This window comes from Cavia porcellus, unplaced genomic scaffold, assembly GCF_034190915.1.
Source record: "Cavia porcellus strain 051 isolate PalLab524CR breed Dunkin Hartley unplaced genomic scaffold, mCavPor4.1 scaffold_4, whole genome shotgun sequence".
In the NCBI taxonomy this organism is placed as follows: domain Eukaryota; kingdom Metazoa; phylum Chordata; class Mammalia; order Rodentia; family Caviidae; genus Cavia; species Cavia porcellus.
This window is the reverse complement of record NW_026947487.1, coordinates 40,382,031-40,516,181: the sequence shown is the minus strand read 5'-3', so window position 1 is coordinate 40,516,181 and position 134,151 is coordinate 40,382,031. Positions and strand designations below refer to the sequence as shown.

The following is a 134,151-nucleotide window of genomic DNA, read 5'->3' as shown; positions in this document are numbered from 1 at the left end:
GGTAGAATAGGAATGCCTGTTCTCAGTGAGCCCCTCACCCTCTGGAATCCATACTGTGAGCTGGCTTTGTTTTGCAGAAGTCTTGAGGAAGTGGCTGGCCACCCTTTGTGACACTAACAGCAGACAAATTAACAACATTCTTGAGCTAATGAATTTCTTCCTGGGCTAGAGAAGTTATGAGAACTGGTTGTGATTATTTACTTCACTTAGATAGCTTTAGAATAAACATTGTAGTCTGTCACGTTGTAGCTTGCCACAAAGAATGCCTTTTCACTACTTAATTATCTGGGCTCTGTGAATTGATCGGGTTTACTATATATGAATCCTAAAATAAAGATTGTGTGTGCAGTGCAGTGTAACGCGGTGCAGACAGCAAAGGTGTCTCTCCTGTCTTTCTTTTCCAAGCGCTGTACCCCCCGTGTCCCGACAAGGCGTGCATGTGTGTTTACCTTGCCCGGAGTTCAGAGTGCCCTAGACACTCACGACAAGTGGCGCCCGAATTCAGGGACTCCGAAGGTCGCTTAGGAAGGTAAGTATAATTTTATTACGGGGAAATGGGACAATCTGCTTCCTCTCCTTTCTTAAAAATTCTTAAACATTTATTATCTATATATGGCATATCGCTCAGGTCAGCTGACTTGGATATGTGTATTGATACAATTAAAGAATATAATCCTTGGTTTCCAGATGAAGGAACTTTGGATGTAGAAGTATGGAGGAAGGCAAGGGTTAGTATAGAAAGGGCTATGCAACAGGAGGAGAAGATTCCTTTACGTTTTTGGGCTATTTGGTCGGTTGTGTACTCTTTATTAAAAGCTATGGAAGATGAACATATTGTAGAAAATCTTCAACTAGAAATTAAGCCAGTTATTCAGGAATTGCCCCTCACAGAGGAGGAGCAGAATGTAGTTCAAAATGACGCTATCGCTTTAAGTAGTGAAAAGGCGTCCAAACTAAAAGTAAAATCCACTACAGCCGACTCAGCTTTAGCTGCCGCAGCAATATCAAATTATGACAATCGCCCAATTTTACAGGCTATACAGCATTTAACACAAGAGGTGAAACAACTCTCCGTTAAGCAGAACCCGCCTGTAGTTCCCTCTGCACCTCCTCCATCTAACCCTAATTGGAGTAAAGCCAAGCTAGCTTTGGCTGATTTACCAAAATTAGGGGATTCTGATGAGGAAAAGCCTGCCTTTGCTTTCCCTGTAATCAGGCCTCAGCCAATAGATGGAGAGGCAGTTCCCCCTAGATGGGAAGCATTTAATATGGATGATCTAGCAAAATTAAAAAAGGCTGTAACCCTTTATGGCCCTCAGGCTCATTACACTAGAGAATTAATAACATCGGTAGCAGATCACTATGGTAATCTTGCTCCTTATGATTGGAAAGCCTTGGCCAAAATTCTTTTAAAGGAGCCAGAATATTTACAGTGGCACATGTGGTTTATGGAAGGTTGTGCGGAAAAGGCAAGACAAAATGCTGACGATCGAGATCCGAATATTAGACTCCTTTCTTATCCCATGCTCTCTGGTACAGGTTTCTTTGATACTGTTGAGCATCAGGCAGGAGCTCCAAGAGAGATTCATGCTCAATTAAAAGATATTGCTTTAAAAGCTTGGGATAAAATACGGCCTAAAGGATCAGAATATGGATCTTGGGCTAAAGTTCTGCAAGGAGCCAATGAACCGTATGTTGAGTTCGTTGCAAGACTTCAAAATGTTATAGAAAAAACAGTAGTGGGACAAGACTTACAAGAGCATCTCTTAAAAATGTTAGCTTTTGAAAATGCTAATGATGAATGCAAAAGGGCTTTAATTCCAATAAAAGATACTGGAACGATTGACAATTTTATAAAACAATGTAAAGATTTAAATTCAGAATCTAGGAAAATACAACTGTTTGCTGAGACCATGGCAACCACGTGGACTAATTGGCAATCTAAAAAGGAACAGTCTTTAAAATGTTTTAATTGTGGTCAGATAGGACATGTAAAGAGGGCCTGTCCAAAACTTGTAGGCAATGATCAAAAAAAGAGATCTAGAGCTCCTGGCTTATGTCCAAAATGCAAGAAGGGAAATCATTGGGCTCGTGAATGCAGGAGTAAACAAGTTAATTCAGCTGAACAAAAGGGAAACGGGAGAACGGGCCCTACCCCGGGCCCCGGACAAATCAATGGGGTAAATCTACCGTATTCTCCCTACAGCCAGCCACCCAACACAGTGCCGCAGTGGACATACCAGCCTTAAAAGATGTAGAATTAAGAGGAGGACAATCTCCCGTGAGAATTCCTACAGGAATTTTTGGTCCTCTGCCTGCGGGAACTTTTGGCTTGCTCACGGGTAGATCTAGTTTAAATCAAAAGGGCATTACTGTTCACTTAAGAATTATAGATGCAGATTATACTGGAGAAATTCAGATTCTGATGTCCTCACTTACAGATTATAAATTATTAAAGGGAGAACGTATAGCTCAACTCATTTTACTGCCTTATATCCCAATAGGATCCTCTGTTGTTCAGCGAACAGGAGGGTTCGGCAGCACTAACCCTATTAATGTAATGTGGACAGCTAAATTATCTCAACAACAACCTCTTATTAATATTTTTATTGAGCATAAGAAAATTCAGGCTCTTATAGATACAGGCTCGGATATTACTATTGTTAAACCTACTGATTGGCCTTCTCATATTACTTATACTATTATTCCATGTAATATAAAAGGAGTAAGTAAAACTCCAGTAAATACAATTGGACAAGCCACAATGCATATACATATAAAAAATGAAGAGGGTCAAGTTGCTGTTATTAAACCTTATATCTTAGAGGTACCAGTTTCTATTTTAGGAAGAGATGTATTAGAACAATGGGGAGCTTATATACATTTTTAATATTTTACATGTTTCTACAGCCTAGGGAAATGAATCCTTTAAAGCTTAATTGGAAAAATGATGACCCAATTTGGATAGATCAGTGGCCTTTGACTACTCAAAAGTTACAGGCAGCGCAGGAATTGATTGATCAACAGCTTTTTCTACATCACATAGAACCATCCACATCTCCTTGGAATTCTCCAATATTTGTGATAAAAAAGAAATCAGGCAAGTGGAGACTTTTAACGGATTTACGTGCTGTAAATTCATCCTTAATTCAAATGGGAGCCCTTCAGCCCGGCATTCCTTTACCCTCAGCGCTCCCTGCTGGTTGGTTTGTATATGTTATAGATTTGCAAGATTGTTTTTTTAACATCCCATTACATCCAGAAGATAGAAAACGGTTTGCTTTTTCAATTCCTCAAACAAATTATCAAAGACCTTATCAAAGATATCAATGGAGGACTTTACCCCAAGGAATGAAAAATTCCCCAACTATATGTCAAATTTATGTTGATGCAGCATTAAAACCAGTGCGTGCACGATGGCCTCAGGTTTATACGGCTCATTTCATGGATGATATTTTATTCTCATATAGTGATAGAAATGTTTTAGAAGATATTTTAAAAACTTTACCTCAATATTTTTCTCCGTTTGGACTTGTAATAGCACAGGATAAAATTCAAAAGGAAGAAGTTAGTCATTATTTGGGATATATTCTTACTAGACAAAAGGTGATTCCACAAAAAATGTCTATTAGGAGAGATAAATTATCCACTTTAAATGATTTTCAAAAATTATTAGGGGATATTAATTGGCTTCGTCCCACACTAGGTATTCCTACCCATGCATTACAGCATTTGTTTGCTACTCTACAGGGCTCTTCAGATCCATCCAGCCCTCGTTCTTTAACAGCAAAAGCCGAACAAGAATTACAGTTTGTAGAACAACGAATTAAGGATGCATTTTTAATTAGGATTGATCCTAAATTGCCTCTAACTTTATATATTATTAATACTTTTCAATATCCCTCTGCAGTTTTAGGTCAAAATGCTATGCCAGTAGAATGGGTATTCACTAAAACTAAGCAATCTAAAAATGTTATGCCTTATATTGACATGGTTGCAGCTTTAATTATGAATGGTAGAGCTCGTTCTATAACTTTGATAGGAGAAGATATAAACAATATAGTTATCCCTTTAACTAAGGAACAATGGGAATATTTGTTGTCAATTACTGAAACCTTACAAATTGCTTTAGCAGATTTCATGGGAACTTTTTCATATCATTTTCCTAAAAGTAAATTATGGGATTTTTTTAGATGTCAGCAATTTGTGGTTAATACCTTATTAGCTGTACAGCTAATTCCACAAGCTTTGACTATATTTACAGATGGATCTAAAAATAAAGCTGCATATTGGACTCAAAAATCTTACTGGGTACGTCAGACAAATTTTAACTCTGTACAACAAAATGAACTTTTTGCTATATTACAAGTGTTTTTAGATTTTCATAACCAACCTATTAATATTATAGCCGATTCGGCCTATTCTGTTGGAGTAGTGACAAATATCTATTCAGCTGTGTTATATTCTAATAAGCCTGCTTTATTGTCTTTATTTCAAAATTTACAAATACATGTTCAAAAAAAAAATCATTCTTATTTTATTACTCATTTACGTTCTCATTCTCAGTTACCTGGACCATTAGTATCAGGTAACAATGCAGTGGATTCCTTAGTTATGTTCACCACACCCGTTGAAGAACATCAATTTAATCATGCAAATGCAGGACATTTGCATCTTAAATATAAGATACCTTTTACAAAAGCTAAACAGATTGTAAAAGCCTGCCCTATTTGTAGACCATTACATTTAAGAATTATTCCCACAGGTGTCAACCCTCGAGGAATTCAACCTAATGAATTATGGCAAATGGATATTACACATGTACCTTCTTTTGGTCGGCTTTCTTATGTACATGTAGTTATTGATACCTATTCTTCATTTCTATGGGCTACTGCTCAACAGGGAGAATCCACTAAAAATGTTATTGTACATTTATTGGAGACTTTTGCAGTTATGGGAATTCCTTCTAAAATCAAAACAGATAATGGACCTGCTTATACTAGCAAAACATTTAAACAATTTTGCGATCTCCATAATATTATTCATATTACAGGGATTGAATATAACCCCCAGGGTCAAGCTATTGTTGAAAGAGCACATGGCACTCTTAAGTTACAAATTAAAAAATTAAAAAGGAGGAGTCAGGAGGATATTCAGATACCAATACTGTTTAAATTGCAAAACAGTCCAAAAACATTACTGCATCAAGCATTGTTTATTTTAAATTTTCTCAATTTACCACAAGGTGAAATATTAACTAGAGCTGAAAAACATTTTGAACAGCAACAACAGCCCTTTGTGATTAATGAACCTATTTGGACTAAAACAGCTCCAGAGGCTGAATGGGAGAGGGGCACATTGCTCTATAAGGGGAAAGGTTTTGGTTATATCTCCACAGAAAATGGAATTCAGCAGTGGGTCCCTGGACGATGGATCAGGATCCGCGCCTCCAGACCCTGTTCGCCAGCCCCGGAGACAACTCCCCAAGGAACCGGAACCGTGCCTTCAGAAGCGAGCGCGAAACCAGCTAGAGGCTGAGGATGCTGAGCTTGTTCCTATCGCAGCCATGGCCAGATTACAGCTAAGAAAATCCCGCCGCTCACAGCGACCAAATTTAAATCCCCTCCCTACATGGGGACAATTAAAGAAATTGACCATAGAAGGGCAACGGCTTGTCCTTCAAGCAGGAAAGCCTTTAAACCCTGAAAACTTGTTTTTAGCTTTATGTGCCTTGCTCACCGTTGCATCGGGGACTGAGGTACCTCCGCATTCGTACTGGGCATATATTCCAAACCCCCCTTTATTAGAACCTGTAAAATGGGGAACTAGTGATATTTTACTTTATACCACACCTAGAGAAATTTTGTCAGCACCGTGGGCTGATTTAACCCCCCACAATCAAGATGATGGGACATTATTCAATTTCACTTATTATGGTAATCAAAGGCCTATTTGCATTGGGGAACCGCCTTGCATCCCTCTGGGATGGCAGTATTGGATTCAACATGGAATAAAAGCAGGCAACAAAAGAACAAGGCTTCAAGCCTTGGCTGCTCAAACCTTTAATGTTACCTGGAGAAATTTAACAGCACCTGATACAAATACATTTCCTGTATGCCCTGAATTCACTTATAAAAATATTTCTTATAATCCCATAATTTGGCAACTATGTATGGGAAAATTTGCTAAAAATATTGATGGGTATATTATTTGGGGACCATTTGGAAAATTCGTTAATGGATGTGCTGAATGGAATGAGACAAGATGTAATCTCTCTGTTGTGTATAGTCTTCCAGATCCAAAGAAAATAACTGACGGAGCTCCTATATTTCATCAAAAGACGGCTCTCTTGTGGTGGGGAGATGGTGGAATCGCTAACCCTGCTGTTGCAGCCGAAGAATACCCTCATCACCTTCAAAATCATATTTGGAAGATCCCAGCCGCTATGCAACCTGTAACCTTGTACAATGTTTCATATTCAGGGACTAGTCGATCTGTATCTACTAATTATAATTTTACTAGGTTTAAAATGTATAATATTACTGTTTGTGCACCTCTGCCTTATGTCTTTTTAGTGGGAACTTTTAATTTTACACATTTTTCTTGTACTTGTTTAAATTGTCAATTGTTTACATGCTTAAATAGCACACTAAATTTCACTAAGCCTTATACAGTTATGCTGTTACAACAAAAAACTCATATTTGGTTGCCTGTAAATTTAACTCGACCTTGGTCTCAAGACCCGGTAATTTCTGTTACTACTGAATTTTTTAAACATCTGTTAAAACGTACAAAAAGATTTATTGGAATAGTGGTTGCTGTACTGTTAAGTTTGATAACTGTAGCCTCCCTAGCGGCAGTCTCAGGAATAGCTTTACAAACCTCTTTGCAAGAAAAACATGTTGTAGAATTATGGCATGAAAATTCTCATGAACTTTGGTTAACTCAGTGGCAAATAAACGCCAGACTACAACAACAAATAGACCTCCTTAAACAAACAGTTGAATGGATGGGTAGAAAAATATTGGCTCTTCAGCATCAAGTGTTTTTAAAATGTGATTGGAATTCAACTACTTTCTGTATAACCCAACGACCTTATAATCAAACAGAACATGAATGGGAAGTGATTAGAATGTATCTAAATGGAAACACCTCTGCCCAGGAGGAAATAGAATCTTTGCATAATCAAATTGACAAGGATTTTGCAAAGCAAAATGATGATGAATCCCTAGCACAATTCGCGCAATTGCTTGCTCAATCTTTGAAAGGATTAGATTCCAAAGGAATCTGGCAGAGCATTACCCACACTTTTAGTGGCATGGGACTTAGTTTAATTATAGTTCTCATTGCCATAGTTCTTGTGTATTTTTACTGCATAAGACGAAATGCTATTAATAACCTGATCTTATGGAAATTGTTGTTAAAAAATAAAAAGAAAGGAAGTGTGGGGGATGAGGTGTCACTTTGTAGGCCCAACCCCCTCTAACCTGCAATTTACAATAGCCGCCCTGGTATGCGAGAAGGAGGTAGAATAGGAATGCCTGTTCTCAGTGAGCCCCTCACCCTCTGGAATCCATACTGTGAGCTGGCTTTGTTTTGCAGAAGTCTTGAGGAAGTGGCTGGCCACCCTTTGTGACACTAACAGCAGACAAATTAACAACATTCTTGAGCTAATGAATTTCTTCCTGGGCTAGAGAAGTTATGAGAACTGGTTGTGATTATTTACTTCACTTAGATAGCTTTAGAATAAACATTGTAGTCTGTCACGTTGTAGCTTGCCACAAAGAATGCCTTTTCACTACTTAATTATCTGGGCTCTGTGAATTGATCGGGTTTACTATATATGAATCCTAAAATAAAGATTGTGTGTGCAGTGCAGTGTAACGCGGTGCAGACAGCAAAGGTGTCTCTCCTGTCTTTCTTTTCCAAGCGCTGTACCCCCCGTGTCCCGACAAGGCGTGCGTGTGTGTTTACCTTGCCCGGAGTTCAGAGTGCCCTAGACACTCACGACAACAAAGTAAAGACTATGAGTTGTGGCAGGTGTCACCAACCCCTGAGCCACAGGCCAGTATTACTGCCTGTTAAGAGCCCCTGGACGAGAGCATAGGAAACCAGCAAGGCTTCCTCTGTATTCACCCCCACTCCCCATACCTCAGATTACTGTCTGAGCTCTGCCTTGTGCTAGATCAGCAGTGGCATTAGATTCTCACCGGAGCTCAAACCTTGTCGTGAACTGTGTATGTGAGGGATTTCGGTTACTCTGCTCCTTTGAGCCATCTCCTCCACCTGTAGTCTGCAGAAAAATGTCTTCCATGAAATTGGTCTCTGGTGCCAGAAAGTTTGAGGACTGCTGCTTCATAGGTCAGTGGTCAGCTCTCTACCAAACTGTGTAATTATTAGGGCCTGAATTGCGTCCGTCTGCCTCAATTTGTATGTTGAAGTCTTAATTCTCAATGTGATTATTTTTGGAGATAGGACTTTTAGGAGGTGAGTAAGGTTACAAAGGTCACATGATAGCCATCAGCCGGGGATGGATGGCCTGGAAGAAGAGGTAGCCCTCTTTGTATGTGCACGTGCATACCTAAAGAGAAGGCAGGAAGGTTGCCATCCAAAATTGGCAACCAGCAGCCTCCTCGTTCTGAAACTTCTCAGCCTCCAAGCCATAAGCTGTATGCTACCCAGTCTGTGATGTTTTGAAATGGCAAATGGCTCAGTCAGACTAATGGTTAAGTAACCTTAACCAAGTTACAGTACTTAGATCATATTCTTGGCCTCAGTTTCCTGATATGTAAGATTTAGAACCAGCTTAAAGAAAACCTGAGTTTTCTTTTGTCTTTAGCATTGTTAGGATTCTAACTGAAATGGCCTTATCTCTAGAAAACAGCCAAAAACTCTGCAGTTTTGCTTTTAAAGGCTGAGTTTCAGGTTGTCAGAAAAAAGTTACAAAATGATATAGAGACATTCCATATGTCTTTACTCTGATTTCCCAACTTTGGATATTTTCCCATTTATTTTTGCATATTCTCTGTGCATATGTATACACATAGTATAATACATACACCATTTATTTATTTTTCATTCATTTATTTGTATTTCCTAAAAACAAAGACATTTCCTTGCCTAACCATGGTTGTCAACTTCAGGAAGCTTAACAGCGATACACGTACCAAATCTATAGCTTCTATTGCAATTTCATCAGTTGCCGGAGTAACATCTCTCTTCAGAGTAAGCACTGGTCCACGACGACAAACTGCCCTGGGTTGTCAAGTTTCTTGGGTCTCTCAAAGAAAGAAAAAAAGTCCTCAGCTTTTTGTTTTTAGGATTCTAACAGTTTTGCAGAGTATGGGCCAGTTATCTTCTAGAATAACCTTCTTTAAGGGTATGTCTGATGATTCTTTTTGGTTAAATTTGGGTGGTGCATGGCTGGCTGGATACTATGTCAGTGTGCTGGGTCCTCTTCAGGTGTCAGGAGCACATGGAGTTGGAATGTTCTTCATGGGTCATGATCTAAGGCATTGTTTAGCTCAAGGCATTGTTCAGTTCCTTCACAGTCTATAGCTGTTCTTTAGCAGCTCTTTAGCAAACTATAGTGAAACACTTTGAAGCCCTGTACTGATGACCTCATGACTAGTGCAATATTTACTATGATGCTTGGAAAAGGATGATTTCCAGGGGCATCCCTGCCTCCACATTTATCACCCAGTGGACTTCTTTCATCTCTCTCTGCTCCACCACCACGTCCAATTATTGTACTCATGGATTTTTATTTTATTCACTCCATTAGTCTCTTCATTTATTGTAATTCTCAGGTTGTCTCAGTTTGGTTTGATTAGGAGAACTTTCAGATTGTTTCCCCTGTCTTTTTCGCATACCCCATCATCTTTTTAACGCTTTTGATAAATACAGATTAAGATACAAACAAAAAATGAGTGCTTTTAGTTTTTTTGTGGCATTCCAGAGCAAAGTTAAGGACAGATTATCAATTTATAGCAGTTCAAAAATTTACAAGTATACATGCCTGTAATCCTAGCACTCTGGGAAGCTGAGGCAGGATGATGGAAAGTTCAAGTCCAGCTTGGGGGAAGAAAGAGAAAGAGCGGAAGGGAGGAAGGAGGAGGACACAGACAGAGAGACAGAGAGAGACAGAGACCTGAGGACGTAGCTCACTGTGAAGCCCTAGGCTCAACCTGGTACAAAGAAAATACCAGATGTAATACCTATATATGACATATTTCTTTAATGTTATTATTCTTAGATCTGCTAGTTAGTTCTCATAATTAGTTTTGCAGCTATAATCAGACTGAAGTTGGCCAAAATCCTTGGGTTGATTAGAAAGATTTGTTTTCAACCCAGAGTTGTCTCCAGTCTCCCACTCCATATTTTGAACTGACTTCTCCATCTTCTGATCCTTCTTGCTCATATGTGTGTGCATAGGTTTTTGCATCTCTGTAGCCCACTACACCGGGTCTCCCTCATGCTCTGAGGGCTTTTCTTGCCTCTGTAATCTTGCTGATGATAGCAGTTTTCTCCCAAACTCAGCCACAATTTCCATTCACAGGCTTTCTTTGCTCATAACACTTGTAATGTCTCTGTAATTTTTTTCCAGTGCCCCCAGGCCAAAAGAAATACCCAACAGCTCCTTTTATTAGATACTCAGGCCTACAACATAATAAGTATTTATGTCCAACATCTTTGTAGCCCCTTGGAAAAAAGTATACCCATAAATTGAAAGAAAGTTATATTGTCATTTTACTCTCGAACAGCCACAATTATTCATCCATGGGAATGTGTGTACCTTGGGCAGTAGATATTCTCTTAAGTCAATTTCACAATTTCTTAAGAATATTGTAACCTCAACTTGAATTTTCCTATTCCTCATTGATTTTCACAGAAACTTGCTAACAACTATCCAAAACCTAACTTTGCAAAGAGATGAACTTGTTAAAACAAAGGTACAGTGATCTACTGCTGACACTGTGGACTATCTGGGAGTTTGAACTGTGTCCTAGTGATGTTGAGGACACTTTCCTTGCTAAAATGTAAAATATTCCAGTGCAACCCCGTGAATTCACTGCAGCAACCCAGGGCACTTGGCTTTGCAGTTTAGAAACTGCTGTGGGGAGGTTGTATCTGAAATGTCCCCCAGAGGACCTTGTGTTTGTAACAGGTTGCTCTCCAGAGGGGACCTATCAGAGCATGGAGAACTTTAAAATGGGGGCTTAAAGGAGGTCCTCTGTCACTATCCTCAATAATAGACTCTCCCCAACACACACACCCTTCCTCTTTCTTTTTCTACTTGTTCACTGGATAACAGATGCCCTCCAGCACAGGCCTCTGCCATGCTGTGCTACCACAGGCCCAAAGCAACGAGGCCAACCAACCATGGTCTGAAACATCCAGAACTGTGAGCTGAGATAACCTTTTTCTCTTTTTAAGTTGACATATGTATTTCTGACAGTAATGGAAAGCTAACACAGGAACCACAGCACTAAGTCCCAGAAACTTGCAGTTTCCTTTGTAAAGTAGCTACAGCAAATATTTGGTTGATGTTAAAATATTTTCATCAATGGGGAATCCTGTATGATTTCTTCTGTAGAACAAAGCTGGGGCTCTCCTATTATTTTCCAGGCATTCCAGGACACTTCAAACTTTGAAGAGTGAAAGGTGTATTATCTTGATGGGATTCTGGGGCAACAATGTAATAGGAATTGTCCTGGGCAAACCAGGATGTGTGAGTACCACTATCTTAGGTTCTCAAGGCAACCTCTATCTACTCAACACGCGATCCCACTTATAATGTCAAATCTGTTAAGTCAGAATTTGCCATGGGGCTTTACCACATTAAAGTGTGAAACATGATGTTTACTGTTTGTGCTTTTCTTTCTCATGTCTCTCTTATCCCTGTCTCCAAATATTCTCAGCCCCTGCACCTTTTCTTCTCCCTGTTCCCACCTCAAATCCCATAAAAAATTACTGCTGCTATCTTAGTGACCCAGGCTTTGGTTTTCCAGGTGACATCACATGAAGCCACTGGTTTGATGGTACACTCACAGACTAAGAAAGGCAGACACTAACCCTGAGTCCTGGATCCCACCTGCTTATGTGTTACCACTGGCTTACAGCTTATATGTTTTGAGGGAGGTTTCCTAGATTAGATTTTAACCTACAGACATACTTTTTGTAAAATTTAAGCTGATTTATAGCATGATTCCATCCAAGCTGGGAGTTATAGTAAAGAACAGCCCATGGATAACCCAAAGAATCACTGAAAATAATTCAAGTCTTGCCTGCAGTGTTTGTCGAGCATGGGAAAGTGAGGCACATTCAGAACACACAAGAAAACCTGTAGATATGTTTCCTTTTTTTTCGACTTCCTTTTTCAATGTGTGACTCTCACAAAGAGTTGTCCCGAACTTTTCCCACTCTAGCTCTCCAGACTTTTCTAGCTGCAAGTAGGTCTTTGGTTTTTTTTTTTTTTTTTTTTTTTTTTTTCTGTTTTGTCATTGACCTCTTTTAAACCAAGATCCTTCAGTTATTTGGGTTTGGTACAACCCAGGAACGCTGAGACTCTTAGAAGGGAGAGCCTTGGTGGTGACAACAGAGATTGCAGCCACCTCTGATTTTCTTTTTTCCTTTCTCTTTCACATTTCAGTCCATCCACTTGAACTGTGTGCAAAGCTACTACTTAATGCAAAGCTCTAATGAGCAGACTACAAGGTCGCTAAGAGAAAAAACCTTATCTTGAAATAAGCACAATTTAATAGGAGAGGAAAATAATGAAAAACAAGATATTGGGAGACGCAGGATGTCTGCGCTCGCACGTAGCGCGAGACTGGTGTAGGAAATAGAACTGACACCGAATAATCGTGCTTCCTGAGCTGCCAGAGTTTTTGCCAGGGAGACTCCAGGCAAAGGTCTGGTAATTAAAGTGGGCATTTCCAGGTCTCAGGTGACCGGGGAAGCGGCGGATCCCCGGCCAGCCGTATAGTTCTCGCCTCTGAGGTCCAATCCACTCCTCATGCAGTGCTTTGGCCAACTCTAGTCGCACGCAGGGCGCGGGGACTCGGGGGTGGGGGAAGCGGATCCGTGGACCCAGCCCGGGGCAGAAACCGCGTCCCGAGAGCCCGCCTGGGCCGGGCGGCTGCGGGCGCCTGATCTGTTCCGGAAAGCAAGGGAGGCGCGGGGCGCACCTGGCGGCGGCGGCGGGATCGCGGCTTTCAGTGGGGCAAAGGGTTGTACCGGAAAGCCGTGGGACGATTGGACGTAAGACGTTCACTAATAGCTTAGTCAAAAGGCACCAAGAGCACAGCCGAAATAGCTCAGTTGGGAGAGCGTTAGACTGAAGATCTAAAGGTCCCTGGTTCGATCCCGGGTTTCGGCAGTTAGTTTTTAAATTTTAACTTAAAGGAACTAAAATTTCCTATAAACCTTTCCGTCCACTACACTGTATGCTGACATACTCATTCAGCTCTCAAGAAACCACCGGCATTTGGAGGGTGGGTAAGAAGGACACACAGCCCTTCCCAGACGTCCGTAGCACTAGGGTCTCTGGACAGGCCACTTCCGGGAATGGGTGCCCCTGCAGGGGGCGTCCCGACGCTGGGTCGCTGCCGCGCGTGCGCATTCTAGGACCAGGCGCGTAGCAGCCCGCTGCACTGGAGCCTGGGAGAGACCCCAAGGGCTGGGTCTGGGTCTGAGCCGCTGCTCGGCCCCGCCCCTCCCCAGACCCCGCCCACGGCCACAGGCCCCTCCCACAACCCCGGCTCACAGGAGCCCACTCTACGGCCCTCGGTCCCGCCCACAGCGCTCTGCCCTGGCCCGGCTCAGGGTCAGGCGTGCTGTAGGCCGGGCGGGCGAGTCCGGGGCAGTTAGCTCTGGGCTGCGGAAGTTTTCACCAGCCAGACGGTTTGCACCAAGAACCACTGCTGCCTCCCAAATGCTGTCCCTTTTCCCGTAAGCATTCACATGTGAAGCAAATTCGGTCCGCCATCCGCAACCCAGGCTGGCACTGCCCCCGAAGGTACAGCAGCCGCCGGTGACCCGCGAGGCGCAGCCGGGCTGTTTGCCAGCAGTAGGGGCTAGGGAGCTGCACAGTCCAGGCCCAATAGTGTATTAATTTTATTACATAATGATTGCATTCATCGTAGGGTATTTGTACTGTAGCTTAAATAACTACAGTTATAGACAACTTTCTTAAGAGTTTACATTGTGCTGGTTCTGTCTCGAGCTGGTTAGAAACGTGGGTTTCGGTCCCCTCCCCAGCAGGGGGCCGCGCACTAGGTGTTGCCAACCCTCTCAGTGGTTCTAGTGCCCTTCGAAGTGAACCCATCCGGGTTTTCCAGTTCCAAAGCAATCCTTTTTTTTTTTTTTTTTTTCTATGCCTTTTTCCCTAAATTAGCTTTTTAACTTCTCTCAGTGCAGGCACTTGATGCTATATTGTATGCTTCCTAGCAATTGAATCGACCAAGGGGCAGAAGTTGCAGGGATGTCAATTTGAATTAAAAGCAGAAAAAATTTCAATCTATTGGAATCACTAGAAAATGGAATGGTTTAGGGAGGTGCTGAGTTGCTGGTCAGCAGATGAAAGTCTCTTGTGGGATCTGTGCATTAGGACTTGATTATTTTCTGTTTTGCAGTTTTGAGAACAAAAGGGTGCTCTCCTGGAGCATGAGTTCTTGATTATTCATTCCTTCGCTGATTATCACTGACCTCGGAATAGGTGCAGGCATTATTTGCTCTTCATTAGGAACCTCTGTGGACCAGCAACCCCTGTTTACACAGAACAGCCTTCTAGGATTGCTAGGATTCAACATAATGCAGTCAGCAACCCCTGGAGCTGTGAGAGAGAACTAGAGCCTTTGATTCATCAGCAAGGGGCATGAGTCTTGCTTGGGAGCCTCACCTAGAGGAAGATTTCTTAGATGTTGAAAAACTTCACTGAAAAGCAAGTGGTTGCCAGGTGTCTAGTGACAGGGGTGCTGGAGATGACAGTGGCTGCTTCCACAACCAGAAGCGTGAACACCCTGACTGGGAAACTACACAAGACTAGGAATGAGCTAATGGTGTGATGGAGAAAGGCTGGAGGCAAACATCTGGTTAGTGTCAAGGATAAACAAAGCCAGACACTGGTGATAGGGACAGACTCTAATCAGTATTATCATATAAAGAAATAAAAATTTCAATAAGGAAGAGGATTCAGTATGAACTGGCCTCAAGTTTGATTTGTACATGACATGGTCAAAGGCTACTCTAAGACAAACTCCTGTATCCTTAACATGTACAAAAGTTGGCAAACAAGGTTAGTTCTAAATTTACCTAGTGCATCTCACTATCCTTCAAGACTAGGACACCAGGATAAGAGATTTATAGGGGGTGTTCAGCTATACCCAGAACCTCCATTGCTGTAAACCTGTGGTCACTTTGGATTCCAGCGGAGCCTTACATGACTGAATTGCACTCAAGTCATGAGGGTCCATCTTATTGGAACCAAATTGCCTCTCAAGTCCTGAAGATTCCTCTGGAGCTATAAAAGTAGGGCTCAGATAATGATTGGCTGCACTCTAGGCTACAGGCCACCCACTGTCTCTGGTATCTTTGTCCACTAATAGGCCAGTCTGATTCGTTTTGTCAGACCTGTGCCCCATTAGTTTCTCAAACCTAAGACTTTTTTCTATCTTTACTTTCTGTTATGGCTGATCCATTGTGTCAATTTGAGAAGTTTATAAATGCAATTAAGAGACTCAGCAGAGAGCCAGGATCCTTACTTTGTAAATATCTTCCTCCTGTGCAAGAGGAGGGCACAGAGATTTTGTGAGTGCTACATCTGGCCTGCACACAATATAAGGGAGGAAAAGAGGCTCACCCCCTCCCTCCCTCTTTGCTCCGGCTGCTTTTGCTGGCTGGTGCCTTGAAGTGTTGCCCCTGTGCCACACCACCCTGCCTTGATGGCAGCAGATTATGGACTGAAACCTCCACAAACTGTGAGCTAAAAAAACCTTTCTTTCCTTTATTTTAGGTGTTGGATATTTTGTCTCAGCAATGAGAGAAAAGTAACTAAGATTTTTCTTTGTTAGGGGACAAGGTTTATCTTTGTCATAATTGCTTCCACTTTATTTTCTCTTACTTTTGTCTGTAAACACACATTGTTGCTTTAGTTTTATTTTCCATTATCTCTAAAGCAAGACCCCATGGAATTCTGCAGGGTTATTAACTCCTAGTGTTCAGATCCTTTTCGTGTAAACTGCTCAGCCTACTTTATCTGAGAAGAGAATCACAAGTAGCCAATAAGTCCACTTGAGGGAGGATTTTTCTGTGTTGAAGCACAAAGCTAATGCCTAGGAGGGAGCCCTCTGGGACTGAATGAGAAAGGTGAAGGATTGGTGCTTATTCAGAGGAGGGCAGGGTGATACATGCACAGATTCCTACATGCCATGGACCTATTTGAGTACTTTCAGAGTAATAACAGTGGGAACAGGGTCTTTGGGAGGTTACAGGGTGAAGTTATCCAGAGAGGCCATACTGTGGAGTCCTCCTGGATACAGCTGCTTTCCAAACCTGCTGCAGCCAAGGCAAATGCCTCTCTGAGTGGTGCTGGTCTCCAACAGCTCTGAATTCCAGGAGAAATGTCTGCTTGGTTGCTAGTGCCCTTTTTTCTGAAAAAATGGCAGCCCCAAGTCACAACTGTTACTGCCTAAAGGAGTTCCATGAAGACCAGGTGTGCTGATGTTGGTCCAGTGGAGTTTGGGGACTTTGGGGATTCCAGCAATGGCCCCCAGTTTTTTAGCATAGGGAAACGGCTGGGATAAATGAAATTTCTATTTTTGGTTTGTTTGAGGAATCACCATATTGATTTCCATAGTGGTTGTCTAGTTTACATTCCCACCAATAATGTAAAAGTGTCCCCCCCAACCATAGCCTCATTTATTTATTTTATTTTTTGTTATTATTATTATCATTAAGCTCTTTTTGATAACTATCTGGAGCAAGATGGAGTCTCATTTTAAGTACGATGGAATTTCAGCATTGTTTTAATTTGCATTTCTTTAATGTTCAAAGACACTGAGCATTTTTCATGTACCTGTTGGTACATGAATAGAGGCCTGTCTGTTTGTAATATCACACTGGCAAGGTAGTGAGGGAGTTAATCCGATCTAGGAGAGTGTCCATTGTGCCTTGGATGTTCATCAAATCTTGGTCAAGTGTTTGATTGATCTATTCTCTTGAGGCAACTGTCCATAGAATTTAAGCTACAGCCAGCAGAGGGTGCAAAGCAAGGGCTGGCATAAGCAGAATCCAAGTCAGTTAACAAAAAGCACAGCTAGTAGGGAGACAGGGAAACAAGGACTGGGTTAAGCAGCTGAAAAGGCACAAAAATCAGCGAATAAATGTGGAACAGTCCTCTGAATAATGTCTTCAGGCTTCAGCCATGTGTGGCCTTGTCTCTCCAGAGAGAGCCTTGGAGGAACTGTGTAGATAAAATTTTCAGTGGATCTACACTGGATTTCTGAAACCTGTAGAGGTACCCTGATTATATGTGTGTGCAGGAATATCTACAGAAATAACTGGTCTTTTAACTGGTTTCAAGCTGTATGTAGTTTTTATATAATTTTTGAGTTACCTCTACTACAAATGCAGGTCCATTGTCAGTGCCAATGATCAAGGGAATGCCATGTCCAGGGATGGTTTGTTTTTACAGCAAGACCCTACAAACTTTTATTATCTTCTCAGTACAGGTAGGGCATGGGAGGTCAGGACTGGTGAAACAGATATTGAAGCCTGAGCTGGCTACAGGGGTACAGATGCCAATGCAGCAGTTTGAGTTTACAGAACATATGGTGGGGGCAGGTCTGGTAACTGGGACTGATGTTTAAGTCAATTGGATTTCAAGAGGAGGCTTAGGCCTCTGTACTAAATTATTTTGTGTATTTGCTGGCAGGTTTTCAAACAGCAGTAGGAAGCAATTTGTTGTGTAGATTATCCCTGTGGGAGAGTTTTAGCCAAAATAGTTCTGTCCAAGGCGACCACAGCGTGTCTAACCTGTTGAATTTCATTCATAACAGAGCTACTTCCATCCATGCTGAACATGTCAGGGGATCCATTTTTTAGAAAATTCCACCCAGTATAGTATGTGAATGAGGCACCAGGACAGTTAGGTCTCAGTCTAAGGTGAGGCAGCCCTTCCCAGTCTTGGTGTACAAATGGAGCAGCCTATTGCTAGCACTGTCTATTCCACTCACTCACACAATCATTCAGCAGGCACTCAGAGGTTAAATATTCCCATCTCCTTCTCTTGAGGTGGCCTTAACTAAGGAGAGTTAATCAAGCTCTTCTTTTGCTCAAATTGACCAGGACTGATAGATTGACTTACTAGAGTGCCTGTGGGGGTCTTACTGGAATCAGGCAGGCAGGCAGGCAGACAGACAGACAGACAGACAGACAGATTTTGTCCTCTTTCCTCAACAACAGATTATATTGAGATCTGATGTAAGCCACTGGAGCAGGGAGCCAGGAATCCTCTCCAGGCTTCTGAGGGAACTCGAGAAATCTTGAGGGTGGACCTGGAGAAGTCCTTGTTCTGTCCATGAGGGCCACAACCAGTGACCAAAGAGGTCAGCATGGTTGGTCCTTCTGGCTGATGCACCAAATGCAACAGCAAGCAGAAACACCGAAACCCTACAGAAACAGAATTTGGAGGCAGATTTATTTACCTCAGCAGGTACTGATTGGGATCATTTCCAAAATATCAGGCCCTGATCTCTGGTGGTCTAGGGTTTATATGGGATAACTAAGCAGCAAGTACAGAGGCATACTCGCTGGTCAATTGGGGATTGGTTTATACAATGTGTATCATAGTGACCAGCTATGCATCACAGTGACCATCTGTTTCTAGGAGACAGAACTCCTGAACTGGAACAGGAACTATTACCTCGGCAACTAAGAAACTGAAGAATACTGGTAAGAGGAAGGAGACATTTTTTTTTTCAAAGGAAGACCAATTGAATAAAAAAAGCAAAGACCGTGGCTTGTGATTTGCAGACATTCAAAGATCTATAGAGGAGGGGGAGACCTTGGACCGGTGGATGTGTCCTGATCAGAGGCTGTTGCCCTGGTGAAGCTAAGAGAGATCAATAGTACAGGGTAGCCTACGTCTTTGATTTAGGGAATGTATTTTACTTTCTCTCATTGATCCTGAGTTGGAAGTGGGACAGAAATTAGGGAAGATTTTACTTATTTAACATTTCTTATTGGTTATTGTTGCTCGGCCTCCTGGATTATTGCAAATCTGCCTTATAGCAGGCTGGGTTCTTAGTGGGATATTGTGGATAGGGCATTGTTTCCTGTGGAGTTTGCTACAGGCTGAGAGTTGGAGGTCTAGTTTTATATACTCTGACCACTGTGCATTTCATAACCAATCTCTCATGTTTTATGTAAGAGGTAACATCTAAAAACATCACATGATAATTTTTCCTGTTTTTTTCTTGAGCTGTGACATGTTCTAACAGCTGTCAAACTCTGCTACTTCTTAGCATTGAGAGCAGAGAAAGGCAGAACATCAGGTGTCCCCTAAGAGCCACAAATGCCAAGAAACTCCACCAGTTTACTTTGTGAGTAAGGACACTACAGAGGGAGACAGGTGGCTGTGCAGAGTCAGACTTTCCTTCAGAAAAGACTCAGTTTCACTGGAGAGAATACCTCTGTCATTAAACATTTATGAGTTAGTGCTCAGCCCCGCTGATTAGTCAGCAGGAGGGTTGTCGTCACTGCATCCTTTTGCTTGGGGCAGTTTATCCAAAGCTGAAGATGAAGGAATCTCTTCATAGTTCCTTGGAAAGTTTTTGGGGGTGAAACCTAAAATGTCTGGCACATTCACAGGTTTTTAAAATGACATATGAACATATCCCGGAGTAAATGTTTCTTCTTCAATCATCCTGGATACTGTAATCATTTTAGGCCAACATTATGCTCTAGTGAAGCTCTTATAATTCTTACACACATAAAATTATATGAGCATTTACTAATGCCTGGAAGCTCTCCTTACAATCAATGTGTACACACATTCAAGTTCATTAGTCTTGAATCACACTTCTTCTCTTTTCATGGTTCATAGTTGTTTACTTCTATGTTAAAATATTTGTTATATCTGTATTTGATTGATGTTGAAACCTTAACCAGAGATACTATTCCTGCTTAGACTGGCCTCAAACTCTAGGAATGCATGGATCCTGCACAATTCATCCTTAATATGTGGTGGCTCTGTGGATCTCCTTGCTTAAGAGTTGCTCACTGATAACTCAGAGGAGAGTTGGCGGACATGGCTGATAGAATCTGACAATGGGAGAGGGCAGCAGATGGCCCAAGAAATGACACAGGACAGTTTGAATAAGAGCCAATCTCCTATTCCTTAACTCTACGTCATGTTATTTCCATAATGTCAAATTTTCATATCAGTTATCTTAAAGCAGAACTCAGAGTAGTCTACCATTCATGACTGAAAAATATTCTATAATGTATTATAAGCAAACTCCCTACACACATAGCAAGTCTAAAGAATCAAGAATAACAATAGTTTCTACTTATGGGGTGCCCTTTGTGTGCCAGGCATTCTGCTAAGTACATATCCTATATCATCTCATCATACTTGTTAATAATCCTTTGAAGTAGAAAGCACAGTTGAATATAAATTTTAAAAATACATGCTACATAGGAGTGTTGTGAAAAATTAGAATTCTAAAATGTTTAATATGTGAGTATGAGCCATAAAAATGACATAGTCATTCTTTAATATAATGCATAGGTAAGATTTTTGTTCAGGTTTGATTGCCTCAATCTTTTGTGTGTGTGTGTGTGTGTGTGTGTGTGTGTGTGTGTGTGTGTGTTGTGTGTGTGTGTCATGGTTTATGTCTGTGGGCCCCCAGATCTCATGAGTTTGAATTGTGCATTTGTTATTCATTCATTGTCTAGTGCTTGGATTGATGGTGTCAGTGCTCCACTCACAAAGGGGTGGAGCCAGGATGTGATGTAATAGCAGGAAGAAGGTGTGTCTTGCTCTTTGCTGGTTCCTGTTTGCTGTTTGCAGCTGCCATGTACTGCGGCCCAGCCATGCCCACCTGCCTTGGAGCCAACTAAGTGTGGAGTGAAACCTCCAAAAACTGTAAGAAATAAACCTTTCCTTTCCCAACTTTGGGCTTCAGGTATTTTGTCTCAGTGACAAGTAAAAAGTAACTTAGACAGAATTTGGTACTGAGAGTGGGGTCATTTGCTGTGACTATATCTGACCATGTTTTCCGAGAGGCTTTGGAAATGGCTTGTGGGAAATGGCTTGAGAGTTTGTAAAGGTTCGGACATGTCACCTGGATGCTTAGAGCTGGAGCATCCAGGCTGTTCTGTAGAGGAGATTTTGGTCAGAGCTCAGGAGACCAGAAGGCTGATAGAAAGCTTGATAGTAAAGACCAGGCTTGGGAGGTTTCTGCTGGGAAGAAGGACTGCATTGGTTGTTGGACTCCACATGATGTGTGTTATGGCTTGGCAGAAAGTTTGTTTGCATTTTGTTCATGCTCAGAGACTTTGCCTGAGACTGAGACAAAGGGCAATGGACTGATTAATCTTGAAAAGGAAATTAAAAAGCAATCGAATATTGAGTCTGTGGCATGGCTATTTTGGGAGCTTTTAGTTAGCTTTATGCAAATCAAGAGATAAGAGCTCAGCAGGACAATTTGCAATACTGTGAGTTTGGCCAGAAGAAAAATTCCAGGAAAGCTGTGGATTATAAAGACAGAGTTGAGATTTTGATTCCTGAGGAGAAACAGAGAGATAAGAAAGATGGCCCGGGGCATCCCAAGAAGCGGGTCCCACCCTGCGCAGCATCACAGCAAAGGTGAAAGAGTTTGTTCAGAGAAGAAGGCTGCAGAGCACCATGCTCCAGAATGGGGACAGAGGCCACATGAGGTTCCAGAATGGCGGCAATGAAGAGAAGGTTTTTCTCACAATCAGGCAAACAGAGCCCTACGATCCAGGCAACTGACCCCTACAGCCAAGAGAAAGAAAAGCCTGACTACTGCTTCAGCTGGCAGCAGACCTTGGCGGCATCCACAAGGTACTGATTTTAGGTGCAAGGAAAATGCACAAATTCTGAGGGTAAGACGGCTTCCAACTCAATTGCAAAGGTCCTGGCTGGTCAAGCAGTGTGCTCTTGAGAGGGCAATTTGTGAAGATGTGAAGGTGAAGCCCAAGGTGCAGTGGAGACCCCAGAAGTTTGGAAAAGCCAGGAATGTGGATGATCCAAGAAAAGCTGCAAAAAGTGAGCAGAGAGGATTTAAGAGAAAAACTGCAGGAGTTGAAATCACTGGAAGTGCCATGGGGGTGGAATCACCCACGCCTTTTGGAGCTTGCAACCAGATTGCTTCAGATACTGAGCACGGAACTCTAGGACTTAATGTTTGTCCTGCTGGATGTTAGACTTGCTTTGTTTCCAATGCTTTATATTCCCTTGTTTGTAACTTTTGGAATGGTAATGTTTATCTTGTGCCTTTGCATTACAGAAATGTTTAACCTTGTTTCATTTGTACAGGGGGTTACAGTTAAAAGAGTTTGCCATAGATCTTGGAGGAGACTTGGGACTTGGACTTTTCAGCAATGCTGAAGCTGTTAGGACTTTGGCAACTCTTGGAGGTGGACTAAATGTCTTTTGTATAAAGGATATACATGAGTTCTGGGGGCCAGGGGTGGAATGTCATGGTTTATGTCTGTGGCCCCCAGGCCTCATGAGTTTGAATTGTGCATTTGTTATTCATTCATTGTCTAGTGCTTGGAATGATGGTGTCAGTGCTCCACAAGGGGTTGGAGCCAGGATGTGATGTAATAGCAGGAAGAAGGTGTGTCTTGCTCTTTGCTGGTTCCTGTTTGCTATTTACAGCCACATGAACTGCAGCCCAGCCATGCCCTCCTGTCTTGGAGCCAACTAAGTGTGGAGTGAAACCTCCAAAAACTGTAAGAAATAAACCTTTCCTTTCCCAACTTTGGGCTTCAGGTATTTTGTCTCAGTGATGAGTAAAAAGTAACTAAGACAATGTATGTGTGTGTGTGTGTGTGTGTGTGTGTGTGTGTTGTGTGTGTGTTGTGTGTGTGTGTGTGTTGTGTGTGTGTGTGTGTGTGTGTGTGTGTATGTTTTGAGACAAGCTCTTATTATATAGCCCAAGCTGGCCTTGAACACACTAGCCCAGGCTGGCCTGAAACTTGCAGTAATCCTCCTGCCTTAGCTTCCAGCGTGCTGGGATGATAGCTGTGTTCCACTCATGTGGCCAATTACCGCAATCTTAAGAGGGTTAACAAAGAAGAAAAACATGATTGAGGAAGAGGGGTTTCATACTGGAGAACAGTAAGTGTATACAAAGTACAGTTTGCTAAGTATGAGAAGAGAAGCTAAGGGTAAACTGATTACTTTTATAAAATTGTTTTTCAGGTGTATGTAATGTCCAGGGAAATGCCACAAGAAGCAATGGGCTTAGGTGAAACCAGCAGAGATTTTTGTTAAATGAAGACAGTAAATGTTCAGCAGAGGTGATATATTCTATCACCTAGTTTTATGACAAGAAAGGGTCCAAGATCAAAAAGTACAGAAGTGCTATTGAATAGTTTTGCGAGTATTTCAGAGAACTCCTAGCCAATTTTTGGTACTTTTGAAAGATCTTCTGAGATTGTGGTTGCTGATGATAGCTGAGGAAGGAAGGGCATGGAGTACCATGATTTGTGGATAGTAGGACAAGGATGGTAAGAAGCGTGGTGGCTCACTGAGACAAGTCCCATAATCTCATCATATCTTAATGGTCTATGCTACCATGTGCTGCACTACAAGATTTTGTTCAGAGATGGACAGCATAAGAGGTGTGGTCAAAATATGGTAAATATTTACATTTAAAAATATTGTAGTAAAAGACACATAGCCATTCATCTCTCTCAAAGCACTCCCCTCCACTTTGAACACACTTGTCCCATTATCCTTGCCACTTTCTGAAGCAGTTCTGGAACTTGTCTCTCAACTGTGTTTTCATGGCTGCCTGAATCAATTCAAAACATTTACAACAAATCCTGTCAAATAAAAACATTAGAGTGTGTCCTCTTCCACTTTATTCACTGGATTTGACATCATGTCACTTCTGGCTCTTCACCAGAGTAAAAATGATCATGACAGGTAAATGTTTTGAACTGAGTCAGGATGTTGAGGCAACCATGACAGCTCGACTAAAGACACTTATGAAAAAGACTTGCAGAGCTGCTTCAGAAAGTCGCAAGAGTGATGAGACAAGTTTATTTAATGTAAGGGGGAGGGTTTTGAGAAGAATTAATGGCAGTAGAATAATTTTTAAACACTTAAATATTCACCATGTATTCACATCTCTTACACAACAGAGGTAACATATTTCCCAGGGATGTCACAGCCACCTTAGTTTATATGATGGTTGCTGAACAATGAAACCATATAACCATACATTTCTCAGAATATGTTCCCATTCTTAGGTGATGTGTAAGAACAAAACTAGCATCGTCTGCTACTGTGATGAGTTTGTGTGCATGTCACAGTCATATACACTTAGTCAGGTACAAAGCAAAACAAAACAAAACAAAAAAGAAAGCAGTTTTCATCCAAAGGTAAGCAAACAAACCAAATTCCCCATGGGATTGCCTGTCTAGTTAAAGTCCCTACAATAAATAGACCACACCTCCTACTTCACAGATTGATTTTTGTATCAAGCAAGTTTTATCCATGTTCAGCATTGATGTCTGAAGATAGGAGACGATCGCTGTAGAAGAAATACTGTAATGGTACTGTTGTTTTCTCCTAAGGAGCAGACCGAGAATGTGGTGACATTTTTCCTCTGTGTAGTTGAGGGTGTGCTATGGTTTCAGGAGTACCTACTTAGTTTTGCTTTAACTATGCAGTGAGCCTGTGATCCTGTACCTTCAGTCCTGCCCTATTTTGAATATGTGCTCTTTTCTTCACTGCTAAAATACTGCTCTCCCTCAAGAGGTTCTTTTGATATCAGGAAGAGAAATGCCAGAGTTTCCATAGTATAGTAAGAATGTGGGGGCTAAGCTTGGTAGAAATGCAGTCATTAAAGCTTCTTGGGATACTTTGAAAATGCTGATGGTAATGCATCTAATGGTAGGGACTGAAAGAGGTCATGTGACTCGGAATAGCCAAAAGATGTGGGCTGGAGAGTGAAGTGCCTCTGGGCTCTGGTAACAGAAGGAAAGGGGCAAAGACAATAGGAGAACCAAACAGGCAGGTAAGAGTAGAGGCAGTGTCCCAGGGATGAGGATAGAGAAATGATGGGAAATATCAAACATGAAGCAGTATTTGTCTCTTTTTGAGTTCATCAAATGTACTTGGTTCTTCTATTAACCACTGTCTCCATCCATTGTGCTGCTACAGCAGCATGCTTAAGACTGGGTAATTATAATGAACAGAAATACATTGGCCCAGCACTTTCATGATGGGGAATCGTCTAAAAATGAGGAGTACTCCTTTGTCACAGGAGTAGAGAGAAACTGCAGTAAGAGAGCTGATCACAGCTTTACTCCTGTCAATCTGAGCTCTTAGTGGCATTTTTAATGTGCAATCTAGAGCCTCTAACCCTGAGCCAACTTAGTTGAAGAATCTGAGTTGAGAGCTCATCTCAGTGGCCTATGGTTTATCCTGTTGAAGCCTTGCATTATATAAAGATGGATATACTGGCTTCTGATTCTGAGGCTGAGGCTTGAATCCAAGATAAAATGCAGTGCCTGGCACAGCCATCTGGCTGTATATCGCATGTGGAAGAATCACATGGTAGAAGAAGAGCAGAGAGATTTTGAGAGAGGGTAAGAAGTTGAACATGATGCCTCAAGTTCTTTTATAATCAGCATTAATCCATTCATGAAGGTGAAACTCTTTGACTTAAGCACCTCCCAGGAAGTTCTACCTCCCAACATCATTGCCCTGGGGATTATTTTCAACCCATGCTAGTTGGAGGACACCTTCAGGTCATCACAGTATCTGAATTCGATAAGCATTCATGAAGTACCAGGTACTGAGCCAAGCATGCTTGAAGCGGTCTCTGCTTCATCCATACAGAACAGAGTTTTGTGATATTTTAGTGGAAAAAAAGCAGAAGCCCAGACAGGTTAAGTAACTTGCTGTAGACACAGCTGGTGAGCTATCAAAGTGAGCTTTGGAACTGGCCCATGACTCCACTGCTTGTCTCCCAACCATTCCCTGGCCTGCCTTATGACTTCCCTGGTGGCCTATGTCAGAATATCTTTACCTTCCACAGACTGGTCTAGGAATTTTCTTTTTGTAAATTTTTAAATGAAAAAAGAATAAAAATGATGGTTCAGAATTTCAAAATAAAATAATAGAAGGTTAACAATGATTAATATATTGCATATATATTACATATATATTGTTATCTTCAAACTAGTTGCTCAGATTACAAGACAGGCATGAAAAAATGATCAAACAATGAAAGCACAAATCATTCTTTCTGATGAACTAACAGAGATTACAGAGTTAGTAGTATAATTATCTATTTATATAATATGCATAAAATATATATATAGTCTTTATATATAATATATATATATATTATACATAGCCTTTTCCTTTCTTTCTTTTCTCCTTTTCCTCATTGTCTTAGTTACTTTTTACTTGTTGCTGAGACAAAATACCTGAAGCCCAAAGCTGGGAAAGGAAAGGTTTATTTCTTACAGTTTTTGGAGGTTTCAGTCCACACTTAGTTGGCTCCAAGACAGGCAAGCATGGCTGGGCCACAGTTCATGGCAGCTGCAAACAGCAAGCCGGAACCAGCGAAGAGCAAGACACACCTTCTTCCTGCCATTACATCACATCCTGGCTCCACCCCTATGTGGGTGGCACACTGACACCATCAATCCAAGCGCTAAATAATGAACCATCACACATACACAATGCAAACTCATGAGGCCTGGGGGGCCACAGATATAAACCATGACACTCATCCCAGTTGTTTTTTCCTTTTGAGCAGTTTCATCCCCTTTCACTTTTGCAGTAGCTATTGTACATCCTGGGTTTTATTTACTCTTTCAGTTGTTTTACACTAGGGAAGCAATACAAGGTTTACACATGTGAGTCTGATTTATTTCACTTATGAGTATGGTCTCTAGTTGTACCTATTTCCATATAAAAGCCTCTAGTTTATTCTTCTGTGTAGCTGAGCAGTACTCCATTGTGTAAAAAACACTATATCTTTTTTTATCCATTCCATGGCTGATGAGCATTTGGGTTGTTTCCAAGATTTAGCTATTACAAATTGTGCTGCTATAAACATAGGTGCACATATATCGCTGTGGTATGGTGTTTTCAATTCTTCTGGAAAAATACCCAGAAGGGGAATATCTGGGTTAAATGGGACTTCTAATCCTAGTCTCTTGAGAAACCTCCACGCTGATTTCCACAGTGCTTGCACAGTCTCCACTCCCACCAACAGTAGAGAAGAGTTCCTTTTTCTTCACAGCCTCTCCAGCATTTGTTATTGGTTGCTTTCTTGTCATAGTCATTCTTTCTGGAGTGAAATGGAATCTTAGTGTTGTTTTAATTTGCATTTCTTGAGTGGCGTTCATGATGTTGAACACCTTTTCATGTATTTATTTGCCATTTGTATTTCTTCATCTGAGATGTGCATGTTCACCCCAGATGCCTATTTTTAGATTGGCTCTTTGAATTTGGGGACACCCGACTTTTTTCAATTCTTTAATATTATGTTCTAGATAGAAGTCCTTTGTCTGAGGGACAGTTGGCTGAATTTTTTTCCCCCACCTGTGAGCTTTCTTTTCACTCTGTTGGTATTTTCTTTTGATGTGCAAAAACTTTTTATAAGGTGATCCCAGTTGTTGGCTCTTTGAAGTACTTCCTGTGCAGTTTGGGTTTTGTGCATGCCTACTCCTGTGTCTTCAAGATTTCTATCTACCTTGTCTTTCAGTAGATCTGGTGTTTCTGTTTTAATATTTAGATCTTTGATTCATTTTAACTTTAGTTTAGTGCATGGTGATAGACATACACCGAGTTTTAATCTTTGGCATGTGGAAAGCCAATTTTTCCATCATCACTTATTAAAGAGACTATCTTTCTTGTAGGGAACATGTTTGGTCTTTTTGCCAAAGATAAGATGACTGAGTGTGTTTACAGTTGTTGTCTTATGAATTTTCAACTAAGTTTAAATGGACTATTTAAGTATTTACCAAGCAATTTGCCATTTAAAAAAAAAGAAAAAAATAAAAACCAGAAACTACATTTTCAGGAGATGCTTATTAATAAAAGGAAAAACTTGGTCCCAGCGACTCCATCCAGCAACTTCACTGCCAGGCTTGCATTCTGCTCTGGAGAGCACGTCAGGTAGTTGTCTTTATTTCTTAGCTTTGCTTTTCCTGCTCACCTCGTCAGAAAGCAGCATATGTATATACCTGTTTTCAGAGGGAAAATAAAGTTGGATTAGGTCGATTAATTGTAGGGTATCATTTAACATTTTATAATCTCTCTGGGGCCTAATATTAGTAATAGAACTTATCATGAATATACAAAGCACAACTAAAGCCCAGCTTCTTGACGTGTTAGCAATTGCTTTGTGCTTTAACGTGAGGTCGGATGCCGTTCTCAGCCCTATGGCAGGCCTCGCCACCAGAATAGATTAATTTTGTCATTACCCTTTCTCAATTTCTGCCTTTGACCAGAAAAAAGAGGTTAATTGTGTGCCATTTCTCAGGAGAATGAGGTATCAGCATTTTAGTTCCTGATATTCCATGAATTGCAGGCAGCTAATTAAAACTTAAAGATTAGAGGAGCTATTTTGGCTAAGAGGCCTTTTGCAGGACTAAAATGAAGAGAACAAAGGATTGTCTTTTCTTTTTATTCCTGCAGTTTAAATGAAACTTCATGGTGAAATAGAACCTTGAATTGTTTGCATACTGAGTATTCATTGTGTTCATTCTAATTTTAATTCTGTGGCAAATGACACAATATCTGAAAGTTATTGAGGGTTAACATAGAGATTATTGGGAATGTTAAATAGCAAGATTTGTGTTCTAAGGCTGCATTTGACCCTTCTGGACCTCTGAGAGACATCTTAAAGTCAGATAGGGACCACTTACAGATTCTATTAGATGTCCTTAATTGCCATCTCAGAACGTACTTCCTATTTAGATCGTTTCTTCTCTTTCACAGTTAACTGTTGACGTACTTCATAGTAGATTTGTGGATTCAAATAATGGGATTTTTCTTGAGTTCTTCTATGCATTTCTTTCAGCATTACTGAAATCACCAAGAACTTGCATCTTTGGAATGTGAATCAAGGGAAGCCCTAGTCCTTACCATATATGCATGCAAATTAGAAAAAAAAAACATCTTTCGCCACTTCAGTCCCCACAGACAAGTGTCTGGGGACACTCAGTGTGGTTGGATGTTTGCTCCTACCCACTTGCCAACACTGTTCCCTTTAACAGTGCAAAACCCGCAAAGCAGTTTACAGTGACCGTGACCCAAACACCCCTTTCCAGTTTAAACTTCCTAAGCATTCATCTCGTATGCTTTTTGATATAAAATCAATTCTTCTCCCTGAGACAGAGTTAGGTGAGATGAACCTAGGATAAACATCCAAATGCAAACTTCTTGGTGCAAAACTATGCCTTCCATATCTCCTAAATTCCTAGTTTTTTCTTCCATCCAAAATTGAACAAAACCTTCCTAGTGTCCAGAAACTGTTTGCTTTACGTGCTGAAGGGTTTTTTTCAGGAATGAGGCAAGGGTGTAGACTCTGTAGAAATTGCAGTCTAGTGCAGTGTGATGTCTAAAATAACTGCATGAGAATTACTGTTTCCCCTGGATATGTGCAGTGATGGTGAAATATGGAGGCCTTGGGAGTACAAAATTAGCAGACCTGGCCTAGCCAGGGAAGTCATGGGAAGTCTCCCAGCAAGATGACATTTATGTTTAACTTAAAAAATGAGAAGATAACAAGGCTGGTAGAGGGGCAACAATAAAGCAAGGGAGAAAGAACATTTCACTTAGATATAAGAGTGTGTTGGAAAACTCTTGAGCTGGAAAGAATTTAGAGCAGTCTAAGAATTAAAATAAGGCTGGCAAGACAGGAATTTCAGGCCATGGGAAAAAAGGCCAAGTCCTGGGGTCTGGGGTCCACACCCAGGGTTTGATATTTTACCCCATGAGGAACTGAAATCTATTCTGATAGTTTTGAACAGAGAGCTAAAGCAATCAAACTTGTTTTTCTATTGCAGGGTTTAAACCTGAAGTACCACACATGCCTTCAAATTTTTATTGTAAGTAACTTCTCTGGCCATGAGAGAAAAAGAAAAACAAACAAACGAAAACAACTAAAAGTTGTCAGGTGGATTTAGGAGTCTATGTGGAGAATGCTGCTTCAGTTTTGGCAACAACATTGACAAATTATACATGACATGGATGCTAAATAGGGAAATGTAGACTCCAGAGAAGCTTTTGAGAAAACTTCATATTGGAAAATCAACAGGAATTGGTGATGTACTGGCCAAGGAGAGGAGAGAAGTGTATCAGAGAGAGATTTGGAGAGTGAGACCCTGAGGTCACTTTGGGCACACTGTGTTTATAGTTAGGTATATATGGCCTGGAAATGGCTCAGGGCAGAGCAGAGGGGCTAGTTGAGATTCCCAAGTAACAATTTTTAGGTGGTATCAATGCGTAGTTTCACAGTTGCATGATTTTCCTACAGTACTTAGTTATTCAGGTGCTATCACAGAGATAGCTGATCAGATTTCAAAAAGAAGGAGGAGCAAAGGAACTGTGAGAACTAGCAGTACCATAATGATGCACAATGGGATTGAGGATGGGTGGGGAGAGAACTGGAGACAAGGAGAAAGGGGCTGGGAGGAGGCAGATGCTCAAGGGTCTGGTAGCCCATGGGGCTGAATAACAGTGGGAGAATGTATTATTTCTTGTGGCTGCTATAACAAATGAGTACAAATTTGGGGGCTTAAAACAACAGAAATTTTATTCTATCACGGTTCCAGAGGTTGCAATTCTGGGCTGAAATCAAGGTATCAGCAGCACCATATTTCCTTTGTAGGCTGTAGAGGATAAAATTCATTCTTTATTGCATCACTATGATTCCTGCTATCTTATCTTCATACAAGTTCTCTCCTTCCATTTTTATTTAATCCCTTTTTGTTGATATAAGGATATTTATGATTTCATTTAAGGCTTACCTGGATAATCCAGGCTACTCTCCCCATTTCAAAATCCTTAAGCTAATCAGATCTGCTTGTTGTAAATTTTGGAAGTGACTCAGTTTTTGATGATGATAGTAGAATGGGACTCTGAGGATGGAATCTAAGGTAGAGGACTGGGAGAATTCATGAAAGGGCAAGGAAATAAGAGTCCAGAATACTGAGTTGGTATCAACATAGAACTTGAAGCCACATTAGGCAAAAATTGTAGAGGTCAATTTTCAGTCTTTGGAGAACGAGGAAAGGTAATTTTGTAACAGAAGAGCCCAGAAAAAAGAGAAAGAAATGTGAGATGGAATTAAACCATCAAAAGAGTGGAAGAGAAATTGTCTGGAAGCTATTTCTATCCTACATCACTGTTCTCAATTCCTTACTTCACTTGTAGTTTAGAAAATGATCACATTTAGAGGTAAATTTTAGAAATTACGTAACCAGTATTCCTTGAGGTGCATATTTAAAATATTCATACAAACATTTCTTTAGAACACTCTTTTGAAACTGGTTTATTTTGCCCTTCTTGAATGATCTTGAAAATTACTTACTTGGTAAACATGAGTTGCGTCTTAAAAATTCATTCTTTTAAAAGAGTTTGCCCCCAAATTGCATATTCAAGAAGCCATGGTAGTCTTTAGCACAAAAAATTGCTTAGTTGACTTCATCTAAATCGTGTGAATTTTTCATATTTCTCTCCTGGGTGGCAGCCATAGCTAGGATTTAAATTTTATGTGAAAAATAGCCTACCCAGTTTACACTCAAGCCCCTTATTCTATGAGAAATTCTCTTTTCCCTACACGCCTTTTACCATCATTTCTTTTTACTTAGCTCTAGTCGGGCTTAAATCTAGAAAGGATCTAATACTCACGAGGCACATTCAGTGGCAGATCATTCATACAGCCCCAGTCAATGTGCATGAGCTAACATGAACCTTGGAGAGTGCAGGGATCAACTGAGCCCAGCCCCTGAGTTCTTAAATTTAGAGACAGTGCAGGTAGCACCAAGAAGCTTGGGTCCTTGCTTATTGCCTTGCCTTTCTGGCCTATTGTGGACACTTAGTTTTCATATTTTTCTCCACAGGCTCTCTGGGTGACTTCGCTTTTGAGCCCACAGCTCTCAAATATGTCCTTCCAGTTCTTTCTTGTGAGCTGGATGTACAGGTCGCAAGTCCCACTTGGGCATCCCATACCACATCCTAGTTTAACTCCTACTTCCAGCTGAATTTTCATGAGAACTGCTCCCATGCTTGTGGCAGTCCTTAGACAGTAAGTGAATTGGTGTTGCAGGCTGAGATTTAAGCCTTTTGCAGGTTTCTGAACTCTGAAGTAGCTTCTTTTTCCAGGGAAGTAGCTGTAGAAATTTTGAGAATTATTCCTGATCCTTCCTCAAATTTTGTAAGCTTCAACCTTCTTCTGAGCCAGTACTTGGGAAATAACATAGCCAGACATCAGGTGGCTAAACCTTAAATATGGGGCTGGAGCCAGGGCTACAGCTCAGTGGCAGAGTGCTTGCCTGGAGAGCATGTGGTTATGAGTTTGTTTCCCAGGATCAAAAAAACCAAAAGATATTGTTGTACTTTAAGAAAATAGCTTCATTATATGTGTATTATAGCAAACCTGCAAACATGGCTTACTAAATGTGTTTTTTTATCTTTTTTCCCTAACTGATATGTTAAGTGACCTAATTGATATGTTGAGCAATACTCTCCTCTGTAAAGAATTGCAAGAATCTCACCTAATTGATATGTTAACCATTGTTGCCCTCTACAAACTACAGAAGTTGTGCTAAAACAAGCTAACAAGGGTTGTTAATCACTGTTAGGCGCCTCTATTCTCCGCTAAAGAGCTAAAGAAAACTAGGATGGCCCACTAATTTACACTTGTTTAAAGTAACCTGCTTGTGTGCAGAGAGATTTGCGTATGAGTTTAACCCTTTACCTGACCTTGACACATAACCGCCATTTTCTGTTCTGTATGGCGCCTTATTGCCTCCCTCTCCCCTTACCTATCTATCTAGGCCATAAAGAATTTGGGTTTCTGGTGACCTCTTCCTGACCCGGTGATGATCTGTCATAAAATGAGCCTGCCCCAATTTTAAGAACTGTTTAGCTTCAAAGAAATTACCGGGAAATACTATGGCCCAAACCCCAATCGGTGCTTTCCTTTTGTTCTGTATGCATCAAATGAGTTAGACACCAGATCTTTGTAAAACTTAAGTTTCAGCTTCTTGTAATTCTTGACCCCTTCGCACCCACTAGCGAAAACGAGCTGTCCTGGGATAATTAACTGTCCACTTTCTTCTCCAAATATTGCTGCAGATGTGCCACTCTGAGATAATGTCAGTCTGTAGGATGGGAGAAATTTGAGAAACACCAGGAACTCCTGAGATTGTTAGAGCTAAGTGGACAGCAATACAGTTTCCAGACTCGGGTCAACAAGTTTGATGGCTCTGCTGGTTTCTTTGTTTCTCCCCCCACCCTTTTCCTCCAGCCTCTTTTTAAAGTCCTCCCTTCAGTCTCTGGGACACAGTCTCCAAATTGGCTCCTGGAGACTTGTCACCAGGCCTGGAAATAAAGCCTTTGCTACCTAAATTTTCGGTCTCTTGCCTCCTTGGATTTTATACTGGGCACGAGTTATAACAGATATAGCCAATTATTTTTCCAAATTCCAAATTCTTTGTACCTTCTTCTGGGTTCAGTCTGTCCCACCCTCTCCACTCCCTACTGATACCAGTTTGGCTTAGAACCTTCTTACTTTAGCATCTGAATTACTGCACACAACCTGACTGCTTCTGCTGCCTCCTGTATCCTACACTAGTCAGTTTGGGCTGCTATAATAGCATCAAGGGCTGAGTGGCTGTTAAACAAGAGACATTTATAGCTCACAGTTCTGGAGGCTGGAGTTCCAAGATCAGGGCACTAGTTCAGTTGAGTTCTGGTGAGGGTCCTCTTCTGGGATCATGTCTTACTCAAGTATCTCCTCAAGGGAGAAGGAGGCTGAGAGAACTCTGTGGGGTCCTTTTTGTTAGGGCACTAATCTCACCTACAAGGACGCCACCCTCATAACTTAAATACATCCTAAAAGTCTCTCCAGCTAATTAAATCACATTGAGGTTTTGGACTTCATTATATGAATTTGAGAATGGCTTGAGGTGGGTGGATATGTGCAGTCCATAACAAAGCAGTCAGTTTTTTCCATATTGTCACTAGATTAATCTTTTTCTTTTTTGGTATCAGTGGTCAAACTCACGACCTCGTGCTTGCAAGGCAGGTGCTTATACCACTGAGCTAAATCCCCTGCCCCAGATTAGTCTTTCTAAAACACAACTCTGCTTATATTATGTTCTAGTGTAAAATCCTACTAGCTCTTCACCGTCTTAAGCATAACTCCCAGACTCCTTTGCTTGCCACCTAAGGCTATTTATAATAGTCCCAGGAAAGTTTTATGGATTTTTTTCTTTCCCTCTAGTTGCTGTACTTCAGCAATATTGAGCCATATTGTTCTCTAGACATTCTCACTTCCTAACTTGCCTTCTGGCGCATCCTTTTGTTACATAATCCCTGCTGTCTCTGGTCACCTCTTATTTATCCTCTGTGAGTGAGCACAGTCTTTCCTGATAGCGCCATGATGTCTGGGTTTTGCTCTTCATCTTCTGTCCCTGGAGGTCCTGACACATTGCCTTCTGGTAGTTCAGCTCTGCCAAACAGTCTAAGAGACCAACTGTTAACTTTCAAAGACAGCATGGTTTATCCTACTTCCTGACTGCCTGGGGGCTGAGGTCTTTAGGACCAACCTACAGGGCTTGGTTCACCCGGAAGGGTTTATCTTCCTCTATCAGTACATTCTCAACAATCTGAGAGGTGAAAAAGGCGTGTAAAAAATGCTATCATTTTATGTTTAATTTCTGAAAAATAGGTGATTGGAGGTAAATTGCTTATGTTTTGAAGTGTACTGAAGTTCCAGATTCTTCCACAAATGACAATAAAATTGTACAGAATATAGTTATTTCTGAACACTGTGAATTGAGGATCTCCCACAAAGCACTTTGGATAGACAGTAATTTATATGCCGAGGCGAAATCAGTACCCAAATCTGACAACCAACTGGAAACTGTCTGATAGCATCTTTAAGGATGTAAGGAAGGCAGCACCTTTGTCTTCATCTCTGAAGGTGTCATGGCCTTGGGGATGACTTGCACTTATCAGAGCTGCACATTTTTCCACAGGTGACACAAGAGCACAGATATGATTCAGAAGAAATGAGGAAACCAGCCCTTTGTCAACTTTAAAGACCTGGGTTAAGAGAAGAGAAGAGAAGAGCACATTTTCTCAACATGCTTATGGCCCTTTTTTAGCTTTTTATCTTGCTATTTCCTCTGCCTGTGGGGAAAAGGCTCCTTTCATCTCTCGTTTCAACTCTTATTACTGGAATGAAGGCTTCCATGGTTACAATGATCCACACTAATCTCTTCCTATTCTGGAGTTCTAATGGGCCTCAGTATGTGTTTCTTTTCAGGTTCCTGCTTATTGTCACACATAGCATTATATGGATATATGGAAATATAATGTTTATTGGCATTCCATGCCATGAGTGCTACATAGATTTGTAGGATCAATAAACCAAAGTGGATTATGTAAGACTGAATAAAAACATCCTAGGCCAAGTCACTGTTTTAGTGAAGGTTTTGGTTTCACTGAATACTTTGGACTCTCTTCTGATTTATTTTTCAATTGTTAGTAACAATTTGAATTCTTATTGATGTATTTTTATTTTCAGATGCAAAGAGCAATTCTGTCTTGAATCATTCGGAAGTCATTTGAATGATCTTCTTTGGTTGGCAGTTTTGTGTGGAACAATTGTGAACCATTATTGCTACTTGATTCCATTTTCAATTCCTGTTGCTTAGAGAATATGCTCCTTAGAGTTTCTTGTGCTTGGTGCAGTCTTAGGCACATGTTTGCATTTTATCATTTTGTTAAACGTTTTTCAAGTTCTCATTCAAAGAGACAATAATATACATGAATCAGAGCACAGTGTCTGACATGTAGTAACTGCTGAATCTCTGTTGCCCATTGTAGGTTTAAACTTGAGATCCTCCTTCCTCAGCCTCTTGAATAGCTGAGATAATAAGTGTGTGTCATCATACTTGGCTAGTTGATATTTTTGCACACTTATTTATATGCTATGCACTGTGTATCCTTTGGATGAATGCATTTTCTCACTTGATTCTCACAGCAGTCCCAGAAGATGGGTGCTGTTGTTCCATTTTGTGAATAAGTAGTCTGGATTTGAGAGCTAACTAACAGAGACATTGAGTATCAGCCAATTCAGGTGGAGGTGACACCCCAGCCTCTTAGTGGCTGGACACAACAGGATTTACTTCTCACTGACCCCGTCCAGTGGTCAGGCTTGCCCAGTGCTCTACTTCACTTGGAGGTCAGGTTGTAAATTGCACACTAGCTTTCCTTTCATCTTGCTGGCCAGAATGAGTCACATGGCCAGAAATGTGTGCATGTTCATGTAAGTGTGTGTGTGTGTGCATGTGCACACACATGTGTGGGCAATCCTGCCATGTAGTGTTACACCAGAGAGAGCAGAACCAAGCAAATTTTATTAGCCGGAGGATGGCGTCCAGCAAACTGGGACATTGACTCCGAGAGGCAACTGAGTTAGGTTTTGTACAGTTTTAGTTCTGGGCAGAAATGGGTAAGGATGTATTGTCTCATTTGGGTTGGAATTTAGCTGGCACAGAGGGTACTTTTGTCAGGGGTGGAGAGCAGGGTGAAACCAATAATCTTACAATAGCTCAGGGTAAAGCAAAGGTGAGATTTTATGATTTGGCCCACAAGGTTATTTTTTCAGTGAACAACTGTGAGAACCAGATCTTGCACCCTTTTTATGGCTAAGATGTCGGCTGAGACCTAATAATGGAATTATTCTAGCTCATTTACATCTTGGTAGGAGAAAGCATCCAATACCACTGAAAGCATCCAATACCACTGAAGACTACGACAGACAGTCGGGAACTCCGGATTTGGCCCCAGACTGACTCACTTCAGACCTGCCTTCTTACCTGCTCTTTGCATGGCCTCCCACTCACAGGCAAAGCCTGACCAAGTGCTTCCGGGAGAAAAGTGGGGAAAGGTAAGAGTAGGACTCAGGTAGGTCTTGGCTCTGAAAGTCCGGGAAGCAAACTTCTGGCTGTCTGAGTCAGCCTCAGATTCCGACAGCTGTTCAGTTTGCAAGTCTGCACTCTTCATAAATGTAGCCTAAAGCCATGACTCCAGGAAGCAAGGAGAAGGAACGAACCATCTCTCACAAGGGTCTGACCCAGGGGCACATCAGAAGTTTGGCAATTCTCACAGAGAATCCCAGGTAGAAGGGAGTTTTGAGGTCATACAATGGAAGCCCCCAGCCCCAGCTTTTGCTCTTCTTAGACAGCTGGTTATGCAGCCTTCTCTCAGGAAAGGCGCTCCCTAACTAAGCCCTCAGCCAGCCACTCTGTAGCTGGACCTCCTGGCCAGCAGGTGTTTCTTCGCCAGAAGCTGAGATGTGTCTCTGCAGACTTCTAGTCAGCAGTCTCTGTCCTTTCTTCTTGAAGCACACACAGTTGTTCCTCAAACAGCCCTTACATTTGAAAAAATTGTCTTTCATTTTCTTCTCAAGTCTTTCTCCTCCATTTTGAAAGTTCTCTGACTTAAAACATATCAAACTAATAGTTCCAACATTGCGATTCTTCTTATAGCTCGGGGCGCTTCTTTCTTTTTCTTCCTTCTTCCTTTCCCCCTCCATTCCTACTGTTTTTCTCCAGTGCTAACAGAGTAAACTGATTTGTAAGAGATAGGTAGTGGATGTTTCTGTGACAACTTGACCCTCTCTGGGTCTCAGTGTAACCCATTCAGCTCTTTCTCTGAAATTAGATAGTACCAGAGAATGTGATTGTTGGGCTCATTGTACTGAATTCATAGGGCTATAGAAGAAATGAAAGAAATAACCGACAGATGGTCTTCTCAGTGCCTGATATGCACGGAGAACAAAATTGGTTATTGTGACAAGTAATTAGGGATATGGTAGTTTATTCCATCAACAAAATACATAATGACTAGCATTAATAATTTTATACAATATAAAGCATAGTATGCTCTGAATGTTCTAGACATGTTTTGGGATAGCTGATGTCTGATTGTACAACATATGAAAACATAAAATCAGGACTAATGAATAATGTAAAGGGACCTTTAATGTTCCCAGCTTTTTCCTTTGCTAAGACTCAGATGAGCAATTCCTTCCATCACTAATGATGTGAAGGATAGAGACCAAAACTCGTAGACTCTTGACTCTGTAAAGTTAGAAAGGAATAATTAAAGATGAGCTAATGTCTAAAAGGAGTTTAAATAAAAGTAGTTAGTCTGGGCTGGAGACTTAACTCAGTGGTATAGTCGCCTGCCTGGCAAGTGTGAGGTTATGAGTTCGATCCCTGGTACCAAAAATAAATAAATAAATATTTATTAAAAAAATAGTCGGGGGCTGGGGATTTAGCTCAGCGGCATAAGCACCTGCCTTGCAAGCAGGCAGTCGTGAGTTCAATCCCCAGTACCGATAAAAACGAAAAAGACAAAAAAAAAAAAAAATAGTCTACCAGAGATGTGAAGTCTACCTGTTTAAAAGCAGGATGTCCTTTGATATGGGTTGACATATATCTATTAAGAATAGACCTTTATAGCTTACATCAAATATTCTATGTAGCTCAAAAGCCATCAAAATTCATCTCCTAGAATATCACATGACTTTTATTTTTAAACTTATTATTTTAAAATAACTTTAAACTTGCAGAAAAAAGCCAACCTACTCTTCACACTTTGCTTCCCCTTGTTAGCATTTTACATAACCGTAGAATGATTAGCCAAACTAGGAATTATAATTGAAAAGCTCATATTAAGTAATCTGGAGATACTGTTTGAGTGTCACCAGTTTTCCCTTTAGTGTCCCTCGTCTAATCCCATATGATATTTAGTTGTCATCTTTTCAAAGTTTACAGTGATCTTTGCACTCTTTAGATTTTTTTTGTATTCTATAACTTTGTCACTTTTTTTTTTATCAGTACCAGGGATCGAACTCACGAACACCTGCTTGCAAGGCAGGTGCTTATGCAGCTGAGCTAAATCCCCAGCCCATTAACTCTGACACTTTTGAAAAATGTTAGCAATTTGAACACTAGGTAAAGAAACCAAGACACGAGAGTACCATTCAGTAAGGTAGTAGTAAAGCTTTCAATGTGCATCTGATCTGATGTCTTTTCATAAGTAGATAGAAATTAAGCATTTATGGTAAGAACAGTACCAAAGTGATGCTATGCGCTTCCCAGTGCATGCTGGGAGGAGGTACATGCTGTTGGTATCTTATATGGCACCATTGGTGACAACCTGACTCATTGGTCAAGGTGAATGTTAGATATTTTTCTGCTTTTTATAACACTGTTATCTCCTCTCTGATCATTAAAATTTTTTTGAGAAGATATTTGAGACTATTTGAGATGTTTTTATTGTTTCATCATGCAAAAATGGCCACTATGAAATTCAGTTATTTTCTATTTTAATAATTCTATATTTACTAATTATATTCTACAGTCTCTTTTTCTATGCTTATGTATCTATTTAGTTACTTCTTAATAACAATTTGGAATCATAATTATTTATTTTATTCTATGCATGATAATCTATTGCTATCATTATTTTCTTGCCCAAATTATTTCAGATTTGACCATGAATGTTTCTCTCATGTTGGTGTCTGTGTCTTTGCAACTTTCCCTATCTCTTCAGGGAGGATTCCATACTTTCTAACACCACAAAATGCTTTAGACTCTGCTTTTTTTCCCATCTCTTATCCTGGTTTCAACTATTTCTTCAATAGCCTTCATTTGTTTTAAAGGAGAATGGAATTCACAATAAAGACATAGGTGCTATGATTAATGGATGTATAGAAATGTCATGATGACTAGTATGTATAGTTAATAATACATTAATAATGATGATAATAATAATAACAAACACTGGGGTGCAAAGGGGTGAGATAAAATTTTAATTAATAAGGACCAGAAAGAGGACCAAATGACCAGTTATTGCTCTTTAGGTTCTGTGATGGAAAATAACAAAATGTATGTGAGTTCTTGGTACCAAGAATATTAGTTATCTAATTCTGTATAATAACACACCTCCAAATTTAGCCGATTAAAACACCATGAATTTTCATTCTCACAGTCTCTTGAGTCAGGAACCAGGCAGGTCTTAAAAGGGACCCTCTCTTTTGGGGCCTCTGAGAGCCTGCAGTCAGGTTGGCTGGGCTGTACTTGTCTTAAAACCTGACTTGGAAAGCATTTGCCTCCAAGCCCACAAAGTTATTGGCAAGATTTGCTTCCCTGTAGGTTGCTGAACTGAGGGTCTTAGCTCCAGGCTGGTCGACGGTTGAATTATTTCCATTTGAGTCTGTCCAACAGGGCAGCTTGCTTTAATGAATTGTTTAAGCCAGGAAAGACAATAGAGTCTGCTGGCAAGTTAGAAAATGCTGCCTTTCATGCAAAATTACAAAGCAATGTCCCTTCAACATATCTCTTCCCTCCATTTGTGTGCCATGCACGTTCTCTTTCAACTCTGATTATACAGAGCTACTCTTAAAATCCCACCCCACTCCCCGCTCTCTGGCAATTTGCTGCCATGGAAGCCAAGGTGACACAGGACCACACAGCTTATGTTCTCTGCTTATGTACATTTATTTTTCTGTAGTGTAAGTTCTAGGAAGGGATGTTTGGCTTCTTACATCTTGTCCAAATCTAGGCTCTGATATTAAATAAGATACTGACTAGTATTAGAAGATTATGGAAAATTTAGGAATTATTTGTACATAAAGATAGGACTATGGTCTAATCTTGAAATGCTATTATCATTATTTAACAAATAAGTAGAAATTTTTAAGTTGAAAGAGGTATCGGAGTATTGCACCTCAAAATCTACCTTTACTTCTAGATAATGAAACCATGACCTAGTATTTAATGATAGAATCTACATGTTAAGAGCACTAGGCCTAAGTTTTATACCCAAAGACTAAACCAGAGCCCACAGTTAATAGAATATTTCTGCAACTAAAAAGATTTTTTTGTAAATGTTTTCTAAGCTTTTTGGTTTACTGAGGTTTCATTCTTTCATCCACCAACTGAACACTTTCTGTATTGCTAACACTTTGCTGGGATACAATGGTAAGTGACGTGTCATCTCTATTCTGATGTAACTCAGAGACTCTTGGAAGACACATAGACATAGACAAGGCATATGGAGTTATGAATATAGTGTCTTGGATACAGAGAGAAATCAGTGCATCTTTTTTGATTATTTCCAAAAACCTAATGGCAAATGGCATCACCTTGGCATATCACAAATCCTGCACTGGTAATTCTTAGCAGATTTTCACAGTGGTGCTTGTGGGCATTTTTGGGACAGTTCTGGTGATTGTCATTGAATGGCAGTCACAGTTATCATGCTGGATCAATAGCAAGTGATCAAGGTATGCTTTGCATTGGTTGAGAAGTTCTCTCTAGTCTCATAGATAGCAAACATCTTTTTTTTTTTTTTTTGTCTTTTTCGTTTTTTTATCGGTACCAGGGATCGAACTCACGACTGCCTGCTTGCAAGGCAGGTGCTTATGCCGCTGAGCTAAATCCCCAGCCCCGACAGCAAACATCTTGCAATCAAACTGCTGAGCTCACCCTGAGAACCAAACAGCAGCAGAATGCTGCTTTCTAAACATTGTAAAACATTTTGAAAACACAGTATAAATTTGGAATAGATGATTTCTACCAAAGATTAATTACATTTCATTATGTGCCAAACAGGATCATCATATTCTGTATAAATAGCAGGAATTGCACTGTTTTGCAGCAGCATCTTATTAATTCCGTGTCTCACAAATTTGCCTTTGGATTAGGATGGACTAATGTTTATTTTACCCTTGACTTTGGTAAATGAGCTTACCAAGCAAAGACATAAACAAGATAAAAAAGAAAATGTTTACCTCACTTATGAACAATCAACACCATTTATATTATAGGTAAATACCAAATATGTTGTTAATCAACAGCTCAAGTAGTTATAAAAAACCAGGAACTTTGTCTGATAATTATATGAGTCTTTTTTAAAAAGAGAAAAGTGTCTGTATTTATTTCCTAGGTCTACCATAGCATATTTCCACAAATTGAGCTGTTTAACACAATAAAAAAGTGTTCTCTCATAGTTGTAAAGGCTGGTGGTCTGAAATCAAAGTGTGGGCAGAGACTGGCTGCCTCAGGGGCCTCTAGAGGAGAATCTGCTCTTCTGGCTTCTGGATTCCTGGAGTTGGCTTGGGGCAACATTCCTCTAGTTCCTCCTCTGTCACCAGCTGGCATTCTTTCCTGTGTCTCTATTTTTCTGTGTCCTTTCTTTTATATGGATACCATCCACTAAATTTAGGCTCACTCTAAATCTGGGATTATATCAACTCAAGATTATTACTACATCTGCATAGACTATGCTTCCAAATATGGTCGCATTCACAGGTATCAGGCTTAGGACTTGGATGCATCTTTTTGACAACATTCCATTTCAGTACTTTTCATAACTGTTATCAGCCACTTTAATTAAGCCAGTGAGCCTGGCTTTGGGAAACTTCAGAATTATCAATGAGGCTCTGGGAAACTGATGTTAGAGAATGTGTTAGCTGGGAGGCCAGGGAAATGGGTGAATTCAGAAAGGCAAAGAAGGTCTCAAGATCACAAGGACAAGGCTGCCAAGGCTGCTGAGTTACATTCAAAGGAGTTTAAGGGCTCTGGCATCTGAGCGTTGGAAAAGAAGTCTGAACTTAGCTGCAGTAGGAAGGAGGATGGGAAGGGACGAGGTGGAGGATGGGAAGGGACGAGGTGGAGGGTGGGAATGCGGACAACTCTGGCCAAAAGTGTGACTGGAAGTGAGTGAGGATTATGTCAGGGCCAGCTGAAGGCTGGTCCATGTCCCTCTCTCCATAGCTCAGTAATAGCTGAAAATAGCTGACTGGTACATGATGGTGAGGGAAAGAGGAGCATCCTGAGTAGGCTGGAGAGTGGGGCCGGTGGTGGACAGAAGGGTTCAGAAGTGTGGAAAGCCAGCAGGAGGCCAGGAGGGGAACAGATAGTAACAACAGTGTGGCTGGCTCCATTTGCTCTGCCTTCTGCATTCCTGTGCCTGCAATGTATGACCTCTGCCTATATCTGCAGCCTTGTCCTCTCGAAGCCTTCCTGGAAGCAGGGCATCTGTCACACCACAATGATTTGTCACCAGGCTGTTGTCATGCTGTTCCCTCTGCTTAGGAGAATTTGCCTCTCTCCTATCCACTCTCAGGTTTGGTGTTCTTGCCATAAGTTTTTACAACTCCTTACTGTCTTATTTCAGCTGGCCAGAGAAGGAGCAAGTGAAAACAGAAGATGAATGATCCACTGTCCTGGGCACTAGATCACTTTTATAGGAACTACTTTAGTCCCTGCATGAGGATGGGTTCTACCTGGTCCAAATTCCTCACGAACTCACCATCACCTCTCAGAAACTTTATATTTGAGAATCAGTTTTGGAAGGGAAAAGCACATCTCAACCATGATCAGCAGGTGCTTCATTCCTGGTAGGGTTTCTCACATGTTCTATCTATATGCAGCCAGGTTTACACTAGCCTTGGGGGGTGTTTTGGTTACTTTTCTTTTGTGGCTGAGACAAAATACCCAGCACCCAAAATTAAGGAAGGAAATGTTTAGCTCACAGTTTGTGAAGGTTTGTGTCCATATTATACTAGGTCTGAGGCAGGGTGGCTCTTGGCAGAGGCAACAGTTCATAGTTGGCAGATACTGAAACCAACAACTGCAAAAAGGGAGGAGTGCAGAGAGAAGACTTTTTGTGTCCTTTACACTGTATGTAGGCTACCCACCCTAGGTTGGGTGTAACATTTATACCCATAATCCTAGTTTTGTACCGTGAATTAGTCAAAAATTCTAGAAACCTGCTTCCATGACTACATGGGGCTTTCGGGTGATACCCAGACTCAAACCACAACATTCCACTCCTGGCCTTACAAAGACTTATGCACATCCTTTATGTAAAAGACATTTAATCCATCTCCAAGAGTTGCCAAAATCCTAGCAGTTTCAGCATTGCTGAAAAGTCCAAGTCCAAAATCTCCTCTGAGATTTAAGGCAAACTCTTAGCTGTGAGCCCCTGTACAAATGAAAAGAAAAACAATTCCAACATTCAACGGTACAAGATAAGTATTACCATTCCAAAAGGTACAAACAGAGGTATACAAAGGATTGAGACCAAAGCAAGTCCAAACTCCAGCAGAGCAAAGTCCTATAATTCCGTTTGGAGCATCCAAAATAATCTGTGGCAAGTTGTGAGCTCCAGAAGACTTTTGTAATTCTGTCCCTATGGAATTTCTGGTGGTTAGCTCCTGTGACTTCTCTCTTGGGCTGGCTTTGCTCTCTCCTAACAGGTTTCCTCATATGATTCACATTTCTGGCTTCTCTAAATTTCTGGGAGCTCCACTACACCTTTGGCTTCACAGTTTCACACATTGTCCTCTCAGCGGCACAGTGCCTGAATCTGTAGTCTGGGTGGAAACTATTTTAACCTCAGAACTCTTGCATTCTGCATGCATCTAAAACCAGCATTCTGTGAATGATGTCAAGTTCTGCTGCTACTGGGAGTAATAGCCAGGCTTTCTTCTCTCTTGGGTGTAGGGGTAGAGTATTTGGATTTCTGAACACTATGAACTTGATTTTAAGAAATGAATTCTATAGGACACCACCATTCTAGAACCTGGTGTGGCCACTGCCACCATTCTGGAACCATAGTATTGCTGCTGCTATTCTGGAACATGGTTCTCTGTGGCTCTCTTCTCAAAGCAGTCTTACACTTTTGCAGTTTGAGGCTGCAAATGCTGAAGGAATATTGCTTCTTGTGATGCCATCAGGTTATCTTTTCTATTCCTTCTCAGCAATCAAGATCTCCTCTGATCTATCTTTTCAGTACACAACTTTACTGGAGCTTCTTTTCTGGCCAAACTCACAACATTTTAAATCATCCTGCTGGGCTCTTTGCTCTTGATTTTCAACATAGGTCTGGTTAAAAGCTCCCAATAATAACCATGCCACTGCCCCAACATTATACTGTCTTAAATTTTTTTTCTTCCAGATTACTCTGCTGCCTTTAATCTTAGTCTCAGGCAAAGTCTATGGACATAAGCAAAATTCAGACAAACTTTCTTCCAAGCCATAACACACAACATCTGGACTCCAACAACCAATGCAGTCCTTCTTTCAGAAGAAACTTCCTGATCCAGGTCCTTATCAGCAGGATTTCTAACAGATTTCTGGTCTTCTGAACTCTGACCAAAATCTTCCATATGGAGCAGCTTAAGGTGTTCCTGCTCTACTCTTTCAGGCGACATCTTTGACCTTTTCCAGACTCTTCCCACAAGCCATTCCCAAAGGCTCTTGAACTACATGGTCAGGGATAGACACAGCAACAGTTCCACCTGTCTAATACCAAATACTGTGTTGATTGCTTTTCTCTCATCACAGGGAAAAAATATCTGATGCCCAAAATTAAGGAAGGAAAGGTTTATATAGTCATGGTTTGTGGAGGTTTCAGTCCATACTCAGCTAGCTCCAAGGCAGGGTGGCATTGCAGTGGAACAATAGTTCATAGTTGCAGAAAACAGCAAAAGCAACAAGAGCAAAGAGGGAGGAACATGCAGGGGAGACACTTTCTGTCTCTTGCATTGTATGTAGGCCACAAGGTGGGAGGGGCACTCACACCCATACTCCCAGTTTTGGACCATATATTGATCACAAATTTTAGAAGTCTGCTTCCCATTGGGGGGACAGTTAGATTCAAACCATAACAGGGGGCTAATCAACTCAAGATCATTTTCTTCTGGGAAAGGAGTTATGATTGTATCTTGTCTTATCCTCAAACCTAAATTTGCTTCTGATGACACTAACCCTTATTTATGTCTCTTAAATGTAGCACTGTTCTTTTAATTCTCTCTCTCTCTCTTTTAAATTTTACTTAAGGAAAAAGAAAAAAAAACAGAAAAAGGGTACAAGTAATACAGAATTTCAAAAAAAAATAAACAGTAGGAAATCACTAGTTAATAGATTACATATTGTCATCTTAGAAATAGTTATTCAAGTTACAAAATTAAAGCATATAAAGTGGACATTCAAACAGTGAGACTGTAAACAGTTCTGTTCAATAATCCAACAAAACTCACTAATATGGTTATCTATCTTAGACGCTTAAATAAGCACTTTCTTTTCCTCTCTTTTGTACAATGACAATCACACATTTTGAGTTTTATTACTCCCACATTTCTTTTTACTTTTCTTTTTGAAGAGAATAAAACCAAATGTGACATAACAAAACAGAGTCAGTCAAATCAAAAGGATGGACATAGGACATAATGTAAAAACAGAATACAAGGTGATCAACAAAGGTTACCATAATGTCTCTTGCTATCTTAAAAAGAATTGCCTATATCATCAGTTATAATAAAATTGAACGAAATAGTAAGGAGCAAAACCAATGAAACCAAAACATTGGAGACTATACAGGACTTCAAAAGAAGATGATAGTCAAACCAGAATGGGCATCATAGTGAATCTAATCTTCAATGTTGTTGCCTATACTCTCAAACTTGGTACTATCAAGCAATTCTCTCTCTCTCTCTCTTTCTCTCTCTTTTTCTCCCTCTCCTTCTTTATCTCCATCTCCATTACCATCACCATCACCATCACCATCACCATCACCATCACCATCACCATCACTATCACTATCACTATCACTATCACTATCACTATCACTATCACTATCACTGTCTCTCTCTGTCTCTATCATCTATATCTGTTTCATCTATATATATGTCTATCAGAGAGATAGAAAGAAAGAGTCAGAGACAGCTGGGGATATAGCTTAGTGGCATAAGCACCTGCTTCACAAGTGCAAGGTCCTGAGTTTGATTCATGGCACAAAAAAAAGCATCAAAGACAAAGGAGGAGGGAGATTTATTTTAAGAAATTGACTTATGCTCTTTTGGAGGCTGATAAGTTCAAAGTCTGAATAGACCCACGGGGTTCATTTTTCAGTTCAAATCTGAAGGCCTTCTTCCTCAGGGGATCTGGTATTTTTTTATATTCAGATGTAGGGGTGATTGACTGTGTCAACTTGAGAAGTTTATAAGTTTCATTGAATCAGTTCAGCAATTTTATAACCTAGGGTGTAGAGGACCCACCCCTCATCTGGATGGTATAAAAGGGAAATGAGGAAGGATGAATGGGTTTGATTCTTCAGAGAAGCTCCAGTCTTTGCCTTCATCTTCTTGGACCTCATCTACTGCCTTCTAGTGCAGGTTCTTTGGCTTTCACTTTGGATCCTTCAATCTTCTAGGGTAGACTTGTCATCCTTCCATCACAAACCACTGGTTTCCTGATGTGAAGGAGAAATAATATTCAAAACACTGCAGTGAATGCCAGACCTTGGACTGAAATCTTCAGTCTCCAGTGTGCTGACACCCTCCACATGCTTCCTCATCCAACCCTGTGGCTGACCATTGTAAGCTAATTTTGTAATTATTTATATATTTGCATATCTTGTGTTATATCTGTTTTTCTAGTAAAACCCTAACTGATATAGCAGACTTTTAATTGCTTGGATGAGCAACACCCACATTATGGAAGGCAATCTAATTTACTCAAAATCTACCAGTTTAAATGTTCATCTTGTCTAAAACTCACACTCGCATAAATTCCCAGGACATCATTTAACCAAATTTGGGCACCCAGAGAAGTTGATACATCTCATGAACCATATGGCAAGTTTCTCACAAATCAGACTGAAGAGCACTTATGAGATACAATTATTATCATTCATAATGTATTCCTTGGGTCTCAAAAGAAGCCCAGGACTTGGGAAAGGACAGCAAGTGACATTTATACATCTCTTTCTTGTGACTTTAGTCTTGGTAGCTAAAAGCATATTCAGCCTCCTGTTCTGGATTTCCTGTGGTGAACATGCAGGACAGGTCCGCATGGCCTGCACCATGTGAAGATCAGCTTCTGAGGCTCCCTTGTGTGAATACAGGGATTCTTAGGGGCAGCAGTGGGTGGAAAGGAGAGAATGTGTTTGTCTGAGTGAAGTTGCATTTGTATCAAGCTGCTCCATGGAGGATACTGTGAAATCTCATCAGCTTGAGGGATGTAATGACATAGAAATCAGTCTTCTCCCATTCTCTTACCTTTCTTTTAACTTCTCTTTCCCTCCTTATTTACAAAAGCTTTATTTCCATTTTTTCCTCCTTTCTCATTTTTCCTTTTCCCTTTCTTACTTCTTTTCCCTCTTCGTTTCCCTTCCCATTTAAGTATTTTCATCCTATTTCACAATATGTATTATACATTTTGATCCTCATTTACACTTTTAGTTTCTTACACCAGAGAAACCATGTGGTATTTACACATATGTATCTGGTTTATTTCACTTAAGAGTATGGTCTCAAGGTACACACATTTCAGCTAGAAATGTCTAAGGCTTGTCCTTCTGTATGGTAGAGTACTACTCCATTGTATTAAAAAAACCCACATTTTCTTTATTCATTCACCACTTGGTGGGCATTTGGGCTGTTCCCAAGAGTTAGCTATTACAAATTGCATCACTATAAACATAGATGTACATGTATTACAATGGCATGATGCTCTTAATTCTTTTGAGAAGATACCAAGAAGGGGAATAGCTTTTTAGGTTAGATGGAAATTCTAGACCTAGCTTTTTGAGGAATTTCCATAGTGGTTTCACCAGTCTACACTCCCACTGACAGTGGAGAAGTGTTCCTTTTCCCTTACAATCCTGCCAGTATTTGTTATTGGTTGATTTCTTTATAATAGCCATTTTTTCTGGAGTGAGGTGGAATCTCAGCATTATTTTAATTTGCATTTTTTAAACCAATATTAATAGTCTCAGTTCATCAGTCAAGAGAAACAAGCTGGCAGAATGGATCAAGAAGCAAGATCCAATAATATGCTGCATACAAGAAACACAATTAATTCAGAAAGAAATTCAAAGACTGAAAGTCAAAGGATGGAAAACGATATTCCATGTGTCAAGAACCCAGCAAAAATCAGGGATAGCTATTCAATTTGCAGACAAAATGAATTTCTAGCCAAGACTTATTAAAAGAGACAAAGGTCACTGCATCCTTGTGAAGAGCACAATCCAAGAGGAAGAGCTAACAATCATAAATATATCTACAACAAATACCAGTGTACCCAGCTATATAAAACAAATATAAACAGATATGGAAAATAAAGTAAGCACTAATACAATTGTAATGGGAGATCACAATATCACACTGCCCCAAATAGACAAATCAACTAGACAAATCAACAGTGGAAAATCAGAACTAAACCAAACTTTCGAACAAATAGACTTAGTAGATGTCTACAAAGTACTCCACCCTACAACATCATAATTCACATTCCTCTCAGCTGTATAAGGGCCATTCTCTAAAACAGATCCCATCCTAGCTCATAGAACATGCTTAAGTAAATGCAGAGCAACTGAAGTTATCTGATGCTTATTATCAGACAATAATGCAATGAGATTGGAAATCAAAAGATACCACAAGAACTTCATAAGCACATGGAAATTAAATAACACATTACTGGACAACCAGTGGGTCATATTCCAACCATTGGGAAATTAAAGAAGAAATTATATAGTTTATGTAATTAAATGATAATGCCAACACAACAGACTGGAATATATGGAGCACAGTGAAAGTAGTCCTTGGAGGGAAATTTATAGTGACGGAAACCCATATCAGGAAAACAGAGCAAGCTCAAACAAACAAGTTAAGACTTTACTGCTGAGACCATTCTGATTTGGTATGATTTTCTTAGGTGTCAACCTTATCTAGATCTTTTCTAGTACCTCATTAAGTTTAAGTATTTCTTAGGAGGGTTGGGGTTTTATTTGTAAAACTTGGGAATCTGATTCTAGTTGGTCTACCTATGTTATATCAAATATTTGACATGGGGGGTTCTAAAGCCTGTCTGGCTGCCACATAGTCTTGGGTCATGATTATCTGGTATTGAAAAAAAATGAGCCTAAGACAGGTTGTCTGGTATAGATCCAGTGATTGTATTCAGTTGGTGACCTCTGGAAATTTTTGAGTAATAGCAAGTGTCTATGTGACATTGGTTCTGTATTGATAATTGATAATTGATCACCAATCAGTTATTCACTAGTGCTGCAATCTTAATGATTTGGTAGTTTAAAAAAAGGAGGCTTAGGTTATCAAGCCCAAAACATACTACACATAAATGCCTACTTTTTAAAATATATCTCACGCCTCTAGTCCTTAGCACCGCTAAACTATGTCCTTTACCACTACCCCCTACTAGAAGAAAATTAACAAGATTTATATACCATTTTGAAGTCTCTGAGATGGGTGGAAATGTTGATGATTTGTCAGAATCTATTCTCAAAACAACAACTTATAGAATATTTCCTGTAAGCTCTGAGTTGGTTAATCCTGATTGCAATGTATAGGGTTCGGAATAAGGTCAAAAGGAAGAGTTAGGGAACAGCCATCTGTCACTGCAGATAAGTGAATGCTGATGACAGGGCAGAGAGGAGAGTCTCTTGGCAGTGACCAGAGGCATGCAGACATGTCGTTCCTTTCTGGAAAGAGTCCTAAGATGAGTGTGTCCTTTGTTATCAAAACAATGTGAAAATTTTATATTAAACCTCAAATTTTGGCTTTTTATTTGGAAGAAGTTAGCAAATTATTTGGAATAATTTCCCATTCCCAAGTACTTTGACATATATAACAGTCATGTTTTATTATTTATTATTATTCATACACTTATTCTTCCAACAAATATCAGTTATTCAACTACCAGATTCTGGGCATTGTGTTTATCTATATATAAACAAATAATAATGTTTCCTTTAGTAGATCTCTCTATAGCCAATAGGAGAAACTGGTCTGTATTTTCACTTGATCTTAGCCAAAAGGCTGAGAAGTGTTATCTTCTGTATATTCAGGGGTGAAGAACCACCCTTGACAAGTGTCATTCTGCAAGAATATGTCAGAGCCCCCCCCCCCTCAGTGAACTACAAGGACAAGGAAGGGCCTATAAGTGATGCCATGCAATGGAGACTGTAGTACTAATGTGCATATTGACTCTGTTTTTCTGGATTTTGTTTTTCAGTTAACCTTTTATGTGTGATCATTGTAGATTCACATACCGTTGTAACAAAGGAATACAGAACTATATATGCCCTTTCTTCTAAAGGTTACATCCTTCAAAAGCAGTGCAGTACTGCAGACTGTAGAGATTTCAATACCAGGAAAACAGATAAAAGAGATATTCAGCCCTTTTTGTACATTGCGGTACATTTCCTTTTCTGGCAAGCTTTGAAACATTGGCTCTTTCTCTCATACTTTAATAAAGTCCTCTATTTAGATAGATTTCTCTTTAGCTGTTAAAATATTTAAGTGTTGCCTTAAAGGGTTACATGATAATCACCTTAAATCTGGGCTACTTTCTCAAATACTATTCATTTATAATGTGAAGGAAACTTTCTAATCATCAAATTATATGGTGGACTTGTGAGCAGAAAGAATTAATCTGGGGACATTACTATTCATAACAGTGAGAAGAAGACTGCTGGGAGGAATATTCCCAGAGGACATCACTCAATGCACTCAGTGTCTACGGGCTCTTGAGAGCAGCAACAGGAAGTGAATGTGATTCCCAGATACAGCCAGACACATTCTGTGGATGGCTAGGAGGCGTGCGTGTCTGAGGTGGCCATATCTCCTGAAGGAAGGGGAGCTGTCTTACCCATAGAATCTAAGGAGTTCAGTTCAGGGAAAAATCTAGCAGGGGAAGAAAAGGAAGGTTTAGTCAGCAGAAAATGCAAACCTTAGCCAAGAAAGAAGTAAAAGAGCTCTCTGGACCTATCCTCAGAGGTAGAGAGCACACAGGTCCAGAGTCCCCACGCATATTGCAATTGAGGATGTTTATACTAAAAGGCACACAGTTTGCTGATCGTGCACAAGCTCATTTAATCAATATTATTGACTACTTACTATCCATCCATCCCTAACTGTTGCATTTGAAGAAATGTGAGTTAAGAGTGACTTTAAAATTTTTTCTTATTAGTCCACATTTTCAGTACATTCCTTGTGTGGAGCTGGTTCAGGTACATAACACGTCTTCATTCCTTTGTTTCATTCCCTCTCTCTCCTCTCCATCCCCTCTCATTCCATCTCTTTATAACATTCCCATTTGAGAAAGAGCTATCTCCCTACTTCCCAATATCCATCATTTATTTTGCTCTTTATTTATAATTTTGGTTGCTCATATAAGAGAACTCTTCACAGAAGATGTTTGAGACACAGGGTGAGAAAGTCATACAAGTATGTCCACATCAGGAAGAGACGTCCCTATTTTAGTCATCATCCTGTTCACCCTCTCATCGCTGAGACAAATGCCTGACACCCAGAACTCTAAAGAAGAAAGGTTTATTTGACTCATGGTTTGTATAAGTTTCTCTCTGCAGTTGGCTGGCTCCAACGCAGGGTGGTATGACAGAGGGCATCTCAGAGGAGAAGCAGCCCATGACATGGCAGGAAGCAGAGAGGGATTAAGGAAAGAGGAGAGGGGATAGACCTTTCCAGGCCATGCTCCCAGTGGTTCACTTCCTCTGACCAAGTTTCACCTGTTACCATCACATTTAGCTACAAACTCATCCAGGGACTGATCCACAGATAACTTTTATGCTCTCATGACCCATATAACTGTGAGCACACAAGGCTTTGGGCAGACATCTAGATATCAACCATAACAGTCATTCATGTGGCCCAGTGTGATAAGGAGCACTATGCTACAAATCAGGAGACTGAGACTCCATCACCACCTGGATAACATATTTTAGATTCTGGGTGGACCTGTGGTTTTTCTGAATTGACAGTTGATCTAAATGATCTTTAGCTTCTTCTATGGGTGTAACATTGATGAGATTTATGTGGCTCAAAGAGACTATACATAGTACTAACCTAAGAATAATCACTAGACCTCCTGATACTGATTGAGGAATGGTAATTTTTGTAGAAGTGTACTCCTCATTATCTTATTTGGAATTTCAATGAGATTGAGCAGAATTATTCATGTGGCTAGAAAACAGCTAAGATTTAGGATGGCTTCTCCTCTACTTCCCTTCACTGACACAATATATACCATCTCTCTTTCTAAAGTCAAAACTTCAAGGGTGTGTTGAGGGTGACCTGATTGCCCAAAGAATGAATGAGCCCTGATGCCGAGTTTCACCATTGTTGAGGGTTGAATTGTGCCTCCTCACGTTGAGGTCCAAATCCCTAGCACCTCAGAACGGGAATTTATTTGGAAATAGTCATTAAAGATGTGATTCGTTAAAATGAGGCCATACTGGGGGGAGGAACTGACCCTTCATCCAATGGGGTCTTTGTGAAAGAGGAAATTGGAATACAGAAACATGAACACAGGAAGAGAGAGAGCTCACGCCAGAAAATTACCAGAAGCTGAAGGACAAGCCTGGAACACATGCTTCTTCATGACTTTAAGGGGACCTGACCCTGCCAGCTTCTTGCCTTGGCCTCCTGGCCTCCAGAACTGTGAGAGAATAGATTTCTACTGCTCAGACTACTCAGTTTATGGGCCGTTATTATGATAGCTAACTTTCGTGTGACCCTGGGCAGTTAAGGCAATTTTCATGAGCAGACATTATAGCTGAATAGGAAGAGTCTGTCTTCTTTTATTTCTTCTTTCCTTCCTTTATTTTTTTTTAAATGCAAGCATTGTATTTTAATCTTTACCCTCCTTGGTTTCTCGTCCTCAGCTACTCATGCGTTGACTTGTTTACTGACTGCTGTCCATTCCCTTTGAATCCTCAGTGAAAATGAAATGCTTCTCTTAAGAAAATTGTTCCCCCACTACTGCTGCTCTCCTCTGCTTGAGGGATTCTGCCATCCTGGGCTTAGCTATCTCTAACACGACATCTGCCCAACTTGGCACCAAGCCTGAGAAGTAACTTATCTCTAAAAGTAACTTCTATTAATTAATGAGGGGTTTTTGGCCCCATAATATTCGCCAAAGCATCTTGGCGATGGTTCAGCACAGTAGTAGCCAAAACAACATCTTACCAGCTTCCTCTTCCTCTTTCTCCAATCCCAGTAAATCTGATTCCTGTTTTGCACAGGCAGATTCTCCTTCAAATCAGCTGTTGTTATGTCCTTTTGCCCACTTCCCAAACTCCTCCCCCAGCCAGACCTAATGAAAGTTCTTCTGCTTCTTTCTTCTAGCCAGAGGGCTCCTGCCCTCTTTCTGCAGGCCTCCCATGCCTGTAATAAAGGCCTTCTTATCTCTTTCTCTCTCTGTTTCTCTACTGCACCCAAACCCCCTAAACTGCTGAGTTCCATCTGGCCTTGGAGTCTTTGGTCCTCAAGGTGAAATCCATTTGTGTGGCAAAAACAAATAGTAAACTTTCAGGAATTCAATAGATTTTATGACTATAAAATTATGTTATTATAGGTGTCTCTGTAACTGAAGGTAAATCAAAACCTCTAAGAAATTATCTGAGTTTGTACTACTTTTCAGCTTGTTTCCCCTCTTCTATTGCAATGCTTTTTAGGAATGAAATATTCATAACAGAAAAATTTACATCTACTCAGCAGCTACCTGCCATGATTTGTGGAGCATATTTCTTTTCCACAGCTTATAAAATGAATGGAAAGTTTACAGTTGATCTTTTGGCTATGTGTGCTTATGTATGTGCATGCGTTCGGGTATGTGAATGCCTGCCCATACTTGGTCAGTTGGAAGTTACTGAATTAGTATGGATAAAATGAAATGAGAAGGAGTTATTTTAAAGAGAGTGCTAGGCAGTTACCATGGCTAGATGCTTTTCAACACCAGTTGTAAAGTAATGACCTTGCTGGAAAGGTATCAGATTTAAGTCAAGAATTTTTTTGAAGAATGTTTCTCTTGATTTCTAATGATAAAATTCATTTCTTTTAGCTCTTAAAAGTAATGAGTTGTCTCATATCTGGTTCATCCATAGTCTCTTTGGGTTGTTTAAGCTCTGTCTTCATATATATTTGTTTTAATTACTGAAGGAGATTCCTAAGTTCTAAGCCTATCAGAATAGCATACTTGCAAACATAATATATCATTTAATTAACTCAGCAGAATCTACAAAAGAAGAATTACTTTCATGTCTGCATAGTAATATTGTATTAGGGGCTAGAATATTTGCCATAAATTGGAGTTAGAGACACTGATTTAGTTTGTACAAGGAAAACTATTATACAAGGACTTATAATCTGGGCATGGTGGCACACTCCTGTAATCCTAGCACTCAGGAGCCTGAGGCAGGAGGATTGCTATGAGTGTGAGGTCATCCTTGACTACATAGTGAGTTCAAGGCCAGCCTGAACTATGTAGCAAGACCCTGTATAAAAAGCAACAAAATTTTTATAATTCGATATATATGTACATATAAAAATTAATACATGTGTATATAAATTGATAATTCCTAAAATTCAGATTTTTCTCAGTGAAGAAGTTTTTTTTGATATTCTAATGGAATTATTTCCCTTCCTGATGAAGAGATGTGAGTTACTGCTTAGATGGTAATGATTTCCAAATTGAGATACAGTGGCAAATCAGCAGTTTTCCAGTGTACAAATTTGAGTCTGATAGTGGCTTTAGTGGATTATTTTATGGAAATATGAATAATAATTATAGCCATTGTTTGCTATTTTATTGTTTTCAAGATTCTGCTATGCAATTTACATATGTGGTGCCATATTTAATCCTTACCATTAAACTTTAGGAAGTCAATATTATTTTCTAGCATTTACACATGAGGAAACCAAAGCTGGGAGACCAAAGCTCCTTTGTCCAGGGTCATGGAACTAGTAAGTTCTCTGTTTCTCCATACATGCTTTAGAATCAGTTTGTCCTTCTCCATAGAGTAACTTGCTGGGATTTTGATTAAAATATGTTGCCTTTACTACTTCCAGGAAATTCCTCTATTTACATAATGTTATTCTCACAAATACTATTTTACGATGGGGGGGATGTGAGGAATTGAACTCAGGACCTTGCACTTGCAAAGCAGATGCTGTACCACTGAGCTATATCCCCAGCTACTTTACATTATTTAACTTGAAATTTTTTGTTATTTAAAAAATAAATTATAAGTGTACATAGTTCAAAATCAAAATGTGCAAAAGTGGGAAATGAAAATGTTTCTTTTATTTTCTTGATCCCCAACTCTTAAAAACTTTCTTCCCAGTGACACCCACACAACCCATTTTTTGCTTTTATTCTTCATATTTATACACACCACATACACACACACACACACACACACACACAGCCAGGCAACAACCAAAAGACGGAAACACAGACACATGCTCCCCACCCCCCGTCCTTTCACAGATCAATGTTAGCATAGGGAACTCATAGCCCTGTAACTTATGTTTTTCCTTGACGATATGTTTTGCTGATCCTCCTGGGCCCTGAGCAGCCTTAATTGCACATTTACAAGCCCTGGTAGATCCGCCAGTACTAAAGCTGTCGAAAGAAGTTACAGCCACTTGCAGCAGTTCAGGTGGGATGTGCTGGGTTTGTGAGAAGTAGATGGAAAGGTGGGAGCAATTCTCTCCCTCCCATAGATCCATTCTCTGAAGGAGGAGCAGTTCTACTACTTACCTGTGTCATTTATTCAATTACAGGGGTACGCATGCAAAATTTTAAATGGAATAACAAATGGAGAATAAAAAAAAAAAACCAAAATAAAATGAGCATTAGAGGATTAGAGGATACAAGTGTGCATAACAAATAATTAAGCTGAATATGAAGATGAGTGATGCAAAATCTGAAATTAAAAAGTGTGTTTGATGTATAAACACAGCCTTAAGGATAGACTATTAAAAAATGCATGAAAAGGGGAAAAAACCCGCTGGACTACTAACAGAAATCACTCAGCCCATTTCTATCCCTTAATTCCATTGCAGAACAGATCACACTACCAGGAAAAGAAAAACTCTTAGATGTAGAAAGCAAAACCTTATCAGGACAGATGCCTAGCATTTAGGAAACAATTTGGACACAGGAAAAAAATAATCTCATTTCCCCATGATATGGCAGCAGAGAATAGATCAAAAAGCATCAGACAGAAGAGACCAGCAGGGGGCTAAAAATGGGGAGGATTTTCACATCCAGAGGCATGGGAGGAAAGAGCAGGCAACTCCCTGACAAGCGGAAGAAAGATGCGTATGTTTTCTCTGTGTTAATCCTAGCAATAGCTCTAAGGCATTTACCGCCCTATTCAATAGCACACCAGAATTCAAGCTATTTCTTCCTCCTTTGAATGAAGGGGAGGCATGGGCTGTCATCCCAGCTCCAAAGTTTTGCATGTCCTCCCTGGACCATCTACTCTCAAATTCTCTACAGTATCTAATTTAATTACTTTCATAGACATCCCTTGAGTCTTTTTTACAGGCAGGATAGTGCTAGGCACTGAAGTGGAAAGTGAAAATATGCAGAACATATTTGTTATTCAGTCTTACCTCAAATGTAAAGAGGCAGGATAAAATAAATTGCTTCCTACAAAGGTATTTTTTCCAGTCTCAGATTATTTAGCTCTGTGATACACAACTTCTTCTCTATTGGGTTTCAGAACATTCCTTATCATAGTTCTTGATTTTATGGCTTTTCTTGGCAACAGATAGTCTCCATATACCTGCGCTATCTCCTCTTGGGTTCTACAATTTATCCCCAGCTGACTTTCTTTCTTGTAATTAAGGCAGTGTTTAACTGCAGTCATGTCTCTGATCTGAGATCTTCCTGATTTGCATCCTTGGATCTATGATCACCCACAACAACTTCTCAAGGATTCCTGAATTCTCCTCTAAGCTCCGTATTGCTTACAAACATCTTTGGCTGGAAGTTTACCCAGAAACACATGTGTGCGTGTATATATCTTTTGATCTCATTTCTCCCAGGATTTGAGACAGCTGGAGAAACACATAAATTTGCAAAGCAATAAAATAAGAATCCCAGAACAAGGAACTCGAAGGGAAATATCAAACTAGATATTATATAAATCAGTTGTATCATGAGAGGACTGCAGACTGGGCTCTAAGCATCACAGCTGGCTGAGGCAAAGAAGAAAAACCACCAACAGAGCCACAAGCCTTAAAATGTGGGGCAAGCTGGTCACTATGAGGAAGTGCAGCTTTTCTGGACACTAAGCCGAGAGAAATCCTTCCAGCGTGAGGTACATATAAAGACATACACACAAAAAAAGACCTTATAGGCTTTACACAGTATTTCCCCATAAAATACCTTAATGATGGCTGATGTCTTGTTAAGGAAGGCAATTCAATTAATGCTAGGCTAGGAGGAACCTACCACTTAATCTCATCTATAGTCCGTATCCTCTATCAGGTTGTCTGTATCCTGACATCATCCTTGGGACTTTCATTCTGGGAAGCAATCTTAAAACAGTTTATTTAAAATTGAAGCATTTAAAAAATTTCAAAGAGCATTCCTGGTCATTTAAAGGTGAAAATGGAAGGGAAGGAAGCAACTTTAGCCCAGACAGGTCCATGTAAGTTTCTGTGTTCCTCACAGGAACTGTGAGGCACTGTGGTGATTTCACCAGAAAAGATGATAATGTAGCAGGGTAGCACAGTGAAAAGATTGCGACCTTAGAGGCAGGAAAACAGAGCTTGGTCAGGAGTTTTGTTAATTCAGACCTCACAGCCTCAGTTTCCTTTTCTGTAAAGTCAAGATACTATCCCATGAAGAAATGTGTTCTGCAAAAAATGAAATCATGATTAAACTGCATCTCAAGGGGCTGGAGATTTAGCTCAGCGGCATAAGCGCCTGCCTTGCAAGCAGGCAGTCGTGAGTTCGATCCCTGGTACCGATAAAAAGGAAAAAGACAAAAAACAAACAAACAAACAAACAAAAAAACTGCCTCTCAAGAGAAAAAAATGGCGGCTTGCTAGGAGGCTGGGTGCAGAGTCTCTGCAGAGAAATCAGATCAGATGCTAGAATATGACAAAATGGAGAGGGCCAGAAATTGGATAATGATTCTTATTAACCAAGGAAGTAACCAAAAGGAAAAGTAAAACTAAGAAAAGGAAGAAAAAATGCAGGAGCTGAAACCTGACACCCTCACTGAGATCCATTCCGTGCTGTACTACACGCACCCAGAGGATCCAAAGTCGTGCTGAGACCACAGCTGCTGATAATGGGAGTTGGCAAATCCTGGGTCCTTAATGGGAGGATGTGGTGCAGTGAGCAGTGGATCCAAGGGAAAGAGCTATATTGGCTTTCAGCAACTGATGTAAATTGGGACCTGAGGCCCCATGAAGCAGCCAGAGTCACCTGGCCGCACCAGAGGAGACTGCATGAAGCTCCTGAGCTCAGAAGCTGGACACTGTGAAGTTTTCTGACTGATCCATGCTGTGCTGGGAATGCAGTGAAGACACGGGGTGCAGTGTGCAGTGAACCCAAGAGGAAGATCTGCATTAAGTCCCAGTGAGTACTAGGGATTGGGTGCCGCACCTGCTGTCGCTGGCTGGAGGACATCTTGGAATTGGGCAGAGCCTGGCACCATGGCTGTCAGTGACACATAGAGGACTGGTGGAGGACATCTTGGAGTTGGGCAGAGCCTGGTGCCGCAGTGACATCAGATACTCACTGCTGGCACAGAGAAGTCTGGGGAAGACAGCTTGGATTTGGGCAGAAGCCTGCACCACGGTGACATCAGTCAGCTGCCCCTGGCGCAGAGAGAACTGGCAGGGTCTGCTGGGGCTGAACTACTACTCTGGTTGGGATCTAATAAGCAGATACAAAATTGTCAAGACTCTGTGACATCCACAAGGTACAGCCTAACTTGCAGATTGACTGGCACAGAGGCTGGAGGCTAGTCTGCACTGTCCCTGCATCCCTGACTGTATCTCAGATAACAGCAAATTGGGGAGGGCAGCAAAAACTCCAGTCATCATGCTTTGGAAATTCCCTAAGCAATATAGAGAGGGCCAGAGACCCCCCAGGACACACCAGTCTGAAAGAAACCAGAAACATGACAAGAGATAGAAATAAAAAAAATCTCCAGCTGCCAAACCTGGGAAAATAAGCCCAGGAGAAGTAAATACAGAAGAGAACCAGTGCGGTAACCATCCAGTACTAGACACAGCATCAGCAGACATAAAGAAATACCTTCATGACCTCATAGACGAATTTAAAACTGTGAGGCAAGATATAAAGAGATTAATTAAAGAAATGATAAGCCCCTCCCAAGAGAACACAGATGGAAGAACGGAGGAAATCAGAAAAGAAAGAGAAACCTCTGATGAAGAATTTAAACATAACCTAGAATACATGAAACAGATCCAAAGAGATTACCAGGAAACTAAAAAATCCATTGAAAACTGGCAAATGCCTTGACAGAAACAAAAGTTAGCCTTTTGAAACTTGAAGAGAGATTTATGATATATGATTGCAAAAGAAAAGACCTCTTAAAAATAACCAGGAACCAGAAAGAAACAATTCAAAAGCTATAAGACGACAAAAGGATACATAACTTGAGAATAAAGCACATGAGCAAGGAAACAGGAGTAAACCAAAAATGAACTACAAAGAATATTCACAGATATACTAAAGGAAAACTTCCAAAGCCTAGGAAAAAGAAGTGATATCCAGATAAATGAGGCATACAGAACTCCAGCCACCTACAACCAAAACAAATCTACACCTAGACATATAATAATCAAGATTCCAGAAATCCACCAAAAGAACAGAATACTAAAAGCAGCCAGGGAAAAGAAGCAGATTACCTACAACAAAAAAATTATCAAAATAACAACAGATTTATCAACACAAACTCTCAAATTGAGAAGAGCCTGGGGAGAAATTTCCAAGCCCTAAAAGAAAATAATTTGCAACCAAGACTGATATACCCAGAAAAACTCTCTCTCAAAATTAATGGAGAAATAAGATGTTTCCAAGACAAGGAGGAACTGTGGGAGTTCATGGCCACCAACCCAACCCTACAGAGAGTGCTGAAGGACATTCCAGAGAGAGAGAGAGAGGATACCAGGATTCCAGCAACAGTAGAAGAGAGGCCTCAATGAATGGGGCAGACAGTGGAATGAGGGAGTAAGGTGGACAAATTATAGCAGTAAAGTGGAGTAACAGACATGAGGCAGAGATGGTAAGCTATAATCTTTAATATAGATAGCCTTGATATACTAAAATAAAAAAACAGGCAGAGTAGATTAGGATACAGGCTCCATCAAGATGCTCTGAATGGGAAATACAGTCAACCCAAAGGAGGGTTAATAAACTGAAAGTCAAAGATGAGAAAGCAAAGCTATATGTGACAGGAAACCAGAGAGAAATAGGGACAACTCATCCAGCAGCTGCAGATAGACTGGGAAGCTATGACACTTTTGGGCAGTGTAGAACTACACAGCTGGAAGGAAGGAAAACCCTATGACTTTAGTGAGTAAAGAAGTATAGCTCAAGATCAAGCTCAGGGGTAGAAATGTTCAGCAACACCCAGATAGATAACGGGCTGGCCCCTAATCTAAAAATTAAAGGGGCTAGTGAGACCCAAAACATACAAAGCATCCTGAAAAGGGGAAAGGTGAAAAATAGCCTAAAAATGGAGGGCAGAGGTCACTGTTAATAGTGTATCAGGATTTAAAAGTCACAGTAGTCTTATCGCTCTGTTTAGTTTGAATTTATTTTGTTCCAGTCTGTCCACTCGTATCAGATTTGAGGGCACAGACATCTAACCCGAAAATAGCAGGTTATACCATGGTAACTATCCTTAATTTCCTATTAAACTGAAACCCTGTATTACTTACATTGCCTTACTATGACTGATCTTATTTGAATCTGATTTGTTAGAGCATGGTTTTGCCTTGGCTGATTTTATCCGAATTTGGTATGCTTGATAGTATCAAGTCTAAAAGTAGAGGCAGAGTAGTTACTCTGAAGGTGACAAGATATAAAAGATATCCATACTGGTTTTGATTATTAACTGCTTTCAAGGCCTATAATGTATTCAAAGTTGTGTTTTTATAAAAATAGCTATGTAATACTATGCTTAAATATATTAAGCCTGATGATGTGGACAAGTTTATTGAAAATAACAAGAGAAAGCATAGTAACTACAGTAGATCACCTAATATTGTGGTCTTATGTGTCTTTTTATTGCACATTTTTCTAGGAATTTGTTTTGCTATCTTGTTATGATTTGTTTTTCCCTATAATACAGAGAGGATAGATATACATGTAGAAATTCACACATGGGAAGAATTTTTTAAACTATTTATGGGAACAGATTATATAATGGAAGATATAATGAACAGATGCTCCAAAGAAGTAGAGACATTAAGAGACCCAATGCTAATTCTGTAGCATTATGATATAAAATCTAGTAATACTATTATTCACTGTTCAGAATGATATTAGTCTAGCCTCTTAAGTTTAATTTCAGCATATGTAAAGATAAGGACAGCTACTACGAAGAGAATGAGAATGACTATTGTAGTCATTAGTGTCTTCCCCAATGTCAGATCTTAAAGACCTAAAAAACCTTCATTGTCCTGTAATGATTTGATTAGTTCTATAATATGCAGTATGTATTCAATGTGTGCAAAGATGGGGACAACTATTTGGAAGAAAACTAGAGACAATAAGATGGACAGTAAAGATCTCCAGTGGACTTGCTTTGAAATCTGTATTTCTTTAAATTGTTTTTTTTTAAACTGTTTTGTTCTGTTTTGATATGTTTAATCTTACCCTCTTTAAGATAAAAAACAAGTGTGTAGGACTGATAACCATATTACTAAGTTTTTGTTGGATCACTGAGCAGAACTGTTGGCAGTGTCACTATTTGAATGTCCCTTTACATTCTTTAATTTTGTAACCTGAACAACTATTTCTAAGATGACAATATGTAACTTATCAACTGGTGATTTCTTACTGTTTATTTTTCTGTAATTCTGTATTATTTCTACCCTTTTTTCTCCACTTTTTTGGTTTCTTTCTCTTTAAATAAAAAAACAATAAATAAATAAAAGAAAATGAAATCATGCAATGTGCTAGAGAGTCATTGCGGGTGTAGAGATGTTAAAATGATCCGAAGAGGAAGGTTTTCTCAGGAGCTGAAATCTGAATGACAAAGAGGATTCTGAGCAAGAATACGCCAGGCAGAGGGAATGAATGGGCTGCACTGGAATAGAGACTGACTGCAGTACTCTGCCTTTGCAGAACAGCAGGGAGGAAGGCAAGCAAATTGCTCTCCAACTAAGTAGGATAAGGAATGTTTCAATCATTTCAGTCACAGACCAACATGTGATTCAGATGTAGATGACCAGCTTGCAGCTTGTGCCACATGATAATGATACTATGATCATGTACTCTCATGTGTGTGGCAATGTCAAATTGTCAGGGAAGTTTCTAAGGGCTGGCTCTCACTGCTGTCCCACTCTGCTTGTCTTGATGCAGGGCAGGGGCACACCATTCTCAGACCCTCAACACTTTGGGTAGTGCATCCAAATAAAATCTTGGAGTTTGCTCTAAGTGAATTGGAAAAGTGCATACAGGGAAGGGAGACAAAGAAGAATCAAAGACTGATGGATTTTGGTGGTGCTCTGTACCAAGAAGAGGTCATGCTGGAGCAACAAGAAGAGAGAGTGAAAGTCCTGCTTTGAGTATGGTAAGTGAGAGATGTTTGTGCTCCCGAGGGGAGAGGTCAAGGAGAGGGTTGTATACAGGAGTCTAGGACTTGCAACTGAACTCAGAGTCAGAAATGTGAATTTGAGGAGTCACGAAAGCTTGCATTTATTGCCTCAGATGAGGTTAGTAATCTGGCATGTCCGAGGTGTGATAAAATAGGACATTTAAATTAAAAATAAGCATTGCAGTGAAAAAACAAATTGCCATTAATTCCCTCCAAAACAGTCTCACTAGCTTTGAACAGTTATCCTGCAATTCTTGCCACGTTCTGAAAGTTCTGAAACTTTCTGAGTTCTGGAAGTTTTCTTTTGTGTGTGTGTGTGTCTCAGCTGTGCTTATCATGGATGCTTTGACGACCTACATTGTTTCAAAACATTTACCTTTCACAGTCATTTTGAATTTGAGTGAACATTGGGAAGTCATACAATGCCAGATCCAGTGAATAAGAGGGATGAAGACACACCACAGTGTTTTTAGGACTCTTCTGTTGGACTGCTCTTGGTAGTAGCATTCACTACCTTTTTTTTTTTTTTTTTTTAATCAAACTTCATGGAGACACAAAAGTGGGCTTCCAGAACTGCCTCAGAAAGTGGCGAGAAGGATGGGATAAGTGTATTCAAAGTGAGGGGGAGAGTTTTGAGGGGTGTTAAAGGCAATGTGCTTTACTATAATAAATTTTTAAAATTTTAAGCATTCATTGTATTTTTCAATCATCTCTTGTATCTTAATGAGAGAAGAGATCCCAGGACCTAGACCTGTGAGGACTCTGATGTGAGAGTTGACTTCTCAGTCTCAGAAGCTAAGAAATTTGATTCTAACATTTTCAGCACTCCAAAGTTTCACAAAATGTAGGACAAAAGCTCAATACCTCACAGTGCTGCATGAAGTGGTACAGTATAGTCAACAAGGATTGTACACAGGGATTGAATGAACAAGATTCCAAATGCCCTTCAAACTTTGAGTTTTTAAAATTCTAGTATTATTCAAATTTCTTTCAATCCATGGTATTTTGGTTTGAATGATGCCCCCTCAATGGATATCCCCATGCCCCAGAATCTGTAACATTGACCTTATTTGAAAAAAAAAAAAAAGAGTCTCCTTTGCATATGTAACTGATGGAGGGGTCTTGAGGTGAGATCTTCCTGGATTATCCAAGTGGGCGTGAGCCCTTGATGAGTGTCCTCAATGGAGACACAGATGGGAGAGGTGAATGCCCTGTGACCATGGCAGAGATTAGAGTGCTACAGACTCAAGCCAAGGAAGCCAAGGAACGCAGCTCACAGCCACCCGAAGCTGGAAGAAACAAGGATTCTCATATGAGCGCAGTCTTGTTGATGAACACCAGCCTTTGCTAACAGCTTGAATTCAGACTCCTGGCCTCCAGAACTGCTAGGCAATCAGCTGCTGTTGTTTTAAACAGCCCTGTTTATGAAAGTTTGTCCCCACAGCCCAAGCAGCCTGAGGAGACTAAAGCACATGGTATCTTAGCAGATGCTGTAGCAGGGTTTCTTGTGGAGCTCAGCTTTATGCTTGTTCAGTGGTTGGCACCTCCGGCTAACAGTGGGATCACCTAGAGAGGTTTTTGGAATGCAGATGCCTGTGCTGCACCTGGAAAGATTCTGATTCATCAGGTTTGGGGTACAAATGGGCTTTAGTATAGAGCCGGGGTGAGAACTGCCACTGGATTAATCACTATTTAATATCATGGGGATGTTACAGAGGAATAGCCATGTACTTTTATTTTTCTTTTTAACCTTGGGAATTTACTTTGAAGTTTAATAGTCGGTATGTTTAAGTCTACAAAATATTCTTAGAAACTGGGTGACGCCCTTTCACGTCAGCTTTTCCTATGCAGCCTGTGGCACCCAGACAGCTCTGTTTCTACCTGAAAGAATAAATGGAAGCTGTGACAGTGGACACATCTTTGCACCCCCTTACGGCCCCTAGAAGTGCCAGGGATGCTTTGCAACAACATCTAATTTTAACAGAAATCACACGATTCTCGTACAAGCCCTCACTCTAAATTGTCTTCCCATTTTTCTTACAATCAGATGACAATTGTGAAGTTTTGGTGGCATGCTACTTCATATACATTTAAAAAAATCTGCTTCAGAGTGACATGCTGAACAGGAGAAGAATGAGTTATTATTTAGAGGTAGAGAGCTCCTAATTGTAGAACAAAGCAGCTCCCTGTTCAGCATCCCTAAATAAATAACGCAGTTTTGAAGCTGTGTGATCTCCTACTGTGTCTTTCTTGCGTGTCCGGGAGCAGTCATGAGGCACTATGTGTGCTTGTCTGTGAAAGGCTTTTTGAGGAAGAGCTCATGGCCATGATGACTCCCCAGGAAGTCTGAGGTCACACACTTGGCTGGAGCACATGAGCCCAATAAAAAGGATGGTTTTGCCCCCCTGAAATAATGCCAGCAACTTTATCTCCTTCATTGTGCACTTTGGTCATGCGCTAACAATGTGGATTTCTCTAGTGCTAATCCCCCTAATGATGGCTTCTCCCAGCCCTTCCACAAACCCCACCAGGTCCCGTGGCTTGGCAGCCCTGACGGAATAAAAGCAATGCAGTTTGGCTTTTGAACTGAGTTCAAGGCAATTAAAGTCAAGGACTAAGGAGGAGAGCAGGAGGTTTAGAAATACCAGCATAATAAGCAGTGTGACTGGGGCGCTCTGTAAATTAGTTAGACAAAGCTTGATTTAACAGGGGAAGACAGTGAGAAGCGCCACCCTCATTAAATTTGGCTGTTAGAGGCGCTTCTAATGAAATTAAATTTGTGTTAGTTGTTTGAATCATAAAATAGAGTGTGCATGTGCATGTACACACCTGTGCACAAGTGGGTTCTGTGATTTTTGTGGGTATTTTTTTAAGACGAGAGGAAAAGAATGCAAAAAAAAGTAAGTCCGAAAAAAAGGATTTGAATGAATGAGTGCTTAAGAAATCAAGAGAGGTCCACAAGGAGGAGGGTGAGACAGAATCAAGGAGCGGAAAGCGCAATCCTCCCAGTTACACCGCCATGCGTCCCCGGCCGTGGGGTCTTCTGTTCAGCTGCCTGGGCCTTGGGATCTGGCCAGGAGTCTGGGCTCAATTTCCACGGGTCTGCATGACCTTAGAAAGCCTGAGGAGCAAGGAGTGCTGCCCGCCCCTGGGTGAGGAGCCCAGCAATGTCTGTGGCTCCCAGGATGGCCGGGGACAGTGCTTAGAGGTGCGAGCAGACACCCGGCCCTGGAGTGGCCCTTACGTCCTGCGAAACCGGGATGATCGTGAGGAGTGGCCAAGGAAGTTCTTCAAAAGGACCTGCAGGTGCACAGGTGAGGCCCCAGGGGCAGGTGTGGCCCAACTTCTGAGCCCGGTGAAGAGGGAGGCTGGGGCTGTGGGAGAAGGGGATGGGGCCCGTTGACAGAGGCAGGGAAAGGCAAGGCAGCTGTCTTTGGTAGCCAAACGGCTGATGTCTGGCTTGTGTCCTTCGCATCCTTTAGTCCATCTGGGTGTCATAGCTACCTAATAAATAGTGCACAGGCCGAGCCTGTTTTTATGAACTTGTGCCAACATACCTTTGGGCTTGTTTGTTGGAAGAGGAGGCTGTGGAGCTGGGGAGTCAACTTTGAAATCCAGAACAAGTCCCTTCAGGGTGGAACGGCCTCCTCCGCAGATGTGTGGGCGCTTGCTGCAGGGGGCGGTGTGGTTTTCACTGGGGGGCAGAAGCCGCAGGCAGCTGCTGCGCTCTGCAGCCTGACCTCAGCACTTCCCAAGGTTGGAGAACATCTCAAGCAGAGTCCATCTTTCTCATTAAAGCTATGACTGGGCTGTGGGGTTGGCAAAGCTGGGGAGCAAGGCCAGGTGGCTTGCTTGGGGCAGGATGGGGGGAGGGGATAGGGTTATTAGTGGGTAGTAATAGCTTTCTTTTATTCTTGTCTGCATCTAAACTGGGCATTTCCAAATTTGCACTCTGGTCTCTTGTACTACCTGCTTCTTTGAAACCCCTGCAGTTCTTTCCCTCGGGTTCTCCTGGGACTTCCTTAGGACTCCTCACCCCTCTCTGTCCTGTTTCTTACAGCCAGGCACACTCATGATAAAGGCTTCCAGGCCAGTGTGACATTTGAAACCCACAAACATAAGCAGCAGCTTCAGCAGAGGCCCTGGATGCAGCTCTATGGTGGCTGGCTGCGTGATACTTTTGCAAACTATTTCTCTCTTCTATTTTTCCGTGTGTCCTGAACATAGGAGAATATAGAAAACTGAGCTATGTGAGCTGCGTGTGAAAAGTTGTTTCTAAGGCAAGGTACCAAGGTCTGTGGTGCTGATGTAGAAATGACACCAGAGCCCGACGTGAGGCTGTCTGCCTGTAACCCTAACACCTGGAGGCTGAGGCGTGAGGATCCCCTTAAATTCCAGGCCAGCCTGGGGGTACACAGTGGGCTCAAGACCAGCTGGCACTACAGAATGAGACCCTGTCGGAAAAGGAGAGAAAGAAAGAAAAGAAATGACATTAGATTTTTTAAATTCTCAAAAGTTCTGGCTTTATGATTAATTAGGGATGGAAACCAGGGCCTTGAACCCATGAAGAAAATGCTCTAACAATAATCTACACCCCTAGATCTTGTAATTGTAATTTTATTTATTTATTTATTCTTTTGCAAATGTAATAATGTGAGTCAAAAAAAATTTTAGGTCCTAGTTTTCCCTGGATACTAATTGTGACAAAATTTTAAAAGCATATTGAATATACTATTTACCTACTTCTTCTGAGCAATTGAGCATTTGCTTCTATTAGACATTGTCTCATAAATTCTCCAAAGTTTTTATTCTAACCGGGGGCGCTTGGTATCGTAATACCCATGTGACCGGTTGCTACCCACACATAGAAGCTCTTTGTGTCCCCAACCCTCAAATACTTCTTTTGCACTTACTTCCCTGTCCAGGGTAACAAAGCCACAACTCTCAAAACTTGGGAATCTTCACTCATAGAATTCTGCAGAAGAAGATTTTAATGCTTCAGATATAGTTTTCAGTGCTTCTTTTCAACATCTCCTTCTAAGTTTGACCTGGTTAGCTGCTTTATTTTTAAAAGGTAGAGATGGAAAGAATAGGAAGCGGAAGAGTAAAGGGGCGATGTCTATTTCTCTTTGCCGAGGGGATGTTTGTAAGTACACCTCCAGAAGGCCCAAGACCTGAGGGTCACAGCGCCCTACTGTGAGAATCAAAAGGGATTCCATGCTTCGAAAGGCAGCAAGCCAGAACAGGGCCTGTCCCAAAAGTGCAGGCCATGCCCTGGCTGTAGTCCACCCCACAGAAGCAGGGCTTCCACAAGGCTCTAGGTCTCATCTCCAGCCAGTATCAGGCCTTGACTGTCCCCACCTTCCCCTCCTCAGGCTGTAAGCTCACCTCCTCTCCCTGATTTGTTCAGTCAGAAACTCAGAACCACCACTCTTCCACACCACCTTTGTGGTTTTATTTTTTTAGAAGTAACTTACGATTTGTTGCACCTATAAATTTCATTTACTAGGCTTTTCCTGTTTCCAAGCTTATTAAAGCATAACTAGTATACCAAACACTACGCATGATTAATATATACAATCCAGTGAGGTTGAACATACGTGCTATTGTTACTGTGACTACCTCAAAGTAATAAACACCCCCTCACCTCCAAATGTTTCCCTGTGTTTCTCGGCTTTTTGCTGTTGTAAGAACCCTAACGTGAGCTTGGCACTGCTAGCATATTTTTTAGGAGTATAATAAGTTACCGTTAATGATAGGCAGGTGTCTCACAGCACATCTTGGGAGCTTCTTCATCTTTGTCACTGCAGGTTGACCCTCACTGAGAAGCAGCTCCCCATCGCCCCCTCTCCTCCTTCGCCCTGGTAACTGCAATGAATTCTACTGTCCACTTCTCCACATTCCACTATTTTGAATGCCTCAGTTAGGATCACAGGGTCTTCGTCCTTCTGTGACTGATTGATTTCTCTTAGCACAATGTGTTGCAGGTTCATCCATGTTGCTGCAATGGTAAAAATATCCTTCTCCCTTTTTTTTCTCCTCCCTTTTTTTCTCCTCCCCCTCTTCCTTCTCCTCCTCCTCCTCCTTTTTCTCTTCCTACTCCTTCTATTCTTCCTCCTCCTTCTCCTCCCTTTTCTTCTTTAAGACAGGGTTTCACTATGCATCCCAGTATGTTGTGAACTTATCCCCCTGCCTTAGTCTCCTGCATGCTAATATTATAGGTGTGTGTCACCATGCCTGGTTTCCTGTTTTGCTTTGTTTTGTTTTGTTTTAAGGCCGAACATTCCATTTCGTTTCCATACCGACTTTGGATGACTCTGCTTATGTTGGCTAGATGGTCTTTGGGTATTGGTGCACCAGGCTAAGCCCTTGGAGGCTGAGCTGGGCAGGTGCAGCGCATGTATGACCACCACCCCGTGGTGTGTGAAACAAGACAGGCCCTTCATTTATTTTCTCCTGCAAAGAGCGAGCTACTTGCCTTCCTAGAGTAGCTTTTTATTGGTTTGCAAGTAGTTGTTCAAATTTAAACTTGATCTTGAGCCTCCCTAAAACCCTATCCTCTGGTAGGTACCCTTATACTTCTGCAACTGGAGGCCCTGGAGCTCCTCTAAGTTTACCTGAAACTTAAGGAAGAGATGCAGTGTAGTTCTGGGAAGCAGACTATTAATGATCCTAAGCTTTGTTAATTCATTGGGCAAATAAATACCCTACACTTCCTGCAATCATGAATTTGGTTAAAAAGGGTTTTTTTTTTAATCAAATAAATAAATTAATTAATACATTAAAAGAAAACAGGCAATGGAATTAAAAATAGACCATCCTTAAATTGTATGCTCCATTTCTCTGTGGACAATTTCTCTATTCCCTGTAGGGATAAATTGAAACACAAAGAAATAAATGGTTTAGCTTAACTGTCAGGAGAAGCTAAGTTTCAAGAGACTTTGGCACCAGCCAGCACTTTATAAGGATTACTTGCCAGTTGGCATTTATAAGATTATGCTTGGCATAACTGTGTCTTTGGGCTTTTGAAAACCTGGGCACCACCAAACAGTTTTTGAACAGTTGGCTGAGAGCTTCTTGTTTGTACAAGTGACTAAGTGCCTCCATTTTCCAATCTCTAAAATGGGGATAATGATGAAACCATACTTGTAAAATCTTTTTGAGCTCTGTAGATGAAAGGGCCTGTGTAAGTATAAAGCATTGTTATTAAAATAATAGAATCTCTAATTAAAAGGAATAAGCTATTTAGAGTTCCTTGTAAATTCACTAATCGGTGGTCGTTAAGCTTATTTAGTCTAATGGCTTTTTGAGGCTGACCTGCTGCAGCACATGTAGAAACGTGTAGTGCTCAGATGTTCTCGCTGTCTTTGTCCCTGCCCTAGGTAGGGAGAGGGTTTGGCTCTTTAAATTTAACTTTTGCTGCAGGCCATGCACAGTGGTAGATAGACTGGCATCTGTTTTTCTGTCTCTGTTGTGCAGCAAAATAACAATCCTTTCTAAACTTCCCAACTATATATATATAACTACTAATAGATTCAGGGAAATAAAACTCATGTTAAATTGATGTAAGATACTACCAGGAAGTCTAAATTAAAGAAATGAGCATTTTCTGTGATAGGTTTTGTGGTTGCTATGCTTTTCACTTGTTTTCTGACATTTTGACAGATTGTATAGCAGGCCAGGTCTATGAGCCCAAAAACAAATTTCCCGGCTGCAAGATTGTTTGTGGTGTATTTCCTCTGAGACCTGTTGGAAAAGGAATTCTTTTAACTGAATGAATTTCCGGGTCACAGATGAGCTGAAATCCTGGTGAATTCTTTCTGCTTTCTTGTCGGTACTCACACACTGTGTTTCAGAGCCAACTCTGTTTCCCCTGAAGCTCCTGGTTCACCCTATAGTAGATGCAAAGCATCTCAGATCCCGAGCCAGGATTCACTGTTTTGCCCTTTGTTATCCCATGGAGCTTGGTTTACCTCCGTTTTCACTTTTCCCACAGTCAGACTTGTGCTGCTATTTCGTCATGCATACGATCTTCATTTCCACCAGACTGTGCCTCACTGTGCCTTAATGCTTAATGCCTTTAATTCAACTTTTAATTTATTGTTTCATCAGCCGACGTTTCCGTGGCACTAATTTACATTAGGCCTTTCTTGCACAGAGAGAAGGAAAATGACATGACTTTTTGGTGTGTGCAGTATAAAGACAGATACGAAAACCAATTGTCACTGTCCTATTTGATGAGTAGAACCTGGTCATGCTAGCACTGGCACACTTACTATATATAGTACTTACTCTGCACCGGGCAGTATTCTGTGTGCTCCGTATGAAAGCGTTTGCTTTTCCTAGGAATGCTACGAAACAGAACTCTTAAACAGGCTCTGAAGGGTCAGACCCAAGGTCCCAGGGATGGCAGCTTGTCTGGACGTATAAAAAGCTATGAGAGCACAGAAGGCATGCTGAGATTTGTTTCTAAAAAGACAATAGTTTTCTATGTAGAAAATCGAATAAAATGCAGTCCGAAGTGCAGAGACTCCTCCATGTGCCTCCCCATTTTCCCTATCGAGGCGCATCCTCTTTTGACTGTCTTTGGGTAGGTGTTTAAATGAGTGAGAGAAGCAATCAGTTATTGATAATTTTGTTTTTTCCAGCCAAAAAGAATCATGATAACGACACCCCTCTGGTGTGAGAAGCTGAAAATGCCACAACATATAACAGATACTGAGAAATAGGAAGTTATTGTTTAAAGAGAAATGGGAAGGGGGGGGGGGTTGGGGAGAGAGAAGACAAAAATGAGAGGAAAAAAGGCAAACTGAAAACAAAACTTTGTAAATAAGGAAGAGGAGAGGGTTGAAGGGAGGGGAGGGGAGTGGGATAAAAGGAGGACCTGAGATATGTCATGGGCGGGTACAAATTCCCCATGATGAGTGTGATCGTTATCCTATCTAAATTGTACCAATAAGCTTGATTGTTAAAAAAAAAAATCCATGGCATGAGTGTGGAATTTTTTAAGTTTTCACAATGAGATCCCAAAATTCAGAAACAAAATTTAGGTCTTTAAATATCAGAATATATTGAGTTTGGTGTTATAAAATGTAGCTGTGTTTTTTCTTGGCATTTTATAGCATCTTGGCTTAGATTCACAGCAGAATTGAGCAGAAAGTACTGACATCCTCTACCCTCCCTGTACCTCCTCCCACCGCCCCTTCCGTGGCTCCGGAGCAGGAGGGACAGTTGCTGCAATCAGTCACCTGCTGTGACTCATCACCACCCAAACATCTTAGCATTGAAACAAGGAATTCCTCTCCTGTTGTAGGGAGGTGGCTGTACATTTACCTCTGGTCATCTGACCCTACTCTAGGAAAGCAGCGGGAAGCATGACTGAAATCTCATTGGGTAATTAGCATTCTTTACACAGAGCACTTTTTAAATATATTTATTTACTTATTCTTTAGCAGTCTGTGTTTGCAGGATGGAGTGACTGCATTCCCTGTGGGGAACTGGCCCATGCACACCACACATCACTATTCCTTTTCTTCACTCCCTCCCTCTTTGTCTCTTGGTTCCCCTCATCTGAGGAAGACCTATGTCTTATTATTTTTCCCTACTATCTGCCTTTTATTTTGCTCTTTAAAAATAAGTCAAGACACATCAGCTTAGATAGTGTATCTGTAACATGCACTTCTCAAAAAATGCCATATTCCTTTAAAAGCCACGGGATATGTTTTAATGAAAGTTGTTTCCAAAATGGACACTATAGAAAAATAAATAGATTCCAAGTTCCACCAAACTCAAAGCAGCCTTAAGGGCATCTGATACTATAGTAGCTGTTCAGTACATATTTGTGAAATAAATACCCTGGATTTAATACCCTCACTCCATTGATCAATATAAACTTCAGTGTTTAACTTGAACTATTGAAAAGCATAAGATTGCAACAGGAAATAGTGCAATTTTTCTTTTTAAATTTTTACTTATGAAACAGGAAAATACAAATAATTGACTTTTGTAAGAGTAGGCGGCAGTATTTGTGTGTTACAAAGGAGCAGACAATGCAAAAACCAATTGTTACTATATTTAATTCTCCCTATTGTATTTTTAATGAAATTTTCCTTAGCCATCCAAAAACCCGTGGGTTAATAGAAAGGAAACTCTCCATTCTTTATGGGGTATAAAAATGCTGATCATTTTGTTTTCATGCTGTTGGAAACTTATTTTTTCCTATAGAGAGCAAATAACCCCTTCTACTATAGCCATAGTACTTTTTACTTATCTTGACTTTAGCACTAATATTTTATTCAAGTTATTTACAGAGATTTTTGCTGCTAATTCACAAGGACAGGAGATAAGATTTATATTGATTGTATTATCTAGACCTGCCTTATATTTCCTTTATTCATTCAGCAAACACTTATTCTGTATAAGGGCATGAAAAGGCCTCAGCAATAAAATTTCCTGCCTTTCAACCACTTGGATCTGAGGCCAGGACAGAGATGTCTCACGTTTGTTGTGATAAATGTAAACATAAATGTGGGGGGTAACAAGGTGACCCTGAGACATAGAATCAAGAATGACCATATATCTGGACAAGGCAGTGTATGCTTGTAATTCCAGCACTCAGGAGGCTGAAGCAGGAGGATGGTTGAGAGTCTGATACCAGGCTGGGCTACTTAGTGAGTTCAAGGTCAGCCTGAAGCCTTGACCAAGGGGTGGCTAAAGCGGTGGAAATTTATGTCTCTCTGTTCTGCAGAACGGACGTCTGAGATCAAGGTATTGGCAGGTCTGGTTTCTTGTGAGGCCTCACTTCTAGGCTGTCTTCACGTGGTCTTTCCTCTGTGTGTGTCTGTGTCCCCATCTCTCTCTTCCTCTCCTAAAGACACCTATCACACTGGGTTCTTCTTTTCTTGATGACCTTGAAAGCCTCACACACGCCGAGGTGCTGGGCGTGAGGAGGTGAACAGTACGTTTTGAAAGAGACACGGGTCAGCCTATAACATCACATCATGAATTTCAAATCCTGCTTCTTTGCTGGGGATATTTCTAGGGAAATTTCCTGTGCTTAGTACCCTTGCATTTTGACAGGAGACTAGGGGAAGGAAGCTGACTTCTATGTATACATATTTGGCTTTTATAGCACAGGTTTATTTCCTCACAGTTGTGGAGGTTGGAGCCAAAGGTCAAAGCATCAGGTCCAAGATCAAGAAGCAGCACCAAGGTGGCTCCTCCTGAGACCTCCCTCCGAGGCTCCCTTCCCTGGTGTCTTCCCAAGGTCTTTCCTCTGTGTGAACCCAGAAATTACTTTACTTTGCCCTTCGGTCCTCCTCCATTCTAACCCAGAATTCCAGCTCACAGATGTCTTCCAAACTACATAACCCCATCATTTCTTCCATCTTTCCCTATTTTATACACTAGGAAACTTTGCTGGCTACAACTGTGGAGACTGCTGGTTTGGCTGGACAGGCCCCAAGTGTGATCAGAGGAAACCAACTGTTGTCCGGCAGAACATCCATTTCCTGACTCCCCAGGAGAGAGAGCAGTTCCTGGGTGCCTTAGACCTCGCCAAGAGGACCATGCACCCCGACTACGTGATCACCACGCAACACTGGCTGGGCCTGCTCGGGCCCACTGGCACCCAGCCACAGATCGCCAACTGCAGCGTTTATGACTTTTTTGTGTGGCTCCATTATTACTCTGTGAGAGACACATTGCTAGGTGGGTTTTCCCCTTGGCTTAAGGCCTGTTATAATAGGCTTGTGTCTGGCTTGGGGAAGGGGATGGGAAGCCATTTGCAACAGGTTAATTAACAAGAGAGAACCTCAAGGCAGAGTTAGGTTTGTGAATTACCAAATGCTGCCAGAAGTTACAAGGGAGTCTTGTCTCTTCTGGTTTGCTTTTTTGGTTTAACGTCTAAACCGTTTTCCATGAAACTCTTAATCCTCAAAGGCATGAGCTGGTGAAGTGGAGGCAAATTTCTTTTGATTCCAGGAAAATACTTGTGAACCTGGCCACAGCAGCCCTCTCTGACCTCTTCTTACATTAGAAGAATTAGCTGTACTGTGCCAAAGCACATGACCCATCTCTGGGCAGAATTAGAGCGTTCATGTTGCAAGTGTGTGTGCCATAAAACTCACATGTCTTTAGGCCCTTAGCTAAATAATCACTCAGGCATGGTTTGGTTTTTAGAGTTGTATCACTGAGGAGATGCTAAGGTAACCTTAGCTGCATGGAGTTTCTTCTTTTAGACCATGGTTATGTTGGATGCTTGAGAGAATAGCGTGTCTTAGTTATTTTTTCTTGTTGCTGAGACAAAATACCTAACACCCACAGTTAAAGTAGGAAAGGTTTATTTAGCTCAAAGTTTGTAGAAGGTTCAGTCCATCGTCAGCCGGTTCCAAGGCAGATGGCATGGCAGAGGGGCATCACAGAGGAGAAACGGTTCATGGCAAGTAGGAAAGAGTGAAAACCAAATAAACGGCACCAAGCCCTTTTCTATCTTTTGCATCTTAGCCAGGCTACCTGGCCTTCAGGGTGGCAGTGCTTACATTCTTTATCTTGGTGCCTCTAATCTGAACAGTGCACTATGAATCAGTCCCAGCCTCACACACTCTAGGCTCAGCCATCTCTGAAAAAGCCCCACTTATGGACTGCATGAGGCTTTGTGGGACATCTAGACACAAGCCATAACTTAGTGAAATGACCATGATGCCTAAGAACCATGGAGTAGTCTTCCAGGTCCTAACAGTTGCATCTGAGTAGAACTTGGAATGAGAAGTTGTCTGCCATGCACGTCACTAACCAAATAGGTCCATCAGCTGGGGGATGGCATCAGTTTGTTCCAGGAGAGTCTGAAGCCATTCTGGATCCTCCTTATAGCTCACAGCACACTTGGCTCGCCCTGTGGCTTCCCCTTCTTCTGGCTTCCCTTGTTGGGGTGAAGGTGAAGAAGGATTTTGAGCTCCTTTGGAATAGTGAGATTCTCACTTTGTGTTTATCTCTTGTTCCTAGTCCTTCAGTTCCCCTCGTTTTATGGTTTAAAAGCTTAAAACTTTGCTCTGGAGGAAGATTTCTTTTTTTTATTTAAAAGAAAGTCTGCACAGCCAACCGCAGAGACAGCAGCTGAGTCTCAGTGTGAGTCTTTTTAAAACTGCCTGGCAGGTGAGCATCTGTCTTCCTTTATCGATAGATAAGGAGGCTGTCTTGGCTATCAGCCTCGACAGCATCCCTGCCATCGCTCTGAGGAATTTTGGCTTTAAGAGAGGGTAGTCTCCGGGGGAGAAAAAGAAAACTATAGTTTCTGGCCATATCTAGGAATTAAATTTATATTCGTGTCTGTTCAGCTCTCTGACGTTATTATAGGTACTTTGAAAAAGAACTAAAGTTAGCAAAAGTTTCTACATAACGATCAAAAGCTGTAATGAAAGGGGAAGAGATGGAACAGGCAGTAAGGAGGGCATTAAATTGCCCAAAGCATTTCACTAAAATTGCCAGTTCCAGCAGGCAGCCAAATCGGTTTGAATATATTTTTCTCTCTTCTGGTTTCTGTGACCACGCTTGTCAGCCAGTCATTGTAACTGACAGATGAGTGAGCCAAGTGCGTGGAAAGCTCGTTTTGGTTCCATAAACGCGATGTTAGGACTAAGTGCACTTGAAGTTTATATTCTTAATTAAACTTTCCCTTACAAATTTATGCTTTTGTGAGGATAGGTTAAAGAATCTCTCTTAAAAATGTATTTTGTTTTGGTCTTAATGGGCTGCCCTTTTGAATACTTATTCCATCTTAATGAATTGTTCTGAAAAACTAAATATGTAATGAGGGTCTTTGTACAAAAACTGACTTTAGTTTTCTGGCTCAGTGCTAAGCATCAGGCTTTCCAGAGATGAAAGTGATTGTATCTTAAAGGTGCTAGTTGCTTCTGAAATTCTTTCGTCATTATTGTTACTTTTGAAGAAACACATAATGTTTTAAGAAAGGAAAACAAAGCATGGTGGATTTATTGGCTGTATGTGCATACCCCAGATAAGGTGTGACATTTTCAATATTCTGTTCTGTGGTCTGTCACCCGTTGCCCAATTGCTCTAGGACCAGGACGCCCCTACAAAGCCATAGATTTCTCACACCAAGGACCTGCTTTTGTGACCTGGCACAGATACCATTTATTGTGGCTGGAAAGAGACCTCCAGGTTGGTCAAAGAGTACATTTGATATCTTTAATTAAAATATTGCATTAAAATATTGTATTTAATGAGTACTTTACAACACGTTGTTTCGATGGACTTTTCTTGATAGTCGTAGGAGAGTGATAACCACAGTCAAGAAAATGAGCATGCTCAGCATCGTGTGTGGTTACTTTTTTTGTGTGTATTTGCTAAGAGTAAAATCATTCTTTTGATGAGTTACCAGTGTATAATCTAATGCTATGAGCTGTCGTCTTCATGTTGTCTATAACATCTCTGGACTTACTCATGCTACATACCTGCAACTTCATACCTTTTGATCTATATCTCCCCTTCCCACTTTGCCCCTGCTTATACTTTGCTTCTATGCATTTGTTTTTTTAGATTTCACATGGAAGTGACATCATGAAGTATTTTTCTTTCTGTATCTGGCTTATTTCACTTAGCGTAATATCCTTTAGGTTCACCTCTATTGTTGCAGAAATAGTCAGATTTTTTTCTTATTAAGGCTGGACAATATTGCAGTCTATATGAGCTGAAGTTCCATGGGAGTCTTGGATATATATATATATATATATATATATATACATATATATATCTATACATACATATGTATATATCTTTATTCATCCATTGGATTGGTCTGGAACTGAAGCTTGCTATATTTTGATTGGAGCATGTATCAGTCTGTGCCTTATAAGCCTTTTTGTTGCCTACTTGGTGGGCAAATTGGATGACTGGGCCAGTGCTTTACTTTTAGCGCCTCACTGGTAATGAGTCCTTTGCTTTGCCCTACTGGAACTTTGCTACTGGGAGGAATGAGTGTGATGTGTGCACGGATCAGCTTCTCGGGGCAGCCAGACAAGATGACCCAACTCTGATTAGTCAGAACTCAAGATTCTCCAGCTGGGAAATCGTCTGTGACAGGTAATGGCATATGTACCCTGGTGACATTTGTAATTGTCTTCTCTTACATTGGAGAGATGGAAGGGGCACCTTACATTTCTGTTTCAAATGTTCTCTGTACATGTTTCTGGAAACAGTTTTCTTATGGAAGCTGGGATTTTTAAAATTCTAAACTCTTTAATGTAAATAAATAGATATATCAAAGTTACATGCATAGATTGAATAGCTCAGTCACTGTTTTGAGGTGGACTGTTTTAATATTAGTAGTTCCAGCATTTACTGTTTGATAAATGTCAGTCATTTTCTAGGTGATGCAGTACCATTGGGAATGCAAGGATGAATAAATACAGCCTGCTTTTTAAATATCATTCCGCATTTACAATAGATTTTTTTGTAATGTGACGAGTACTGTGAGAGGTATATGTGCAAAGCCCAGGAGAGACAGGGCGAGTCCCTGGGGATGGAGTGAAGGTTCTGAGACTGAAGGAGGTGGAAAGCTCAGCCAGGTTGTGGAGGGAGAGGAGAATGGGATGGGGCAGAAGTGCCCTGGGTAGGGGCAACCTTGTGTGCCAAGCTAGAAGAGACCCGGAAGTGGCCAGGGATGGCTAGACCACAGGACGCTACAGGGTGGTATCAGAGGGCAATGATCGCTGAACCCCTAAAGACCACATGAGCCAGTGAGTGGCCCACAGTCCCAGGAGAATCGGTCCCCAGAGACTCCCAGTATTTGGTTCTCTTTCCAGACACAATGCAATGGTAGCCCTGATCTTTAGAGAGTAAATTCCAAGACTCCCATGGATACGTGAAACTTCAGCTCGTACCAATCCCTGTGTGCACACACTGTGTTTTTCCGCATGCAGACACACCTATAGTAAAGTTCAGCCCATAAACTAGGCCCAGCAGGAGATTAATGGTAGCTGATAGAAACATAGAACAGCTGTAACAATACACCATCATAGAAGCTGTGTGACTGTGAGTTCTCCCTTAAAATGTCTTAATTCCTCAGGGCATGAAGGTGATTATTACTGTTTACTCTTACATTCATATTTCATGCATTTGCAATTTTGAATCTTCTCAATTCATAACTACTTTCAAAGGCAGTGTTTTTATTACCTATTTTTGACTCCGCGTAAACTAACTAATAAAATTTTATCATGACTCTCTATGACCTTGATAGTTGGGTGTGGCCTGAATTTATTGTGCCGTCTACAAGTTAAGACATTATTTTAATCCTTTGTATAAATCTTAGCTTGGATGACTATAATCGCCGAGTCACCTTGTGTAATGGAACCTATGAAGGTTTGCTGAGAAGAAATCGAGTGGGAAGAAACAGTGAAAAGCTGCCAACCTTAAAAAATGTACAAGACTGTCTGTCCCTCCCGAATTTCGACAACCCTCCTTTCTTCTACAACTCTAACTTCAGCTTCAGGTTGGTGCTGAGTCTGAGTTCTTTCACATCAGCTTTAGATTTGCATGCTTGTGGCTGTAAGTGACTGAAAAGAAATCCAGGTGTCAGGAGAAATTTGTAAGCTAAGTCATGGAGAAGGGCTTAATAAAAGAGATTAAGACGGGATTAATGTTAGGAGAGTTATCATCCACCCACTGTGACTAATAATGTAGCTTTATTATCTTTTTCACTTAGCTGTTCAAAATTCCCTTTTGTATTTATAATTTATGTACACATATAGATATAGTCTTTGGAACTGACCTACTTCATTAAACACTTTTTAAAAAGGAGTATTCTAAGTGCTTAGAAATGACTATTCGCCTTATTTTCCTTTCTTATTCTAAAAAGATATTTACAATAGGAATGTATCAGCCACAGAGTTTAATTTTGGGGTCAGAACTCAGAAGTACTGCAGACAAAATTCAGCTGAAATTATAGCATAGCCATGGCATTATAGTGCTCAAGCTTTAATGAGCAACTATAAATTTTCTTCCTCCCAAAAAAGACTTTAAGGATGTGCAGCAGAGCTCAGATACTCTGCTGGTGTTACACATGGCCCTCAAAGCAGTGTCAAAAGTAAGTAAAGGGTAGAACTTTAGATTGTTTTTAAAAGGATAAGAATTAGTTTTCCTTTATGATAAAAAATGCTATTTAAACAGATTGGATTTCCTGTAGATTTGAGCTAGGGAAGTGGTCCTTAAAATGTAATGCTCAGGCAACCGTCACTGATATCAGCTGGGAACTGGTTACCAGATTGTTAGGACCTGTCCTTCAACCACTTTAGGAGTTGGGCCTGGGCTATGTGTTTTTCTCCAGGGATTTACAAGGTGTGTTTAGATTTGAGGATCCCTGAGTTAGGGTGCAGCCTACTAGAATTTCTCAAAAGTGGGAAGAGGAAACAGACAAGGAGAAGGGGAATGGTTGGATGTGTTTGTAATTCTAAATATCTTACAACCAAGCTGAAGGTCACCTTAGTTGATAAGTAAGAAGATACAATTATAAATTAATTTAGAAAACATTTATTGATCATAGACCATGGCTGGGTAGGATGTTGAGTCCTGGCAATAAATATGTGGAAGAAAACAGACACTCAAGGACTCAGAGACAAGTAGGGAGGTAAACAATTGTCACATAGTAACCAAAGCAGGTAACATTTCCCTGGACATGTGCAGAAGTAAAATCAAGTAAGAGATTAAAGATTCCCTCTCCCTTAGATGACAGCTGAAAGTAGAGGCTAATTCTTCATTCATTAACTCTGACATTCTTCTCACTTCCTTACCCAAACTCAGGTGGAAGATGACTTTCTAGGCTGGAAAGAGGAAGTGGAGATCTTTCTCCTCCTTTGGGTTTTGTCACTGACACTCTGGTTTCTCTTAGGAACGCTTTGGAAGGGTTTGAGAAGGCGGATGGGACACTGAATTCGCAAGTGGCAAGCCTGCATAACTTGGTGCATTCCTTCCTGAATGGAACCAGCTCTTTGCCGCATTCAGCGGCCAACGATCCTGTTTTTGTGGTATGTTCAGAAATTCACAGCAGGTGAAAAAGTTTCTAGCTGATGTGTGGAATTTATTCATTGTTCATTAAGATTAAAGTTTGATGTTTCATCTTCTGTGCAAACAATATGATGTGTGCACATACAAATTAATTTAAAGTCACACCATGGTGACAGCCAGATAGCATTTGAAGCCTTTAGTTAGAAATCTATGCTTCAGGGATGATTGGTTTTTGGATGATCTTAGACAGGAGTGTACAATCGAGAGGTGAGTTTATAAATTAGCATAAAGATACCACTATTTAGCAAAATTATGTCACATATTAGTATAAGTATATATGATTTTTTTTCATTGCTGAAATGAGCGGATCATGTTCTATGAGTTGTCTACAGGAAAGAAAGGTCCTGGTAGCCAGAAGACAGAGGGAGAAAGGCTGCTGGACAGATAAAAATGACAAATGCCTTCAACAATGGCAGTAATATAAAAACTCACACTTTGTTAACCAGCTTAACGCTCGGAGATGTGGGGTGACTGATAGTGTTCCCTCCGTTAACCATGGAGGGCCTCAGGGTCCTTTAACTTTGCAAGTGTGATGAACTCCTTGGATGTATTTAAGTCCCATTTTTCTGTCTTCCTGTAAAACCAAAGCAAATGACTGACAAAATCCTGTATTGTAAATTTTAGAATCTCAAAATTGGTAAGTTTTTAGAATATGATCATTAAGGGGTTTTCGTGAGACAAACAAAATAAAGGCCTGCTAATCAGGGCCCCATTATTTCGCGGCTCTTGGTCAGTGCCCTCTAGGCCAAGGCTCCTGGGAGCACAGTGGGCAGCAGTGCCCCCTTACCCATGGCTTAGTCACCCACATCTGAAGGAAGAATTTGACTATGATGCAAGGTTTTGAGAGAGAATGGCCACCTTTAAACACATTTTATTATAGATGAAATGTAATCAAAATGTACAGTGCGTGCTTAAATTTTAAAAATGATTACAGAAGACATATTGCTATTAATTCACTTCAGAATACTCTTCACTTTGAAAATGCTTACCCTGTTCTTGCCACTTCCTGACGAGATCAGGTGGGTTCAGGGTTGTCACACTGTAGACTCTTGCCGCTTTCTGAAGCAGTTCGGAGGTCCTCTTTGTGAGTGTCTTATGAGGTGTGAAAAACTTACAGTGAACTCTGCTGCTGAGTGTCATCCGACATGGCAGGCTTGTAAAAACCCCTCTACCTTATTCCCCAGATCCGGCACTGTGCAATGTCTGGCTTTTCCCTCAAGTCAAAATGACCACGAAAGGTTAATGTTTTGAACTGATTTTGTTGCAACAGTGCAACTAAAAACCCTCAGGAAAGAGAACTTTCATTTCAGAAAGTGGAAGAAGGATGGGAAAAGTGTGTTAGAAATGAGGGAGCATATTTTGAGGGGGGTTAATGGCACTATGTCTTTCATGTAATTAAAAAAAAAGTAAACATTCACCATAGTTTTTGATCACCCCTATATGTTGTTATAATTATTCTATTAGATTCTTAGTTTATAGACTCTTATTGTGGGCATAATTCATATGTTTCACTTTGTCAGAGGTATGCGTGCATAGGAAAGAGCATAGCATGTACTAGGTTCAGGTTCAGTAGCAGTGCTTCCAGTGGAGATGGAACCTTTGGCATGTGTGGGGCGTCTGCCTCCCATTAGTGTGGCTGGAGCAGTAAGGTTCATTATGCCTTCGGGGAGAGGATAGAGGGTGGTGGAGAGGGTCAGCCCGTGGGTGTTAGCAGAGACTAATAGCATTTTGGCTTGTGCTTGGCAATGCGGGGGAATATTCATGGGACTTCTGCTGTGGATCAGATGCTGTCGTGAAGCAGGGGTACTTCCATGATTGGTTCTTTGCTAGTCCTGTCAGGGAGAGCAAACCAGACTGAGGTTATTGGTGAAGAAACATCAGTGGTTCATCCTAGCTGCGTAAGAGCAGGGTACTTTGTGGCTTGGACAGTACTTACATTTAGTCTGTGCTCAGATGTGATAGAGGGGTGGTGTTTTTGTCCTGATTCCTGGTCACGGATTGTGATGTTCATGCTCTGTGGAGAAACTGAGGTCTGATATGAGGATATCGAGGCTTGTTTAAGGGTACCAGGCTAGCTGCTGAATGCCAGGGACTGCTTTCTCTTTCAGCTCATCAGAGTTGGCTTAGGCGGTTTGCACAATACAAGCATTTGTGTTTCAGCCACTGAAGCCCAATGATGGCTCTGCTTTGCAGAGTTTTAACTCATCATAATCTATTTTAGCACTGTCTTGTCTTCAGTTATATGTCTTAGATGTTTTGGGAGCAATTGTGAGAAGAAACTTCATCTCTTTTTCTTTGTAGTATCTTGAGTTTAGATAGTACAGTAGCCAAGACACTATTTTTTTTTTATTCTTCCAGAAGTTTCCTTACCTCAGTGTAAATCTTAGCAATGTGCCAAGTCTACTCTGGCTGCCATAATAAAATACCCTAGGCTGGACAACTTCCATAGCAGACATGTGCACCTGCCAAGACCAAGGTGCTGGTGAAAACTCTCTTCTTTAGCCTTCTGGCTATGATCTCATATGGTACAGAAAGCATGAGCTCTCTAGTGATTCTTTTTTTAAAAATTTTTTATTTTAAAGAACAAGACAGAACAAAGCCAATCGAGACAATGCAGTGAAATTGGTACAGAACTTCACAGCAGGCTACTGGGCTAACTGTAACAGGTACCGTAGTATATCTCGTTATCTTCACAATAGTCCAGCCAATTAGGTATAGCGTAATCAAACCAAAAGCAGAACATTATAAAGTCATTTGAAAGAGAATATTGAATAGAGCAAAACACTTAATCATAACAAAACAAAACAGTGAAAACATTTGCATTCAAACAGAAGATAGAAGAAAATCCCTCCTATTTGCTATATTGCATACCATCATCCTCACAAGAGATGCCCAGACCTCTACTCCCCGTTACTAACTGGGGTGGGGGGAATGGAATGCTAAATTCTCAGCCCATGTGCTGGTAGGCTCATGGGAGCTGCTGACTGGTTCTCCTACTGGCTTGTGCCTGGGTGCTTACCAAGAGGGTGGGTGAATTGCTTTCTGGTTTAGATGCCAAGTTCCACCATGGCTGGATCTCAGGAGCCACTGACTGGTTCCGATGACTCTTCTTATAAGATCTCAGGAGCCACTGACTGATTCCCATGACTCTTCTTATAAGGGCACTAATCCTATCACATCAGGGCCTCATTTTTTTTGATCTCATTAAACCTTGGATACCACCTTATAAGCCTCATCTTCAATGTGGATGTCTTTAGCATGAGGACTTCAACATATGAATTTGGGAGGAACTATACAGCCCATAGCAAAATATATTCTCAAATCATCAGTTTGTTTATTTGGACTCCTGGGAGACTGAATGATATAGTAAAACAACACTGGATTATAAGTCAAATGAATTTTGTTTATTTCGTCCTTGTGCAATTTTGGCAAAGTCATTCAATGATATGGGAACTCTATTTCCTACTCTACAGTATTGGTCACATGACTTGACCTTAGAGAGGGAAAAGTTATGCTTACTCAAGTGACTCAGTAAATTAGGATAAAATGATGACACTCTGGAGACGTTCAAGGCAATACAAATGTTACCACAAAAATAATGTGTTTTATGGAAGTTGGTGGGAAAGAATTAGACATCTATGTGTTGGGTTAGAATTTCCAGTCCTTAATTAAGGTTCTTTATCTTATTCTCCAAAGCAGACAGTTGTACCCCAAGGCAATTGACTGACAAGCACAAAGTCTTTTAAAGGTGATTTATTATTTTTAGTGGATCCAGGTACAGAAAAGGAATTATGAAGAGGGAGAGTGAAGGTACAGTTTCTGATGACTTTAAGTTTGCCTGGTGGCATGACGGATGGAGTTTCCTAGGTCTAAGTAGCTTTCTGGGGTTCCCACATTGATTAAAGTATGGTAAAGATGAGCTTCAGGAAACCCTGAGTTGGAAGCAGTTGGTAGAGCTGTTTCTTCTTTCTAAAAAACATTTCTCCCCTAAGACTTGTGAAGTAGCAATAAATGAAAGAGTTGTCACAAGTGTGAATTAATGATCCCGATCTCTGACCAGGTGAGGGCTCATCTGTGAGGTGTCCACAGCTATCTCTGCCCTCCCTGGGGCCTGTGCTTTGATTTGATACTTAGATCATTTTCCTGGCTACTCTCTCACCCTCAGCTTCCACCAAGCTGCCTTCTCTATTTACCATGAAATAAGTTTTTTTTTAATTAAAACATATAATTTGTTAAAACATAAAACTATAATTTGTCTACATATGATTAAGCAAAATATCCTATTCATAACAAAATATCACAGTACTGGGTAGTATTCTAAAATGTTATAAGGAAAACCATGGAAGATACCCCATACCTTTCTCTCATCCTAAAGGGAATAATGGTGATGTGAGGAATCTGATTTTCAGCTTTCCAAGTCTCCAGGGTTGCTGTCTCCTTTGAGGAACCCTTAATTGCACTGAGTTTGGACACGTTTCCCTAAGTGGCCAGTGAGTAAATGTTCGTGGTTTTCAAGGCCAGATGTTCTCTGTTGCAACTACTCAACTCTGTCACTATAGTGTGAAAGTGGCCACAACCAGGCATAAGCAAATGAATGTGGTGTTCCAATAAATATTTACTTAGGCAACTGGTAGACCCAAGTGATGTTTTTCTGTGTACAGCTTATTTCACTTAATGTCCTCAGGCTTTAGCTTACCAATTCCTCCTCTAATGGCTCATTGCTCATTCTGTGCAGTGGGGATATTTCTTTAGTCATGTTTTATCTTCCTACTTTAGGTGAAAACCTACGGTATAACTCTATGGATAAAGAATCCCATGACTTACATGTAATTCAGAGATACTAAATGTTTAACCATTTATATCTTATTTACATTTAATATCTTTGATGTTTAAAATTTATTTTTCTTTGGTAATATGTTATCATATACACGTAAAAAAAAAAAAAAAAAACCCAAAAGTCACAGCCTTTCTTCAACGGGCATGGAAGGAATCATGTTTAGCACTGGTTTTGGGAACACATACTTACATAAAGCTACTTATAAAGAGATTTATGTTGAAGCCAGTTCTGCCTTAAATGAATTTTTGCATATTGAGTTTTAGGTTAAAGCATTTCAGTTAACAGAGTTATAGCTTCTGGAATTTCAGATTCGTGCAGCAATTCATGCAAAGATATTGCCTATGAAATTTATTAAAATTACTTCATGTGAATCGGCTCACAAGTAGAAGTACATAGTTGTGTGTGATGATGATAATGAGGAAAGAAGGCAGAACAATAAAATATAGGAAAAACTCTGAACCAATCTCTGAAATTCTAATAATTCTTAAAATAGACGAAGCAAATGCACAGATTTATCATGGAAAATATGATTAGACCACAGGAATGCTAAAATAGTTCTACTTTTAATATTAAATGTAGTCAGAAAACAAGAAATCAATAAAACGTAAAGTTAAATGATTGAGTTCACTGCCAAGAAAAAAAAAAAACTATGCTAGAGATGAGTAATAGTTTTCCTAGTTCCTAAAACTTCTTTAAAGCATATATGAGTGAGATCAGGCAGTGTTTGTCTTTCTGTGTTTAACTTACTGCACTTAACATAATGTCCTTTGGGTTCATGCTGTGGCAAATGACAAGAAATTACTGTTTTGTAAAATTTTACTGTGCATATGTATCTTGAGTGTTAGTCTATTCATGTTTTGGATCCTTAGCTCCATGATTCCTGTCATGATTATTGTGGATAGTGCTGTAATCAACTGGTGAGGGCAGATGTCGTTTTGATATGTTCAGTTCTTTTCCTTTGGATGTACACCCAGTAGTGGGATTGATGGGTTATGTGGTAATTCTATTTCCAGTTTGTGGAGGAAGCTTCATATGGTTTACCACAATGGCTCAACTAATTTTATACCTACATAAGAGTTTCTCTTTTCCTACCTCTTCTCCAGCACTTGTTACTTTTTGTCTATTTTAAATAATAGCCCTTGTAACTGGATTGAGGCGGTACCTCATTGTGATTTTGATGTTGTCATTTTAGAAAGTACAATAGATGAATATTAAAGTCTTTCAACTTCTCAGTGGTGAGTCCCACAAGTTGAATGGTTAAGATTCCCTAAGCATTCCCTATGTTCTACTTTATGTGCTCAAATTCTAAGTGGACTAAGTTATACAAGCAGTATTATCATCACTTGTATTTCTTAACAATAACAATCAATTAAATAAGATATCTCCATTAATTTCTGAATATAAATCAAGTGAAAATAAACTTCTAAAATCACCTCTGATTATTGATCTAGGCTATAATATAGCAAAATTGAAAGCTCTTCATAACAAGTGTAAAATATTTTCTGAGTTAGCATAAGTGTAATTGAAAAATTGAAAACATATAGAACATTGTTTTTTTTTCTTCCCAAGAGTGAAGCAATTAAAAATGAATCTACTTTTTTTTCTTTAAACAACAAAATTATAATTATACTGCTATTTTAGAATAGCATTGTATGTCAAATTTTTATTTTTAATAAGTTAATGGGTTTTGTATTATGCACAATGACAGAAAACTTGGTAAACAAATTTTAAAATGTTCATAACTCAATCTCAGGTTTTTGCTTACTTTCTCTTACATTCTCCAGTTATTTACAATTGCAATTATAATGGAGCCATTGCATATAACATCTCATTTTCATATAGTTTGCTTAATATTAAGGTTGTGCATAGTTCCTTAATTTTAAAATTTAACTTTTAATCCTGGAAATTGAAACCAAGACCTCACAATGCTAAGTATACACCCCAACACCAAGCTACACCCCAACTTTCTCTAAAATTTTTTATTTTATTTTTTATTTCTCTAAAATTTTTTAATCAATAACATATGTAACAAGTTCAAAATGTAAGATGGTTCAAAATGAAATCCCTATATCTATTAATATCTGAGTATACCCATGATCATTTTTCTCTAATCTTCCAAATATATTTTTTAAATATAGGAGTGGACAGGTTTACTTACTTATTCAAATGTAAACTTTTGTGTAATTTTTTATTAGGAAAATGTTATATTATTAAGCATTTATTGTGCTTGCTTTGGCAGCAACATATCAAAATATTATTAAGCATTTATTCTGTGATAGCCCTATGCTAACTGCCATGCAAACTTAACCTTTTAATTTCATAAAGCTGTGTATAGTAAACTACTGTCCTGGTTTTAATTATGGGTAGAGTTCAGAGGAGTTATGAAATGTGCTCAAATTCACACTGAACTAGTAAGTGGCTGCACAGAGAGATTTTTAAAGTTTCCTACACACACATTTCCCCACATGCAAAATCTTCCAACAATTGTTTGCCTTTTGTCAGTTTAAATAATTCTTAACTTGATTCATCACAATTGCTTTCATTATAGCTGGAGTAATTTAGTCCTGTTAGATCATGTTAATCAGAATTAACACTAATTGGTGAAGGGCAGGTCTCAGTTTTTCATGGCTTTTGAAAAGATGTGTTTGGTGTTAGCGTGAGTATGCGTTTATGCTTTTTAAATGCCACATTTACATATTTAATGTGCAGTTTTAAGGCACAGACATACAGTCATTGCCTCCTACGTAGTGTCAATCCTGGGAAGCTTTAGAAGAGCAGAAAAGTCAGAGAGGATGGCCGACCACCTGTTTGGGAAAAGTCAGAGAGGATGGCCGACCACCTGTTTGGGAAAGGTCCTCACCTGGCAGGATTTCTATGGGCTCAGTCAGGGGGATGTCTTGATTTTGCTTTTTAATTTGGCAGGTGCTAAATAAATGCCACCAGATGGGATTCTTTTCAATTCTAGGCTTTACAAGAATAAACACAGAACTCTGTTCAAAAGAAAGAAACCTGAACCTGAATTATATATGCTTCATTATTGGTAAATATGAGTGTAATAGTAAACCACATTCGCATACAGTTATGCTAGTATTGATCTGAACTGTTGTTCTCCTAGAATGGCCTGGGTGTAGCTCAGTTCCTATACACAGTCTCTTCTAACATCACCTCTTTTCTCTCTGTTTAGCTCACATGTTGTGCTTTATGGCATTTGCTGAATTGGTCACTTCCCTTAAATTTGACATACCGATAGCAGAACCTTTTTTAGCCCAACATGTGTCCAAAGTTTAATCTGTAAAGTACAGCTTTTTTCCTCAAGGGGTTAACTGCTGAATTTCTGTGCTCTTGGTAGTTTTCATTATATACACATTATGTTTTATATGCAGTGTATATTATATACACTACATACATGCATATTTATATTTTGCTTGTTTTTATATACATCTAAGAAGGAGGATTTGTCCTGTTTTAACTCCTTCAAAATGCTAGAAACTCTTTTTTTCCCCCAGTACTGAGGACTAGAGTCCTAGGCCTTAGCACTGAGCTATATTCCCATCCTTTTCGTATTTGTATGTATTTTTATTTTGACACAGTTGATGGCAAAATTGTTAAGTTGCTCAAGTCTCCTGCCTCAGTCTCCAAAATGCTTGGATTGTTTACACAGGGAATAGGAAAGGATAGACAGAGACAATCATAGCAAGATGGGAAATACCCACCATCCTTGCTGGATCTTGGAGACATTGTTATCGCTCCAATGTCTTTTGTTTTTAACCAGCGATTTTGTCTTAGTCATTCAGATTGCTACAACAAAATTACTCTACACTGGTGGCTTAAAAAAAAAACATTTATTTCCTAGAGGAGCAGAGGCTGAGAGGTGTAAGGCCAGCAGATTCAGGGTGTGGTGAGAGCCCTTTTTTCCTGGTGCACAGGTGACCATTTTCTTTCTGTGTCTTCACAGGGCTGGAAGCAAGAAGGAGCTCTCTTGGGTCTCCTTTATAAGGACAATGATCACATTCAGACAGGAGTCACTCTTGAGAGTGATCTCTCACCGGCCCAAGGCACAGCTTTCTGACAGCATCATGCTGCGGGGTTGGGCTTTCTACATAAGAACTTAGGGAGGACACATGCGTTCAGTCTACAGATTACTGCTGTGTGTCACTAACATATGCCTCCTGTTACAGAGCTTAGCCAGCTGAGTAGAAAGCTGGGCATTTTCATGCCTGTTACATGTGGCTTGTCTGAGGAAATATGAGACTGAGATCCTAATTGTGAACCGCTTCAAAACCTTTGTAAAACAAAACAAGAATAAGTCAATGTTTCCATAAAACAGCAAAGTTGATTAAGTGTTTTTAAAAGGAATTCTTTCCCTTAGAAAAATTGACCCAACTTTTCATCTGTTTTCTACATTGTGTTCCCTTCCCTTCCCTTCCCTTCCCTTCCCTTCCCTTCCCTTCCCTTCCCTTCCCTTCCCTTCCCTTCCCTTCCCTCCCCTCCCCTCCCCTCCCCTCCCCTTCCCGTCCCTTCCCTCTTCTTTTTTTCTTTTCTTGTGCTGCTGGGGATTGAATTCAAGGCCTTGTGTGTCCCCACAAACACCCATTTCTGTGCTGACGTGTGACCCATACGTTATCACATCTGAATTCTCACTTCTGATTCTCAGGGGATCAGAGCAGAATCGTATCACCACAGTGTGTTTCGTCCTGATTATGAGTGATGCCTTCAGGATGTGACGCATGAACTCAGGCTGTAACGGCTGCAGTGTGCTGGTCCTTGGCCACACACACATTTTCCAAGCCAGACTCACATTTTCATGGCTTCTTTACTTCAAGTATAAACATACTTCTTATTTCCCCAGTGTGGCAGGAATTTGAATTTATAGCCATCTGTGTTGGCCCTTAAGTAGAATCTTATCCTTCAATGATCTTGAAAAAGAAAAATATGCATTCTTGTACTTTATTTTCTTTATGCCTGCGAGTACATCATATGAAGTTGACTGATTGCTTTCTTCTTACTGTAAGAGTTCCATTAAAATTTTTATCTCGAAAGTTCATGTAATCACATTTTCTGTAATATTTTTTCTATGTTGAAATTTAGTACTTTCCTCTTTCCTATACATATCCTTATTTTGGTATAGCAAAGTAGAATAGATCTATGTACAAAAGTTTTGGAACATCATTGCTGAAATACTAAATATCTAATACCAAAACACAGCTAGGTAGCTTTATAGCAGATAAAAGGCAGCCGCAATACACTTTTACACAACTTCTGCGGTTGTATCTTACCCTCAAATGACGTTTGGCCTTTACAGAGATATGAAATAAGCTCAATTTTGATTTGTGTCTAACAAAATTACAATTGGTGTTTCAAGTGAATTTCAAGGTATCTTGCAGGGTAACGATGTACACAACTTAAAAAAATACCTATTCTACAGGTTGCACTACCTCTCTTTCTAAATTGTGGATATGCATCGTATTATTTGCTATATTCTTCAGATCTTTTCATCATAAATTTTTTATTATATTCTGTAATATAGCATTTATTATAGTATTTATTGTATATTATACTTACTATAGTATTTATTGTATAACATGTTATAGCCTTTCTGACAACTATAGTCCCTCAGAGCATGTGGTTTAAGTATTTTGACTTCAGAACTTGACATTTGGAGTTCAGTTTCTTCTATACTTTAGGGTCTCATCCACCTTTTTAATGATTTGCTGTCTGGGCTGGTTGAGTTCTAGTACTTTCCAAAAGTCATTCGCCTCTCACAAGATGGACACAGCATCTTCCTTGTGTCCTGAGGGTCTCTTATCTCTTACTGTAATCACAATTTTACCTCGCCTTGAACTCATGTCTTAAAGTTCCTAATTGGTTTAGAACTCAGAGGTCAAACTCTATGCTTATTTCATTGCTAAGACTTGAGAATAAGCTTTAAACTAATTCCTCTTATTCTGGCTGGTCCTGAGGATTGTATTAATAATGACAACACAGCATGACTGTGTAGAACAATCAGAAGGTGTAGTTTAAGAGCTCTGATTTCAGAACCAGCCTTCCTTGGGTTCAAATTCTTGCTTCATGATATTGTAGCTGTGTGGTCTTGGGGAAGTCACTGAACATTTCTGTATCTTATATTCCTCATCTTATATTAACACAAGATAACATTTTCATGGTTTGAATTGTGCCCCTGCCCATTTAAATGTTGAAAGACTAATCCCTAGTCCTTTAGAATATGACTTTGCTTAGAAATAGGGTAGTCGTAGATGTAATTTGTTATAATGAGATGGTACAGGAGTATGGTAGGTCTCTAATGCAATAAGTGGGGTTTTGATCTATTATCTGCTGCTCTTACAAAAATCCACAGACTGGGTAAGCAATAGTTTCTGACAGTTTGTAATGCTGAAGACTAGGAAGTCCAAGAGCATGATGCCAGCATCTGAGAGGGTCTTCGTGTTGTATCATAACATGGTAGCAGCTCAGGAGCTGAGGGACAGTAAGTGAGTGTGCTCAAGACAGAGAGAGGAAAACCATAAGGAAGTCATCTATTCTATCATGAAACTACTTCAGAATGACTAACCCACCTACACAATTGTGGTGCTTGTCCATTCAGGGAATTAGAGCCTCAGATCCAATGACCAAGATCATAAATGTCTTATTTCCTGATAGCGTTACAATGGCAATTAAATTTCAACATGAGTTTTGGAGAGGACATTGAAACTATAGCAACTATAGAAACTATAGCAAATGATGTCCTTATAAGAAGGGGAAGTTTGGCTGCAGAGCCTTCAAACATCATGAGGAGAAGAGGAGGTGATTTTCAAGTCAAAGAATGCCACAGATTGGCAGCAAACCCTAAAAATCTAGATGAGGGCCATAAAACAGATTCTCCCTCACAGTACTTGGAGGGAACCCACTCTGCTGACCTCAAGGACTTGGACTTCTAGCCTTCGTAAATGGGAGACAGGAAATGTCTAACAGGTAAGCCACCCAGTCTGTGTTGCTTGATTACAGCACCCTGAGCATGTAATGCAAATAGTAGCTATCAAATCTGAGGACTGACTACATCAATGCTTAACATAATGTGTTGCATAGAACAAGCATTAATGATTCTATGTTTACGGCTAGCTACATGCTTTCCTGCATGCCCAACTTTATATTAGACACATGTATAGGCTATATGAGTTCAGAGCACAGCAGTTCCAATATACAGTGGTTGTAAAATACAAGTTCATTCATTTGTCCTTAAACCCTTGTTCCAAGTTAAAATAATAACAGCACTGATGATATAGTCACAGTGACAACAACTGTTCACTACACATTTCCTACATGACAGACTTTGAGGTAAGTGTTTTCTATACATTCTCATCTCCGTCTTCCCCACTGCCATGTGCATGGCTAACAATTGCAGTCCTGTCCTTTCTTTGATGTTTATTGTCATGGGCTGTGTCTTCACCTCAATATCATCACTACCTTCCTTCCCCCCATCACCTTTTTCTTCTTCTCTGGGATCAGAAACTGCTTTCCCTACGCATGCTGGGGTGCGTATGATCCCATCAGGCTGCATTTAGGCCTTTTTCCTTTGTGCTACTCACGTATTTCTGCCTTAGAAATCATCTCAACATGTAGTAACTCAAAGCACCAATGATGATTTTATTTTCCTGATTTTGGTGAGTTAGAAATTTCAGGAGGGTTTGACTAGGAAGTTCTGTTTCGGATTCTGTCAATGCCATCAGAGGGTGACAGGCATTGGAGCACCTATTGGCTGGCCAGTTGTTTCTGTCTTTTCTTGAAATCTCAATGCCATGTAGCCTCTGTACATGTGTTGGTTTGGGCTTCCTCCCATCATGGCTGCCCTGGGAAAGCTGGACTTCTCTTATGGTGGCCTGGGATGAGACCCTTGAGACATAGGAGGAAGGTAAAAAGGCACTCTCAATGAGCTCCCTAATCTTGCAGTCTAGAATGAAAGAAGAACTGTAACTGCCAGATACAGAGGTGGATTGAACTCTCCTACTTACATCCTGTTGCAAAGTCGGGCTATACCTGTGGAAATTTTGCTGTTAAGATTTTGAAACATGTAATTTTTGCTATATTTGAAAATGACTTTAGAGCTTATTTAAGAAAATAATAAAATGAGTATTATGTGCATCACAACAGTTTTGGATTCTCTAGTGCTGGAATAGCTCTAAAAATTTGGGAGAAGATACAAAGATGTTCCCAGTAAGAAATATCTGAAAATCAATTTTGGAGATTTTTTGTTCCTTTTTATTGCAATGTTGATATTACACTAATGTGAGTGCTTTGACTTCCTCTTCCCTATTAATGCAATGCATCTGAATGTATTGTACCATATTTGTCTTTATTCTGATATTAGTAATTAGCACCCACATATTGAAGGCCTCAAATGTTCAGGCCATTCTTAACTCTGCAACACAAGCTTTCATTTGTTCATTTGATGAAAGAATTTCCAGTCCTGTTTGGAGAGATGTGTGCACGTGTCCTCAGAAGTCAGTAAAAAACATATCAGTGTGTATATCATCAGGGTTACCATTAGACTGAGTGTACAGAAGCTCCACATGTCAAGGGAAACCCCATTTCATTGCAGACAAAACTCCAGTCGGATCAGTAAATTGAACAAGAATGATCAACCTTAAGCACCATGTTCAACTGCCTTGCATGCAGGTCCTTCATTCCTTCACCGATGGCATCTTTGATGAGTGGATGAAAAGATACCAGCCTGCTGTAGATGCCTGGCCCGAGGAGCTGGCGCCCATTGGCCACAATCGGATGTATAATATGGTGCCTTTCTTCCCTCCAGTGACTAACGAGGAACTCTTTCTAACCGCAGACCAACTTGGCTACAGTTACGCTATTGATCTGCCAGGTAACTAACACAGCTTCTTAAGTGGGTGATTCACTTAACTGTTAGAAGCTTACTTTCTTTCTTTTAAATCTAAACCAAGGTCTTTAATTGAAGCATTCAAGTCTAGTTAAGTTCATTGGCTATTTTCTGGCATGTAAGTATTTAACAAGGTGAGCCATTAAACTGCCAATTAAACATCAGAAAGGGACTAGTTTGTAGACTATTGCTTTAGATAACTGAAAGTTATTAAGAGGCTTTTTCCCCACAGAGGAACTATTGATTCCTACACCTGATTTGACAAATATCTGAATTTATCAGGTTAAACAAAAGCTAACATATGATATTTTGAAATATCTAACAATAAAGTAAAAATGAAACAGTTGCATGTGGACAGAGACAGGCAGGACTTAGAGATTATTACCTGAAGGCTAGGGTTATGGTTAGACAAGAATGGAATTTGCCTTGAGCACAAAATTCAATAGGAGGCCAAAAAACAAATGTCATCGGTAATTATGGTAAATATTAATGTGATAGAATATTTTATAAGTCAAAATTAATGTAAAGGATTGTGATGAATACTATACCATAATAATTTCAAGTTCACACAGGCTGTTGTTTGTTTGATTTGCACACTTGAGTTGCTTCCCAGCAGGGTCTCTGGTTTCCAGGAAGCTGGTGTCATGTTGCCCACAGGGATGGGCTTACATGGGCCACAAGCTTTACATTATCCTTTAAAATCATTGTCACTAAGTCATGTTTTAAATTGTAGATCTTTTTTTAATGTCTAACACTTGGTTCAAAATAAAGGAAAGAACCATGAATATATATAAGGGTACATGTTTTTCTTTTTTTGTCCTGGACCCAATATAGCTTTATATGCTATTAACAGGATCTTAGGGCAATTTGTAAAAGGAAACATAAAACAACAAAAAAGCATCTTAACTTGTGAAGAAGTAGAAAAATGAATAGCCAGCATGCTGGTGGCTTTTCTTTTCTTATGTGTTTTATTTAATGTTTCCTAAATCTTAGCCTACAAAATGATCAAAATGATTCCTCCTGCTTCTTCTCCTTCTTCTTCTTCTTCTTCTTCTTCTTCTTCTTCTTCTTCTTCTTCTTCTTCTTCTTCTTCTTCTTCTTTTCTCTCTTTCTCTCTCTCTTCTCAGAATCTTTCAGGGTTTTCTTTCCTTCTAACTCTGCGTGTGTTACATCTTATGCTTCTTACTGATTTGAAATTTCCATTCATTGAAAATCACTGAGGATATCTCATTCAAAGTTCTGTTCTGGGATAAGGAATAATAATAATAATTGAAATATGCAACCTGACTTGCTTCTCTGTCCTCTGGTAGCAATCAGCAATATAAGCTGAGTCCTAAATACAGCTGTAACGCATTAACTCATCAGCAGATAAAAACCCATGTTTAATTTTAATTTTAGTAGTTTGACAATGAAACTTACAATCTTGCCTGCAGAGGTATAAGTATGAATAGTTAGAGTGGAAATTTTTTTTCTCCTACTTTTTAGGTGGTCAGCAAATTAGACTGATGACAGAAAGACTAACAAGTAAAAGACTGACAAATTTAATTTCATGCTTATTATTATTATTCTTGTTGTTATTGTTATATGGGAACCTTTGTAGAAAAGAGGATTCAAAGTTGATAGGCAAGAAGTTGTGGAGTTGAGTCAAGACAAAGAAGCCAGGGTCTGAGCTTTTAAATGACAATGACAAACCACAGAAAATCTTAGAAGATAAGAGCTGTTTTAGTAAAGCTCCTGGCAGTGTTGAGTTAATCTTCTGTGCAGCCGTAACATTTCCACAAGAGAGGAAATGGGTAGTAGCCCTTACTCCCCAGCGTTGCTTCTTTCAGTCAGAAAAAGGGGTTCTGGGATGGCTTCTGGCAAGTTATGTGCAGACCCTCATCGCCCTGCCTTTAGCTGGAAACCTGCTGGGACCAAAGGGGAGGAGCTGGGAGGTGCGTTCTGACCCTCAAGCCTAGGCTGGGAGCAGGTGAGCGGCTTTGGAGATTGGATAGACCTTTGTCTATTGGAGATGGGTCTTGACCTAAACTGGAAGAAATTGGTAGATGTCAGGGTGTTTTAGACTGAAGAAAGGGGAAAGTAGCACAGGGAACAACAAAGGTAGTCTAGGTGAAGGGCTGTGAGAGAAAAGCACGTCGGGGTTCAGAAAAGAATCCCACCAAGCACGAGATGTTGAAATGCTGAATGCCCGGAGCTATAGAGGAGCTAAGTTCTCTCTGCCCTTCCGCTCCCTCTCTGCTATCTCTCATCTCTTTCCCCTGCAAAGGGCAGGAAGGGGCTATCTTTGACATCCTCTGTTGTACCCAAAGGACAGATGCTTCAGAGTCCAGGCAACTTGGTCTCAGATGATCCTGTCCTCTTCTTTCTTTGTTAATCTCCTCTAAAAGTCATTAGCTGTTTCCATAAAATTGTGCACAGTACCAGTCCCTTCATGCCCAGAGAAGGTGTTGAAACTTCAGCCAGATGGTTGTCTTTGAGAGTCATGCTTATGTGGCTCCATTGCATTTTAAGTTAATAAATTTCTGTGTCTTTTCTCTGTTTAACTGATTTATTGTCAGTTTGTTTTATAGGCTGAAATGATCAAATCTTCAGAGTGGAAAGAAAGTTCCTTTCAATTTTATACTTGCTTGTAGAGGAGGGTCTGGGCCAAGGAGTTCTGTGAACTATGTCCTGATCTGTGAGAGGGTCTGATTGCAGAGAGCCCTAAAAGCTAGGCAGATGTCCCAGTAAAAGGCCATGTCACACTCTTCAAGGTAGTGGCTTCAAAAAAACAAGAAGAATAATCAGTGGTGGCAAGTATGTTAAGACACTGGAGCCCCATGTGTTGCTAGAGGGAAGATGAAATGTGGCAGCAACTTTGAAGACACTGGCAGGATTCCTCAGAAAATTAAATATGGATTATCATGTAATGGAGCAGCTGTACTTCTTGATACACACCCAGAATTGAAAACAGGGTCTTGATGAGATATTTTCACACTCATGTTCATGACAACATTATTTACAACAGCTGAATGTAGACGCCACCCAAGTGTCCATCAATACTTAGGTGAATAAACAAAAGTTGGTGTGTATATATATGGGCTGAGGGCAAATGTGTACATATATGTATGATATATATGTGATAATATTCAGTCTCACAAAGGACAAAAATTCAGGTACATGCTACAAAAGAGCTAAGCCCCAAAGGCATCAAGCCAAGTGAAATGAACTAGACGCACAGGTATAGTGGGGCACACCTGTAATTCCAGCAGTTGGGAGGCTGAGGCAGAAGGGTCATTGTGGATTCAAGGCCAGCCTGGGCTGCATACTGAAACCCTGTTTCAAAAACCAAACCAAACAAACAAAAAACCAAAATGAGACATAATAGAACAAATACTGCATGATTCTAGTTATATGAGAATATAAAGTTGTGAAACAGAAGGCTGTTCCCAGAGGCTGGGCAGGGAGACTGAGAATGAGGACTTATCAGTTAGTGGGTAAAATATTTCACTTTTTCAAGATGACAAACATTGTGTGGATGGATTGAAGTGGTGGTCACACAATAATGGAAATGGTACTGAACTGTATTAAAAGTGGTTAAGATGGTAAAATTTATGTTATGTATGTGTTACCACAATTAAAAAACATTAAAAATAGGCAGAGAATTTGGACAATAATAAAAAACAATTATTTTTGGTGATTTCACCAAAAAATGATAGAATAAATTTATAAGAAGATGAAGCTAGCAACAGGGGCAGCTGTATCATAGCAGAAGGAGATGCATTGAAATCTTCCTGGAGGAACCTGGCTGGGATGGACCACAGCCCCCGGTGGGATTGAAGGAAGAACAGGGTTAGAAAGACAGCCTCATACTTTCATGCATGTAGGCTGTAAATCCAGAAGCCAATTCCAGAGGTCCAAATTTTAAACTTATCTTGCCAAAAAAAAGATATTTTTAAAGGAAATTACAAGGGGACATAAGTATATTTAAAATACAATGCATTAATTTGGGAGAAGAGAGTTTATAAAGTATATATGAGCTGAAAATTGGATCACATGGACAATTCAGATTTCATCAGAACTATTCAAACAAGCACAGACAGACCCGCTTCTGCCATGGAACATCTCCTGCTACAAGGGCCAATCTTATTTTTCTCATCCTATAAAAAAGAGAGAAGAGCAGCGCTTCCCACCTGAGGGTTGTGAATTTAGTAATTCCCCAGATACCATTTTAGCATGAACTTTTACAAATGAGTTTCCGACTTTAAAAGTAGCTGTGTACCTCCTTGGAGGGTTTATTCTGCATATAAGCACTTATTATAACAAATGTTTAACATACAGTAAGTCGTATTTAAATAATGAGATGCCATTTCCAACTTCCTGGCCCTAACGATTGTGGATGTGATAAGTACTTGGTGAGAAACGAGAATATAAATTGTATTCCAGCAAGGCAGTTTTGCTTTATCAACAAAAGTGGATGTGAAAAGCAAGTAAGTTTATTCTTTCCTTCCATAAACATATTCAGCAGTTATGAACCCTTCTCTTCTGCTTCAGTTTCAGCTGAAGAAGCCCCACGTTGGACCACAACACTCTCGGCGGTGATGGGAACACTTGTGGGTTTGGTTGCTCTGTTTGCACTGCTGGTTTTCCTTCAGTACAGAAGACTCCGCAAAGGATACTCACCCCTGATGGAGACTCATCTAAGCAGCAAGAGATACACAGAAGAAGCCGTACCTTAGACAGGAGGCCGGCCAAACTACAGCACTGACCTTGAGAATAATCAGACTATCCTAGAGCTCTTCCTTTACAAGATCTTTGCTGCAGGTTCTTTTAAAGACATAACAATCCTGAAGGTGCTTCACTGTGTTTCTGGTTGGCTAGCATAACAAATTCTAGCTGAAGGTGTTTGTCAGGGCGAGGGATGCAGCACAGTGCCTGCCTGGCAAGTGCGAGGTCCTGAGTTCGATTCCCAGTACCCCAACAGAAAATAGTTTATAAAATAGACCAAAAATATAAGACCCTACAAGTGTTTGGGGCTACCAAACTAGTGGGAAATTTGCAGATCAATGCAGTTGGAGACCTGGAAGGCTCTGGTTCAGTATTTCTTAGCCCAAACATCTTTGCTTTTGATGGTGTGGAGATGGGATGCTGGGATGAGTCAGCTTTTCATTACTATACTGAAATGCTTTAGTGGGGGTTAGTTTTATAAATGAAAGAGGTTGTTGTCATTCACAATTCTGTTGGAGTAAAATCTAAGATTGCAGGTGGTGATGGCCTTGCTGAGGTGCTAAGTCCTGAGGTGCTCAGAACATTGCGTGGGAAGAGACGGGGAATACATGTGTGTCTGTGCCTGCCTGGCCTCTCTCTTCTCCTTAAAGATGCACCAAGACTCGGGTTCGATCATGGGGACTCTGCCCTGATGACCTTACCTAATTCCAGTCGCTCTCTGAGAGCCCTGCTTCTAAACACCATAGTCAGTCCACCCTCTGCATTCCTTACAGCAGGGACTAAACTTTAACACGTTAAACTTTGGGGGAACAAATTATATGCAAACCACAGCAGGGGTCAGGCACTGGATGAATCTCCAAAACCCTTTAAACAACTACATACAGTGCTTTTTCTGCCCTCATCATCTTCCTGGGCTTCTTTTTCTTCCTTTGTCTGTCTTTTCCTTTCCAGCCTTAAAAATTAAAACAGGTCTTATTTTCTATATAAGATAAACAACAAATAAATGAAAGATCAAGTCAGTTGTCTTTGTAAATAGAATTTACAGAATTTTCAGGGATTTCTCTTCTTTTCTTATCAGGGTCTCCCTAGGTAGTTCAGGTTGGTCTTGAACTTACTAGGTAGCTCAGGCTGTCCTTGAACTCATGATCCTCCTGCCTCAACACCTTCTCCCTCAGCAGTAGGACTGCAGGTGTGCACCACTGCACCTGGTTAAAATTTTTAGCTTTACAGAGTGGAACTAGTAGAAGATCCAGTTGCTGGGTGAACATTGATCTGATAGGGATAAATAAGTGAAGAAGTACAATTACGAAGTTTTCTAGTTAAATCCTAGTTAACTAATCTACTGTTCCAAACCTATTAAGTGAATCAGTCCTTCTAGGAAAAGCTGACCAGAGAAGACTACTGACATGATAATTCTGAACATGGGACAATTTGATTAGAGTCTCATTATTCCGGGGTCCTGGCAGTTCCTTTGCTATGTAGCTTCAGATGAGAAATTATTCACATGTAATGCATTTTACTTTTTTGAAAGCACTAACTGTAGATTCATTAATGCTGCTTCATACCAATTTTTACTTATCGATGAGAATCAGTGACATCTTATTCAACAGCAAACCATCTGTTGAAAATACAATAATTTGGAATTACATTGTTCTGTGATCTTAAGTTATTGAGATATCAAGGGAAATTTTTTCTGCTCATCTTTGATGCCTATGTGTCAGGAGTGAGCCTAATTTTAAGAAGGGGCTCTTGGTTCACTTGTTTGGCCTCGCCCTGATGGAATGGATGTGTGTCCAGGATAGGGTACAAAGGGGACTTTAGAGATGCCTTCTCTGTTTGAGGGCATGGAAGGAATGCAAGGCTCACCAGGAGTGACATTATCCTTTGCAGTGGACTGTTCAAGCCAGAGCAATGGACAGTGCTCCACTGGAGCTGAATCTGAGTCCAATTCTCATAAAGTCACAGGTGTATCTGAGAGGAGGCTCAGCAATATCAGCCAGTGTCCTTCATGGGGTGAAGTCACTATCCTCATTCTCAATTCCTGCTATTTGGAGTACGTGTGGACAGGGCAGCAGTGGTCATTCACATGGCCCTGTCTGCAAGGGTTATGCTCTGAGCTTAGGGTTGTTGGGGAATGTACTTTGACATTTTTTTTTTAAAACGAGGTAAACATGCAAAAGTAAAGATGTAATGCTTCTTGGTAAGCATGTTCCTGAGAAGTTATACATAAATCAAGTGTATGTTAAAAGCACCAGGGGAAATCACTTTTATAATAGACGAGCTATTATGAATAATTCTATAAAGCAAATAATCACAGCTAGCTTATCTTTCCAGTAGTGCATGTTAGAATTTTCATACATCCTATCCTCATAAGATTTGGCTAAAGCAAGATCTATTTGGAATAGAGCTAAGTAGTCATCATTTATACTTAGTTGCTTTTATCTATAGTGTGTGGAAATTCTTGCAAATATTATGTTTTATAATGCCTTTCTAAAAGAAACAATTTCCTAATATCACAGTTCATTTAAGAGGAATAAAAATTTCCAGCATTTTCTCACCTTATAATAAATCAACAAAAAATGCCTTCTAACTACTCTAGAGGTAGGATAAGCCTGCAGACTGGAAAGCTGGTATTTACTTACATTGAGTATTACGCAAATAAACTCAGCAAATGTCACTGAACAATGCAGGGCTATGCTTTCTCAAGAATGTGGGGGGGATTCAACCTTGAGGAAAATCAACAGATTACTTTCATGCTTTTATGTTCCTTGTTAGAAACACTGTACGTATATGAATTATAATTTCAATAGAAATCCCTCTGTGAAGCTGACATTCAGAAGTGAATGTCAGGTGTTAAATAACACCTCTCCTTTTCTTGAATTATGGTATTGACTGTCTTCTACAATTGTTTAACATTAATTTACAACTTGCTTAGGATTTAACATTGCTAATCATAATACTAATGAACAATTATAACTTCATATTAACAAGGAGTAGGGAATTTATTAAAGAAGAAATAAAAATAAATATCTTGCAGATTATTGTTCGTCTTTGGAGGTACTTTTTTAACTTGCATGTCAATCCCACTCTTTCAGGCATGCAACATATTTGTAATGGAACATACAGTACATACATGTAAATATGTAACCACTTCAGAAAATCAGTTCTTAAATGGATGCTCTACTTCTCAGGTTAGTGTCTGAGCAATTGCTAATTCCTGGATCTCTGTTGCACAGGAATAAAAGGAGATGGAGATATCAGTCTTCCCCTGGATGAAAGTTGCTTTCCCACACCCCATAGGGTTGGGGACCCCGGGTTGTGGTGACTGCTTCAAGGCACCGTAGCAGTGGCCTGCGGGTCCTTCAGGTGAACCTTTGAGAAGGCAGCTGGAGCTAGTGGGGAGGTGAGGTGAGGTGGCTCCCCCGCTGTCTTTACATCAGATCTCCTTGCCTTACATGCTCAGAAATGGGGTGATTAATCGAGACAGGGGCACAAAAGAGACAGTTGCCCCTCCCCAGTTGGTAGGAAAGCATAACTTTCTCTAACGCAATGACAAAGCCCAAGGTTGAAGTCATTTCCAATCTCTTGCTCAATCTGAGTTCCCTATAAGTATTTTTTGAATGAGTGAATTAAAAGTAGTCTCAGGTACAGCTTTTCAGAGGGCCTCTGGCATATGTTCTAACACTGGCTGGGTGACACACAGAAGAGTGGGGTCTTTTATCCCTGCCATGGTATTTCCAGCCTCTTGTCCTTCAGAGGTTGCTAGGTGGAATTTTACTCAGGAAATCTAGACAAAAGGACGCTTCAGCTGTATTTTCTTTCTAGATGCATCTTCTTCCCACCATTTGCAGACCTTAGTGATAGGGACCAGGATAGAAAATTAAGACTTCCACTAACTCTCTCTTAAGTCCTCACCTGTTATTTAGGGTGCCTTGTTGCCTGGTATCCTAACATCCTTGTTTTTGTGAAAAAATTAGTGGGAAAATTCTTTAATCGCAAGCAGTGCCTCTCTTGCTGATGGGTCTAAGCAGCTCACTTTAGGAAACTCTTCCAGGGCGATTGAGGGCAATTGTCCCAGGGACCCATCAGGGACTAGCTCAGGACCCCTCATCCCAGGACAGCCAAATCCATGGATATTTATATAAATGACATAACTTTTGCAGATAATCTAAATCATCTCTCGGTTACCTGTAAAGCCTAAACCAAGGTAAGTGCTATGCAACTAGTTCTCAGTACTGTACTGTTTAGGAATAATGACAACAGGAAAAAAAAAAAAACTCTATGCATCTTCTGTACAGATTAAATTCTTCCTCCAAATATTTTCATTCTTGCTTAGTTGAAACCGCTGAAAAGTAACATGCCCCAGACAGGGCTGACTATACCTTGATGCTAGCCGTAACTGTAGTTCAAGCTGATATTTTAATTATGCTTTGGCAGGTAGTTCTGTGCAGTCTTGAACATAACACACAAGAAAATTGTGGGCTATAGAATGTGTTGAAGTTTTCTAAATCAAAGCAAAGCAAATAAAAAGACAAAAGTTCCTACTCAAGGCCTGCATGTGCTGTATATTTTTATCAAGACTACATCTACTTGGTAGAAACCATTAACCCAACTTATGTTATTTATCCCACCAATTCAAGTCAGATTTCATGAACATACGATGTCTGAATCCCGTCCTTCTTTCTCTGCTCCCGTGTCAGTTTACAGACACACGCTAAAACCACCACGGTGCTTCCCAAGTGTAATTGTTCTTTGTGTTGTAAATACTGCTAAGTAGAAAAGCCTGAGCTTGGCTTGCTTTATTAAAATAATAGAGATTTCACTGCCAAGGTTACATGCCCTGATTACTCATTCACTCCGTATGTTATGGAGTGCTTCTGAATTTGCAATTAGCACAATGACTATCTTAATTACTAGCAGATGGAATCAGTCTTACAATAAAGGAAAACCTGCCCTCTTGTGGTAGATTAGAAAAATTGCACAATGTGGTAATGTTAACTGATCTTCGTTTAGGGTTACCTGACTGGTCAAGAAGAGGGAAAATTATCCGAAGATGGGACAAGAATTCAGAAATCAGAAAGGATAAAGCATAGTATTTAGAAGAAAAAAGTTTCTTATGCAGGCTCTCAGAATTTCAATTTTCATCAATTTTGAAATGTTAAATATTTGCCAGCAAGCCATAAAAGTTTGGGGGAACATTTCAGATTACTGGGCAAAACTCTATTCTGGGCAAATACAGACAGGATACAGTTAGTTAGCTATTATGTATGTGGTTGTACTGGAGACTGGGGGAAAATCCTATCCAAAGCTGTTGTTAAAAAGGAACATTTGGCCAGGCGTGGTGGCACTTGCCTTTACCCTCAGTATGTCAGAGATGAGCAGGAGAATCACCTTAATTCACGGTCAGTCTAACTACTAGCAAGACCCTGTCTCACAAAACCAAAAGAAGAACCAGGAGGAAAAAGAGGAGAAGAAAGATTTTTGGAAAAAGTTTTAGAACAAATCATGGATCAGTGAATTGAAACTAGAGGCAGCTATTTGAACTTAGGTGTGCACTGCTGTATCAGAAAACGTTTTTCACTATAGAAAATTCACTTTCTAAATCTAGATTAATGGCGTCAGGTGACAAGAGCAAAAATGTATCAAGTCCTCATAGCGACTTTGGGTTAGGTGATGAAAGGGGGACTCAAAAGATAAATAAAACATGGTCTCTAACTTTTGCAAGGCTGCCCTTTAGACATATATCTGGGTAAAGTTTAAAAGGGAAACCTAAGGACAGATTGTTTTTTGGTTTGGTTCCCCCCTCCATTCCAAGAAATTTTGCTCACTAATGAAATGGAGGAATTAAATTCGAAGCTTTGCTACCCAGAAGGTGTCCCACAGTTCCCCACTGACACACACAGAATTAGGTGGCACATTATGCTGGAGACTTAATGTCTAAAGCACCAAATTTGCTATGACATTTCTGCCTGACACTGTAACTCCTACTTTTGTTTGCTTCTTTCAAATAGTAGTAGTAAACATTGTTTCAATTTATTGCTAGTTGGCCCGTTTTCCTTCTTAAAAGTATCTGTGTTTCGGAAGTCTTGCCTTTAGCAGCAGGGAGACAGGCTGACCTCAAACCTCCACGTTTCATGTTAGAACCACTTGTACAAGCCAGCCCCCGGTCCTGAAATCAGAAAGATAAGCTGCACCCTAACAAGCACACCCAGTGACCCGCGCAGCTGTTCTCTCTTCTTCAGCGCGGCGAGCACGCACCTCCAGCCTGTGCTAGGTCAGAACCTGCATGTGAGCCGCACATTTTCTTTCTCTGCCAGGCATTTTACGATTCAGAGATGTGCAACATGTTCTGGCCTCCAGGCCATTGTTTTTGCTTCTGTGAGCTGCTCGGCGACGCCCTTACCGCGACGCGGGCCTCCGTGTTTGTAGCACTTTTGCTTGAGCTAGTTCCAACTCTGATCCCACGCTGGCTGCTTCCCTCCCTCCCTCCTTCCTTCCTTCGCTGCAGCCACACCTGGGACAGATCCCGTGCGTTTTCGGGGCGCTGCTAGGTTTGCGGGGAACTTGACAGCCTCTCCAATTTCGGGGCCTCTCCAACAGTCAAAGGGCTCTTGCAACCCAGTCACATGCAAATTGGGTCCTTTTCCACTTGGCTATCACAGCCCGCAGTTTGCAGCTTAGCTGCTCAAAAGCAGGCGTGATATAAGTCGTTCTGAAGTTGAGGCTGGATGCTGGATGTGAATTCGCTGCTTTTAGACGAGGGCTTCTCAGAACATCCAGCTACTGTGAGCTCGCCTCGCAGCTAGACGGCTGCATCGGACTTGATTTTCCCCTTGCTGCAGAGAGAATGCACCTGCAAGCTAGGCGATCTATCTCCTCACCTTCCTGGCGGCTCTCAGGGAACTCAGTGCTCCCTGACCCCAGTTTGCTGAGGCTCCCGGTTGTGTACTGAACCGAGCCAGGCCAAGAGAAGACACAGGGGTGGTCTGGGTGCAGCCTCCGCCTCCTGATTGTCTCTGTCAGCCTGTGCTCGTGCCCCGAAGGATTCCCTTCCTCTGATCATTGGCGGTGTGACCAGAACACATCGGGTAAGGAGCCCACAGCACAAAATCGCTGCAGGTCTAAGATAAGGGCTCTGCACTGCCGGAAGTCACATCCTGTTTCCCCAGCCCGGTCCTCAGGAAGCAGGCGGCACAAGGTGGACAGGATTCTTGGCAGGGTCAGTGGGCAGGTTCCTGCTTCTGGGCGTTCGGTGGGCTGCCCGGATTGCCTTCCACAGCTAAGAGCTGGCAGGGGTGAGATGCTCAGCACCATGTGCTGGGTGTGCTTGGAGAGGTTTTTTTTTTTTTTTTTTTTTTTTTTCGTAATTACACTTTGTGGTGAAATAGTGGTAACATCAAATGTGACACCTGAGCCATTTCAGAATGTACGGATTAGTGGTGTTACCTTTGCAGCAGCGTAGGACTGTCACCACCAGCTATTTCTGGAGCTTATATTTACCATCCCAACTAGACATTCTGTATCTGTTATACCCTAACTCCCCTCTTTTCTCCCTCAGCTACATGCGACTTCTAACAGGGCTTTGGCGAGTTCCTCTCCTCCGAAGCCTGAGACCCTGAACTCTGAGATGGACTGTTTCAAGCCCATTACCTCATGTCCTTGGGATCATCATGAATGTGACGCAGAAGCTAAGTAGGGGGTAGGGATCTTTGCTGAGGATTGCTGAGGGAAATAAAGCTAAAAGACATGTTCTCACCTCTGAGTCATATGATGTGAAGATGTGAGGTCTGGAATCATAGCAGCCATTTTGCCTGTTTGAGGAGGTCTTTGAGGAAGAGATAGAGGGCAGTGGTTACATTCCAGCCCACTCACTAATTTAGCACCTCATCTTTCTTAAACTTTTATTTTTGATTGCTGTGGACTTTAATTTTCTTGCTTTCGACAGATCCATAATGTTCCTCTTGTTATACACACTAGAATAAATTGAGTTCATACATGCAACTTCTTCCAAACAGTCCCTGTGCTTTAAACTAGGTAATGTAGAGAACAGAATTTCGTTTTTTCTTTTTGGGAGGCTGAGACTCTAAGAACCAGGTTGTTTCTCCCCAGACTCCATTCTTCACTTATTTATCACCACCCCTTTGCAGGCTGGGTCCCTGGGCTTTTTGTTCTGCTCAGGGCATCCCTGTTTCTCTTTGTACAGATTTCCCCTTCTCAGAAGGACACCACAAGAATGGAGTATGTGCCATCTTGTGGCTTGTGTGTAGATGTCCCCTTAACTCCTCTTGTGCTCATAGGTGGGGTTTCGGGAGGTGCTCATAGGTGGGGTTTCAGGAGGTGGCTGCAGCTAGTGCGTGTGATCCTGGATCAGCCCACGGATGGGTTGCTAGTGGGTGTGATGTTGGGTGGCGAAGCCTGATGGGAAGAGGTGGGCCTGGCCTGGAAGGCTTCTCTCCCTCATCCTCCCTTGCTGTCTCTGTCTCTGTGTCTATCTGTCTGTCTCTCTCTATGTGTGTTTCTCTTTCCCTTCTTTCCACAGCCATGTCATGAGCTGCTTCTCTTCTGCCATGTCCCTCTGCCATGCTGCCATCTAAGGATTGAAACCTCTGTGAACTGAGACCCAAAGTAATCCTTTCCTCCTTTAATTTGCAGGGATCTAGTATTCTGGTCGCGATAGAGAAAGTAACTAAGACAATCCTAAGAGCCTGATTTTCATTTAGTCACTTCTTTAAAATACCTCATTCCGGATGTGGGCACATTCTGGGGGTCCTTCAATATGTGAACTGGCAGGGGGGGGTGGACTGGGGTGCTGGTGGCACAGTTCTCCATGTAAGACCCTGGAACAGAGATGTTGCTTATTACATGTTGATAATATCTGTCAAATCTGGTTGGAGCACATGATGTGTAAAACCAATGCTCCAGGCTCATTTCATGGATCAAGACAGGATGTCCTGGCTCTGACCTGGAGCGTCAGCTCTGCAGTTTGTAAAGAGATCAAAAAGTCAAGCAGCATCACGGCTGCTTTCTATTTATTGGTGCTCAGGTAGGTTGGCAGGTACCGGGTTTCAGGTGGCTCCGTGGAGTACAGAAGAAGGGAAGGAAGAGAGACAGAGAGGGACTTCGAGGAGACCCAACCACTCTTCAATGCCCCAAAGGCCAACGCTGCTTTTCTTCTTTTTCTTCAGTGGAGAGAGAGCTGGAATGTAAATGGGGTGTGAAATGTTAAACGTGCATGAACTTTAAGCAATTGACACGGTGCTTCTGCTTCATTACCGATTCATTTTCTCTGCCAGTGAAGCCAGAGGAAATGCTCCCAGGTTCCAGTTTGTTCTCAGAGATGAAGACGTTAACCCTGGGCTCAGGTTGGGTTTGGGCACAGAGATACGTTGTACCGCAGTGCCTGCTCTCTTGCAGGTTTATCTGTTTCGCTTTGTCTTTGGGGTGAGACAAAAACGGAGGGTAAAGGAAGGAGGTCAAGGGCTCCCCAGCGCTCACCTCTCTCCCAGGATGCGGAGCCTCTTTCCACCCTGCTCACCTGTGCGCAAATACTTGCACCTCCCACTTGGCATTTTGACCTTCCAGAGGTCGTTTGTCTTTGCAAACCTTTCAACCTCTGACTATTGTAGAGGAAGATACTGTTCTGAATATTATTCACTGACATCGTTAGACTGCCTAACAAATTGTACACTGGATTTGCATACATCTGTCATTGAACCAATGAAAATTGTCAGCTTCCCTGTCCTGGAGGCCACCTGCCAGATCACAGCTCTGCTTCCTCAGAATTGCTAGGTTCCCCACTCCTGCCACATTTATGCATATCTTTAAATATTTAATTTCATGGTTATCCCTCTATACTTTAGGACAGTGAACAGTCAGAAGTACAAAATATGTGGACAAGTGCTCAACATCACTGGCCATTAGAGAAATGTAAATTAAAACAACACTAGATTCCCTCTTACCTCAGGAAAAGTTGCCGTCATCGAGAAATCGAATAATAACAAATGCTGATGAGGCTGCAGGAGGAAAGAACTACTTTTATGTGGGTGAGAATATAAACTAGTACAACCACTTTGGAAAACAGTATAGAGATTTCTCAAAAACTGAAATTAGAAATTCCATTTGACCCAGCTATCCCCATTCTGAGTATCTTCCTGAAAGGGTTAAAGATGTCCTATCACAGTGCTCCATGCACACCCATGTTTACAGCAGCACAGTTCACAACAGTTAAATCTTTGAGGCAGCCTATACACCATGTACACATGAGTGGATAAAGCAAATGTATTTACACACAATGGAGCACTATTCTGCCATAAAGGAGGACAGACCTGAGTCATCTGTGGGGAGATGGATGCTTCTTGAGACAATAAAGTTAAGTGACTAAACATGCAAGTTTGCATACTGCGTGGTTCCTCTTATATGAGAAGTATAAACACATCAAAGAAAAGGTAGATAATAGGAAATAGGGAGGTAGATCTTTGCCAAAGGGAAGGGGATCAAGAGATGGAGGGAGAGTAGAAAGTGACAGAGAAGAGGAAGGGGATAAAGAAAGAATTCAAAGGTGTTACATACATGCACCAGCTCTACACAGGGAATATAATCATTACATACTGCAAACGTGTACAAAAAGAAAGAAACAGAGGAAGGAGGTGAGGAAGTGGATGGAGAGGGAGCGGGAACGAAAACAGGGAAGGAAGATGTGTTAGGTACACGCACCAGCCCCACACAGGGAGCGGAAACATTACGTCCTGCACACACGGGTTAACAACACCAGACAAGACAAAGAAAAACACAAGAAAAGAAAAGCGAATGATGAAAAAAACCCAACAACAACAAAAAAGGAAGATTAATACTGGTGAAATGTTTCACAAGCTTATTCTGTAGTCAGCTGAGATAGAAACCAAGTTTGATCAAGCCTTGCTGGAATGTCAGCTGGTTTACTGTGGGTTTGACTGGAAAGAAAAACAATAGAAATCACAGGACAAAATGGTAAGGTACAGTTAGGCACTTTAGGGTTTTTCTAAACACCCTGGCAGTTTGTATTTGTTGCTGAGGTTCGCTCTCTAAGTTCTTACCGTCATTAGAATTAGTATAGGCTGCTGTCATGTTCATGGTATTTTGCTGAGGCCAATTCAAATCTTCAATCCCAATCTGAACATTTCTTCTTCATTACAGAGCAGAGCATGAAACTAATGACTTTATTTAAACTGTTAAACCTAATCAAAGTAAACCACTTACCCTTCCCTGGTAGATTAGACATTTGTGCAACCAAAAAATGTTAAGGAATAAAACCGACTTAAATTGATCTTTTGTCAGTCATCACTGTCACCAACCTGATACTTGGGAGTCCTAGTCTTCACCTAATTAAATTTTCTTCCCAAAAGTTAAGAGGTGGACTGAGATTACAGCCTTGGGGTCATGTCTCTTTTGCTTTTAGTCAATTGCTATATGAGTGACTTGTTACATTCGTAAGAAAATCTAGAATTTCTTTCTTAACTTTCCCCTTCTTGAATTCTGAAAACCACCTGGGGTTTAGGGGTCCTCAATCTGACTTCCATTCCTAGGAGAAAAGCTCTGGCTATTTATTAATCCACTCTTGCTATTCCTTTTCATTATCCTATGGAATAGATTTTGAAAGTGGTTGTAATAAAATAAATAGGTCATGTTTGTCTGCTCTGTTCTGGAAGAACTCATGCATAATTGTTTGCCACTTCCCTTTGGGATGGAAGATGGGAAAAATGGTGTAAACTTTGTGAAGATGCGGATGTTTCTTTCCTTTTCAGTGTCCAGAACAGTGTCTGGAATGCAGAAGTCACTTAGTATTGGTTAAGCAAATAGTAACAATTTTAATTATTTAAATTAATAACCAGTAGAGAATTAAGGATGCTAAGTGGTCCTTTGGAGGAAGTACAGAGCTGGAAGTCCTTTGATAGCATAGAAATCATTCACAGGGGGCTGGGGGTTTAGCTCAGTGGCATAAGCGCCTGCCCTGAGAAATCATTCACAGGAAGTGATCACCAAGCCACTAAAGTCAAAGCAAGGAAATTGGCAACAGGGCCCTAGAAGTCAGGAAGATGAGAAGAATTCAACCGCCAGGGGCAGTAAAGACATACATCAAGGCAAAGCCAAAATTGTGCATCTAGAGATGAGAGATTGGGGAGATCTATGGGCAAGTTTTTCATGCCCTAGCAGTGTGAACTCGAGCAACCAAATTGAGGTGATTTGGCTATCTAGTTAGGCGGATGAGATGATCTTCATTTTTATTGGGGGAATTATTATGATCAAATGATCTTCAAGACCCTCGCAAACTTAAAGGAATAGCAAGCTATAGCAGAAAGGACACTGAACTCAGAAGCAGTAGGCTGGGTCAAAATTCTTTATCTAAAATGTATAAGTCTCAGATTTTGGACAAAATGTATGTGCTTCAAATCTCCACCATCTTTTACTGCAAAGTTGCAAAGTCTGTTTGGTGACACGTGTGAAGACACGAAAGGCAGGGGCACCTAGCAAGCATTCAGTTATGCTTCACTGAATCTGAAATAATCTGAAATAACTTCATGAAGATGGGAAGGTCATTTTATTTCACGGGATTTTAACATTATTCAGATTTCAAAGCATTGGCTGGCCAAGGTAAATAAAATATAAAACAGAAGACAATAAAAAGGATCAAATGCTTTTTTTATTAAGAGAAAAAAAGCAAAGCAGAAAAAAGGTAGAAATAATACAGAGTTCAAAAAAATAATAGTTTACAATGACTGTTTCCAAGTTAAAAAAAATAGTAAGAAATCACTAGTTGATAAATTACATATTGTTATTTTAGAAGTAGTTGTTCAAGTTACAAAATCAAAGCATAAAACAGGGACAAAGAGAGCTTCTTTAATAAATGGTGTTGGGAAAATTTGATAACCACACGCAAAAGATTAGGAGGTTTTTACACATCAAAGGAACAACCAACAGAGTGAAGAGATGACCTATAGAATGGCTAGCTATTCCTCAGAGGACTAACATCTAGACTCTATAAAGAGCTCAAAATAAAGTTAGATTCCCCCAAATAAAAGACCCAATCAAAAAATAGGCAACTGAAATTGACACTTCTCAGAAGTACAAACGGCCAGTAGATAGATGCATGAAAAATGTTCAATATACCTGGCCATTAGAGAACTGCAAATTAAAACAAGATATCATTTTCCTCCAGAAAGAATATCTATCAAATTGAGAAATTAAATAATAACAAATGCTGGTGAGGCTATGGAGAAAAGGAACCCTTCTGCATTGTTGGTGGGACTGTAAGCTAACAATCTCTATGGAAATCGGTATGGAGAGTCCTCAGAAACCTATTATTTATATGACTGTACCGGAACTGGAGATGAGGAGAAAATTCATTTATTAGAAACAGTTATTAAAAAGATACATTTTGGCCAGGTGTGGTGGCACTTGCCTGTAATCCCAGCATGTTGGAGGCTGAGGCAGGAGGATCACCTTGAGTTCAAGGGCATCACGAACTAAATGGCAAGAACTTGCCTAAAAACAACAAAACAAAACGAAACAAAGCCATATCGTGGAAATAGCCTATATGCTCATTGACAGATGAATAAATAAAGAAAATGTGGTATTTACATTCAATGGAGTACTACTCCGCCACAAAAAGATAAACGAAGCATTTGTAGGTAAATGGATGCACTCTGAGACCAAAAGTTTAAGTAAAATATTTAAGACACACCAGTTTAAATATCTCAGCTTTTCTTATATGAGAAAGCCAACATATAAATAAACAGCAGAGTAAAATACAACAACAGGGGGAATCTTTTTCAAATGGGAAAGGGAACAAAGGATGGAAGGAGGGGGTATAGAAAGGGGAAAGGGGTTATAAAAGAAAAAAATCAATGAGAAAAATGAAGCATAAGAAACAGGTAAGTTGATAATGCCATACTGCTGACATAATTCACAGAGTTCAGTTATAGCTGGACATTGATTCCAGCTCTCCGAGTCAGCCTTTGTCTCTCTCTGTCTCTTTGCACTGAGGAACATCTCAATCCCTGCTTTGTTTTATTTTGAGACAAGGTCTTGCTAAGTTGCCCAGACTGGGACAGTCCTCAGCCGGCAGAGCGCTGGGCTTGTTAGTTACAGGTTACAGATTTGTTACTACCACACCCATGGAGTTTCTAAGCCACTCCAGGAACATGTAACCTTTTGTAACCAGCAGCAGGCCTCTAACCCAGTAGGAACCTAACCTAGAGAGGCTCTGGGTCTGCCACAGGATTGGTCAGCCACCACCTCATCAGGAAGCAAACACAGGGGTAACTGATTTGATGGTTTCTTGGGAACTGTTATGGTTGATTCATTGTGTCAACTTGAGAAGCTTAGAAATTTAACTAAGAGACTCAGCAGGGAGCCAGGATCCTTACTTTGTAAATATCCTCAGCCTGTGCAAGAGGAGGGCACAAGATGCTGGGATTGCTACACCAGCCCTGGGGCTGAGGTGGTAGCCTGCTTACAGTGTAAGAGAGGAAAAGAAGCTTGTTCTCCCCCTTTATTTGCTCTGGCTGCTTTTGCTGGTTGCTGCCTTCAACTACTGCCCCAGTGCTACACCACCCTGCCTTGAAGCCAGTTGATTGTGGACTGAAACTTCCACAAACTGTAAGCTAAATAAACCTTTCCTCCCTTCATTTTGGGTTTTGGGTATCTTGTCTCAGCAATGAGAAAAAGTAATCAAGACAGGAACCAAAAGCTACAAAGATGAAGCTCTTTATTTATTGCTTGCCTATTTTCAGATTCAGAGAGTGGGAAGATGAGAGTGGTTTCAAATGAAATAATAATGAACTAGCCTTGGCTTCAAGGAATACAGCAGAGTGAATCGAGTCATCTGTGCCGCCCTCTTTAGCTCTCAATGACCCTTCACATCACCTTTGAATGAAGAGTAGCCTCTCCTGCTTTACATACAGTTTGTATTTTTAAACAAACCAACCAGAGGTTTTGGTCCACATTCATTTTAAATTATGAGAATTGCATTTGCCCTCATGAAAACAGAAACAACTTGCTGAGGAAGAAAAGACTCTACAGCTTGAATGTTTTATAGACTTTTGCATATAAAGGGAGCTGTTGTCGCTAATTTTGTCCCTGAAAAGATGAAACACAGCTTGTCCCTTTGCCTACACATTCTATTGTATGCTTATTTTAAATATCAAAAATATGTTTCAGGCATTCAGGGAAGATGTTAATGTTCTCTCTCTCTCTGTCTTTGGGATCCAACAACCCAGGGCCTCACACATGCTAGTTCTTCCATTGAGTCGCATGTCCAGCTTCTTATTTTTATTTTATTTATTTCATTAGTTAGTTTTGAGATGGGTTCTCACTATGCAGGTTAGGCTCACCTCAGAAGCATGGTAATCATCGTGCTATCCCCTCCTAAGTGCTGGGATTACAGGCCAGCCCCAACATACCTGGTGATTTTTATTTTATTTTGAGATGGCATCTTGCCAAATTGCCCAGTCTAGCCTTGAAACTGCATTCCTCTCGCCTGAACTTCCCAAACTGTCGGAAGTGCAGGCATATGTCACTGCACCCAGGTTTACTAGACTCTTGACTTAGGATTTTGTTACCAATACAAAGAAAGGATAAAAGAATTTGAAGAAAGGTTAAAAATGCAGGAAAATGAAATGAGCCAAAAGTCACTCCGAGCTTTATAAAGTTCTATAGACGCATACATTTTATAGTTAGAGGCACTGTATTCCGCATCAGCCTGCTCACTCTGAGCTTAGCACTGTCTAATAAAATTTCATTAAACTTGTCTTTGTTTTCTTAGCCGTCATGAGCTACATCCAATTCTTTGTTTGTGGCATGTTAATATTGTAGACAGCTAAGCTAGGTAGAAATATCCTAGGCAGAGAGAGCTAAGCCCTGGGAGAGTCAGAACAGAGCTAAAACATTTCAATTGTGGTCAGAGACACATCTGCTGGAGACCACGCCTCAAGATGAAGACAAGATCACCTGGCTTGTGTACTTCCTCCAAGCATAAACTCCAGGCCTAACAAAGCTTAGCTCTGTCACTCCCATGATTGACCAAGACCTCTGGATCCGTCATTTCCCAAAAAAACTCTTTGTTGTTTCTGTGCATGCTTGTTATGTGACTTGCTTCCCTACTGGATCAATATTACCTAAGTGGATGTACTTGTAATCTTATTGGTTGATCATAGCTGTACCCTACATGGATTTTATAGGGTTTTGCCCTATAAAATTTTCTCTTAAACTGGGGTCCCTGGCAACCCATTCAGGCCCTCTCCTGTTCTCACGGAAGCCTTCTATCCTCTTAATAAATATTTTCCTACTCTTATCCTCCATTGTTCCTAGAATCCATTCTTCAGTTTTAGAGAAAAAGAACTCAGGTATCAGACATCCCACAGGTTGAGAGTTATAATATTTCTCTTACATCATATTTGGAGGTTCTGATATCACCCCTGTAACATTAGAACCTAGAAACCCTTCATGGTGACAGATCTGTTCTCTAGCTCATGTGATTACAGGCAGGGTTCAGTTCCTTGCACCCCACACCCCTCAGGACCTCTGAGATCCTTGGGATATGTGTAGTCAGGGACAAAGGACAGACCCATTCTTGGGCACTCAACCTGTCATTCATGAAAGGTATGATTTGTGTTTTCTTCTGAAGGAGTCAGGGGCTTAAAGCTGTTTTTGCTAAAAGTGTGACTCTTTTTGGGTCGAGTTTGTAACAAAAAACAAAATGAAACTCGACTTTCATTTTATCACCTTAAAACTTTGGGTCAGATCCTTTACTCTGTCTTCATATAGGCATGTTAATCTTTCAGGGATTTATCTGTCTAAAAGTTGGCAAAATGAAGTTGATTAGCATTAAACTTACTTTGCTTCTCTCCTCTGCCTTCAAGATACATTTGGATAAGCATAACTCATTTTCAAGGTTCACAGGCAAATGGATTAGCAGCTTTTACAGCATCAGTTCAAGACTGTTCCCCACTAGAACAAGGGACTGCTGGTCACCTGGGTCCCAGGAAAAGCAGAACCTCCATGACTGACATTGCCAGAAACATACACAATGATTCTGTGGTACAGAACTGACCCATAAGCCATGAGAGGTCCCCTGGAGCAGTGAAATCAGCCCTGACCTAATGATCAACAAGACCCTGGCCACACCTTAGCTAATCCTTAAAATTATTTTTGTAAGTAGACCAATCTGACTCCATCTGTGTGAGCTAATGATTTGCTGGACACCTTTGTCTATCTTCTCTCCTACTTTCTGTTGTGGATTGAAAACTGGTGGTCATTTCAACCTCCAGCTGAACTGAATCAGCACTGTGCAGAGCGTGGATAGTCTGCCTAAAGGCTGTGGCCAGCATTGAAGAAGACTTAGTGAAGAAGAGTAGTGTTGTGGGTTCTCTGAAGCAGTGTTGTTGTTTGGTGCAGCTGATTCTCAAGAAGGAGCTTGTCAAGCTGGCTCCCCTGATGTGAACTCAGCTATTATTGGAGGAGCTCAGGACCTTGCTGCTGAGAGTGGCCACAGTTCACGTTGGGGGAGCTCTGGTCCTTACTTTGAGCATCACTTCCTGATTCTGGACAGGAAGTTGTGTGCTATTTAATATCCAGGAGAAGCTTGTCATACTGGCTTACTGATACGTCCTTGGCTGTTCTCATTGTTGGAGGAGCTCAAGACCGTACTGTCATTGAGGATGGCTGTGGTATTTTTCAGGGGAGCTCTGGTCCTTACTTTGAGTATTACTTCTTGGCTCCACTACAGAACCCTCAACCTACTGGCACAGATTCTTCATCCTGCTGGCACAGAATTTTTATCTTCCACCACTGTCCTTTGGATTTTCCAAGCTCAGGTCTGCAATACAGACCTGCATGAGTCTTTATCATGGGAGGCATTGTCATGGGCTCTAGGTCTTTAGCTGGACTCATGCAGAACATTGCTGTGGGATCTAGGCTCTTGGTTGGATTTCTTTGGGTCTTAAGTTTGTGGATAGATTTCCTGCACTTCCTTTGTATTGAACTCCTTGGGTGATCATCATAAAATAATACTATAAATGATGTGTCCTGTATGTAGTTGTTTTCCTTGCAACTTTAATTTTCCAGTTAAAACTTTTGTCTGTAAACTCATACTGTCATTTTAGTTGTAATTTCCATTATCACTGAAGCAAGGAACCACACTAGCAGCTAACACTTGCTACTGGAGATACAGATAGTACTCCTGGGGCTATTGGACCACTCCCCTCCACTCACTTGAACCTGGATAACACCTAAAGGCCACCCCCTAGACCGTGTCCTAAAGTTCATCACCTGTGGGCAGAAATAAGAATAAAAAAGACTCCCAAAGTTACAAACTTCCATGCAGACGTGCTACACCCACTTCATGACTTGTAGCAACCTTTCTTCACTTGGAGCTCCATGCACTTGAACTGCCTCTCATGCATCCAACTATAAAAATGTGAATCATGGGGACTGGGGATTTCACCCAGCGGCATAAGCACCTGCTTGCAAGCAGGCAGTCGTGAGTTCGATCCCCGGTACCGATAAAAAAGAAAAAAGACAAAAAAAAATGTGAATCATGGGCAACAGGTACAACAGATGTGACTCAGCACCCTGTCGACCAGCTGTAAGTCATAGTGGGCAACATTTTAAATTCTTAAATTCAGTGCCTTCAAGTGCTTGTGCCATTTTTTCCCTACTGGTTTGATCCTGCTCACGCAGAGTGCACCTTTGCCCTCTAAACTTTGTTAAATCCAGCTGCTTTTCCCTTAACTGTTGTGGATCCTGTCCAATTCTTTATCATGCACAAGAACCTGGAAATCTGTCCTGGGCTCCCCATTACCAGGTAAGGCTGGGGTTCACCCACACAGTTGCTTAACTGCCTTCAAGCCATCGAGGGAGGAACCTTTAGCAAGATGGGCAACGCCATCTGATGGAATGTAATTTCACATATGCAATCACCTACGTCTCTTTACCTTTGCAGTCTGCCCGTGACTAGAAGCAGGCCACAGATGCCAGCCACCCACACCTGAGTCTAGACATCGGGGACTTGCAACCAGTGGGAGGGGCCAGGTGGCCCACCCGAGGGCCTGTCCTTTACAGTCCTCATCCATGCCTGCCACAACCCATTTTAAATAACAGAGTCATAAGTGATTTGAAATGGCAATCAGTTCTGCAGGTCACAGTCCATTGGTAACCATGTCTGACCTCTGGCTTCTCTACCTGCTGTCCACCTCTCAGAGCTTTCTGCCCACGTCACTCTCCCTTCAGGCTGTTCTTCACTCACTGCCTGTGTTCACAGTTTCTGGCAATTGCATCCTCTCATTTTCTGAAGTTGAAGTTCTCTTTCTCACCAACAGCGTTCAAATAACCGCACCTCACGCGGAATCTTCCGTCCTCTCATTCTTCAAGCTACTCATGCAGCGGCTTCTAAACAGACTCCTTCACTTCTTCCTTCGCTTGCTCTTTTTATCACGGTGGCTCCGCTTCAGTCTTCCTGCTTTGAAGTGGTTTCCACTTCATCCACTGGAGATTCCCTCTTTGCTTCAATTCATTCCCTGTGGGCACACTGGTTTTGAAAAACCTGCCAATGTTCATCTCTTTCTAAAGACGTGTGTAATTTTCAGAGCTGAGCACACCTGTGTGGCCTCTCAGGTCCAAATCTCAGAGGGCTGGTTTTGTTGTTTTGCAGCACTTGAGTTGGAATCCAGGGCTTTGCACATGCCAAGCAAGTTGCTACCATTGAGCTATGCCCAGCATCTGAGAGCATTTTTAAGTTGATTCCTGTAGTTTGCTTGTTTTTTCTAGGTTAAAGTTCAAGGTTTCCTTTTTGATAACCAGCACCTGCCCAGGCTGAATGAGCACATTAATTCTTTTAAGAGCTCGTCATTCTTCAAGAAAAGGGTTCTTTTTCAGGATACCCCTGTTGAGGTTAGGGAGCACTTTTTTCCATAAGTAACTTCTAGAGGCCACATATGGCTTCCAAGTATATGGCCCGGCCTAGGCCCAGATACATGTGTATGGAACCTGTGCTATCATCTGAGTGTGGGTCAGGTCCATCAAGGGCCCATTTGCTAAAGGCATGATCCTAGGATGGCCCTGTTGCAAAGTAGTGGAAGCTTTAGGACATGGGGTCTGACAGGAGGTCTTTAGGGTCTTTGGGGATAAGCACTTGGAGAAGATTGTAGCACCCTGATTTTCCAGTCTCCTTTGGCTTCCTTGTGAGTACTTGATTCGCCTATGTCCATGCCACTGTCATTTGCTGCACTTATCAGGGGTTAAACCAATGGGCACACTCAATTCTGGATTTGAGCTATGTAAACCTTTGGCTTTATAAATTAATTACCTCAGACATTTGTTGTAGCAACATAAAGCTGACTAACTACTGCTAAGTTACAAAGGATCTCATGCTCAGTGGGGACTGGTACTTACCTTAATGCTGTAATGTCAACATCCTGAAATTCTCAACTTCGTGTTTGAACTTGTTCCTTGCATGTGAAGTCTGATGGGTCAAAGCAGCAGGTATGTGAGCAGAGGATAGATGCAGGATATACAGTTTCTTGTCACTGCTTCACCTGTGGCAACTGTATGTTGCATGTGCATAAAATTGCAATGGTCCTGTGACATGCAGGCATTTGGTGAGGCATATGAGTGCCAGCTAGCTGGTCATGAGGAGGATGGAGGAAGCAGAGGTGCCAGCACATTAAGGGCCAGGCTTCCACTGAAAGAGAACGGGCCTCCCAAGGCAGGAAAATGGAAGTCCTGTTCTAAATATGACATTTCACCCTGCAAGCTTGCATGATCTCTTCTTACTCATATTCCTGCTCCATCAGTCAGCTACTCACCCTGAAAATGATGCCCTAAGAGGAAAAGGAAAAATAGAGCAAACTTCCTTACTCACCCGTGAGCTGATGGTAGGGTGAGCTGGTACAGCATGTATCAAGAAGTGACATGAAAACCACTAGGTTGGTTCCTGCAGAACCTTCACTACTCTGGCAAGAGCACAACACATATGCAGCTACATGTGATGGAATGCAGATTATAAAATCTCAGTACATGTAAAATGCTCTTATATTTCCATAGAAAGGTGTTAGTGCACAATACAAGGATGAATGATAAAATTCCTGCTAATATTATATTTATTTATTCATTCATTCAGACAACATTAAATAGCTAGTTGAAGAAAACAGCTGTGATAAGCAGGGGTGGGGAACGGAAGAAAGCTAAAGGTGTTCATTTTTTTATTGCTTATACTGTATTTTTTCTTTCCTAGACACTAGTGCCACAGCTGTGCCTGCTGAGTACCCAGTAAGACTGAGGTAATCTTGCTGAGTTCTGGGAGAGTTGTGGGCTCTTCTTAGGACCTTTTGCAGGTTTTTGTCATCTTGAACAAAGAATTGGACAAGTCATAAGTAAAAGGTAGCCAGATTTTATATTTATTAAAGACAGGGAAAGAAATGTGTTCCACAGAGAGACTGTGTGCCAGTCAAAGATAGGAAGAAGATGTCCTCTGCAGAGTGAGTGTGGTCACTGAGAAAGCAAGCCCACAGGTTCACGGTGGACATGATTTATACCGCCCATTCTGCAGGTCAGTGTCACATGTAGGCTGTCCTATGAAGAGCCTGTTTGATCTTGCACCAGAAGAATTAAGACAGCACTTACTGGTTGGTCCACCATGCAGGGTTTGGGAACTGTTCTGTACATGTGTGTTGTGTCATCATGATTGACAGGTCACACCCACTTGTCCAGCCAGCTAACCATGCCCTGATCTCCTGCCTCAGTAAGAGTAGATTTCCTTTTACTCAATAAAGGCACACATGAGATCCAACTTGGCATCCCAGCACTTGAGAGGTCAGGCAAGAGGGCCACTGTGGACTACAAAGTGAGACCTCATCTAAGAAACAAAACAAACAAAAGAGCCTCAAAATTCAATCCAAACCAACAACAAAGAAGAAATAGACATTAGTGGAGTCCCCAACATAACAAAAGACCAGAGAAAGCTCCCAAACATTTCTGTGCTAGCTCTGTTTACCCCCTGTTCTTCCATGTAATACAGCAGAGTTGCAGAAAATGTGTAAGTGACCTTGTCAGCCCTCAGGGTTAAAGGGTATAGGTGCCTTGAGTTCAAGCAATCTGAGCCTCATGACTAGAGGGGATGACTGGGAAACATTATTTAGGAAGGTTCACTTGTGATTGAGATCTAGAGGCATTTAAGAAATCCTAGGGCGGGTGATCCAGGGAGAGAACTAGGCAGCCAGTCAGCATCTCCTGAGATCTGCACCATGTTGTGTTGGGAGCCGCCGACACCGGTCGCCTTACTTGGCGGACGTAGGGCCTGTGGGTGGGAGCGGAGCCTGAGCTAGATTGCCCCTCCCATCGAGTGAGTCAAGTTGGCGCCTGCTTCCTGCCCCCTGATTGCGCTGGCGACTTAAACAACCCGCTCTGTAAGATAGTCTGCCTAGCAACAACTGATGTTAGCCAATCAGCCCGCATCGCGCGCTTTGAACTGATTGGCCACTGTTACCCTATAAAAGTAAATGCCTCTCCCGCCACAAGAGAGAAGCACAGAGGAAGCACAGAGAGAGATAGAGAAAGTCCACCGGCGAGAAAGGGCTGGTGGCAGAGAGGAGGCCTCGAGGGGCCCACGCGGAGACAAATAAAGGCAAGGTTGCACACCGCCAGACTTTGTCGTGTGTCTTTCCTGCCGGCCGGGAGCGACCCCGACAATGTTGGAACTTAGGGCACTGGGCAACAAAGTAACCAGCTCTCTTCCTTAATAGGTAGTTGTGAGCCTCCCAGCATGCAGGCTGAGAATCAAACATCCTTTTCCACCCCACACCCCTCCCATTAGCAAATAGGAGCCAGACATCTGAGTATCTCTTGGGAGGATGACCATATGCAATATAGCAAATAAGGGGGATTTCCTTCTACCATCTCTTTGAAGGCAAATATTGTTATCACTGTTTTGTTTTGTTTTGATTAATTGCTCTATTCAATACTCTGTTTTGATCGGTTTTATGATGTTCTGTATTTGGTTTGATTTTGCTATACCTGATTGAAAGGACAATTATTGTGAAGATAATGAGATATACTATGGCACCTATTACTGTTGTCCGGTAACCTGCTGTCTAATTCTGTACCAATTTCACTGCATTGTCTCAATTGGCTTTATTCTGTCCTATTCTGGACCTCTGTCCTAGCTGGACTGAGTGACTGGACCCTGTTGTAATCCCACAGTGGAGAGTAGGAAGCAGGAAGGTTGCTGTGAGTTCAAAGACAGCCTAGGCCACATGTTAAGTTCAAGGCCAGCCTGAACTGCATACTGAGACCCTGTCTCAGGAAAAAAAAAATCCTATAACCTAAATTCTAAGGAGGAGACTAGAAAAGACACCTCCTTTAAAATTGGTGGATTTAGCTTCAAGATACCTGCTGATGCCATTAGTTTTCTTGGAGCCTGCTACAATGGGAGGGGATGAAGCCAGCAAGTTTGACATTAGAGTTGATTTCCTTTACTCAGGATAGTTACATGCTATAAAGTCACAGTGAAAACTGAGTTAGCAAATACTGAATTATCGGCCCTAGGAGGGCAGGGTTAGGCTCCTGTAAGCTTCAGGACACGGTATTTTCATCAGCTCATCAATATATGACTTTTATGTGTGTTTCTATTTAAAGGAATCTTATTTTTGTGTATATATATATATATATATATATAGTATGTACTATATATATTTATATAAATACAGCCATATATTTATATCAAATATATATAGTTCATTCATTGACAACCCACTGTCAAGAACACTGTAACTTACCTGAACAAGGCTCATCTAACACACTTATTTTTTTCTGTAGTACACATTATGGGCTCCCTGAGTTTAAGCACACTAGATAGTACTTCCACACTACATATATGTCCCATTTTAAACAAAAAATCAGCATATACCTGTCATCCCAGCACTTGGGAGGCTGAGACAGGAGGACTACCATTTCAAGGCCTGACTGAATCATATAGTGAAACAAAAATCTGTCTCAAAACCAAACCAAACCAATCAAACCAAACCAACAACCAATAACCAACACATTGAAAATGTGTAAACCAAGGTAGTAAACAGACTGTGAGACAGTCTGTTGAGGGTGGCAGAGAGCTGTGTGGGATGAACTCCCCCTGGGATGAGCTCCATGGGGCTGCACACACAGTGGCTCAGGTTCCCCATGGCTCTGACCAGATCCCTGTCTGCAATGAAGACCCTGTGAGTGCTGATTTATTTGCAAACGCGTTGTAGCCCCTGGGTGAATCGAAACCCACGAATAATGAGGACCGGCAGCGTTGAGAAGAAAATACTCAAATATCGAGTACGTGCTATGTAAGTGGATTTTGGTGTCTTCACAGCCAAACATCAAAAGAAAGCGAGAAGATAACAAGATAGTAGGTGCAGTATGGCTGGCCTGCTCCGTGCCATCCTTAGAAGGCCGTGTGAGGACAGAGAAGCTCGTCCTCTGCACTCTTGGACCAAGTGACTGGAACCTGTGAATGAGACCATCTAAGGACAGCTTAACAGGAGAAAGCAGTGCATCTACAAATGCAGTTGGTACACACACGGAGACTGTCTTATAGATGACAATTAATGAGTCATTGGGTAAACTGAGGTCAGTGAAGCTCTGGGTACATTTTTACAGAATTACAAAGAGCATACACCTGTGTAAAGGATTGGTTTGTTCCTATTGCTGACCTCAATTTTGAGCATGCATAGCAAGAAAAGCTCCCGGACTCAAGATTTGAATAGCTAGCACCTTTTACTTCAGAAGTATATCTGGGAAACTACCAGGATTTGCCGGTGAGGATTTCCTAAGGGCTCTAAATGCTAGCTGCAAATGAGGATTAGACAGTGGCTAGGAAGTAGGCATTCTGCTTTATGGTTTTAAAAGTGGGCTTTGCAAACTCGCTTGGAAAGAGCAGATTTCTGCTCTTGGACCTGTGACCTCAGCAGCTGTGTGCTGGAACCGCGTTAGACGCTGCCCATGTTGCCCTACTCTCTCTGCCTTCCCTGCAGGCCCAAGGAGAAGCCGTGGCACTGTGTGGACACTGAGCAGTAGCAGGAGAGCTTCTGACCTAGCACTGTCCCTGTCCCAGCCTGTCTCCTTCCCCCACCAGGGCAAAGTGCCTGCACCACTCACAGCCTTGATCTTCTCTTGAGCTGGGCTTTGCCACTCTTGGACCTTCCCAGTTTGAAATCAGAAAAGACTTCTTAATAATGGCAGTAAGTTCATTCAGAGAGAAATCAAACGCTTGAGATTTTAAGGGCAATCAACCCCTTTCTTCCCTTTCTGGTGCTTTACAACTGTGATAGAGGGAGCACAGAACACCCTTCACTATTTCTTAATTAAGAAACGTCTTAGAACTTTCTCCATATTAGTTTCAGGCAGATTGGGAGGAAAACATATTCTAACAGATGCTAAAGAATCTTTCCAACAATTCAAAAATTAGGAGAATGCCTTTTATAGAGCTCTCAAGTGTTCCCTGGCTGCTTCCGCCAGCATTGAAAAGAATTTAGTGACTGACAATTTAATGAAAAGCCAAGATGTTTCTGACAAAGAACTCCTGGGCAACTATGACTCTGGCTTCAAAGAGTTACTGCAAATTAAATTTTATTCTTATCCTTTTTGATCTATATCAGGCTGTAAGGGTAACAGCATGGCTGGAATATTCTTGTCTTATGCTGTTGTTATTAAAAGCATCCATTCATTAATGTATGTGTACCAGCGGGAGAAATGAAACAGTGCGCTCCAGTTGAAAAGTCAGATATTGCGTTGTCAACTTGGTAGGCAAAAGGCAAGGTAAATACAATCCGAGTTTGGGGACAGGGTAATTACTGTCTCCATCTGGCAGCACGTTCTTTGCCTGAACTCGCGCCTCTTCACGTTTTAAGTGCTTATGGGGCATCTTGCTAGGCAACCTAATAAAGGATTACTTTTTAAATGTTACCTTGAAAGTTTTTCAAGACTGCCTTTGTCTAATAACATAATATCACATCTGGCGTGATTGCCATGGCTGTACAGCAAAACCTGTTAATAGTATTTATTAAATATTTTCTGAAGATGCATAATCACCAACGTGAGTCGGTGTTAATAGGGAGCCATTACTCAGCTCGGTTTTCAATATTTGTGGAAAAGGCCAGCTCAGCAAGAAACATATAATGAATGTAAAGCAAATACAAAACACAACACCCCTGCGGTCTGGCTCCTGCCACTGACGGATGGGAACAGCGCATTTCACAGTCTAGCTGCTTGGTGATTTCAGAACACTGTCTCTAAAATATTTGGCATGAAATATCATGAGCTAAACAAGCACGAGGAGCAGCCGCTAAAGGGAGCCTTATGGGGAGCAATGATATTTACTTTAATGACCGTGGCTTAGGAAATTGCTGTATTCCACACTGGGTTAATAAAAGCTCAGGGCGAAGTGGAGAGAGAAGGGGCCTCAGTCCGGGTTGGGAGAGTGGAGAAAATGTCAGGGACCTTCTTCTCCCTGTCACCAGAACATCAACGCTCCCTTCTCTGCTCTGCAACTTCCCCCAGGCTCCCTGCCCTGAGCGGGGCTGGGATGTAAGGGTGGAAATCAGGGTAATTCAGCCACTGGCAAGGTACATTCAGGCAGCACTCTAGATAATGGAGTGCTGTACCCAGGGTAATAAATAGGAGGCATGTGATTATGCAGTTATAATTCAGTCAAGATGCCGGGTAATCTCATAAGCAGTCGGCACAGAGCCACTGTGGCTTGTCTTGGTAGCATCAGGACCTTAAGATTGAGAACTTTGCTGGTCAATATTTTGCCTTGTTTGTTTCTTTGTAGTATGGCAAGTGGGAGTTCAAAAGCAGGTCTGGACCCAATCAGTTATCTAACCTATAGATATTTATAGGCATATATATAAGGATTTGTATATATCCTCCTCCAGCTGTGCCATCTCGCCACACCCCAGGGAATGCACGACAAACACAATCTTGAGAATCCTGGCTAGTTCAGTTGTACATGGAAACGAGATGATCATTTAGTATTTCTCCTGTGCTTTGCCTGCAGTGGTGCCTGTACAGGACCATTATTTCCAGATGGCGATCTCTTTCCATCCTTTGTGCTACTGTATGCAGAATTCTTTGTCTTCATTCATTTGGAGCAACACAGCTTTTCTAGTAACCAAGCCACACTTCCACTTCTGGTGACTTTGCTTTTCTTCTACCTGCTAATTTGTAGTTGCATGGGACCTTGGCCCAGTCATTTAACTTCCCTTCCTTTGCCAAATTAGAACAACATTAGTATTTCCTAGTTCCTAGAATAGTATGCTTTTAGAACACAATAACTGAATATATGGTTTAGCACAGTGCTTAGGCCTTTTGAACACTGATGTTGCTTTTGTTATTATTTTTTAGTAGATATTATTATTTTCTCTTTTGAGGAAAGGAATATATCTCTTTCAATTACATATCTTTCCAAACATAAGTCATGGTGCCGGATCTAAGCAATAAATGTATGAATTGAATTTGGCTCTCTGCCTAGCTATACATGTCTTATTTAATATTTCAAGTTCTAGTAGAAACTTTCATCTCTGATCTACAAACAAGCACATTTGTTCCCGACTGATCCATGAAGAATGTTTTTAGGAATAGGTAACAGTCCAAAAGGAACCCCGAAACTCGCTATGAAAAGTAGAATGACTTCATTAAAGGATGATTTTCTTCCTTCCAGCAGGTGGAGTTTTTCTATCATTTATTCTTCTTGGTACACTTCCTAATGAAATAACACGAGGGTTCTAGGTTTCCAATGTAGGGACCACACGCAAAGTGTGGCAAGTAGTTTATCAGAAATAGTAATGGGTAGAATTTATGAATGATTTTCCATAAATTATAGTGGATTCATCATTAGCCGGGTGAGAACTTCCTGGCCTTTATGCTTCTTGAATTTTGGTCAACTTCTTCGAGTGGAAAAGAAAGGAGTGAGTCTACATTTAGTGCCCAGGAAATGATTGGTACTCTTATTGGACTAGTCTGAGGTGGGCACCTAAAGAGGAGATGGGGCCCTCACCTTGGCCCACTAAATTCTTAACTCTTGTTTTGGAAAAAGAATTTCAGGATCCATCAGTGTGAGACATAGGCAGATTTATAAGTCAGAGCTAGGAGTTAGAAGTAAGTGCGGACAGGAAGAGGACTTCAGCTGGAGCAACTGAGGGAGGGGCTGATGGAGAGGTTTAGCTTGGCCTGCTCACAACTGAATACGACACACACACCCAGTTGCCACCGAATCCGGCCAGCTTTTACAGGTGGATCGTATTAGGCTGGAGTCTGGTTGATCATCATTTCAGTTCAGGCTTCAAGGTTCTGGAAGACTCCTTAGGCTCATGGGGGAATGTGGTTTCTGAGAAAAGACCGTTTTTGCTTGGGAAGAGGAACTGTATCCTTTCTTGACATGGGTTATTGCTCCTGTTAGCAGGGGTGTGATCACGCCGTCACAAAGTGGTTTGTGAGATTCTGTCTTTCGTGGATCCCAAAGTGGTAACAGCTTTGAATATTTCTATGGCTTACTCCAGGGGATGTTGTAAAAAGCTGGCATTTGGGTATTTCTGCAAACCTTGAAACATCCTTTACTCTTATCTTTTTTAAAAAATATAAATTCTAGTGTTTCTTATTTTTACTTAGGGTGGGAAGGAGTGTGGAGGGAAATACAGGGTGCAAGGGCTGAGATCAGGTGACGTTTTCTTTTTCATCTACCCAGAAGCAGTGTCATTCTGATGGCAGCCTCATCGGAAGAGCACATCTCATATTTGTAATAGCGCATAGTGCTGTCCTGCTGAACTGGACACATAGTGTGCACTGGCATTCTGAGAGCAGATCTGGCTGTGTGTCCCAGGTGCATCTATTGCAGACACTTGCAGGGGAAGGAAGAGGAGAGTGACAAAAGAGGCATGCAAGTCAGTTCTGGAGACACCAAGTGGGCAGCCCTTCAGGAAGGGATGGTTCATCTTGATGTCTTCAGTGTTGAAGTAAGGTGGGTTAGACTAGGTAAATTTAGGGCTGAAAAACCTTGAAACACAGACATTTCTTAAATGACTAATATGCCTATGTGCAGAGATGAGCATGGATCTGAGCTGGCATCTTAAGATAATAAGGAAGACAAAACATCAAATGATCTTGTCTCTACTCTGCCTGTCTTTATTGCTCTCACCCCGCCTCAGTACCACTTGATGTGACATCATGTGTACCATTGTGTTAGGGCAGACACAAGAGACCTCTGGTATATGTGGCCAATTCAGCAACAGGAGTCAAGGAATTAATCATACCCGTGACTGAAAAAAAATGAAAAAAGGGAATGCTCATAGTTGTTCTGGGGCTGGTAAGACTGATAAATGGACAAAATGAGCTTCAAGTTACATTTCTCTATGGGACCAAGTGGAACCAAAATACAAGTTCTGAGATGGGATCGATTACCAGTGATTTTGTCCACTAACATATCCAGAAAAATTGCTGAAATACAGAAGAGGACAATCTCCTGTGCTCACCTCCCAAGTGTGGGCTATTTTCAGAAGAAAGCCGGTTGGTATTTAGAGCTGGGCAGTAGAGACTGGATAGTGTACTTGTTGATGTTAGATCATTTTTGGATTCTTAATTCTGATACCAGTGCTTTTCAATATAGCAAGCAGGCAAGGCAGATTTAAGCAGGGAAGTTAGTGCTAAGTAATATTGGTGGAATACTTCTTTAGTTCGATGGGGTATCTTGAAATATTAGAAGCTGTCACATACATTTGAGTGTAAATTGATCTTGCCAATGGCCATTGTATGGCCAGGGTGACCATTAACCTATGGCTTTAAGCAGGAGCACAGTGGAGAGAGAAGAGATGATGTTGGCAGCTGTATTGAGACAATAAATGTGATAATGTCTGTGCGGGACACTTTGGGGCATATGGACTTTGGAAATTTATACCGGGTGCATGGAAACAAGTGTTCACTTAATCAGTCCCTCTGTGATGTGTGAGTTTTTCGTTAAGTGCCATTATTTTATATTCGCTGCAGGGAGTCTTCCCTAGGAGTGGGGACTTTCATGACAAATCTATCCTGGGCTTCAGTGGGACCAGATTTTGTTGTTCCCCCTTTTCTCATTTTACCTCATCCTGTGCCTTCCACGTCACTCCCTCATTGCTAAGACACAAGGAGGGGAAAGATCATAGCATTGCTGCAGAGAGGAATTTCAGTATGGGGAAGCCCGTTTTAGTTGTTCCTAAAGAAAGGCGTGTTGTTACCCATTTTCCTGGCTTAAGTTCTCTGCCCCAAAATACTCCACCTAAGATTTAAAAAAAAAAAAAAAAAAAAAAAGGAGGAGGGACTCTTATGCTTGGAAACAAACAAATGGACAGAGCCTAGGCTTATTGTCTTTTATCTATAGAAAAATAGCCTTTAAATGTTAATTTGTGTGCAATGTTCCAACAAAAACCAGTAAGATCATTCTCATGTCACTAACAAGCTTTAATAATGCTCTTTGGGTGAAACTTCTTGGCTTATTATAACTTAGGGATGCCTCATTTTTCACACGCAGGAACTGTGGATACAATATTCACAGTATGTGAAATGGATGAAGTCAAAGACTGGCAGGACGTCATCCAACCAGACTTGGCTTAGGGAATTGGTTATAGGACTCCTGCAGATGAGCTGCTAGGCTGGTTTCACGAACTAATAAGAACTTGATAAGAAGTGGAATGATTTACATTCAAATCCTAAGGATTTGAGTGGGTTAGGGGCAAGGATTAGGGAAAGAAAGATGGACGATCTTGGATTCAGTTTGTCATAAGGACAGTAACTCCTCCATACTCCAGGGAAATACAGTGATGCTTATAAAAGAAAAAGAACTTGAAAGCTCCCTTTAGGGTAAAATGCTTTATGCAAATATAAGGCATACTATGTCAGGAAAGAGAAATAAAGTTTCACAGAAACCTGTCTCTGACTTGATATTTCCCTTTCTGAATGTTTAAAGAACTTTTCAGGATAGTAACAGCTTGCAGTCAACAACCCTGATTCTTTTCTGGAGAGAAATTGACCTTGCCATTTAAATAGGCATGGAAGGGAACCAACGAGGAAAGGAGATTTAACTCTGTGAAGAAGAAAGGCCCAAGATTTCCTGTATTGCAGTCTTTATCTGAGTTGAAGAGACTATTACCAGGACTACAGATGGGTCTTTAAGGCTGCAGGACTTCCCAGAATGCTTTGAGGGTCAATTTTGTCAACCATGTGGCCTTATCAGACATCTGTTTGAATTGGCTGATGATCATATTGTCTTGATTCATATTTTGGGCCCTCTTGATTGTAAATCAATCATAGAGAAAACTGTATGAGAAGTGTCATGGGAGTGAGAGCAGAGAGGCTGGGGGCTTGGACAACTTGCTTTCTGTGAATGTCATGCCTGGGCCAAAGAACCAACAAGAGGTTTAACAATAGGTTTAACATAGTCCTGTCCCAGGCACTGGTTTGCAGTGGCTGTAACTACACAAACCCAGAACTGGTAATCTGAATTGGCCAAAAGGTAAAGACAAAGTAGCCAATTGGCATAACATTTCAGAATAAACATCTAATATAGTTTTTCTGTACAAACACAAATCTGGATTCCCATTTTTATAACTGATGACAATTTGCACACTTACTGCCAGAACATTCTTGGGAAACTCAATTGGGTTTGCAATGGAAAAAATGATAATTATTTTTATATATCTTCTTTTTTCTGCCCAGTTCTTTATAGACCTAGGTTTATCACATGGTGATCTCCTGTGCTTGGGCAAATTCATTAATCTCATGATATCATTTTATTTAGTATAAAATGGTCATTATTATTCTCATATCCTAGAGATTCTATAAAAATGAAACTCATAAAGACCTTGGCAAAGTTCCTTGTGCAATTATTCTTTCAAATGTCAGAAGGGCCCTTGTGCAGGGTTAGCCACTAAGATTCAACGGCCCGGTTAGTTCTTCTGTGTTCTCTCCCTGTTCCCCAACTCTCTAGTTCCAGACTCGAGGAAATACAGCAGATTGCTCCTGGACTGGGATCTCTGCACTGGCCTTTTCTCTGCCTAACAGTCTCTATCTCCAGTTCTGCTCAAGGCTAGTTCCTTTCCTGTGGCTAGGTCAGAGCTCAGCTACTGTGATTGAAAGAGTTTCCTCCCTAGTCACTGTCCCATTTCCTGTGGTACTTCTCTTGTGACATCTTCCATTTCTTAAGGTCAATCGTGTTTATGCATTGCTGCCTGCCTCCCCCCACCGTGTAAATTGTCTGGGAACAGCAATTTTGGTGCACTTTTCACTCACCAGAATCACGTCTGGCCAGTGGTAATGGCACATTACATATCTTTCCAAAAAAAACCCAGTTAATTATATAAAGCATTTTTTTAAATTTAAAAAATCCACAAGTGCTTTTTCTTACTAAAGGGATGCCGTTTGTTAGAGGTAAATACTCATTTGAGCTCATGAAGCCAGTTTGAGAAAGTCTTTCCTTTTTCTTTCTGTTTGTCTCCTGACTTGAACGCCCTTTTTCACTCCGCTTTTGTCTTCAAGATGCACAAGAACACAAAGCCCGGCATCAGCTTTTAATGCCTGCAGGCATTGCTGTGCCTAATTTATGAGGGAATGAGACCCATTCAGCCCCATGTTTACATCTACAGAGTCACCGATGAACTGGACACGAATCTGAACCACGTCGATTGTGAATGTTTGCTCTTATAGCTGTAAATGTGCAGCTGCATCTTTCCAGCTCTCAAGACACAAAACAACACTGCTGCCTGCTCCTGTTTTATAAACTGGTATTTTTATAGCCCTTGTCATTTGGACACACACTTTTGTGCATTTATTTTAATTATTATCCATGTTCTATCATCCTAAGGGTATGTGGTTTTATTTTTCCAAAAACTTCAGAACATTAGTCCTTTACAATAAATGAGTTTCAGTTTACTTCCAAATAAAATTTGTTATAGTCTGATTTTATTGGTGTAATTATCTAAAGTCCCTTAATTATCTTGTGAAAATCACTTTTCAAGCCAGGTGCGGTGGCGCACAACTGTAATCCCAGCATTTCAGAGGCTGAGGCAGGGGGATTGCTGCAAGTTCAAGATCAGCCTAGACTACATAGTGAACTCAAGGCCAACCTGAACTACAGGACAAGACCCTGTTTCAAAAAAAATCAATTTTCACAATAAAAATCAAGATGATAATAATGTGATTTAAATTATGGTATTCCTTACAACTAGATGATGCATCCTTGATATCTTTATTTATGTGAGTTCCTTTATTTAAAAGAGCATTCTTAAGATAAATGATGTATTTGCAATAATCATGGTTAAGGGCATTAAAAAATGAGTAATTTATAACTGATGTTTTCTGACAACCTGTGTGATAGGACATTCACATTAAGACTAGCAGTACAGGCACTAG

The 134,151-nt window shown here is 40.8% G+C and overlaps 1 protein-coding gene, 1 long non-coding RNA gene and 1 other non-coding gene across 3 annotated transcripts; 2 read left to right on the top strand and 1 right to left on the bottom strand.

Moving 5' to 3' along the window:
* Positions 1–13,308: 13,308 nt before the first annotated feature.
* On the top strand, positions 13,309–13,381 carry Trnaf-gaa (transfer RNA phenylalanine (anticodon GAA)). Its single transcript has one exon. It is a non-coding gene; the product is annotated as a tRNA-Phe (tRNA).
* Positions 13,382–64,267: 50,886 nt separating this feature from the next.
* On the bottom strand, positions 64,268–70,192 carry LOC134475685 (uncharacterized). Its single transcript, XR_010046866.1, has 3 exons — positions 69,946–70,192; positions 67,756–68,652; positions 64,268–65,487 (listed from the first exon to the last, which is right to left on the bottom strand). It is a non-coding gene; the product is annotated as an uncharacterized LOC134475685 (long non-coding RNA).
* On the top strand, positions 66,800–103,748 carry Dct (dopachrome tautomerase). The gene is made up of 8 exons (XM_063246934.1): positions 66,800–67,512; positions 75,608–75,907; positions 78,276–78,376; positions 79,131–79,297; positions 80,526–80,705; positions 82,101–82,236; positions 95,784–95,985; positions 100,534–103,748. The coding sequence occupies exons 1-8, from the start codon at positions 67,218–67,220 to the stop codon at positions 100,716–100,718; spliced, it is 1,566 nt and encodes a 521-aa protein (XP_063103004.1). The 5' UTR covers positions 66,800–67,217; the 3' UTR covers positions 100,719–103,748.
* Positions 103,749–134,151: the final 30,403 nt, after the last annotated feature.

Coding starts and splice junctions, on each gene's coding strand:
- Dct (XM_063246934.1), top strand. CDS start 67,218: ATGCGTCCCCGGCCGTGGGGTCTTCTGTTCAGCTGCCTGGGCCTTGGG. Junction 79,298..80,525: donor TGGGAAATCGTCTGTGACAG/GTAATGGCATAT, acceptor TATAAATCTTAG/CTTGGATGACTATAATCGCC. Junction 82,237..95,783: donor CCAACGATCCTGTTTTTGTG/GTATGTTCAGAA, acceptor CCTTGCATGCAG/GTCCTTCATTCCTTCACCGA.